The 121,896-nt window shown below is 41.5% G+C and overlaps 1 protein-coding gene across 12 annotated transcripts; it reads right to left on the bottom strand.

Moving 5' to 3' along the window:
• Positions 1 to 3,431: 3,431 nt before the first annotated feature.
• On the bottom strand, positions 3,432 to 97,250 carry SGK3 (serum/glucocorticoid regulated kinase family member 3). 12 transcript variants are annotated; one of them, XM_061600479.1, is made up of 21 exons: positions 97,112 to 97,250; positions 88,480 to 88,692; positions 33,865 to 34,034; positions 33,145 to 33,247; positions 32,404 to 32,474; positions 27,897 to 28,101; positions 23,110 to 23,193; positions 22,892 to 22,964; positions 18,951 to 19,026; positions 16,613 to 16,700; positions 14,937 to 14,986; positions 12,495 to 12,552; positions 11,999 to 12,082; positions 11,785 to 11,916; positions 10,666 to 10,778; positions 10,412 to 10,448; positions 10,221 to 10,307; positions 7,874 to 7,969; positions 6,261 to 6,416; positions 5,075 to 5,164; positions 3,432 to 4,525 (listed from the first exon to the last, which is right to left on the bottom strand). In XM_061600479.1, the coding sequence occupies exons 6-21, from the start codon at positions 27,972 to 27,974 to the stop codon at positions 4,355 to 4,357; spliced, it is 1,473 nt and encodes a 490-aa protein (XP_061456463.1). In that variant the 5' UTR covers positions 27,975 to 28,101; positions 32,404 to 32,474; positions 33,145 to 33,247; positions 33,865 to 34,034; positions 88,480 to 88,692; positions 97,112 to 97,250; the 3' UTR covers positions 3,432 to 4,354. The 12 variants fall into 12 exon arrangements, with proteins under 12 accessions (XP_061456463.1, XP_061456457.1, XP_061456458.1 ...); XM_061600473.1 differs by lacking the exon at positions 32,404 to 32,474; XM_061600474.1 differs by lacking the exons at positions 32,404 to 32,474; positions 97,112 to 97,250 and adding an exon at positions 90,122 to 90,183.
• Positions 97,251 to 121,896: the final 24,646 nt, after the last annotated feature.

The raw sequence follows: 121,896 nt of genomic DNA, 5'->3' as shown, positions 1-121,896 counted from the left end.
CCGCTTAAACAGTCAGTCAGAGGAGCTGTTAATTTGGAAAACCCTGGAATGAACTTTCTGTAATAATTGGCAAACCCCAAAAACCGTTGTACATCCTTTTTGGTGACAGGTTGGCCCCAGTCCAATATGCAGCTTACTTTCCCTGGGTCCATCTCCACGCCTTCCACTGAGATTCGATATCCAAGGAAGTCTAGAGACTTGAGGTCAAATCCACATTTCTCTAATTTAGCATACAGGTGATTTTCTCTCAGTCTCTTCAACACCGTCTTCACATGCTGGTCGTGGTCTTCCTGGTTCTTTGAGAACACCAGGATATCATCTAAGTAACAGATTACATACGTGTCCAACAAGTCTCTAAACACGTCGTTCATGAATTTTTGAAAAATTCCTGGAGTTCCACAAAGCCCGAACGGCATGACCAGGTATTCATACTGTCCGTAAGCGGTCAAGAATCCTGTTTTCCATTCATCTCCCTCCTTCATTCTGATCAGATTGTACGCTCCTCTCAAATCCAACTTCGTGAAGATTTTTGCAGAGCGCAGTCGGTCCAGCAACTCTGAGATCAGGGGCAGCGGGTAGCTGTTGGGGATGGTGATCTGGTTCAATGCGCGATAGTCGTTACAGGGTCTGAGTTCCCCCCCCCTTCTTTTTCACAAACAATAGTGGCGCTCCAGCAGCGGATTGTGAGGGGCGTATGAATCCTCGCCTCAGGTTTTTATCCAGGAATTCCTTCAGGGCCTCCCTCTCATTCTCTGTGAGAGAGTAGATTCTCCCTGATGGGATGCTGGCTCCTGGCACTAGGTCAATCGCACAGTCGTAAGGGCGGTGGGGGGGTAAAGTCTCTGCCTCTTTTTCATCAAACACATCTTTGAATTCTTCATACTTTGGCGGCAGGGTCACTTGCTCGATCTCTTGCACTGCCCCCGCTAAGGTGTTCTTGATTCCTTCAGGTTGACAGTTCTCCTGGCAATACTGTGAGGTGAACCACACCACCGCCTCCTTCCAACTTATTTTGGGTTCATGCTTTGCTAGCCAGGGCATTCCCAGAATCACCTCAAAGTTCGAGAGATCTGACACGTACAGCGAAATGAACTCTTCGTACCCAGGGATTTGAAGTTTCACTTCCTCCGTGGCTTGTGTCACCCCTCCTGACTTCAGGGGTCTCCCATCGATAGTCTCCACAGCTAGGGGAGCGTCCAGTTTCCACCGGGAAATTCCATGACGCTTGACTAACTTTGCATCAATAAAATTTGTGGAGGCTCCACTGTCAATTAAGGCAGTGGAATTAAACACCACTCCTCTGGAAGTTGTAATCCGAATAGGCAAGACCAACACCCCCTTTGAGGGAGGTTGGATCGTTGGGGGGCCTTTATACAACGCTGCCCCCAGTCCACCGGCCTGCACGTGGACTGGGTGTTCTAGTTTCCCGACGGCTCGGCTTTCCCCCCTTTCAGTCCACAGTCTCTGGCCACATGGCCCGGCTTTGAACAATAAAAGCATAAACGTTCCCGGCGTCGTCTTTCCTTTTCTTCTTCCGACAGTCTTGGCCTAGCCCCTCCCTGTCCCTCAGTTGCATTACCTGCCATCCCTGTAGTGGGAAGGGTCTTGTTGCGGGATGCCGAGGCTGAGTATCTCGGGACCTCCTGCTTCCTTTCCAGGCGCCTTCCTTCCATCCGGTGATCTATCTGTAGGCATAGCCGGATGAGCCCTGGTAGGTCAGCGGGGGGGGAGGTCCTGGCCAACTCATCCAGGATTTCAGCATTTAATCCACTCCGGTACATAAACATCAGGGCGGCGTCATTGTAACCAGTTTCCTGGGACAGAATTTTAAAAGCGTTAGTGTACTCGGAAACAGTCCGTTTAGCTTGCTTCAGACCGCCTAGTTGCCGCGCTACTGTTTCAGCCCTTTGCGGGTCTTGAAACATCTCGGTCATCTCCTGTATAAATCCTCTGTACCTTCCTAAGACAGTATCCTTTCTCACGAGATACGGAGTCACCCATTTTGCAGCTTCTCCCTCCAGGAGGCTAATCACGAAAGCTACTTTAGCCCCATCGTCTGGAAATTCCGTGTGCCTGACATCCAGATATAACTCACATTGAGCCATGAAGGTTGCCAACTGATCACTTTGTCCCGCGTATTTTGGGGGCAATCCAATGGGAACCTTTACTACGGCAGCTGGAGGGGCTGTTCGCATCTGGTCTATTGTGGCCTTCAAGGTTTGATTATCCGTCTTCAGCGCCTTGACTGCTGCTAGCAGGGCTTGAACATCCGTCTGCAAATCAGCTACCTTAGTCCTCAGGAGTTCCACTTCTTCCATCTCAGAAGTGGGGTTCGTCCCCCCCGCTGCTCCCTTTGACATCTTGTCCCAGTCAAGTGAAGAGAGCGTTGAGGGTGATTTAGGTGGCTCTGTCAAGCTGTCAGGCCCAGGATGTGACTCAGGAACCAGACCAACGATTGTAGTTAATTCATGTTTTATTAGGGTAATGTCCAAACAAAGACTGCGTTTTCTCATGAATCAATACAGGGATACAGGTCCTGCGGCATTGGGAGAAAATTGACAGAGCAAGGGACTTCTTCCCGCCTGTTCTTTAAGAAGGGGCCAAACGGGCGCACAATCTTTCGCTCCTCCTTAACTGCCCCTCGGGTACTGCCCGCCTTCCCCCCCTTCTCTCCTGTCTTTTCAGCTGTCTGCGTGTGCGCGGTGAGGGGGGAAGCATCACCCCCTCCTCTTCTGAAGTTTCCGATTCCAGGATGGGGGATAGGGGAGGGACTGATGGTAAACTGCCTCCCCGCTTTTCGGCTGTGAGCAGCCCTCCCTCTTCCCCCTCTTGCTCTGAGCCTGAAAGAGGGGGAGGCGTGAGAACGTCCAGGGAGGGCTCAGGCTCCCCGTTGCTAAGCGACCTTATCACTGGCAGTTCCTCTGTTTCGTCTTCGCTCCAAAGGGGGGAAGTTCCTCCCCCTTCCCTCTGCCATCCATCCGAATACTCTTCTCCCAACTCTCCGGGATCCAGCTCCCCGGGATTGGGACCCCAGCTCTGCCTTCCAACACAGTGGAAACAAGACATGTGCACTATTTGTGTCAAGTGGTAAAATCCATCTTTAGTTCATTCCTTTGAGGAGTCTGTATTTTGTTCCAACCATCCATAGCCACAAAGTCCCACACTGTGTTTAGGTTAACTGTGCATTTCAAAAAAAGTGTCTTTTGTTTCAGTCTTTTTGCAAACTATTTGTTGTAGATTTTCGTGGTCAAGAAAGAATTCATCAAAATATGGATCACAGAAAGTATGCATTTTAATACAATTAAATTGTAATTTATTAGTTTTCTAAATGCAAGAAGGAAGTTTCCCTTCTACAAATGCAGTATTTTTTCACTGTCCAGTTCTCTGGAAAAAAACACTTACCTTCTTCAAATGCAAGAAGAGGAAAAAAGTTATAGTCATTATGAGAAGCATTATTATCAGCAAATATTTAAGGCTAATTTGTTCCACCCTTAATTAACCTAGATAGCACATTTCTAGGTCTACTACTGGAATGAATCAAATTATTTGAGTAAATTATTTAGTAATGTCTGCAGTTCTGGGCCCAGTTTGACAACGGTCGCACAGTCTGGCCTTAAAATGGGCATTTTTACCAGGAAGATGAAAGCTTTTGGTAAACTGTTGTTGCTTTTTAGAAATGCTACAATTTTGTTAGTTTGATTTTTGTAAATTGTATTGTTTTTATTTGTTGTGTATTTGTGTTTTTTATTTGTGTGTAAGCCCCCTCGGGGGCCTTTTTGGCCAAAAGGCAGCCAAGAAATAAACTGTAACATAACATAACGTAACATTATTGTACAGATCCTTGTTTCTTATCTAAGTTAAGAAATTATGGGGAACTGTTGCCAAAAAATCATCTCGCCTCAAACAACAAGCGGACAAATTTTACTGGGTAAGCTTATCTTTCCCCCCCCAAACAACAATATACAAAAATATTTGCATAGTAACATTTCAAGCACAAAGTCACCAGATAGTTCACAAAGGCCTTTAAATGTAAAAGTGTGCAGCTTTTAAAGACAGCTAATCTGGAGATATTAATGTAAACTGGAGGAAAAACAGTCAGTGTCCTTGTTTAAAAAGAGTCTTAAGATTAAGGACAGCTAATTAAAGGTATTTGTTCTAAAAGTATTTTTGTACAGTAGGTGTAACAGTCTTAGGATGTAATCCAAAATGCCCAGGTTCCTCATATTACAGCAGAGAATGTTTGTTCAAAATATCAAATGAGGCACTAGTTGCACATATTTTAGAATCTGTTCATAATCTAAAATTTCAGTCAATCTAAAGATGACTTGCATATATTTCTCATCTTCCAGAAATCTTAGTGAAATAAGTCTTCCGAAGGTGGTGCATAAGAAAATCCAATGAATGCATCATCTGCTTCCAGCACGCTGGCATTTACAACATTATAGTCAGAAGAAATGCAAACTGAATAGGGTACCCTCTCCTCAGTAAATGCTGTGTCAAAGTTCCTGATGTCATCTGGACCAGACTAGGAGATAAAACATACGCAAATCATTGTAAGAAGGTATGTATTTTGAATTGTTGTGAGTCATATTATACTTTAAACTGAGAAGGTCTACTTATTTCTGAGCAAAACCAGTAAGGGTGCAATCTTACCTCAGAGGGTGTCCCAGGGGCTATACAATGTTGTGGACTTTCCTCTCTATGGATGGAGGCAATGAAACAATAAAAATGGTGCCCTTTCCTATCCTGCCCTAGTCAGTTTTGCTGGGCTTAGGAAATGGCAGAAGTTCCATCACATCTCCACCACCTAACAGGATTGCTCTGTTAGTATATTTAGTCATTACCATTTTATTTAAAGCTCCAGATGAAACTATTTCCCCAAAGTTCTTCTGTATCGTTTTCCTTCTTGAAGTTATTTGATATCATGATTAATTTTTTTCGGCCTTCCTTCTGACAAAGCCTTTTAATCTGAGTACAATTATTGTTGCTATTTTTAAGAGCTTAACTATGATTACTTCTGGGATGAGTTCTTGTATTTCAGATTACTAAAGGTAGTATAAACTATTGCACCTACCACATTTGGATTAAATGGTGGTGGGATCTTTTTTTGTAGGAGGTCAGTCCAGCTGAGAGATTCAAAGAAGGGATGCCTTTGAATTTCAAGCTGAAATACAAGATAAAAATACAGTTGTCATGTCAGCATATGCTACATATACATTTGTCTTATATTTATCAGAAAGCTGCCCGTTGCTGTCCACAAAATAACCAAATTATTCCAAGCTACACAGGAAGTGGATTGGACTGTGAAAGACCAACTCAAATTGTGTTTGCATTTTGACCAATTTGCAGGGCAGTACAATATCTCAGAGAGGAGGTCAGGTCTCCTGCTCCCCTGGTGCATTCACTATAGCTGCCCAATCTCCCTGCTTTTTAAAAGTTTGATAGAAATATCTGTGGGCTATAGGTACATTCTTAAACCGCAAGGTTTTTTGCCTATTAGTGAATTGACTTCTATTGAAATTATTTTCTTAGACCAACCTTTTTCCCAGGGTAACTTTTGCCTGAATTTAGACCTGCAGGAGTGCTCCAAACATGAGTTGGATGTTACCTAAGTCTCCTCATCTCAACCTCTCTCCTGACACACCCCTGGAACACCCCTCTTTTGGGAGTTACACCAGCTGAGCCTGGCTGAGCTGGATACCTGGCTGAGCTGGGACCCAGCTGGCTTAGCTGAACATCCACTGCATCCAACTCCCCACAGCCCAGCACAAATGTGAGTTGGACTACGCCCTTAGTCATTATGACAAATTGTGGTCCCACTGCTTTTAGAGCGGTTTAAGTATATACAACTCTGCCTAGATTGGGGCTTTAGATGGAACATTTTAACCGGTTAATTTTTGACCTCAAACAGCAGTATTTTTCTTTGCTCCAGTGAACCTACAACATCAGCTGCTTGGCTTTGCATGATTTAGTTATCCCTTTATTTGAAAAGTAGCAGCATGCACTATGTCAACCAAGCTTAAGAAATAGCCCTTGTTGGGAAACTTGTTTTATTTGCTTGAAGGAACTGCAGTAGCCAAACTCAAATTATTTAAAACTTCAGTAATACGCAATTTGCACACTTTTTAGCATTGCTATGGCAAGTGATAATTTTAAAAGAAAAGCTAATATTTAGAATTCTTAGCTAGTGGTATTATAGCCCTATGTGTGACAATGCCATTATATTCACTACTTAGTTTCACTTCAGATACATTACATACAAAGTCTTCTTTAGCTCCAAGTCTGTTTTGCCTCTCTTTCTCCAAAAGTTCTTCCAGAATAGACCAAGCTGTAAGACTGATGCCTGGCCTTAAATGTAGGGGCTTGTGAAGAATGTTTTCATACATCTCAGCAACATCACGGCAGTAAAAAGGAGGCTAGAGAGGGCAAGGGGAACACACTATTAGGAAGCTAAATTAAAATCAGTAGGCTTCTTCAAGAAATGTAGATGAAGGCATAGTTTGGAATGATCACCCATGCCAGATTAGACACAGTTCATTTCCGATGAGGGAGAACAGCCAAGAGAACCCACTTTATCTGTGTAGCAGGTTAATGTCATAACGGCAAGAGAGGAGCTTTTCTGATCACCACTTTGGAATTCTCTTCTCTTGGATACTAATGCTTATAAAGTACTTTATGGAGCACTCACAGAGCTTCTTAATAACTGGGGCAAATATGTGGAAATTTGAATTAAATGTTGTACTCCAAAAAACAGATCTGGACTGGATTATTGTTTTAGATTTGCTATGCATCCTAACCCCTAGGGATGGGCAAGGTTAGAAATTTTAACAAAATAAGAATGAGTTTTTGATGGATGTTGCCATATTATGGGATAACTACGGACTCACAGCAAAAAAAAGCTTGCAAGAGGTACACTCTAGGGCATTTTTTAGTTTTACGAAAGCAACCTCTGCCAGATTGATCTGAAAGGCAACGCAATCAATCCGTGGTAGGATATCTCCAGCCCTCAAGACAGTGGGATGGGATGAGAGCAGCTTTGTTCCATTTGGCAATATTTGTTTTCTATGTTTTTCTACTGTATGAAGGTTTTCAGTGAAATTCTTAAATCAGCTCTTAATGCACCTCAATCAGCATATTCTTTCATTGTCTGACAACTATGAACAAAAATTGCTTGTGGCACAATCAGTGAACATCTTGACCAACATCATTGTGTAGCCTTTTGTGTGGTCAGGAAAGCATCTTATAATTGAAAGAGAAGAGGAAGAATAAGCGACCTTCCAAAAATGCATTCTCCTAAATGCTGAAAAACATACATTTTAGCATAGGTATCACAAAAGCCTATAATATATGCCTTTTACTCTAGGATCAAGGAGGAATATAAGGGCAAACGAGAATATGTTGTTAATGTCCTGGACACTGACATTGGCAGCCTTTTCTAGCTAATTCCATTCTATTTAGCAATGAATAGCATCACTGCCACTTCAGTTGTCTGTTCTATTTGTGCTGGGTGACATAATCTGTTTCCAGTAGAAAGTCAGGAAATTAACAACAGAAAATCAAAAGCAACACAAGACAAAACCACAAGATCTGCTAAATATCAATCAAATTTTATTGTGCAGTCAGACCTGCTAAGATCTGCTGAATGTGAAGTAACTTGTTCACAAATATGAATCCTGAATGTTCTTAATATTGCAAATAAGAATAATCCTGCTAAATTGGACCAAGATGGTCCAGCATCCCATTTCCATCCGCAGAACCCCACACATAAGGCATGAAGTCAATAGCTCTCCTGTTTGCCTCCAAACATCTAGTATGCAGAGACATCTGGAGGTGCTGCTTTAAATATGAAGCATGAAAAACATTAAGTACTTACCAGACCATACAGCATTTCATACAAAACAGCACCAAGGCACCACCAGTCTACGGTGTTGTCATAGGGTTGCTTTCTGATCACCTCTGGGGCCAGGTACTACAAGATGAAAAAGTTTGTCTAGAGTCACTTGGAAACACAGCTGTTCTTGCCAAATGATGGATGGAAGGTATCATTTATTTGTCTGAGTCAATACTGTATAGGAGATTTCCACCGATTAAGACAACTCCAACATGTGTTCAAAATTATCTTATACTATTAGGTGAAATCCTCCTGGTAGTTACGCTGGGCTGAGGGGATTCAGGATGCAGCATGGCTGCAGCAGAGCAGGAAGGGAAATTCTACTGCCATCCAAGTGCAGCAGAGTCCGAGCCAGCTGCAAGTGGCTCCGGTGCAAGTGGAGCCAGCGGAAGGCCCAAAAAAGGGGTGTTCTGGGATGTGTTGTGGGCAGAACCAAGGGGAGGGGGACTTATGCTGCACCCTGAGCCCATTTGGCTTGGTCCTGTAGCCTTCAGTCCCGGCAGCTGGTACACCGGGAAAAGAGGTGGCAGAAAGAAACATGACTTTGTTTTCCTTCCACTGAGCCCTGTCAGTGCAGCCAGCATCCTCCACTCCCAGCGGCTCCTGAACAGAGGTAGGATGTGGTGGCACGGGTAGCGTAGTGGCAAATTCAGAAGTGCAGGGTCCCTTCATGATATTTACAGCCACGACCCCTCCCACCCGCCCTTTTTTTTGCTGCTGGGTTGAAAATTAGATCCTTGTTAATTCTTTTCTCACAACAACAGACATCCCTAGGAGCCAATCAGCATGAAAGGGAAGAGTGTTAGCTACTAAGAAGAGTCTTCTTAGTGGGTGACTCACTTCCTTTCACTCTGATTGGCTCCAATCAGTAGGAAAGGACAAGGACGCATATTAGAAGATACTTCTCAGTGGCTAACTCACTCTCCTGTCATGATGGATTGGCTCATAGGATGCTGAAGACATAGGGACCCTGCTAGGACTCTGCTCCCCCAAAAGGTAAGGGGTCTAAGACCCCCCTGAGTCCTTGGACGACTACACCCCTGGGTGGCACCTTCCACCAGCTCCACTTCTGCCAGCCTCTGTCGAGTTGGACTATGCCCTAAAACACATTTTTGTGCACCCATTGACTTGCTTTTCTGTTCTGTTTCTAAGGATAAGATTTCATACGTTTTGTAGAAGGGTTGGTCTTGTTAAACTACTCTTGTAGTTAACTGTAACTTTAAGACCTGGTGTCTGAATTTGCTGTTTGTTCTTCTCCCTTTTTCCTTTTGTGTTGTCTCTTTTAAATTGTAAGTCTTAGGGCAGGAATTGTCCTGTTTTTTAATGATCTGAAAGTCTTTTTGGTTGAAGAGTGGGGTAAAATGCTCTAAATAAATAATAAAATACTTTTTTCCTCTGATTTTTAACTTCCATCCATTTTCTTAAAATGCATACATTTTAAATATCATTTCTAAGTCTGTCAACACAAGCAGGGCTGGTTCCAAAAGGCGGCCAGGTTGGGCACTGGCCCGAGGGCCCCGCAGCTACAGGAGCCCAGGGGCCCTCCGCTCCCCTTCCGCAATCCGTGGCACGAGCCATGCTACGGATCGCAAGACAAGAGCTTCCGAGCCACCCACTGCCGCTGATGCTGCTGCCGCCGCCGCCACCCACCACCATCCCTGCCGCTTCACCTACCTTTCTCTGCTGTTCTTTGTGGCTACGCACACTGCGTGTGCAGGGTTGCCATCAATCAAGATGGCAGCCGAGGTTTCCGTAAGGGACTGAAGCCTCTGCTGCCATCTTAGTTGATGGCAGCAATGCACGTGCTGCGTGCCATCAACCAAGATGGTGGCAGAGGCTTCAGTCCCTTACGGAAACCTTGGCCGCCATCTTGATTGATGGCAACCCTGCGTGCGCTGAGTGCAGCCGCAAAGAACAGCAGAGAAAGGTAGGTGAAGAGGTGGGGATGGTGGGCGGCAGCGGGTGGCTCGGAAGCTCTTGTCTTGTGATGCGCGGCACGGTTCGTGCAACGGATCGCAGAAGGGGAGCGGAGGGGCTCGGGGCAGGCTGATGCCCAAGGGTCCCGGCATTCCTGGAGCCGGGCCTGAACACAAGGCCCATATTTGCACTTGCATTTTTTTCTAAATACAGCATAACATCTAAAATGATACTGTCCTGCCAAAGGCTATGAGTTTTCTTTTCAGTTATAGCATCAGTGGAAAGTAGCATGTAGTTTGTCTCTTGCAGTGGTATAGTCCCATTTATTTGAACTCTCCCTCCTTAGTGCTATAATGTTTTGCAAAAGTTACTGCAAAGGTTTTTTTTTAATTATGCAAGGAATTTCTTTTACCTCTGGTGTCCCACAAAATGTTGCCGTGGTGTCTGAAGTAGCAATTCCTTCTTTACAAAGCCCAAAATCTGTTAAGACAACATGTCCCTGCATTGAAAATAGACATTCTATTGTAATATAATGTAGAGTGCTAGTGATCATATTAAATCAAAACAATTCTGGGGCAATAGGAAGGGACATTTGATGCCTACCAGGGAATCAAGAAGAATATTCTCTGGTTTCAAATCCCTGGTCACAAAAAAAGAAAAGAAAAACATAGTTCAGAATAAGATTGGATGTAGGAAATCTAGTAAAATATCTACTCTCTTATGTAAGCTTTTAAAAAGAAAACAGACCTTTGTAAATCATGCTTTGTCAGAGTAAATAAATAATACAAAATGCTTGCACTCAGTTTTGTGGTTATTGATTTTAATATAAAAAACCCAAATGTAGTCTAAATTATTACCTGTATACAATGTTTATGGAGTGTAGGTAGCCCAATGCACTAGCTATTTCAGCAGCATAAAACCTGGCTCTGTGTTCAGGAAAGAAACGTTCTTTTTGCAGATGAAAGAAGAGCTGCAAATATGCAGAGTGCAAGTTAAAAGAATGTGGCATTAAAAACATAATTGATGGTGTCATTCATAGCAATAGATTAGCACAACCTGCAATTTCCCTATGAACAACTATAAAAACAGTGAAAATAGATTCTCTCTGTGCATAACCATTCACATCCTTCCTTTAATCATTTCCTTATTTTGTCACATCTGTAGCCCCAGCATACTTGGGCCACAGCTGGTAAATGAAGTAAGTTTATGTTTCAAAAGAGATGTGGGGCTAATGTAAACTTCTACTGTGATGGCTTAAGCTGGTTGCTCCATACACTGGGAATCAAACTTCTTTATATCAACACCACATCACCAGCAGACTTGCTAAAGAATTTTTATGATGTAACCATTTTGAATTCACTCAGTTATTGCAGCTTCTAGCACAAAAACCTGCACAGAGGAAGCCGGCATAACTTAAAGTAGCTCAAGTTATGCCTGATTAAAGTATGCCAGACCCTAACTGCATTCAGGAACTCTTGAGAGGGGAGAATGCCAGCTCAGCGTGCAGAGCCCAGTGGAAAGAAAATAAAAGCTGCAAAAAAAAAAGGAGCTGTTGTGTGTTAGACCACCCTTTTTCCTGCCTTAATTTAGCCTGAGACTGGAGGTCACATGACAGAGCTGAATGGATGTAGGATATTGTGCAAGTCCCTCTCCCCTCAGTCACGCCTCCACCACTTCCCCGGAAAGGCCCTTTTTTGGGACTTACACCAGCTTAACTTACACTGGTCTCTGCTGAGATGGGAGGGGTGGGGTTTTGCTAGCTGAGTCAGGATGAGCTAGCATGCGAGACCTACGCTGGTATAGTCTGGGTGAGCCAGGACCCAGTCGGCTCAGCCGGAGATCCACCGTATCCTATTTCCACTCAGGCTGGCATAAATACCTACTGGACTGCACCCTAAGTGGGTCCAAACAAGTGGTTCTGTCAGTTTCAGTGGGCACCATACTGCCAGAAGACAAAGACCCAAAAATATACCTACCTCCCCTCCATTAACAAAATCCAGAACAAAGTAAAGCTTCTCTGTAGTTTGGAATGAATAATGCAATCCAACTAAAAATGGATGTTTCACATTTTTCAACAGCACATTACGTTCAGCCATAATATGTTTTTGCTGCAAGGAAGTAAAAGGTCAATAAGTAAATAGGAACAATTTTGTAATTGGAGGGAAAAATAAAATATCTATTTCCTTTCACCTCTTTCCTGTTGAGAACAATTTTTTTCTGCAGCACTTTAACAGCATAGAACTTCCTGTCCAGTTTTCGTTTCGCAAGAAGAACCTGAAGAAGAATTTGCATCTAGAGTAAAAAGTCTGTTCTTGTATTAATGTCTCCTAAAGTGTGAAAAGTAGAGCAAGGCCATATTTTCATCATTATATTTCAACTCCTTAGTTTTTCACAAATACATGTAGGGACCTGCTTTGGTTAGACTATTTGTCCCTCTAGACCAGTACTGTTACTCTTCCTGGCAGCAGCTGCCCAGGATTTCAGACAGAGATTTCTCTCATCACCTGCTATTTATTCCCTTCTTCAGTGTAGATGCCAAGGATTGAATCTGGGACCTTCTGCATGCAAGGCAGGTTCAAGGATTCTTTACCTAGTGTCATCAGGAAAAGAAGATTTTCCCCAACTATGGAATCAAAAGAAGCGAGTATGAGGAAAGAATACATAAAACAATTAAAATTAGGCCTACCTTGCCAAAGCTTCCCTTCCCAATAACTTTCAGGAAGTCAAAGTCTGTTGGTTTAGCACTAGAAGGGATTGAGGGGGGGGAAAGGGTTATTTAAGGTAGTCAAGGTGGTAAGTCAGTAGTCATGGAATTATTCAGTGTTCCAATAACAGACATGGCACACATTCCCAATTTCTTTTTCTAGTGAGTATTCCTTTCTATATTATACAGCCATGAGAGTGACTGTATACTATAGCCAGCATGGATTTTTCACATTCTGCAATGTTAAATTGAAAGTACCCCCATGCCATTCTGATGCTTCCCATAAGCTCATTTCAAAATATAACCTTACAAAACTTATAGTCCTGAACTCAGAAACGCTTGCTTAACAACTCTCTCAATTTTCATGGCAATACAGAAAACAGTCAGAGAGAATCGAGAGTTCAAAGTTTAAAAAGAGAAGACAAAAAAAAACCAGACCCCTTTTGGACTTTTTTTGGTTAAGGTTCTCATAATACGTTGAAATTAATTAAAAATCAGCCATGTTCACAGAGTACCTGTAATCTGATTACTGACCTTGCCCCATACTCTGACCTTAATCTTCTGTAGTTTAAAAGTTTAAAAAATGCCTGGCTGATTTTTAATTAATTTAAGAAATGTTTCATTGAACACAACGATAATGTCAGGCATGCTCAGAAAGAACTAACTGTCAGTGTTCTAAAAGACAGACTCACAGCTGCTTAGCTTGGCTTGGCTAATCGGGGCCACACCTACGCCAGACCTTTATTTCATGTGAGACAGTCATGTCTTCCCTCAAAGAATCCTGGGAAGTGTACTTTGTGAAGGGTGCTCAAAGGAGACTCCTAGTCCCCTGACAGAGCTCCAGTGGCCAGACTGGTTTAACAGTCAGCAGCTCTAATTGAAGCTCTTTGAGGAGAACAAGGCATCTCTTAGCAACTCTCAGCATCCTTCACTAACTACACTTCCCAGGATTCTTTGGGAAACACCATGACTGTTTAAAGTGAAATAAAGGTCTGGGCGGGATGTGGCCAGGAGCAGCTTTGGTTTAAATTTTGGTGGGAGGCTATATGTGCCTGCTGTAGAATAAAAGGTGGGCGAAACCTTGAAAAGCAATGATACTATTCACAAAGTTTTCCTTTTGGAAAGGAAAGGTGCTTCCCCTCTGACCAGTGCCCATCCACCCAATCTCCTCCCCTCCTCCTCCTCCCCTCCCTGCCCGTCCTCCAGGTCAGTTTCACCTATCCTAAACAAGATTGCACAGAAATAAATCCCACTGAACTCAAAAAGTATGAAAATGATCAAACCCACCCTCCCTTCTCCTCCCTCCTATCCCCTCCCTTTTGCCCCTTCCCTCCTCCTTCCTTTGCCCCTCCCTCCCCCTCCCCTTCCAATCCCTTCCCTCCCCTCCCCCTCCTCCTCCCCATGGTCAGTTTTACCTATCTTAAGCATGATTGCATGGGAATAAATACCACTGAACTCAATAAACATGCAAATGATCAAACCAGCTCTCCCCTCCCCCTTCCTTTGCCTCTCCCCCTCCTTCTGCTCCCCTCTCCCCTCCCTTTCTGCTTCCCTCTTCTCTCCTCTCCTTTTTTAGTGTAAATTTTGCTCTATACACTGTAGTTCACATATTCACAGAAACAGAAGCAAAAGAAAATGATTGCCTATAGGAAACTTCACTAAAATTGCAAAGTAAATCAGACATATTTAAAGTGACCATCTGAACTATATCAACTGTCTTAATAATGTTGTTTCCTCCCTGCTAAAACAAGGTCAGCACAGCACATGTCTTCTTTCTATTATTTGGGCTGATTGCAGGTGTTGCCACCATTCACCATGTGCTCAGAGGCACATGTTAGCAAATTCTTCCAAGCTATGTGAAAGACCAACCCAAATTGTGTTTGCATTTTGACAAATTGTAGGGCAGTCCAATATCTCAGAGAGGAGGTCAGGTCTCCTGCTCCCCTGGTGCATTCACTATAGCTGTCCAATTTCCCTGCTTTTTAAAGTTTGATAGAAATATCTGTGGGCTATAGGTACGTTCTTAAACCGCAAGGTTTTTTGCCTATTAGTGAATCATTTGTATTCTCCTCCACAATTCACATTTAGCAGTCAGGCATATGCCTCTTTTCAGCCTCTCTTAGGATCAACATTTCACACAGCATTTCCTGCTTTATGCACACTTCTTCACTGTCCTCCATACTTGACCTTTTTTCCTCCCCCTCAGCATTTGTTTCACTTTCTTCCCAGTTGTTCATCTTTTCCCCTTTTGTTCACACTGAGCTCACATAGCATGCAGGAAAATATTTTCTTGGTACCTATTTAAGAAGAAGGAACTGTACTAAAGTTGCTCAAAAGGGCAAATATATGCAAGGAGCTGTTTAGGTTTTTTCATGGTTAACAAAGTCAGTCTAAAGTCTAGTTTATAATTAACTAAAAACCTACTGAGGATTTCCAGATGGCCCCAGGTTGATATTCTGTGAGGTAGAGTTTAACTGTTGAAAGTAGAAGACAAAAAACAAAAATAAGAGTGAGATCAAGATATTTATCTTCATTAGAAGGAACATGTATGCCTACATTTCAGAAATATCCAGAATATCCAGAACATGGATTTTAAAATAATAATAATGCTGCCTTCTTGAATCCTGGTCTTTGGAAGGTGCAAAGGTTAATTAGTATAAGTCCAGTCAATGAATGCTCCCACCAGTGTCACAAACATCCCTGCAGAGTATAAATTGCTCTTATTTAACACTTGTTTCTGAGATAGTTCTCTTATTTTTGGGAACAAAGTCTACCTCCTCTTCATAGCTTACAATGCTGATCAGAGGAAAATTCAGCTTGTTTTGACAACTGGCTATGAGACAGACAGAGGAAATGCAGCAATAAAAAGCAAACGTTGGCAGTAAGGAATTTAGAAGCGACTATTTCAAATACTGCCTATATGTTTAAATATATGTGTATCTATAGCTCCTCACGTGCCCCAAATTATACAGCCAGAAGAGTGGCTGTATACTATAGCCAGCATGGATTTTTCATATTCTGCAATGTTAAATTGAAAATAACCCCCATGTCATTCTGGTACTTCCCATAAGCTAATTTCAAAACAAAACCTTACAAAACTTATAGTCCTGAACTCAGAAACGCTTGCTTAACAACCCTCTAAATTTTCATGGTGATACACAAAACACTCAGAGAGAAGCGAGAGTTCAAAGTGTAAAAAGAGAGAGAGAAAACCCAGACCCCTTTTGGACTTTTTTCTCTGAGAGTTCTCATAATCTGTTGAAATTAATTAAAAATCAGCCATGTTCACAGAGTACCTGTAATCTTATTACTGACCTTGTCCCATAGTCTGACCTTCACCTCTGACCTTCACTGAGCTATGAAATTCTCTGAGGACGTTCTAAACTATCTGTGGCAGGCTGTTTATGCATTGTGCAAGAGAAAAAATGTAAATTTACTACCTTCAAGTCAATTCCGACTTATGGCAACCCTATGAACAGGGTTTTCATGGGACTGAGAGGCAGTGACTGGCCCAAGGTCACCCAGTGAGCTTCATGGCTATGTGGGGATTTGAAGCCTGGTCTCCCAGGTCATAGTTAAACACCTTAACCACTACACCACACTGGCTGCAAGAGACGGGGCTATGAAATGATTGTGAATGTCAGCTCAAGGGCTTCTGCCATTGCTGCATGCTGATTGATGCATTCTATGCATAGCCAAGGGTATGTGTGTGTGATGAGTGACATAATGAATGATAAATGATGATATTGTTGTCAGGAAAGCTGTAGGAATAGCTGCTGCCATTGCTATGTTTGCTGTTTTAACATCACAGATGTGGTTTTACTTAGGCTAATGGAAGAGCAAAGGATCTAAATCCAGTTTACCAAATGCAATAGTCACCATATTCATAAGAACACAAGATAAGTGACAATGTATACGAGAAAATAGTCCAAGAATACAGCCCAAGAATATGAAAAGTGGAATTATATGAAAAAAGGACTTAATTCCAAGATGAGTACAGATGGGGAGATAAGTGAGGAAGTACTTTATTTTCCATTGCACTGTAAAGCAAGAAGTCGCACTTAAGAATTTTTAGGATGAAGCCAACAAGTTTTAATTACCTTTTGACTGTTCCTTTCATCCTCATCTTCAGATGGATCATATTGGTGCTTTGGATTGTCCATCTGAAGAAATGCTCGGACATCTGGGCTAAAAAAATATAGCTAAACCCATCAGTTATAAAGAATGGTACATTTTATACCTTTTTGATGTGTGCAGCAGAAGCTTCTCTATTTCACTGTAAACACTTTCAGAAAAAAACATCACCAAACTTCTATTTCATTTGTAGTCACATACAGTAATAAAACATAAGCAGAAACTTTGGCTTTGTAACATGAAAACTGAATCCAACTAGGGGGTTAATTTAACTGTATAATTCCTTGTTTTTATTCAATTTCCATCTTATAATTACAGAGTTTGTTAACTGGAACCAAGTTTCCATTTCCACCTCTAGAGTGTATACTAATTAGATAACTTGTGAACATCACTTAAAAAAGCTGTTTCCTTTCTAACACTTTCAGCATTACTGTCACTTTTTGTTTCTAATTTTCTACTTTCTCAATTAATACAATTAAACTAAAATACACAAAGAAAACAAAAAGCATCAGAAACCCCAGCAGCAAAAACTAGTTCTTCTCACATCCCTTATGGATGGGATATGAAGCAAAGTCTCTCCCACCAAGCTGAAGACATGGAGATGTACATTTCAGAAGAGGCACTCCCTGAGAGGCCTGTGACTTTGAAGGGCTTTAAAGGCTGTTGTCAGCACTTTCAACTGGGCCTGGAAACTAAAAGGAAGCCCATAGAACTGAGCCAGAACTGGAACAACATGCTCCCTCTAACCCGTATTTGTCAAGAGAATCTTAGCATTCTGCAGGAATGGAAGCTTCCAAACAATCTTCAAAATGCAGTTCAGCGTAGGGCACAGTGCAATAGTAAATTCAAAAGAGTACCAAGTACAAATGACCTAGGGCAGATCAAGAATCAAGAGAAAAAGGATGTGCATGTATGTGTGTGCATGAGGCTGTCCATTAGCTACTGGGCTAAGTTCAAGGTTCTGGTTTTGGTGTACAAAGCCCTATACAGCTTGGGACCAAGATACCTGAAAGATCGTTTTACCCCTTATATACCCAACCAATCACTATGCTCTGCAGATGAGGGCCTCCTGCAGATACTACCTTATCAGAAGGCCCGACCTACACAACATAGAAAGCAGACCTTTAGTGTAGTGTCATCTACCTTTTAGAATTCCCTTCCCTTAAATATTAGATAGGTGTCATCTGTTATCTTTTCTGCGCCTACTGATGACCTTCCTCTTTCAACAAGACTTTTAAGTAGAGACCTCATCTCAGTCTGCGTCTGTATTGGAACTGCTTTTTAGTATGTTTTAAAAGCTTTTTTAAGAAAAATGTTTTAAAGATGTTTTAATTTAATGTCTGTTTTTATGATGTTTGAAAGTGTTTTTACTGTTTTTGTTTGCTACCCTGGGCTCCTACTGGGAAGAAGGGCGGGTTATAATTTTTTAAAAATGAGTGAATGAATGAATGTGTGTTTCAAACTTCTAATAGTGTTGTCCACAGCCTTGAGCAACAACATTTGAAACTACCAACACTGAACATGCAGATTTTTTAGTTACCACTTTCAGACTTCATTAACAGTGGAATCTGAGTAGATGCAAGAAATTTTATCTGAAAGATGTTTATTTACTTTATTTATTAGCTTTATATCCTGCCCTTCCTCCCATAATACTACACCAAGGCTTCTTTTCAGATCTTTCAACATATTAATATGTTTTGCCAACAAATGTAATTAATTTTTTTTAACTGCATCGTGTAGAAACCTGTTTTTCCAATTTATAAAGTACTGTTGACATAGCCTAACCTCAAAATATTGCTGAGATTTGGTTATGATAATTCAAATTGTATGATACTGTATATTTGACACTGAATTATATTTTTATATTTATGATGCTGACTGCTTTGTGTATTTGGTTTAGAATGGAAAGGCAGGGTAAAAATCTTGTAACAAATAAGTTGTATTTAGGGTTTTAACCAATAAATTCAGGAGCAAATCCTCTCAGAATTTACTTTGGAGTAATCCAATGAAAGTCAATGGCTAATGAACATAAGAACTGCCTTGCTGGATCAAACCAGTCCATGTGATTGAGTATTCCGTCTAAACATGGCAAGCCAGATGACCCTGAAATACTCACAAGGACAACATGATGGTGATTAGCCTTTTCTTTTTGTGTGACCAGCATCTGGTAGTCACAGGTGCAATTTTAAAAATCTGCTTATATTGGAGCACCTAAAAGCAAATTGTGAATTATGGCTTCCATTATACAGTTTGACACATACTCTTATTTAAATATCATTTACAAAAAAATGTATATTCACTTACTGATTGCAAAGTTCTGGCTGTCGTACTAAATTCTGAATGAATTCGTTCAGTCCTGCTCTTCTCTGCTTAATGAAATCTGTTTGAAAGAAAATTACGAAAAGCCAGACATTGGAGTTTGTTTTTTAAATTAATTAGCTTTCTTCTATTTTATTCTCATCAAGCAGGACGACCAGATATTAAGGAGAAGAACTAAAAGCGGCTATGAAATATTTAATATTAAACTGAAGTTTACACATTATTACTTCAGTGTGAATCTGTTCCATAACAAAAGCCCACTTGCTCCCGTTTTCCTGATTGTAGCCACTTCCCTAGATCTCATAGAGGACAATGGGGTGGCAAAATTGACTTGACCAGATTGCAAGCAGCTTCTGGTCTTCCTACAAGGTAAGAGCTTCTTTAAAAAAAAAAAAAAGGATATGCAAATACATGTGAATAAGCATCAATCTTTTCAACAACAAATTCAGTTCCAAAAAATATTGCAGGCATGTAAATTGGAGGGGAGAAAGGTGCAATGGGCATTATCCATTAGACACTTTTAACAGTTGTATCTAAATGTACGTTTGTTGCAGTAGGACTGTTCATGAAGGCTTTTTGGAGGGGGGGCTGTTCCAGGGTACATCCTACAGTACTATGAAAACTAGACTCTCTGAGGTTTCACACCTAAAAAGATATCATTTCTACATAGTCCTTATCAGAGTACACACATTTTGATTAACACATGTCATATTAACAGATAGAAATCAGCTAGGAGTAAGTGTGAGTGTCTGAAGAGCCCAAGGGCAAGGCAACTCTCTCCTGTTGCACCTCCAGCCAAAAGTTGTAAGACAGTTCTCCCATTAAGCTTAGTAGTGAATCAGAGTCAGGTAGGGGAAGGGGAAGGAGATCACTATTAGATGGAAGGAGTTACAAGGATTAGGTCAGGAATGGGAAACCTGAATCCTCCAGATGTTGTTGGATTCCATCTCCCAACAACCCCAGCCAGTGTTGCCTGGGTATGGTCTGAAGGCACATGAGGCCACCTGTGTGCTGAAAGTAAGCAGGTCTGGTCAATGCCTGATTGGGTGGCTGCACAGAAACTGTATGTACACTGCCTTGGTGGAAGAAAGGCAGGACATAAATGTAAGAAAATAAATACGTAATGTGGATTGCACTGAACCTGGAGAGTCACAGGTTCCCCACCCTGGTTTAGATAGTGTGTGACTAGGTTATGAGTATCATAATCATCTATGCCCTGCCCCTCACCCTACGGTCCCAGAACAGTTTCCAACAGTTTAGAATACATCACTGAAAACAATTAAAAAACAATTTAAATTACAACATCCAGGATTATCTTGAAGGTATGCTAAATACAATATAGCAGAATTTAAGACACACTTTGCATAAGCACTTAAGTGTAGATGCCTGTCTCATTTTCTATTTATCATCCTATCATCCAATCTTTAACAAAATTTAACAAAGAGGTCTGATGCAATATTCATGGATATAATGGACTGTATCTAGTGCTAGTCCGACTCCTGGGCTCCTTTGGAGGAAGGGTGTGGTATAAATTTGATAAATAATAATATTCAGAGCAGACCCATTGAAGGTAATGGGCATGACTAACTTGGGTTCATTAATTTCAACAAGTCTACTCTGAGTAGGACTAGCATTGCCTAAAACTAGTCTATGCAGTATGAAGGACATGTTGGATGAATCAAGGTTGACAGATTAGTTCGAGAAGAGAAATCAAAAGCTTTGTTTGTATTTTTCTGAAATACAGTTGTTCTGGTTGTTGACAGTACTGCTAAAAGGGAGAAGAATTTACTTCCCCTATATTTATCAGCATTATACAGCCTGCAGTGGACCAGGATGTTCCCCTTATAACAAATGAATGAGAGTGATGTGCATGGAACATGCTGCACTAAGCATGATCACTTTTTTAAAAAACACAAAAATCTCTGATCCTTAATGCGCTTGTGTTGGCAGAATTCCACTGATTAACAAAGCCTTGATTTCAACCTGTTTTGAAAGTCTTAAGCTATAAATAGAAGGAAATGAAGTCAGCATTGAAGCAAGAATTTCAAGGAATCTAATCACAGATTTGTGCAGTTGAAAGAGACCAGAAGGTCAGGCCAGCCCTTTGCTCTGTAAGGGCTTGTGCCACATGTCAACTCCCACGGATGAATCAACATAAAATGTGCCCTAAGGCCAAGAGGAGACTACAAACACACACAATGCATCACATGTATGTTGTGCCAGCATTTCTGATGGCTCAAAAGCTAAGAACTCTAGTATCAGTTCATATTACTATCAAACAGATACTGTGTTTCAGTTTATCGGGATTACAAATGCAAATAACATCTCTTTCTTTGCAGTATCCTAGAATCCAGATATGTCAGGGAAGACAAAAAACCTTCATCCATAATCCAGACTATGATGCAACTAATTCTCCATGCCAAAAAAACCTAGTTCCCTTTGTGATGATCCTGTATTAGTGTAAATAGGGTAAGTGCTGTTTGTTTAGAAGATACATGGTAAGTGGAGTGAAAGAGGAGGGGGAGTGAATGGGCAGTAGAATGCTGGATGATTGGCTGAATGTTTAAAATGGCTGACAGTATAAAAGGAAGAATGTCAGGTAAATCTGTGTGGACGTGTGTGGACGTGTGTGGACGTTGGTGGACTTGAGAGGGTTGTTTTGGTGGGTTTTAAGAGGAGAGGGTGGAGTTCGGATTAATACTAAGACCAGTACCTCAGGAATAGATGTAAACATATGCTTAAGTGCCTTTTAAAGAAATCTTGTTATCTCTGTTATATAATAAAATACTTATTTGGTTTACCAAAGGCCTGATCCTTGGCTGGGGTTTCACAGACCAGAAGGGAGGGTAAGGTAAATACCAAGGCTGAAGGATAACAAATGGTGGCAGCGGGGAAGGGTAGAATAACACCACAAGCAGTCTGAGTAAATCAAAGGGATTGGGACAGCTTTAGCACTCAGTCACAGAGGTAACCAGATAGAGAGACTCAGGCAGAGTCTCTGGGACTACTGGTTATAGGACGTGACTGGTGGTGCTGCCTAGCAGGGGGATCTGTTGAGATCTGTGCTAGAGCGGGGAGAGAAACCATATAAAAGGACAATCCGGACTGGTGGAGTCCCTGGTGGTGCCTAGAGACAGGCAGTAACCACGAGCAGGTAGGAACCTGACAGGGAGAGCCAGGGAAGGGCGTCACACCCTTCTCCCCCTTGCCCCAGAAATCCAGCCCCACCCAGTGCTGAATAGAAAATTGCTTTTAATTCTCAGGGGACTTTCAAAGAAAAAAAAGGAGTCAGGAGGACTGTGGGGTACACATCTTAAAGAGCTCTCAAGATTGTGCCTATTATCTTCCTAACTGTTCTTAGCTGTGCCTCTACATGTCATCTTTCAGGAGATGCAACACATGATGGCACACATAGACACACGATCATGCATTTCTACATACTATCAAAATGTCACATGCGCAATATTGTACTTGCAGCTTGGGTATTTTCATGCCCCTGTGGTACTCTATTATTTATCCCTTCCTTTTCTTGCAACTGTGTATTTTTAGGTCAATGAGCAGATGTATGATCTTGACTGGATGATAAATTGACTTAATGTTTTCCTCTACAAACAAATGTTTTCAAGGCAAAAAAATTAGGCACCGCACTCTGGTAATCAGCAGCCCTGAATTAATACTACTGTGGATTTTGAAGGGCAGAGAATATACACTGATCAACCAAGGCACATCAATTATACTTGTGAACATTACTGCAAGTTGCCAATATTTGGCAAGAGTCTTGCACAGAGGGAACAAAGCAAGAAAAAAGCACATTCACTTTTGGTCTGTGGAATCTAGCTCTGACCATTTAGTAGGTTTTAGAAATAATTTCTGTAGACACTATTTAAAAACAAAGTAAGAGTAAAAAGAGAAGACCTGTGATTTACCTGGATCAAAATTATCTCCAAATATTCTTTTAGCAGGAATCTTCAAGTTCATTGTGGGAAATTGTTTCCTTAACTGAAATATATGAAACACACAGATAGTTTAACTTTGGAGTATAGGTAACTTCTTGATCACGATGCATTACCAACACAGTTGTGTTGGAGGAGAGCAGCCCAGGGGCATTCCCTGATCCAATTTTATCTTGATTCTCTTTACTTACTGTATTATAAAGTTTATCAAACTCAGCATATCGTCTGAAGACGAACCATTCATTATTGCCAACAGAGACCAAAACTTTGTAAACCTGTAGCAATACAAAAGTAAAATTAATGAGAAATTCAGAGATTAAAATAAAGTAACACAGTTCTGGGATTATAAACCCATGAACGTTCTCACTTATTTAACTGCTATTTAGGAGCTAAAGTAAGAGACTGAAGGCACCTTGCATTCTCCAGCACAGGGCCGCCCACACAAAAGAAATTTTCAACGTGGAGATATAGAAAGCTTTGTCATAGGAAACAGGAGCTCCTAGTAAATGTCATGGCAACTTGTAGTCAATAAAATGTTATTGTTAAAAAGGCATAGAACTGCATGTTTCAGTTCTGATATGTCCCACTTAGAACCTTGGATCCTTAGACTTGTCAGCAGAACACAACTCTCATGGAATGGGCCTTTCATTTTCCCTGTTTCCCACTGTGCCCATGAAAACCCAATCTTGAATGGTGGGGTGGGGGAGTGTCATTAGAATGGTACAAGGTACTGTGTGGAGGCTACAGAAGGAGGGGGGAGTCAGCAAGGCTTGTGACTTTTTTATGCAAATGAATGTGCCTTTCCGCTTCTGCTAGATATCTTTTCATCTGAGCCAGTAAAAACAAACATTTAAAAGACTTCCTAGGCTTAACATACAGGGAAGTAAAATGTTTCTGGAGGTAGATTTTAAATTATTTTTTTTGAAAGATAAAAGGTACGAATATAAACTATGAGCTTGTATTAGTTTCATTCTGAAAAAGCTGAAAAGGGTACACTAGTCAAGGAATTGCTTAAAAAGAACGTACTGCAAGAACAGAAGGCTCCCATAATAAGTGGACTGTACATAATTTAAGAGCATATTCTCTAGACAGAACAGTCACCATTTATAGTGGACAAGACTACATACTGCTAGCTGTACATTTTCTATGGGCCTTTCTATTAAATGCATGATTTGTAAATTTACAAAGGAGACTCTAGAGTCTAAGGAAACCTTAATTTGCTTATTTTTTTGCTATGCACAATTTTAAATGAAAATTCTGTTTTGGATAGCTATCTACTCTTCGCTATTTGCAAACCAATAAAAGAATTACAGTATATACGTACTCAATATTATATAGAGCAAAGTGACACTAGCAGAAACATCTGATAATCCACGAACATTGATTTTCACATCAACCCTGGCTATTTCACCCAGTATAAGCATCACAAAAATATTATAATAATAAACCATATTATTATTATACTAGTGGTTTAAACATTGGACAACATACAACAGATTTACTGTTTAGGTAACTCAAACTGCTGAAGATGAAGGAAGGAAAAAGAGGATTTTTAACATATATGATGGAAATGTTTTAAAACTAAGGCTCTCTGGATAAATATTGTTGGATGTAAACTCACACAGCACCCTGAAGTAATCACGCTGAGATGTATAACTAAAAAGATAGACAGATTAAGAACTGGAGTAGCTGGTAATATGTTATGAATGGCATATTAATTGCTGCCAACCCCTAACCACCCCAACTATAACAGAGAGGCTTAACAAGGTCTGCCACACAAATTAAACTAGAAAGTATGGTGTATGTGCAATTAGAAAAATCCTTGTTTTTTAGTGGACGGTTGTCTCATATAATCTATTTGCTAGGTACTATCTAGACAATCACAATGTAAATTTTTATAAAGTTGTCACATTGTATTTAATAGTGATCACACTAGAAAGTTTTTTTAAAGTATGTGAATGAGATAAAAATAGCTCTAACATGTTCATTATTTGGGTTAGGGGTTGTTTTTTTAAGTAGAAATCAACACATAGCACTAATCAAGGTTTCTTAAATCAGGCGATAGCCCTATCTCTTACGGTATTTTTCCAGCAAAGTTCTTTGTTGGTAGTAATATTCAGGAAGTGCAATTCATTAATTCTGCAGCAGGACCATCATACTCTCACTGGTTTTCAAAGTGATATGAAAAAAAGAGAAACCTTTAAAGCCTGAACTCGCACTTTAGAATTCCAGAAACTAATTTAGAATATGTCATGTGGGCTCTGTGATTGAGTCTCCAAATGGATATTCTCCTTCTTCACTGTAATGTAGCCACAGGAAGTTCCAGTTTGTTTCTTTTTTAAATATTTTCCACGTGTTCTTTTGTTTTGTTAAAAACTTTTATTTTATGAAAAATGTTCAAATACAAAATAAAATAACTGAACAATTACCAAGATATGCTTTCTTGTTTGCATTTCATAGGTACATGACTCTAAAATATCCAAGTAGATAATGTTTTTGTCCTCATCTCTTTACCTTCTATCATGAAGATATTCACTGTTATTGTTCAATACATATAGCCGTATGTCCTTTAATTCATATCATGCAAGGTCTTAGTGCTTATTTTAGTCCAGCCTTTCCCAAGCTTTGGGTCCCCAGATGTTGCTGGACTACAACTTTCACCAGCCCCAGCCAGCATGGCCAATGACCAGGAATTATGGGAACTGCAGTCCAGCAACATCTGGGGACCCAAAGGTTCACATATGTTATCAACGGGAACCACTTTTCAAGAAACTCATAGTTATAGTTCAGGTGCAACGAAACTTTATTTATATTTATTTTATTTATAACAATTGTTTCCCACACTTTATCAAACAATCATTTTATGGAGACATATAGCTACATTTCCAAAAAATATGCTAACTGGAATTTTGCTGATATGTATATTTGAGATTTGTTCTGGATCCATAACCCCTAACATGATTCATAGGTACTTAATGTACCATAAGTTTCAAGCCTAATGTTTAATCACTTTCAGTCATGCCCACCATAGATGAAAGGAGGTTTCTCCAATGCCACATTTTTTCCAGCACAGTAGTGAATGTTGCTTATTAATATAATGCATCTTTTCTGGAATGTATTTGTTTATTTAAGGTACTGATATACGGCTTTTCAGGTCAACATTACAAAGCAGTTTATATAGAAATATTAAAACTATAAAATAAAACAAGATTACTCCTTCTCTAAGGGCAACATGGTCCTTAAGTAGCCCTTTGGTGGCAGGTGGGGGAAGGAGAGGCTACTTTAGCTGGAACACTGCAAGCTAGATGTTGCTGCTGTCTTCTTCTCCCTGCAGGGCAATATGATCCTCAGATGGCCCTGTGGTGAATGTTGGGGGGGGGGAAGGAAATGTCACCACAGCTGGAGTGTAGTACCACGGGAGTTCCAGTTTTGATTAGAGCAGTGGTCCTAAAGGAGGCGTATTAACCCTATGCCTTTTCATTGTTTCACCTATCTAAATTACCCCTCCAGACCGTAAGCAGACCTACTTGACTTGAGCAGCAGCTTTTGGAAGGCGTTATATTGTGGAAATGGTGTAGGAGGACAGCGTTAAACACCCCCTCCTTCAGTGCCAGTGCTCTAGTAAAAAACCTTCCATGCCACACCTGTTACAACTCAGACCCTTCTTGTTAGGCCCAGGTTCCATTTTGATCTAACTAGGCATCTGCTTTGGCTATATCAAGTTAACAGTCTTTGCCTTCTAGAGATAAGGAGAGATGGTTACAGTGCAATCTAAAAATAGATTAAAACCTTACACTCAGTCCAAAGGTATTTACACTATGTTGATGGGGAAGGGGAAAACTGACAAAGTTGTTTACAGAGGAGAGAAAGAATGATGCGATGGTCAACATCATCCAGCTTCAGAGGAAACTGTTCAGCAGAACAGAATTAGATCATGTTTTAAAAAGGAGTACCAGGTTATCATTGTTACAAACCAGCAGATTTACAAAACCTATCAAGAAGATTATTATTTAAAAAATTGTTTATTCCCATAACAAAATACAGAAGATTGTCCAATGCCAAAATTACACAAAGAATAAAAACACAAATTACATCCAGAGAAGCTACTGGGATGGGGTGTGGAGAAAGAACAGGAAACAATGAAAGGGAAACAGAAGCAAAAGGCACCAAGGCTAACAAAGAGGGGAAATAGTGTAATTTAATGTATTTGTATTTAATTTTTTAAAAAACCAGATCCAATGTCTACGCTGTTGCTTTCTGATTTCATAATGCTGATCAGCAACTTCCATAAATTTGATCTACTATCCAGATGAGACTTTAAAAATCTTTGCATTTATAATATAAATGTTATTCTTATGCTGCACATTTTATGTGCATTAAATTCTGCAGTATGCATAAAATCAGAGTTAACACACTAATCTTGGCATCCAGTCTTGTGTATATGCTAATAGGCCCAATTCGGACACAGCACTAAATATGTTTAGTTTTATGGGAATGATCAATAGTGAGCATCAGGCTTGCATGTACCCTTTTCATGTCTCCTGTTTTAGCGCAGCAACAACCAGTAACCTGGAAACATTAGGTTCCCAGTTTAAACTAGCTGGCATTTCTTGTTACATCTGAACTGAGAATTCTAATTAATTTGAACTATGGTTTGTTGAAACAAGCCAGAATGGTAACCCACGGTTTGATCCTGACTTGTTTAAAAAAACCAGGGCTTACACTAACCAGCTTTTGTCCTTTTTGGATGCAACAATGAACTATAGTTAGTGTAAATAGGAAGCAGACACTTTTAATGCCCTCCTTGTGGAGAAAGAGAGGGTAAACCGTGGCAGCCCAAGGCTTGCTCACATAGTGCTAGACAATGGTTTAGCATTACATCCAAACCAGGCCATTGTACAATATTAATGGAATATGAAATAGAGGAAAAAATAAGTTCCTAGTGACTGCAAAACGTGCTTCATGCTTACATACTTACTGTAAATCTTTTTTTCTTTACTCTGTGTTCATCAGAGCTTGGGATGCTAACACTTGGGCAGCTTTCCTTGAGATCCATTATATGTTGTCTTTGGGCAAAAAATCAAGACCACCACACCAGGTATAGCAAAACGTAGAAAATGTCAGCAGTATTGATCTAAAAAATGCAGCCTCTCTTGTGTAAATTTAAGTTCCATCATACAAACCTTAAATAAAATGAAACAAAAAGTTCAGCAGGTGGCTTGTATGATTCATGGCTACAAACTAAATTTTAAAGCTTTTCTAAATAAAGGTTATCATGTTTGCATATAGAGTGAAGAAGGAACAAGTGAGATGCGGTGGGAACTTTCAAGACATAAGAAAAATAGCAACATGGCTACAATGAGGCTTGATGAGTGCACATGCAGACACAAGAAATTTGTTCTACGCAGATGTACGCTGCGCACCAGCTGTGTCAGGCCAAAATACTATTATTACTAAAAATGGCTGGAAAATAAAGAATAAGATAATAATACTAAAACATATTTATATAGCACATAGAGCTCCTCATGCATTTTCTTATTAATCCTTGCAAGAGGCATATAACATAGGTGAGCATTATTATCCCCTACACTGCAGGTACTGGCAGAGAAATAAAGGATTGCCTAAAGCTATGTGGAGAGTCTGTGGCCAAGATGAGATTTAATGCAAGGACTTCCTTGCTCATAACTTGCACATGGGCAATACAAACATATGCTTGCTTACTCAAAACTGATTCCCTTTTATTTCACTGGCCCTTATTCACCAAGCCTAGAACTTTATCCTTAGTCACTAGGTTACAATACTTCTATGAAGAAAGTACCTTTCTGTTAGACTTCTGTATGTGTGATAAGCAAAGATACATCTCTTGCTCATTGACTATTCTACATCCCTTTTAGATGGCTGAAATGCAGGAACATTAATACATGGAAGAGGAACAGGATCACACCTTGTCACTGCCTCCAACCTTATGGTTCAATGATTGCTTTGTGAGCAAAGCCTACATGTTTACAAAAGGAACTGTCAACACATGGAAATAGGGAGTGCAGTTCCACTTCCCTGCATTTTGACAGTGTAAAAATGACTCTTCAATGGGGTGGAGGCAACTCTAGAATAACCAGCTTGAAGGCTGTGGCTTTTGTGATCTGACCATTTTGCTTAATTGATTCCTAATGAACCTCTCTCTTTTTGAAATAGTCTGACACATTTACAATGGAAAGATAATTGTAAAGTACAGAGTTATTTCAATCACTATCTAGAAGTGGTGGTTAAAATGTGTTTTGTTGTTAATGTGCTACTAGCAGAAAGCTTATTAAGACCTCCACATAGGAACATAGGAAGCTGCCTTATACTACGTCAGACCACCGGCCCATCTAGCTTAGTACTGTCTAAGTTGACTGGCAGTGGCTCTCCAGGATTTCAGGCAGGAGTCTCTCTCAGCCCTACCTTGAGGTATGACAGATTGAACCTGGGACCTTATGTGTGCAAGGCAGATGCTCTACAACTGAGCTACTACACTAACATATTTCCAAAATATGACCAAATAGATTCAATGATATACTAGGTCTAATTATGTGCAGGCCTCTAGAGCAGCAATTTGCTGGAAGCTGTGTTGATCCGTTAGGGGGGAAATCCAAAAACAGTCAAGTCAGTCACAGTCTGGCCAATTATATTCACAGATCTTTCAAAGTTTAACAGAAAAAAACTTTTGGCTTTATCTTAAAAAAAGTGAGGAGTGTAAACAGATGTTGGTAGATGCCTCATCTGCAACGTAGAAGATAATGATTCAAGAAGCTATTGGAGAATACTTGGGCAAGTTGTGTCCAGAGCAAAAGCATACTGGGATAAAGCATCAAAGCAAAAAAGCATACTGGGACAAAGCACCAATGGCTACTCTCTCTTTGAAAAAGAGCAGTTATTGGAATCTTCCTCTAGCACTAAACAAGAACTCATGGTCCCTTGTTAGACAGAGAGTATAATAGAACATGATAGTTAATGTATTAGCAAAGCTGATATAGTTTCAAGTTGTCAGTGTATAATACCCAGCTTTATAAAGGTATGCTGACGATTGTTCAGTCCGAAGTATGTATAACTACAATATTTCCCATCTTAAAATAGAAGTCTGTGTTTGAATTGTATGTGCTCCCTCACGTTTCCAAAAAGCCAGTGTGATGTAATTCTCCTGTTAGGGAGACACCCATGTTTGTCTTGGCTGAAGTGATAAAGCACTTCAAAATTCAGTTACGATATTTGTTTTAAACATCCTGTTATGAATTATAGATTATAGATAACCCAATTTAGTTATGTGCTTACAATTCTGTTACTTCAAGATACAGCTCCAGTCTGAGAAATTCAACATTATAAAATAGGTTTGTTTTTGGTTTAACAGGAGTTGATAGAAAACAATGTATTGTGAAGAGCAAAAAAATATATTTTCTATTGGTCTATGTTTGCTTATTCCAAAATTGAGGACATGATCAAGTCAAATTTGAGGGCACGATCAAACCAAATTTAAATATTTCCAAGTCCCATGGATTTTGGTAAGAAATAAAAACCACACAGAGAATGAAAAAGTACCTAAGCTCAGCTAGATTGTGCCCTATTTTTCTGTCACAATTACTTTGTTCAACAAAACTAATTCATATTTGCTCCAGTTCTCATGAACCATCATTTTGGTGTTTTTTTTAAATGGACTAAAAATCAACCAAACAACCCATAGACAATATTACTTAAATAAAACTAAACTAAAATGTTGCATTTAAATACAACATACTGCATTCTATTTGGATATTTTCAAAAGGTATTTCTAAGTCAAACAGGCTCTCAAAGCCTCACGTTTCTGTGCAGACTGGAAATCAACATCCCACATTTCTGTGCACAGATGCTTGTCTTCTTCTAAGCCATTTTTCTTGGTGGCTGGGGGGACAGCAAATATGAAAGCAGAAGCAAGAACCAGTATGATATTCTGGACAGAGTATGTTGGACTTGCAAGACCTGGCTTCAAAACTGTCATCTATAAGAAGCAACTCATTAGCTCTTAGCCTCAGTTTCTAATGTATGTAATGAAAACAATAACCTACATCCAAGCTGGTTGTTAGGACAAACAAGACTGCAAAAAGCACCTTTAACAGGAAAAATACTATAAAAACGATCAGCAATAATCATTTGACTTTTGTTCCTTTCATAAAAGTATTTAAGACCAAGATTGCCACTCAGAGGGTAACTCTCAGTTGTTTAGAGCAGTGGTTCCCAAACTGTGGTCTATGGACCACCAGTGGTCCACAAGCTTCATCCAGGTGGTCCGCAGCATGTCCACATTAACTATTCATACTGATTTTTAATTGTATTTTTATTGCTTCTTTTATTTATTACATTGTATTCAATCATATCACAATTTGAATTCTATGGAATACTAATGGTAATATATTAAAATACAACATAAGAAATAAAAGAAGCCATAAAAATACAATTAAAAACCATACAGCATTTAGCACCGCACATTACAATTGCTACAACAGGCAGAAAAATCATTAAATGGTCAGCCAAGACCATCAGCAATTTTCAACTGGTCCATGGGGCAAAAACATTTGAGAACCACTGATTTAGAGACAGAAGGAAAGAGGAAGACCACTGTAAAGTTTACCAAGTTTCTTATGGAATATGGAGAACAGCACAAAGTAATCAAGCTCAATACATGAGATAATTTGGGACAGGTGAAATCCATGAACAGTTCCTGAAAATGGAAATGGACTGCCTTCAAGATGATCCTGATTTATGGCTACCCTATGAATAGGGTTTTCATGGTAAGCGGTATTCAGAGGGGGTTTACCATTGTCTCCCTCTGAGGCTAGTCCTCCTCAGCCGGCTAGGGCCTGCTCAGCTTGCCACAGCTGCACAAGCCAGCCCCTTCCTTGTCCGCAACTGCCAGCTGGGGGGCAATTGGGCTCATTAGGACTATGCAGCTTGTCCACAGCTGCACAGGTGGCAGGGCGCATAACCCTTGAGCCACTCACTGTGGGGGTGATCTTTAGCTGGCCCTTTATGCCCAGGAGACAGGAGCAGGGATTTGAACTCACAGACTCTGGACTCACAGCCAGGCTCTCCTCCCTACTTGCTCTGAAAACAGAAAATAAGAATAGATGTATATGCAAACCCCATAGCAACCTGGTTTGAGTTGTTTCTAGCCGTTCTTTCTGATTACGTACATTCTTCTTTCAATGAACAATCAGATCTTATTAATTCAGTCAAGGTTTTATAAGAAGAACAGGCCAATCATATTTTAAAATGCAAATATAGTATGTATATTAATGTCTTCATCAAGAAATGAAGCAGAGTTCATATACAGTAGAACAGGAGGTTGAATTATCAGGAAAGTTTGCCAAGCATTTTTTAAAGTGGATGCTGTAACAACATATGATTAGAGAGACAGCAGCACCATTGGCCAAGCCAGGAGAACTTCCTGCTTGTTGGCCTTGATACACTTATTTTACCATAGTCAGTCTGTTGGATTTCAGCTTTGATTTGTTGTAGTGTGGGATTTTCTTCAGTTCTTGCCACGGTCCTATCCACATAGATTTAACAATGAAAATAAAGTCACTAAATGGGATCTGTAAACACCTAATGTCAAAGTGCTCAGACAGTTTATTGCCTTGTTTCCAACATGTTGCTAAAACCAGCAACCACAAAAGTCTAAAGAAAAAAGTGCCTCCAACTCAGAAAAGATTACAAAGGAACAAGTACATGTTGTACCTGAATGAATCTAAGGCAAGTAATGAATTCCAGGAATTAGTATTAAGTTACAGACTTTCCTAGTCCAGGAGTGTAATGCAATTCAAGGCTAGTAAGATGGCTGGAGCTGGGGGGAAATCTGCAGTAAACACTTGACAATTTAGATGAGAACTTCCTTGCAACAGAGTGGTCTGTACAAACTAATGGTACACTCTCATGTGATTATGATTTCAATTCATCTGTAAAAATCACAGATTAACTTGTGACATGAACAATATACATAATGCAGCTGCTGGAACACCTCAGGAGCATCACAGCCTTCCAACTGTTCCCCCACCACCATCCCTGCCACCATTAATAGTTTATATTAAGGTTTTTCATTATGTTGAACTATGGAGAACAGGGTCATATGGAAAGGTTGAATTGTACAGCTTTACAGCATAGTACAACTGTAAACAAAAAGGAATTATAAGCAAAGTGAGATATTTGCAGGGATCACTTACCTTCTAGTCTCTCAGGAGCAAGGTGCAAATCCAGGGATAGATGACATTAAAGATTAAGGGCTTGGAAATCCCAGCTGATATCAATTCTGGCTGTAGGGCAGACCTGCACACATCAAAACGTTTAAGTTACAAGAGGCTAACCCAACCAATGTTACTTGTTAGCTCTTACCTCTTTAATCAAATTGTCTATATATGGCCCTAATGAAAATTCAGTGGGTTGGTTATCATTAAGGCATATTCAATGAAACAAAGCATAGCCAAGTTCAGACTCTTATTAGTTCCCAAAGATGCCTATTCTTAATTATATTATCTCTTTCATAGGACTTTCAATGCAGATTGATCGTTCAGCTGTCTTACTCACAGACATTCTCTCTGTTTCAAAATGATTATGACATGATCCATTTACTACAAACTAGTTAAAACAAGGCAGCTAGACAATCATAGGACAGAAAATTATTACTTTGCATCACAACATGAGTTATCCCAGTTAATGGTTTAGAACTGCTGGGCAATTGTTAATATGGTCAACTATGCAGGTGACTTCCTTTAGTCTGCAACTCCAACTATGAGTGACAAAAAATGTCTTGCAAATGCTATATAACTACTAGCCTGATCCCCTTGTTAATTGCATAACATGTAGTCCCAATGACACTGACAGCCTTCTTCATCCCACTCAGTACCAGCCATCTTCACTGCTAGGTCAACTTCAACTAACCACACCTTTGCAAAGAATATTGCTGCTGCCACTGCTGCTATTCCAGAGCTGAGATGTGTGGGAAATCACTCTCTCAACTAGAGTTCACATAAGGAGGTGCTGCTGCTGCTGCTGCTGCTGCTGGGCAAACTTTGCCTGGCTGTCCATGAGCTCCTACAACATTGCTGTTCTTACTCTAGAGAGGGAAAAGTAAAAAAAGAGGTGAAATTGATAGGTCGTTTCAATTTATGAAATGTAGAGGGCCTTTTTGTATAGGTGAAGTGAGAAAAAATGGTTCAATTTCATTTTAATGTTTCCTTGTCAAACAAAAACAAAACAGTGTGTGCACATATAGCTGCATCAACGGTGAGCATGCTACAAATTTTAATTTTAAAAAAGTGCAAGTGGCAGGGTTTCTCTCTCACCTCTAACCTCTGGAGCATGTCTATAGTTTCAAGGCAAAAAATGAGATGAATTTGACAAAACCTGCTTCATTTTCTCCTGTTTGCTTTGAAACTGTAGTAAGTCTCTCCAGAGAAGAAATTTATGTTTCTGTGTTAAATTTAAAAGACTGAAATATTAGATCTGTGGGTTGTGGAACAAAAATAATGTTATTTGCAATTCTTAAACCATTGGAGTGAATTGGCGGGTACAGAAGCTCTTCAAAACTCATAGTCACATTAGGGGTATGCTCCCTGCTAGCTTTAAAGCATCTGACTGCATGAATAAAAGCGCTAGTGGTTGAGCTGTGACATTCCTAATGACAGAATGTAGCTCAAAGGTCTTTAACCAGCAAATAGACTGTGTTATAAAGCAGACAACACAAGTTGCAAAACTACAGAAATTGCTGTGGGAAAACCACAGCATGCTGTCAAATTATATTGGAAACATATGGGAGGCAGGGTTACCAGACCTCCGGCTTTTGGCTAGAGTCTCAAGTTTTTGGGGGTCCTCTCCTGGTCTCTGGGTGACTCACCTTAATCTCCGGACTTTCAGCTTTCATTAAAAAAAATTAAGTTTCTAGGTGGTCTGGTTCCCAAGATATACACCAAAACGTCAGCTGCCCCCCCTGCAACTTCTGTTAGTTGATCTAAGTTCTGCTCTAATTCCTGCCCTTTCAAGTTTTTAGCCAATAAGAAGTCAGGGTTGTGACTGACAATAGTAAGAGCTAAACCTCACAGTTTCCTTTTCCTGTTTCCATCAGGAATTCAGTAAATATACAGCTTTCAGCAGCATAAAGTGTACTTTCTCTGTACAGGATTGGGCTTGCTTCTGAGGCAACATGCATAGGATTGCACTACAATAGAAGATCACAGAAGGATGTTGGTGGGCATAATAGATTTTAATTCCTTGCAAAAATGGTATATTATACTTTTTATTTTTCAAATAATTTTTGAACAGAAGTTTTAAAAAGTGTACATGCTTCAGTGTTATACTTTTCTAATTAAGGAGTCAAAGTTCAAATTTTACAGGACTGTGGAAGAGGGCAGCTTATTTGTCTTATTCATAACCTGTTTTTAAAACCTCCCCAATATGAATTTTTTCTGGGAGTAAAGCTTCAATGCTAATTCCACATACCTGGGAGTTAACCCCATTGAATTCAGTAGGACTTACTTTTGAGTAGATATGGTTAGGATTGTGCTGAAAATCAATGGGACTTTTGAGTGAACATAGAAAAGGGTTGTGTTGTAAATCTCTCCCCCTCTGATCCTTTTTTTTAAAAGCAGTAAGGCAGGGCTTGCTTAGGTGTCACTGCTTTTATTTGGCAGGAAACTAATCAGTTTTTTAAAAAAAATGTTCTGCAATGGTTTTGACAATAAACTATTATATGGGGTGTATGCATTTTTACATCTCCAGTGTGTGCGTATATGGAATATTTCCAACAATCTGTGAGGTAGAGTTGGAAACCAAGGCAGTTCACAACAACATATAAAGCCATTTAAAATCCAATAACTGTAAAACAAATATAAAACAGTTGCAAAACAGCTTAAAGTGGCATGATTCTGAATTTTGGATTGGGTGAGTGAAGTTCCTTATCATTGAACTGCAATCCCGTGCATGCTTCCCTGTCTCAGTAAGCCCCATTGAATACATTGGGATTTGCTTCTGAGTAAACATGCATAGGATTGCACTATAAATATCTTTACAGGTTGTGTAAACAATAAACATCTTTGACAATCATGCTTATATAAATATTTCTTCATAATATGTCTTGATATGTAACTGATTTCATACTATGGTTGTAAATTATTTACAAATGATTATTTCCTCTACATTTTAAGTGTGCCCTTCTTCCTTGGGGTGGTCATGGTCCCCTTCTGTTCTTTTCACCCTGAGGGGCAGGTTAGGCTGAGAAATGCTGCGTAGCTCATGGTCACCAAGTAAACTTTATAGATTATTTCTATTTTAAAATTTAATTAAAATGATGTATACAACATAGGGAAAGTTTATGAAGTTATGGAGATCCACATAATACATTTAAAGCACATCCAACTCACATTTAAAGGACATTACTTCCCCTAAAGAATCCTGGGAAGTGAAGTTTCCCCCTCCCAGTTACAGTTCCCACCACCCTTAACAAACTACAGTTCCTAGGATTCTGCAGTGGGATTCATGTGCTTCAAATGTATGTTGAATGTGCTTTAAATGCATGGTGTGGATCTGCCCTAGTATGCTGTGCATTCATTACTGAATTTAAAAAGTATTTTAAAAGATACATTTTTAAAAAGGCTGTAGCTCAGTGGTAGGGCACATGCTTTGCAGTCAAAGGTCCAAAATACAATCTCTGTAAGAGACTATTGCCTGGAATCCTGGAGAGCCAATGCTAGTCCATGTCATCAGTACTGAGCTAGATGGTACCAAATGGCCTGACTTGGTACAAAAGAGGAAAGAGACCCACTGGCCACAGTGACTCTAAAATTTATTTGTTTATTTTATTTACATTTATATACTGCTTTATTTAAAAAAACCTCAAAGTGGTTTATAGCAGAAATTAAAACAATAAAATTATTAGCAAAAACAGTTAAAGACAGGTATTTAAAAACATTCAAAATAATAAAACCAACAATGAGTTAAAGATAGATAAAAAATAATAGCTTCTACGTGCCTGGGTAGACTTGCCTAAACAAAAATAGTTTTAGAAGGTGCCAAAAAGAGTACAATGAAGGCATCTGCAAATGTTAATAGGCAGGGAGTTCTAAAGCGTAGGTGCTGCCACACTAAAGGATCGGTTTCTTACAAGAGCAGAACAAGTACTATGTGGCACTCGTAACATGAAAAGCACACCTTGAACTCGGCCTGTTAGCAAATTGACAAGCAGTACAGATTTCAGAGCAGAGGTATTATGTGCTGATAGGGTCTCACTCATGTCAGCAATCGTGCCACAGCATTCTGCACTAACTGCAGGCCCTGGGTAGAGTTATGCTGCATAGGGATTTCTGTGACCTTGGCTGACTGGCTGCCAGGATTTCTTTAGTTTTGGTTAGGAATCCTGACTGGTTGTGAGATGCTTAGTTTTCTGCCTTACTCATAGGAATCTTGTTGTGGTTGGTATGGTATTGCATTTAAGAAATCATCACTGTCTTTTCTTTTTCTATTTCTATTTGCATTTCATTTACCTTTATCCTCACTCCCTTTCATCCATAGAAGCAACAACAGTGGTTCCATGCGCTCCACTCAACCCCCTTAAACCCAATGATGATGCACCTTGTTTGTTTCTTGCCCAATAGTGGTAAAAGAATTCACATACTGGGCAGCGTGGCTGCAATTGTTGTTCCCAAGCTGCTGCCTATGAAAGTAGACCAAATCATGTGTGCTTTCTCTCTATCAATTATATTCACTAGAATTGGGTTGCCTGACAAACTGAGTTTATAGCAGCCCACAGGGGAGACAGAAAAGGGTAGAGAATCTTTTTACTCATTTCTCAGACCTCTTTCTGAAGTGAAGGGTCACATCTGTAAAGAAATTTGGATGTTAAATGGTAGGGGCAGGGCATTGCAGGCAGGGGGTTGCCAACCCTACTTGGATATGGGTATCTTTGCAGAGGATCTCTAGTCAAGCTTTACCAACAACACAATCCAAACCATATCTACTGAGAAGTAAGTCCTATTGAGTTCTATTGGGCTTAGTCCCTTAGTAAGTGTGTTTAGAATTGCAGTCTTCGGGGGCATCCATCTTTACTCCTGAGTGCTCCCATCTAACATCTCCACAACACTAGGCTCCTTTCTTCCTACAATGGCTTTCTGGTGACTGGCCTGACCTGACGGCACTTAAACCCTTTTTGCCAGAAGTGAGTTGGCTAGATTAAATGTTCCCTACCCAGGCTACATCTTTTAGCTGAGAATTCTATCTTAATTTCCAATCAGATAAATGTTTTTGTATGAATTGTATGTGCCAAGCAACTTTGATGCTTAATGTATCATGCTTAATGACATCACTTGGACCTGCCCCATGACATCACTCAGGCATGCTCCATGACATCACTCGGGCCCTCCCCCAAAATCTCTGGGTTTGGGATGCTTCTGACCTGGCAACCCTAATGGGAGGGGATTTATCGGCTAAATACAAAATCTTCAAATACCAGCTTGTTTAATTGTTATGCACCACATAGATGCCAAACAAAGCAGTATTTTTCTAGTCAACCGAATGGAGAACTGAGAACATCACCATATTTCAACTATCAGGAACTGAAACCATAAAAAGATGATACACTACTGTGAAAGAAACTAGTTGGATTTTTAAAGTGTGTCAATTTAACCAGATCATCCCCATATTTCTACAGCTGGGAAATTCAATTTTCTTTGTGAATGCATGCCAATTTCCTTTGTCACCCAGCAGCAGATACTTTAAAATCTCCCCTCCTCTTTGCCATCTGCTTGTCATTGGTGTGTATGTGTGTGTTGCAACGCTCAGCTTCCGGATGGAAAACCTGTCTCCCATTGGTACTCAGACTGGGGACTGGCCAGTCATATAGCAGGCAAGGCTGTGGCCTCACCCTTTAAATGTAGAATAAGAAAATGGTATATTTGCATTCTCTTCTATGATTACTTGGTAACGCATAAACCTGTCCAGTCTTGCTACGGCTTCCTTCTCCCTACACCCTTCCCTTGCTGCTGTCTAATAAAAGGCAGGGGCTTTTAGACAGTGATTCCTCTTTGATTCAACTCTTAATCATTAGGGAGAGGCTAGGTGTGCGTGCATGCCTGTTAGTTTCTTGAGCCCTTTTTATTCTAAGATAATATACCTGACTCCATTTGCAATTGAACAAACAAAGCACTCTTTTCTGCAACCAGGAAAATTAAGGTCTCTTCTGGACAAATAACGCCACAGGCAACATAGTATAGGAAGCTTGTATTGTTATACTTATGCCTTTTTGACATTTTACAGGATTTATTTTCCTTTTAAAAAAATGTATACCATGTAAACTCAGATAAACTTAAATAAATTCATTTTTTTTCACTAATAGGCAAAAAACGCTTGTGATTTAAGAATGTACTTAACCAACAGATATTTCTGTCAAACTTTAAAAAGCAGGGAAATTGGACAGCTATAGTGAATGCACCAGGGGAGCAGGAGACCTGACCTCCTCTCTGAGATACTGTACTGCCCTACAAATCTGTAAAAATGCAAACGCAATTTGGGTTGGCCTTTCACAGTCCAATCCACTTCCTGTGTAGCTTGGAAGAATTTGGTAACGTGCCTCTGAGCATATGGTGAGTGGCAGCAACACCTGCAATCTGTCCAAATAACAGAAACAAGACATGTGCTGTGCTGATCTTGTTTTAGCAGGGAGGAAGCAACAAAACAGTTGATATAGTTCAGATAGTCACTTTAAATATGTTTGATTTTAGGGAAATTTCCTATAGTGAATTATTTTCTTTTGCTTCTGTTTCTGTGAATGTATCTTACAGCAACACGTTTGCATAATTTACTCTAAAATAACTCCAAAAATAATTGTGGAATAATGGCACCAACTATTTTGCAGAATAGTCTCCAGTGGAAATGAAGAGTGTCTCAGTTTGTGCAAGATAAAACAGTAGGGGGTAAAATATATTCTAGCAAATCTCTAGGTGTGCTCTATGTTTTCAACTGACTATGCTGACCCTTTCTTAGGTGAAGGCTGAACACAGGCATCTCGGGCAGGCCAAGTTTGTTTTTTCCAACAGCTAGAGTCATTGCTTAAGTAGAAACATATTGTAATCAGTCTGATTTTACATCAAACTGCAGTTTCAGATTCAACTGTGAATGCACCCAAAATAGTAATAGAATATAACCTCCAGTTTGAAACACAAAAGGCTGACTTCACCATCATATGATGTCTTCACTGACTTTGAAATTAATAAAAATAAATTTGACACAGATTTTTAGGATGAATAATGAGAGAAATACAGTTTTCTAGGTTAGATTCTCTGTAGAAAGGGTAGTAACACAGGAAAGAAGCAAAGTAAGAACACCAACAAACAAAAATGTAATTCCCTGTCTTTGGAGATGCAGTCCTGGTTGCAGGGGGAGGGGAGGAAGACGCGGAAGGGCAGAAGGGAGACGAGGGGATGGGAGCAGGTGGGAGGGGAGGAGGAAGGCAAGGTTGACTATCTGCATGCTTATTCAGTCGGATTCACTCCCGTGCAAGCATGCTCAGGATAGGTGAAACTGACCACAGGGCAGGGAGGGCTGAAGTGGGCAAGGGAGGAGGAAGGAGGAAAAGGGGGAAAGGAGGGGAGATGGGTAAGGGGGGGAGGGGAGGGGAGGGGAAAGGCAGGCCTGATCATTTGCATGCTTTTTTAATTCAGTGGGATTTACTCCCATGCAATCATGCTTAGGATACGTGAAACTGAATATAGGGGAAGAGGAGAAGTGGGAGGGGAGAGGAGGGGGAGGGAGAGGATTGGAAACGGCGGGGAGAGGGGAGGGACAGGGGAGAGGACAGGAGGGCAGGTTTGATCATTTGTATGCTTATTGAGTTCAGAGGGATTTACTCCTGTATAATCATGCTTAGGATAGATGAAACTGACCTGGGGTAGGGGTAGGGAGGGGGAGGAGGGGGAAGAGGCCGGAGGGTAGGGAGGAAGGGGGAGGGAAGGGGGAGGGAAGGAGATTGGGTGGGTGGGCACTGGGCAGAGGGAAAGTCCCTTTCCTTTCCAAAAGGAAAACATTGTGAACAGTATCATTGTTTTTCAGGCTTTCCTCCACCTTTTTATTCTACAGCAGACCATGTAGTCTCCCACCCAAATTCAAACCAAAGCAGTCCCTGGCCACCTCCACACCAGACATCTATTCCACTTTAAACAGTCATGGCTTCTTCCAAAGAATCCTAGGAAGTGTAGCTAGTGAGGGGTGCTGAGAGTTGCTAGGAGACACCCTTTTCCCCTCACAGAGCTACATTCACCAAAAGAGGGGGCTCAATCACTCTGGCCACTGGAGCTCTGTCAGGGGAATAGGAAACAACATTTCCCAGGATTTTTGGGGGGAAGCCATGATTGTTTAAAGTGGAAAAAATGTCTGGCGTGGGTGCGGCCCCCTGATTAGCCAAGCCAAACAGCTGCTAGTCTGGCTTTTAGAACACTGACAGTTGGTTCTTACTGAGCATGCCTGCACTATCATGGACTCCAATGTTAAATTTCTTAAATTAATTAAAAATCAGCCAGGCATTTTTTACTCTTAAACTGCAGAAGATAAAGGTCAGAATATGGGGCAAGGTCAGTAGTAGGATTACAGGTACTCTGTGAACATGGCTGATTTTTAATTAATTTCAACAGATTATGAGAACTCTGACAGGAAAATAGTCCAAAAGGGCTCTGGGGTTTTTTTCTCTCTTTTTAGACTTTGAACTCTCTATTCTCTCTGTTTTGTGTATCACCATGAAAATTGAGAGGGTTGTTAAGCAAGCGTTTCTGAGTTCAGGACTATAAGTTTTGTAAGGTTTTGTTTTGAAATGAGCTTATGCGAAGCAGCAGAATGGCATGGGGGTATTTTCAATTTAACACTGCGGAATGTGAAAAATCCACTCTTGTGGTGGTATAATTTATAACTGTGTCTTAGATTCATCGGCCCAGCAGCACTTGATCTATCTAATATGCTACTAGGTTTGGTTCCCTCTAAACTTTGGCTCTTTTTAATTAAAAAAACCCATTTCAATTAAGCAGTCTGCTGGTTTAATTAGATGGTGGCAGCTGCTTGAAGTTATTATACCTTGGGCTCCATGGCAGCTCAGAAAATACCTGGGGGTGGGGAGCAAAGATTAAAAGCTGCAGCAAAGTAGACACCATTACTCCTCAAGCCAGATGAAGTACACACTGTGTTAGTGGCAAGACCACAAACTGAATCCAAATGGCCACAAAGTGGAATGGGAAAAATAGCACACTAGCAGTAAGGGATCTGCACATCTTGCAGCAACAAATTCAAATATAAAGACAACTGGGAAAAGGGGATTAGGTTTTGTCTTTGTTAGTTTCTCTGAAAGGGCAATGATGGCTAGATGCTTCTAGAGTCGACTGTTACTATTTTCAGGTGGGATTCAATCACATACTGGCAAATTCAGGCTGTGCTACCATAGCTGATTGGGAGGTCTTCCACAACAAACCCACTTCCCCCCCCCCAAAAAAAGATCTGATCTTTTGCAATAAGGAAAGGGATGGGAAAATGCACCAGAAAGTGTGAGTTAATACTTGCTTTTATGCAACCATCATCTAACCTCCCCGCACACAAATCAGAGTGAATGCTCATTAAATAGCCAATGTTGTCTAATCTCCCTGAAAATCAGGAAGAATGCTCAAATTGTCTGGCAGTACCCTAAATTTCTTTCACAGAGCAAAATGGATTATCTTGGAAGTCTAAATTGTACTTATTACATTGTGACGAATCAGCTGTAGAGAAAAGGGCTGCTGAGCTCTAGAGCTGTAATAAAGAAAGTGTCCATGAGCATATAGAGAGTGCTGGGCTCAAATCCTCCCGCACCATTTCATGGCCCCATGTTTAGTCTGTGAGAGCAGAGAAACAATGGGGGGCGGGGAGTGAAATTTCTCAGGCCTCCGCTTGGCTGGAAGCTGCCACTTTTTTTGGCCCAAAATGCCCCAGAATAGCATGTTGTGACACAGAGTTGTTCTAAGGGGATTCCGGGGGCGGGGGGAGGGAATTCCAGGCAAACAGAGGCTGAAGGAGTGCCAGTGTGTGTTGCCCTATACCCTTGAAATTTGCCCCTCTACCACCAAAAATGCCAGTCAGGAAAGGCAGTTTCATCCCCATTTTCACCTGTAACTCAGCCCTATAGGGAGCTGTCATAAAATTGGGAATAGTATACTGTACATTTAAGCATTCATAATATTGACTGATTCAACAACTACATAGCACTGCTGCTTACATAAGATATTAATATCAACAGATAAACAAGTACCCCACCTTTTTTCTTCATACAGAACACATTATGCCCCATGGTGGGATCCTGCTTCAGTGCCTTGCAAGACCAAATAAACCCAAACTGTCCCATCACATGCAACTATATTCCTTCTTCTGCAGTGAACCTCCCCCTCTCTCACAACAGACCTCAGTCTGGAAATAAATGCTCAGCTCTACCCTGTCCCATTCAAGAAAATGTATAAGCATCTCCTTGCATTGCCACCTTTTTTGGGGGGGGAGGAGAGAGTTAAAAACAAAAAGAGAGTGCTCCCCCAAACCCAAACATAAAACATAAACTAACACACTTTTCTGTTCTACATGCCATAGTTCAAGCCAACGACAACACTGCTGCACTTTGTTCCAACTTCTGAATTTTCTGCCCGGTCGAAAGGGCAGGGCAGATATAGGTGTGGGATTGGGAAATGCAATCTATAGGCATGGCTCCAACAGCAGGCTGGAAGCAACACAGAAGGAAACTTCCACAAGAAATGCAAACTCATCTTCTGTTTCTGCCTCCCCCACAACCTTGCTTACATCGTGTTCATGCTATCAGTCTTAACTCTGCTTTCTTGGAAGCACGCCCTTTCCTTCACAGAATTTTTAAAACTGGGTACAAGGCTTCTAAGTTGCAATGTTAAATTGTGCAATGCCAAATCAAGTTAAGCTTCTCTTCCCCAGTTGTCTGAGGGGGGAAAAGAGAGAAAGAAGAATGTGCCCTCCTAATAGAGCTCTACCACCTCTTTTTGGGTCTGTGTGTTTGTATATGTAAAAAAAGTTTTTCTTAGTTGTAGCCTTGTAGGGTACTTTACTAGTCTTCATGACACATATAAACTCATTTCTCATCAAGGCTTCTTACATATTAACTGCAAACTTATTCTCCAAGCATAGAGTCCAGAGGATCAGGTCACTGGCCCATCTGGTCCAGCATCCTGTTCTCACACTGGCCAACCAGATGCCTGTGGGAAATCCACAAGCAGGACCTGAGTGCAAAGAGCACTCTCCCCTCTTGCAGTTTCCAGCAACTGGTATTTGGAAGCATACTGCCTCTGACAGGGGCAGAGCATAGCCATCATGGCTACTAGCCACTGATAGCCTTTTCCTCCATGAATCTGTCTGCTCCTCTTTCAAAGCCATCTAAGTTGGTGGCCATCACTGCCTCTTGTGGAAGCGAATTCCATAGTTTAACTATGAGCTGTGTGAAGTACTTTCTTTTGTCTGTCCTAAATCTTCCAACATTCAGCTTCATTGGATGTCCATGAGTTGTAATGTTCTGGGAAATGGAGAAAACCTCTCCTCTATCCACTTTCTCCATCCATGCATAATTTTAAACACTTCTATCATGTCACTTCTTACTCGCCTTTTCTCTAAACTAAAAAGCCCCAAATGCTGCAATCTTTCCTCATAGGAGAGTTTCTCCATCCCCCTGATCATTTCGGTTGCTCTTTTTGAGGCGACCAGAACTGTATACAGTATTCCAAATGTTGCCCACCATAGATTTATATAATGGCATTATGATATTGGCAGTGGAATTTGCCTTTTTCACAGCTGCTGCATGCTGGTCAATATCTTCTTTGAGCTATCCACTATGACCCCAAGTTCTCATTCCTAGTCAGCCACTGACAGTTCAGACCCCAAGAGCATATATGTGAAATTAAGATTTTTTGCTCCAATATTCATAACTTTAGACTTGTTTACATTGAATTGCATTTGCCATTTTACTACCCATTCACTCAGTTTGGAGAGGTCCTTTTGGAGCTCATTGCAATCCCTTTTTGTTTTAACAACCCTGAACAATTTAGTATTATCAGCAAACTTGGCCACCTCACTGTTCACCCCAACTCCAGATTATTTAAGAACAAAAAAAGCATATGTCCCAATACTGGCCCTTGAGGGACTCCACTTTCTACATCCCTTCATTGGGAGAACTGTTCATTTATTCCTATTCTCTACATCCTGTGACTTAACCAATTCCAGATCCACAACAGGACCTCCTCTTAGTCCATGCCTGATAAGCTTACCCAAGAACCTTTGGTGAGGTACTTTCTCAAAAGCTTTTTCAAAGTCCAAGTACACTTAGTCCACTAGATCTTCTCTATCTATATTCTTGGTTTTTTTTATCATTAATTTTTATTCAAATTTTCAAAGACAAAAAACAAAACAAAACAAAAACAATTAAACAATAAAATAAAATGTTGACTTCCGATTTGTCGCAGATCAGTTATAGGTCTACAATATATAACAATCCTATCTCTAAAATTATATTATAAAATCACTTTCCTCCAGTAGTTATCTTAATTAATCATCAAATCTCATAAACATTACTTTATTCTTTCCACAAAAAGTCAAAGAGAGGTTTCAATTCCCTGAGAGATATATCTTTCAACTTTTCTCCAAATAGGCATGTCGCTTAATCCATCTGATTCAAATCTGTTAGGCCCAATAATTTCAATAGCCATTCTTCCATTGTCTATATTAATTCCATCTTCAATAATCCTGTTAAATCCAGTAATTTCAGTAGCCATTCTTCTATTATCAGTATCCCATAATAATCTTGTTGTCATAGCCATAGTCCAAATAAACATATCGATTAATCCATCTCGTCAAATCGGTTAGGTCCAATAATTTCCATAACCATTCTTCCATTATCAATATTAATTCCATCTTCCATCTTCAATAGTCCTGTTAAATCCAGTGGTTTCAGTATCCATTCGTCCATTATCAGTATCCCATGATGATCTTGCTGTCATAGCCATAGTCATATAACAAGAGTCTGATGGGAATTTCCCCCATCACAAATATGTCCTTGCCATCAATTCTGAATATGTTGCTGAAATATTGTTGTAAAGTCACATCTCTGCTCTGGGTGCATCTCTGCTCTGTCACACATTTGTAGTTAATTCCATAAGTTTTTTCTATGTCAAGCCCCATCACATCATTCCAGTCAAGAATTCTGAGTATGTTGCTGAAATATTGCTGCAAAGTCATATCTCTGTTCTTCTTTTTTACAAAATGCACTGGCTCATCTCTTAAGAGTTTCTCCGCTGTCACATATCTGTAGCCAACACCATAGATTTTTTCTATGTCAAGCTCCATCACATCATTCCAGTCCAGAAAATTATCCAAGACATTGATAACTTTACCACCAAAATCTTCATTAATTTCTTCAGAGACAACGTTGAATTCCAAACAGTAAACTTTATTTCTAACATCCATAAACTCCAAATCTTTTTCCAATTTCACATTTGTTCCAATCTCCAGGGCTTGTAGCTTCCCTTTAATTTTTCTTTTCTCATCTCTAATCCCATCAAACTCCTCTCTCACAGAATCCCCTATTTCTTTAAGCTCCTGCGTCATTTTGTTAAATTCAATTTTCATCTCCTGTCTACCCTGTCTCAGGGTTTGTTTCGTTATCTCAATCTTACCCATTATTTTCTGAAACATAATTTCTTCCATGGTCTCAATCACTTTCCTGGTTGTCATTCTTAAAACCACAGAAACAAAAATTATTTCAGCCACAATTGGGTTAATATTCGAGGCTTGCTGATATCAGTGTAGACAGTACAGCCTGCCTTATCTCTATGTGTTCAGGAATACAAAACAAACTTAGTTCCCAACATCAAAACAATTAGTGGCGTCGTGAACAAGCAGATTCGTCAAAATGAAATAGACCAAAAAAAAAATTTTTTCCCCCTCCTCGAAATAGAAATCCCTCTTCCGTTGGTATCTTTAGAATGCACCTCCAGGACAGCTTTTTGCGATAAAAACAAAGATAAGCTTTTTCGATTTCTTTCCACCTTAATTTCGTGAGTGAAAGAGAAAAGCCATAACTCACCTAGAAGTTCTTCACAGCTGATTCATTGACAAATCTCTTTTTTGCTGCACCAATTTAAACCAAATGAAAAAAGAAAATAGAAAGAAGGATGCTTGTCTGCCTGTTAAAGTCCGTTTTTCTTTGAAGAAAAGATAAACGTGTCACTATAATCAGCTAGAGCTTGATGAAAGTCCGTCCGGCATTGCAGTTTGAACTTTCTCTCATAAATAAATGAAATCCAGTCCTCCCCACAAAAACAGGCTTTGTGGTTAATCTCTACGTTTCTCCCTGCCTGGGAGAAAATCTTTATCAGTCAAAAAGAGCGTTCTGACTGATTTTAAAGCTGAAAAAGCTTCTTCTGAGACGAGAGCTCGACTCAGAGGCAGCACAGGCAAAGCAACCCTTCCCGGAAGTCCCTCTATCTATATTCTTGTTGACACTCTCAAAGAACTCTAATAAAGTGAGACAGGATTTACCCTTCCCGAAGCCATGCTGATTCTGGTTCTGCAAGGCTTGTTCTTCTATAATGCTTGGCTATTTTATCTTAACAATACTTTCTACCAGTTTTCCTGGGACAGACATGAAGCTAACTGGCCTGTAATTTTAGGGATCTTCCCTGGATCTCTTTTTAAAGATTGGCGTTACACTGTCCATTTTCTAGCAACTCCTCAAATTCTTTTTCTTTACATCCCTTATTGCTTTCTTGCATTTCTTTTGCAAGAGTTTTTTTTATTCTCCTCATTTGAACAAGACTTCCATTTTTTGGAGAAAGACGTCTTGCTTCTAACAGTTTGGCTCTGCTCGTTAACCACGCTGGCATCCTCTTGGCCCTGGTGGTACCTTTCCTGATCTGCTGTATACATTCCAGCTGAACTTCTAATATTGTGTTTTTAAGCAACTCCCAAGCATTCCGGAGTGATTTGACCCTCCTGACTTTGTCTTTCAACCTTCTTTTTTTACTAATCCCCTCCTTTTGGGGAAGTTTCCTCTTTTGAAGTCAAATGTGACTGTGTTGGTTTTCTTGGCAATTGGCCATTTACATGTATGTTTAATTTAATGGCACTATGGTCACTGCTCCCAACTGGTTTGACAACACTTACATCTTGCACCACTTAAGATTAAGTCCAGGGACTCCATCCCTCTGGTTGGTTCCATGACCAACTATTCTAGGGCACAGTCATTTAGCGTATCTAAATTTTTTACCTCTTTGTCATGACTGGAACACATATATAGCCAGTCTATGTCAGGGTAGTTGAAGTCACCCATTGCTACAATATTTCCTAGTTTGGATACTTCCTCAATTTTATTTTTCATCTCAAGGTCTCCCTCAGCATTTTGACAGAATGACCCCAGAACTAAATTACTCTTGGGGCCTGGTATCACCACCCATAATAATTCTGTGGAGGAGTCTGCCTCTTTTGGGGTTTCCAGCTATGTGCAAGAATGGTCCCAGCACTGTGCAAGGAAAGTCTATCAGTAGGCCTGGGGGAACCTCACGGTTGCAGAAGCACTTAGAATATTTAGGGGTGGGGAAAAACATCCTAAGGGAGGGGAAATAAACACCAGAGTAGCCAAAGGAGGACTGATCATGCTCCATGGCCATGGAATGCTGACAAACTGTGTGTGAGGTACAAGAGTTTAAAATGTTTCCCCCAAGTTCTTACAAGTGATGGAAAACCATGGGAGGGGTAATGAAATGGAGTATCTTGGAAAAGGGCATAGCTGGTAACCTGATCAGGGTCACTCTACAACTACAACATTTTGTTGCAGATTCCATTTGTAAAAATCTAATGCATACTTTTACATCGTTCCTCTACTGACACCATACCCACTCTATACATACTGTTCTTACTATAAATACTGTCCTCCCTTTGCCACTTCTGGCAGGAATTTTTTTAAAAAAACTGGACACAACTATTCTACAAACGTATATTGGTTTCATATCAGTTTAATTGTCAGGAATTCCCTCCCAAAGTCCTGGAAACTGTCGTCCATGGCAAGAGTGCTAAGAACTCTCAAGCCTGTTTTGATGATATACTGCAGATCAAATTGCACTAAAGACTTGCTGACGGGAGCGTTCTTTCACAAGCTTTGTTAATTAAGAGCCTCAAAGCTCTTCTTCTGTGAAAAGAAAGCTCTTAAATTGCAGCTCTTTCCACCAAAAGGGGGACATGTTATAATTTAATTCATAGACTCACATTGCAATGCTTGTGTGACTTGCATGAACAGGTTCTCTTCATCCCAGGTTGGCCCCAGCGTACTCCTAGGACTGAATCTGTTAGCAATCCGCATTACCAAAGAACTACAGTTCCCAGTATTCCCTCAGCAGCAGGAATGACTATTAAAACTGATATTGTAGATATAAACCTTCCTTTTCATGCTGGGTAGCTTAATTTTTTTTTTAGAATGAGGGCCAAACTGAAAGTTACATAGGAGCTGCGTGAACCATCCCTCCAGCTTTGTGTTAAATGAAAAGCAGTACCAAAAGCTGTAGCTGGGAGCACAGGAATGGCTGTGAATGCTTAAATCAGGATTGGGAACTCTACCTCGTATCATCCCTGGGCCTGACCATTAGCCATGCTGGCCAAGGCTGATGGGATTAGGAGTCCAAAATCTTTGAGAAGGCCATGGGTTCCCTGTCCCCTTACCCTTCCTGCCATTGGCCTATTAAAATCCCCAAATGTACCTTTTCTTCCAGAAGGGGAGAAACAGCGGCTGGCCGCTCTTGGAACTGGGGTGCTGCTCTGGTCCTTCAAGACTTTTCTAATGTTCTCAAGGCATGGTGACTATGGCATGAAGAAGCTGGTGCCTGCAAACTCACATTATTTGCAAAAATTTAAAACACATGCCAATAGAGACTTGCACGCACGTTTGAAACTGTCACCATATGGCTGAGGCAAAGTTCTGGTTGTCTTCATCCTCATGGATGTAGTATGAGGTCAGAATTAAGAAATTCCAGCACAGATGGGGAAGCAGTCTAGCAGGGCTGGTGCACAGCCAAATACATTTTAAAAAAATGTTTAAGCAAAGGAACAGAGGTTGATAAAATGATATAGATGGGAATGCTTATCACTACTTCACATACAATATCCAATAGGTACCAGTTTATATAAATACATTCCAATATTGGTTGCAACAGCAATACATGTGTGTGTGGGGGGAGGAAGGGGGGAATACTGCATTATCCAGGCCCAAATATATAGTCTCTAATGTAGGGAAAATAAGATACTCCTGCAAGAGAAGTGCAAGCTAGAGGGAAAATGTCAGATGTGCACAACAAATGACTACCAGATGTGCATTTGTTGAACTAAAAACGGTTTCTGTGAGAAGGTCCTTGTTTTGAATGACCAGACAGGAGATGTGAATATGGCAATGAGTATGTGAGATAGTATGTGACATCCCTGTCAGAAAGAACACTCTAGCTGCCAGTTGTCCTTGCAGACACAAAGGGACAGGAAGCATATTCCAACTGTCTTCAGAGGCAGCTTCACAAATAATACATTACAGTAGTCTAAACACGAGGTTAAAAGAGCATAGACAACTGAAATCTGAAGCTGTCCCAATCCAGACAGAGATTGGGCCTCCAGCCAAAGCTGGCAGAAGGCATTCCATGCCACAGAGGCTACCTAGGGCTTCAATGACAGTGATATACCCAAGATCGTCCCTAGATGACATACCTCCTCTTCCAGAGAGAATACAACCCCATCCAGAACTGGTTGAGCATCACCCATCGAGACAGAGCAACCATTCACCAACTGTGTCTCTGTCTTGTCTGGGGTGAGTTTCAGTTATTAGCCCACATCCAGTCCATTATAGTGACCAGGCATTGGTTCAGCATATCCACCACCACAAACGCTTTTGATGAAAATGAGAAATAGAGAAGCATATCATCAGCATATCGATAACATTGTACTCAAAAACTCTCGATGACCCATTAGGCAGTTTCATGTACATGATGAATAGCATGGGAGATAAAATTGTACAGAACCCCACATTGAAGGCTCCATGAGGTCCAGCACCGCCTTCTAAAGATGACCACTCTGCTCCAGTTCAGCCAGTCACTCCAGAAGGGTACCATGGTTGATGGTATCAAAAGCTGGTAAGAGATCAAGAATTGCATTCCCCTTGCCTTTCTCCTGACAAAGGTCACCTCATACAGGGCTACCAAGGGAGTTTTTGTGGCAAAACCAGGCCTAAACCCCAAATGAAAGGGATCCAGAAAGTTAGTTTATGCAAGAGTCTACCTCAAAGAATGGCTGCGAGGATAAAAAAGGAAGGTGATCCATGTACATAGCACCTTAGAGTTAAAAGCAGGATATAAATATAATATTGCTTCACCAATTTTCTTTGGGTATTGCAAATTTCCAGGCTGGGAGATTCTTTATCAAGCATTGGATCAACTGTCTTCATACTGATGAAGTGAATTATATAGTTCAGAAATGATCACAGTAATGTCAGGGCCAAATAATACTGGACACCAGTGACACACTATCCTGAAGAGTTGCTTTCTAACAACCAAAGTTAGGGGAGACATGTATTGAAAGGTACAATAAAATCCACAGTCACTAAGTGGAAGTTGCAATTATGACAAATAATGCAAAGTCCCTAACCCAACTTTTATTTCTATGAAATATATGGTTTTCTAGAATTATCTGAGATATAATTTATTAGATTGTAAATACTAAGTAATCTGGTCACGATCATGCTTATTTTCATCTAATATTAAAAGCTTGCTTATTACATTACACACAAAAATACATTTCCTGACTTTTAATGTTCTCTAAAACAATGAGTTTGAAATGCGAATAGAAAAATTGCAAGCTTAAACTAATTACCATCAAAGCACATGCAAATACATTTGCATTGATGTTTTACTTTTTTAAAATGTAAAGGCTCTGCTTTCACAAAATCAACATTTTGGATTTCCCAGAACTACATAACATCCTTTGAAGTGGAGTCAACAGAAGCTTATCAGTGTCTGCATAGCAGAGACACCAATTTATAAAATCCTGTTTTTGAGGCAGATCTGTCAGCCTTCCTACCAACATTACCCAAAGTTTTAATTCAGTGAGTCATCAAAAGTGTTTTTAAAAAAACAAAACTTCAAATAGAAACAGTCAGGCATGATTAATTATAAAACAGTAATCAAAACACTGAACTGGCAGCACTCAAACAAAAGTTGTGAGTTAAGTAGGCTTTGTAAGGTTCTCTCATTACAATTTGTCAACTATGCATTTTTAAATTATGTTTTCTTATTTCTGAGTAGCTATTATGTGTCTCATCTTCACTACCTGGAAAGAGACACTGCTTTTGTCAAAGTAAAATTCTAAAACAGTTCCAGAAACCATATTCACCTCACAAATACAATTCTTGTTACCTAACTGTATGGCTGAAAAAATAAATTGGGTTAGATCATATTGAGTTGGAACCGTTAGATCAAGGAATGAAGCACCTCTTCTGACTGTAAAATTCACAAGCCTGGCATTAAAAAGATGGCAAGGTCAAGACTTTCCCTTCTCCCAGGCATTCTTTTTTACAGTCTTGGGGGTACTTGTTGGCTTTGTTATTTTTATGGTGATCATGCTGAGGTTGTAGAGTTTTAATCAGGTTTTTGTATTTAACAGATGGTTATTTTAGTCATTATTCCTTGCTGTTTATTCTTTGAAATTTTATATTGTGTTTGTTCTAAATACCTTCAGGCTTTCTTGGCATGAGGCGAAGAAGATATAATATTAACAACAACAGCAACACCCCTTTAAAGATACCACTATCACTGTGCTATGTGCTTTCCCCATGGGTTTACCCGTAGGTGCTCCTGTAGCATTTAATGGCCATAACTACATGGGTAGAGCAGGTTGTGAGGATCTTTCCCATAGTATCTGCACCCCCAGGGAAAAACCCTATAATCAGACACATGCATAGCCTTTAAATATCGAAGCACCATGGAATGAACCAATATGAAGGTACCACACACACACATTTGCAAAATAGTTAAGGAGACTACCCCATACAACTATAATCAGCAATAATACTTCCCTCCCCAATATAATTATAATTCCCAATACTTTTATCCAAAGACCACTGTTAACCCTCGCTACTGGATGATAAACAACTAAAAGTGGCTTTAGATGTTATTTCAAAACAGAATGACATCATGGGCACATCTTTTACCATGATATCAGGTGGCAAAATTGTTCAGTGATTTGCCATTGAAAATCCTATATTTTCCAGAATAAGCATGGTCTGTAGATCATAGTATATAGGCAGATGACTATCGACTCAGGACCACCGCGTTCCATCCTGCCTGGGCTGAGCTCTCGGGAAACAGGCTAAGAGTTGTAAGTGCCTTTTACCGCAATGGCATAGCAACATATGGAAGAATTGCATTCAAGTGAGGCAGAGACACATTCAGGTGAGATTTGCTGAGAATCCTGGACAGAACACCATCTAATGGTGACCTGTCACTTCAGCAAGCAGAAAAAGCATTATGAAGTATTATGAAGGCTAGCTAGATGAGTCCTACTCTTGGTCCTACCCATCCCCGATGTGCCACTTACCATCATCTCCATAACTTGAAAGATAATTTGGGTACTATCTGCAGAGCATCTGACAAAAGCAGCCAATGAATAAAGCAGAAAAATGTCAACACAAAGATAATGTTATGTAACAAAACAAAATAAATCCTAAAAAATTGACCTGACACAGTAATACCAATACTTTGACCTTTTCTTCAAGAGGAAAGATGTTTGACATTTATAGTAGCTTTGCCAGGAATGAAAACTAAATGAAAAGTTGAGGACAAACATACACCAGAGAGTAGAGTCAGGGATCCAACCCAGTCAAGCAGCCCCATTACTAGACCTCGTGGTTACCTGAAGGAAAGGCATTTTTCACATACAAAATTATAACTGAATCACAAATGGGAAAATAAAATCAGGTTGTAATCCTAAACATGCTTCAATGAAAACACCATTAAAATCAATAGAGCTTACTTCAGAGACAATTAGCTAGATCCAGAGATATACTGGTGGAAGGTGACTGCCGAGTTTCCCCCTAGCAGTTCCCCCCAAGCTTTTTCTGAGGTTCAAGAGACCTCAGTTGGGATTAAATTTCTTCGGGTTACATGAGGGATTGCTGGTTTAAATGCTCTCCTCTTGTAAGTTAAAAAAATGCCCTGTATTTAGAGAAGTGGCACATCAGGTATAAAAGGTTCTAGCCCAGCTTCTCTTAGTTCTACAAATTGTGGAAAGAGGGAGAGAGAAGAGGAAGATCGAATACATGTTAGAGTGGCGGCGGCAGCCTATCATGTGGCAATGAGGGCAGCAAAGAAAGATTTTTTTGCTGCCTCTATTGCATTGGCAGAATGCTGTCCCAGGAGGCTGTTCCAAGTGGTCCGGAGCCTGGTCGGTCCAGTTGCACCGGAACCGATGGAGCATAATAAGGTCTCCTGTGACGAGTTTGCAAAGCACTTTGCTGAAAAGATCGATCATATTAAGAGTGTCATTCCATACACTGCGGATACAGTGAGCAAGCCAGAGGTGACCATTGGTATTCTGGTGCTGTGGGACCGATTCCAGCTTCTTCCATCTGATGAAGTGGACGCGGTGCTTTCAACTTTAAAGCCAACCACCTGCTTACTTGATCCTTGCCCATCGTGGCTCATTATGAGCTGCAAAGAGAGACTGGGTGAGGGGATCAGGATGGTGGTAAACGCATCACTCGAAGAAGGAGTAATGCCGGTAGCACTCAAGGAGGCAATAATTAAACCAATCTTAAAGAAGCCCTCCTTGGACCCTCAAGATCTAAATAACTTTCGCCCAGTCTCGAATCTGCCATTCTTGGGCAAGGTGGTTGAGCGGGTGGTGGCAAAACAGTTGCAAGAGCACTTGGAGGAAACGGATTATCTAGATCCATTTCAATCGGGCTGCAGGCCTGGACATGGGACTGAAACAGCCTTGGTCGCCTTGGTAGATGATATGAGGAGGGCATGGGATAGGGGCGAAGGCACCTTCCTGGTCCTCCTGGATCTCTCAGCGGCTTTTCATACCGTGGACCACGGTATCCTTTTGGACCGCCTGGAGAGGTTAGGTATAGGGGGCACTGTAATGCAGTGGTTCCGTTCCTTCCTCTCCGGTAGATGCCAAAGAGTAGCACTGGGGGAGGAGGTTTCGGATCCTTGGCCTCTCACTTGTGGGGTGCCACAGGGTTCAATCCTCTCCCCGATGCTGTTCAACATCTATATAAAGCCGCTGGGGGCAATCATCAGGAGATTTGGGTTGCAGTGTCATCAATATGCGGACGACACGCAACTCTGTCTCTCATTTAAATCTTCACCGAGGTTGGCGGTAGAAACCCGGTCCAGATGCCTGGAGTCTGTGAGTGGCTGGATGGGGAGGAATAAGCTGAAACTGAATCCTGACAAAACCGAGGTACTGTTTGTGGGAGACAAGAGACGGTTGGGGGATATAGACCTGGTGCTCAATGGGATGCGATTGCCCCTCAAAGATCAGGTCCGCAGTCTGGGGGTCATTCTTGACTCCCAGCTGTCCATGGAGGCTCAGATTTCGACTGTGAGCCGGGCGGCGCTGTATCAACTCCATCTGATATGGAGACTGCGCCCCTACCTTCCCAATCATCTGCTCCCACAGGTAGTACATGCCCTGGTCACCTCTCGCCTAGACTACTGTAATGCGCTGTACGTGGGGTTACCCTTGAAAACGGTCCAGAAGCTGCAACTGGTACAGAATGCGGCGGCTCGCCTGATCAAAGGCAGCCGCCGGCGAGATCACATCACTCCAGTACTGAAGGAGTTGCACTGGTTACCAGTTGCTTGCTGAACCCAATTCAAGGTGTTGGTTTTGACCTTTAAAACCCTATACGGTTTGAGCCCAATTTATCTGAAGGAGCGCCTCCAACATCGTCAGGGATGTCGCTCAACAAGATCAGCCTCAGAAAACCTTCTCTTGATCCCGCCGGTCAAAACAGCTAGGCTGGTGAGGACCAGAGAGAGGGCCTTCTCAATAGTGGCCCCCACATTATGGAATTCTCTCCCAAATGATCTCCGCCATGCCCCTTCTATGTTGAGCTTCCGCCGGGCCTTAAAGACCTGGCTCTTCAGGCAGGCTTTTGGGATGGGTTACGCTTTTACTGTTATGTTTTTAAAATTTTTAAAATTTTAATGTTCACTACGTTTTATCTTGTACGTTGCCCAGAGTGGCTGGTTTACCAGCCAGATGGGCGACTCACAAATTTCATACATAAATAAATAAAGTTATTCTTTCAAGGGTTTTCCCACTCCAGTTTGAATCTTTTAGTTATCAACAGTTATAAGATACCCGAGAGAATGGAACTAGGCTTGTATGTTTTGCACAATAAGCATATGAAAATGAGCAGAGTGTTACAGAAGTCAGCAGCATGTAACACCAGTCAAAGAATTGGAAATAGCACCAATAATCTTTTTAGATTATTAGATTATTTAGATTATGCCGCCGTGGGCTACTGCTGGGAGGAAAGGCAGGATATAAATTAAGTAATAAAAATAAAAACAAAATAAATAGAGAAGAGTAGATATTACCGTCTGTGTGCTCTTCTGGCTGGACAGACAACTGGCACAATTGCCACCAATCTGCTTGGGACCTCACTTGGATATCCCTGGTTCCTGGATCAATTTTTTTTCAGCCCAGGGAAACATGCACCCAACACCTGTTCGCACTTGCAGTTCCTTATTGTTGTTATTGTTGTTGTTTTTGTTATTGTAATTTATTAGTTGCTTGTTACCCAAAGGTCTCCAAGCAACTTACAACAATGTTAAAAACAAAAACAAGTATATCATACTATAAAAACAAAACAGTAAAACAATAAGCCAACAACACCCCCATACAGCTACAGAAAGTTTTGGCAGCATACTAATAACAGACAACTTCTAGGATGAAGAAGTCTGCTTCCCAACACATACTGCTCTAACTAGACTGAGGCAGGAAAACAAAGCAGCTAGATTTTAATTTAGAAGCCATGTTTAAAACATTATCTCACCACATCACATTTATATATCCCACATTGTGAATATCATAAAATGATGAAACTGAGGTTATCATACTTTGGACACATAATGAGAAGACATGATTCACTAGAAAAGACAATAATGCTGGGAAAAACAGAAGGGAGTAGAAAAAGAGGAAGAGCAAACAAGAGATGGATTGATTCCATAAAGGAAGGCACAGACCTGAACTTACAAGATCTGAACAGGGTGGTTTACAACAGATGCTACTGGAGGTTGCTGATTCATAGGGTTGCCATAAGTCATAATACACTTGAAGACACATAACACACACAATAACATACTGCTAAATCAGTAGGCATCATCCTGAGCATAAACACTTAAGTACTTTCACTGATGCATTCTCTCTCTTTGGTATTCAGTTTCTAAACCATCTTCCTGAAATTAGGTTAATGAACTCAGCTTCCAGAAATCTTAGCAGAGAGCACAGTGAGGTCTGTGAAGACTATACTTAGCTGTGAGGAGTCCTGTTACATTTGTCAAAGATTTATATCGCAAATCTCCCTTCAGAACATTTTATTCAAATTGAAAGATCGTAGTTGTCTGAAAAGTTTTAATATGAATTTGTGAATGCAGATAAAGACTACATTCACATCATACGTTTATTCCACTATTATTCCACTTTAAACAATCATGGCTTCCCCCAAAGAATCCTGGGAAGTGTAGTTTGTGAACGGTGCTGAAAGTTGTTAAAGGTAAAGGTGTCCCCGCACTTGTAGTGCGAGTCGTTTCTGACTTTTAGGGTGACGTCTTGCGACGTTTACTAGGCAGACCATATATATGGGGTGGGATTGCCAGTTCTGTCCCTGGCCTTTCTTTACCCCCCCCCCAGCATATGCCGCGTACTCATTTTATCGACCACGGATGAATGGAAGGCTGAGTAGACCTTGACCCCTTTTACCAGAGATTCGACTTCCTCCTTTCATTGGAATCAAACTCCAGCCGTGAGCAGAGCTTCAGCTGCGTTACCGCCGCTTACCCCTTTCCCCCTCCCAGAGCTACAGTCCCCAGAGTTCTATGGCAAATGTGTGGTGTGAATGTGGCCTAAGTAAACATACACATATAAAACACAAACTTTCCCTTCCTGTTTCTCACTATAAAATATGTAAAGTGAAAACAGGAGAAAGAAATGTTAGTAGGGCAATCTACATGGTCCTCCTTGTTATCTAAGTGCTGCTCCATTTACAACATGCCCTATGCTAAGGACCTGTGTGGGTGCCTATGGTCATTACACATGACCTAACATTTATAAAAATCACCAAAATGCATGCAAATAAGGCACTAAGAATACATATGGCTGTGATGTTGCTTGATGAATTTCTAACAACTGAGACAAAAATTTTGGGTTACTGAAATTAAAGTAAATGTTACTACTGGCAAATAATATTTGCAAAAAAAAAAAGGCAGGTTCACTCTCCAATTTTGCCAGCAAAACATTCCGATATATGGGGTGTGGGGGAGAAGGAGGCAGATGAGGCTGGTTCCACTATAACCACTTGTCCCTCTGCAAACAGCCAGAAGATGTTGGGGGGGGGGGTTGGTGGTCTGATTTAGCTGTAAAATGAATGGTCTTACTGAAAGAACTTTAAATGTTAAGACAACAAATTAATCAAAGATATGAATACAAAAGCTCTAGAAGTGATCTATTGAAACCAGAACGCCCTTTTTCCTCCAAAAGATTTTGGTATTCTTTTATTCTGCAGTCTCAGGGTACAGTGGTGTTAACAGACTGACAAAACTGTTTTTTTGTAAAGGATTAGTAAGTAGACTCAAATCCAGCTTCTCAACTTAAGCAAACCTAGGAGTGTTTTTGATTTAGGTCACCTCAATTTATGGTACCAAGTTCCATCTGCATTCAGTGATGGCACAGACGGCACCTGCTGCAGCTTCAATTTTTCTTATGAGTCAGATGCATGCAGTATGGCATGCTTAGTGCTGAAAATAATAAATGAAAGCAATGAATGAACTCCCATGTATTTTGGTGGAGGGGAGTTTGTTGTCTTGAAAGAGGCCAGCAAAATAGAAAGTTATATTTGCAAGTGCTGGTTGTATTAACCATTTTGTCAAAACAAAAGCTCAATTACATTGCACCTAAACAGACAGGTTGCCAGTATTTTTATATACAAGAGCTATCCAAGGTCTGCTTGATTTATGTCAGAAACATGTCAACTTCATATTTACGGTTACTGAAATAACTGCATAATTGTGAAAATTGGAAGATTAATGACAGCCAAAAGAGAATAGTTCTTCACACAGCCTATGGTTAAACGACGGCATTCACTTCCACAAGAGGCAGCATGGACACCAACTTGGAAGTGTCCTGCCCAGAGCAGAAGCATTCAGACTGAGGCGAGGTGATGTGTTTTTCTCTTTTTATTAAGGTTATGATTATATCCAAAGTGGGATGCTTCATACACCTGACTACTCTGACTCACTACTTTTCCTAACTATCCTAACTAAGCAGTCTCTGCAGCATTTGGGGAAAGTTGACTCAGCACTTGTGCCTCGGACAACACAGGCCTAAGTAGGGAAGGGTTTTGCACGTAAAAGGCAGCTGTGCCTGAGTTCCACCTTTTGAAAGTCTCTCTTCTCGCGCCTCCTCACACGGGGTGAAGGGGGGTGAATCTCAAATGGCACATCAGTAAGGGGGGCTTCACTAGGTGACAGCGTGGGCTCTGGAAGCTGGACGCTGATTGGCTGGAAAGTGCTCAAAGTGTCTGGTGGGGATTCCTGTGCAGGCGTGGAGGGTACGACTGGGGAGTCTCGCCCCAACTGCTCAGACGTTGGACTTGCAGAAGGGGCAGGAACTGCATCCACAGACGTGCTGGGCATGGGAGACTGGTGTCTGTCGGAACCCTCCCTGATAATCTCCCTTTGCCCAACTTCCCAAGGTATCCCGTCCTCATCTGACTTCTCTCCCCAATCTAGCTTTCCCTCAGTCTGGGGCATAACAGGAAGGTTTTTAAAGCAGTTTAGACAAATTCATGGAGGATAAGGCTATCAGTGGTTTCTAACCCTGATGGATATGTTCTATCTTCGCTATCAGAAGGAGTATGCTTCTGAATCCCATTTGCTGGAAACTGCCAGAGGAGAGAATTCTGTTGCGCTCAGGTTCTGTTTGTGGGTTTCCTAAGGGTATCTTGTTGGTCGCTGTGAAAACAGGATGCTGGACTAGATGGTCCACTGGCTTGATCCTGCAAGCTCTTCTTATTTTCTTATGTTAAATTGCAGCCATTATGCAGGTACTCATTTTGTTTCAGACACCTGATGAAAACTTTTTTATTCCAACAACTCTATCCTGACATATAATTTAGTTTTAATTTTCAAATTTTGCTGATGTTATCTGTGTTGGTCATGTTTACACTGTTTTAATGTATACTACAGAATTTTATTAAGCTTTTTTATAATATTTAAAAAATAGTTATTAACCAAAAAGCTGTAGGTATAAGCAGATACATACAACAATTTTCTGCACTACAGCATACAGGCATACCCCGCTTAACGTCGCTTCACTTAATATCTCCTCGCTATAATGTACATGCTCCATAAGCCACCATACCCCACTTAACATACACGCGCTTCGCAATTACGGACACTTAATGGCATGACACCACTGCCATCTAGTGGCGATTTCAGTGCAGGACATGTATAGATAATTGCTTCACTTTAAGTACATTTTCACTTTACATACACGCTCCGGTCCCATTGCGTACGTTAAAGCGGGGTATGCCTGTATTTTTCAGTCATTTGGGGATGGAAAAATGATTGTGTGAATGAAAAGCACATGGCCTTGTGTGCTAGAAGTTACAATACTGTGTTACTGGACACTGTTTTTCTATTTCTCAAGAGAGCACCTTTGTGCCAAGGTCCTTTACATACATATTCCAACACTTCTGAAATAATCTTGTGCAGCTTTTGCCAACCTGATGCCCTCCATATGTTTTGGACTACAACTTCCATCAGCCCCAGCCAGCACAAGAGTGCTGGCTCAGACTGATGTGAGTTGTAGTCTAAAACATCTGGTGGGCATCAGGTTGGTGAGGCCTGATCTTAGGAAATTGCTTTGATTAGGAATCAAACTATCAACAAGTTCAGCTGCCAGCAATTACCCAGATTTCATGGCTACCCTGCTCTATAGACATAATCGAACATGCACACAGCGCTCCTCAAAGCTGTCCCGTTCATTTCAACCAAGGTGGCAGTTCAATTTACACAAGGGAAAGCACACACATCCACAGACTTGCTTTTTCTACTGAATGGGGAAACCTACTTACAACAACATGTGGATGTGCATTACAGTGCACATTACGCTTTAGATTTGAACCTTTATAAAAAGCCAGGATCTTTTCACATAATACTAGAAGTTGTGTGTTTTTGTTTGCTTACTTCTTGTAAATTTGTGTAACTGTATTGGGAATCTGAATGTACAGTTGTTTTTTTAAATAGCTGTTTTCTCTTCTATCCTACATAACAACATTCATGCATACATGTAAGAAATGAAGGAAGCACAAGTATATTTTTAAGGTGAAGACAGAAATAATTTATGAAGAGAACTTAATCTGCTTTTCCCCAAGACTCATCTCTGGAGAGGAAAGGTTTGGATGTAAACATGATGAGAGATATTCCAAATTGGGTCCACTGCTCTAAAAATGTTATGCCTGTCTTCACGTCATATGTGACAATGCCTTCATTCCTGCTAGTTAACACAATGCCTAAATTAGAACACTGAGTAAGTGCTAATCCTTTCTTCTTTGCAGTTGAAACAGAGGAATTAAATACAACATTTCAATTACTAGCCAGGCTCCAAATATAAAAGGATAGTTGGGTTGAGGTTGGGTCTCTAATTAGAGCAGTAATATTCAGGCACATTCATGATTTATAAAACTGCAAAGATGGGTTTCCACTTACATTCATATGTTACTTGTGTGAAGGGGGTCCACACAATTAGAAGGAAGTTACGCCTGTCCTCCAGGTTGTGCATTCCAACCTCTACACATTGAACAAAGTTTAGAAAGGGGAGATGGCTGTACACATGAAAGCTCTTCCATGTGACCAGGAGCTCAGAAGTCCCTTTTGACCTTCATTCAGTGCACAGAAGTTGACCACAGTGTTGGGGGTAGGCGCTTCTGGTGCAGCCCCACTGCTCTTTAACAGCATGAAACTCCTCCATGTAAGCAATGCATGAAGAGGGGTTGTCTCTTAGAAATCACCCTTCCCTCTTCTCTCTGTCACTCACACCTACTCCTCAAGGTTGAAACATATGTTTAAACAGATTAAAGGTGCAATTCTATTCAGAAGATTCGCTGGCTGAAATGTTATATCTTGCCACATTCCACCGCCAAAACTTGATATATACCACACCAGCAGAACTCCCTGATAAAACTGAGGGTAGTGGTGTTGAGGGATAAATTTTGAAGTGCAAGAGCTCATCTTGACAGCCGCACAGCTACACCCCAAGAGGAATCCACAGCCTTGCCTCCAAGGGAGTCCAAAAATATTGGCACCTGTGTTAATCAACTATACAATCATGGAACGAAGTGTTAGGAACGTAAGAGCAGCCCTGCTGGATCAGGCCAAAGGCCCACCTAGTCCAGCATCCGGTTCTCCCAGAGGCCAACCAGATGCCTATGGGAAACTCACAAACAGGACATGAGCCCCACAACATTCTCCCCACTTGTGATTCCCAAAAACTGGTATACAGGGGCATACTGCCTCTGACAGTGGAGGTAGAACATAACCAGCCATTCAAGTTGGTGGCCATCACTACATCGTGTGTGAGTGAGTTCCACAGCTTAGCTATGTGCAGTGTGAAGAAGTATTTTATTTTTTAACCAGTGAAACTACTAGTAGGATCCCCGTCAAAGGGCAACAAATTTTGTTATATGGTCACAGACCGGGTAAAAGGAAAGCAGCATCCAGCCTCTACTTGACTGTAGTTTCTTCATTTTCTGACTTATTCAGTGCTAATCTGCCACAAGCAACAGTAAGGATAATCCCTCATTCACTTGACAGAGCTACAAAAGTCCCTCAATTATGCTGGCACTCCTGCAGGAGATGTCATCGATCCTGCTCTGAAAAAACTCCTGGAGCTATGCTCCCTGTTCTCCCTCTACTACACTACAGGTCAACGGAGCAACCAGAGTGCAGCAGACATATGGTTAGGAGAAGGGAAGAGCACACTTACACCAAATCCTATACCCTTTCAGATCACTGACACACACATCACTGATAGAACTTCAGACCCAGTGCAAATAACTTCCCTCACATTGACTTCAATGGGTGGATAAAAGGGTGGGTCTGGGTCAAACCCTTATCCCAGAAGGGTTCTGTGCACTCTCTGCAGACATCCTACACTAGGGACCTTAGTGGGTGCTGTGATGTGTGTCTTCTCCTTCCTGCAGTTTGTGAGTGATCTGTGCTCACAGTCTTTGTGATTGGTGAACTGGCTATACTGGGGGCACTGCTGGAATAGGGATGCTGTAGCGTCAGTGTATGAGTGATGCAGGGTGTGTGCTAAGGATGTGTCTCTGTTATGCTGAATTCATTGGCTTCTTCCATGTGGGCATAATCATTGACAAAGATGGGCACTGGACTTTTTTTGTATTTTCTGCTTGCATATTTTCCCCCTCCCCTGCTGGGCTGAACATGTATTGGATTTGGCAGGTGTTCCACTAGCATTGCTTTGGTGTATATCCAGAGCAGGAATAATACAAGTACAGGATTGCTCAGACAAGCTTTGGGCTCCATACAGCAGGAGAGGCTAACCTGTGGCCCTCCAGTAGTTGCTGAACTACAACTCCCATCATTCCGGACTATCGATCATGCTGGCTTGGGCTGATGGGAACCGCAGTCCAACAACTCTTGGCAGCTACAAATTCCCCACCCCCCGCCATAAAGAAGCTAACATGATGATAATGGTCAAATAAACAAAAAAGGCAAGGAATGCAAGAAATAATAATTTTAGGGATGACAAGGACAAATAAAAGGAGTGATGCAAGGTAGTAAATGCATGATCATTTATGAAATTCAGAACCATGTAGCAGCAAATATGAATAGAGTTGTGCTTTTTATAAAACAGAAATAGACTTCATCTAAGTACTTATATAATACAACCCTCTTGAAATACTTGAAACATTAAAAAAGTCACACCTCCCTCCCCCCAAGCCTGTGCTTCTGCCGCACCCAAGCACTGCTTGCCTGAGGATAGTAATTTTACTGTAAAGTTTACTACATAATTACTACATTTCAGTGATAAGACAGTGCCAGATTTAAAACTAAGTTAGTGAATTCTGGAACAGGTGGCAACAACAACACAATCATTTTACTTAGGTATAGCAAAAAGCCAGTGTAAGTTATGTAGACCATGTTGGGACTACAACTCCAAAGAAGAGGACTAACTTTAGCTCTGCCAAAAACAGGGGTGGCTGCCCCCCCTGCCACCAGTTTCTTTTGTAAGACCCCACCAATTATGGCAATGGGAGCAAAAAGGGGAAAATGAAGTAGACCCAAGGCTGGGTATCACATGGAATTGAGAAATTTAGGGTTAAATTACAGAAAATACCTAAAATGTTTAAGCTTGACATTTTGTTGCATCCGAAGCCTCAATGTTCATTTCTCCCATCCTTCCTTCCTAAATAGGCAATCAAGGTTGACCTTTATGACCTTCCTTTCACCCCTGCCAACTTCCTGGTATAGTTTAGGCCAGTGTGTCAATTTCACAGGCAAAGATCTATAAATGCTTAGCCAAGGCCCCGTCTACACTATATATTTATTTCACTATTATTCCACTTTAAAGAATCATAGTTTCCCTCAAAGAATCCTGGGCACTATAGTTTGTTAGGGTGCAGAGAGCTATTAAGATACTCCTATTCCCCTCACCCCCCTCTAGGATGCATACCTTAACGTGGTGAGGGGGTTTGAGAGTGTTGAAGAAGCTAAGAGCAATGCCATCGGGAGTCTAGACCAAGAGGCTAGACTCCTAGCAGGGGCACACAAGGCGGAATGGTCAAAGCTGAAACACCAGACTAAGATGCATCCAACCTCAGAAGAAGGCAATGGTAAACCACCTCTGAATACCTCTTACCACGAAAACCCTATGAACAGAGTATCCAAAATGCAACACGAGATAGTGCTGGATGATGAGACCCCAAGGTCAGAAGGCACTCACTGAGCTACTGGGGAAGAACAAAGGACAAGTACGAGTAGCGCTGTGACTAATTGCGCACCTGGGTCAAAGACGAAAGGAAGCCCAGAGGCTGATGTGCACAGATGCGAAAGGAGAGTCTGGAGTTGTACAACGCACACAATAGGACCATGGAATGTGAGAAGCATGAACCAGGGAAAGTTAGAAATTGTCAAGCAAGAAATGGAACGAATCAACATTACAATACTTGGTGTGTGCGAACTAAAATGGACAGGAATGGGACATTTTCAGTCAGGCAACTACAAAATATTTTATGCAGGAAATGAGAAATTAAGAAGAAATGGGGTTGCTTTAATAGTGAGAACTGATGTAGCAAAAGCAATTAGGAGCTACAACGCAAGGTCTGAGCGAGTTATATCAATGAGATTAAATGGGAAACCTATCAACATAACCATCATCCAAGTCTATGCTCCGACGTCAAACACAGAAGAAGACGAATTGGAGAGATTTTACTCAGAAGTACAAGAAGAAATTGATCACACACCAAAACAAGATGTGCTGATAATCATGGGGGATTGGAATGCAAAAGTAGGGAACAGAGAAGAACTAGGAATTGTGGGGAAATGGGGCCTAGGAGACAGAAATGAAGCAGGAGAAAGACGTATTGAATTCTGTGAAGCCAATAATTTGTTTCTTGCAAACACATTTTTCGAGCAACTGAAAAGACGACTGTACACATGGACATCACCAAATGGTCAATATAGGAAGCAAATTGATTATATTAGCAGAAGATGGAGAAGTTCCAGACTTTCTGCAAAAACAAGGCCAGGAGCAGACTGTGGTACAGATCATGAACTGGTCGTATCGAAAATCAAAGAAGACCAACAAAGCAGTCATAATGCCAAAATACAATTTAAATAACATCCCAGGAGCCTATAAAGATCAAATAAGGAACAGGTTTTAGGCTTTAAACTTAGTTGACAGAGAACCAGAAGAACTATGGAATGAAGTCAGAGACGTTATCAGGGAAGAATGCAAAAAGACAATACCTCTAGTTAAAAAGAGAGAAAGACCTCAATGGATGACTGAAGAAGCTCTTAAAATGGTTAAAGAGAGAAGGCAAGCAAAAGCAAGAGGGGATAGAAACACCTTCAGAACCCTAAATGCAACAATACAGCGACTAGTACGTAGGGACAAAGAGAACTATTACAATAGTTACTGTATAGAAATAGAAGAGGACAACAAAAAGGGTAGAACAAGAGCTCTGTTCCAAAAGATTAGAGAAATGAAAGGGAAATTTAAACCAAGAGTAGGGATGTTGAATAATCAACAGGGGAACACACTGACTGACCGAGATGAAATAAAAGGAAGATGGAAGCAATACACTGAAGAACTCTATAAAAGAGATGCCAGGATGACAGATTCATTCATGGAGAAACCGTATGATGAAGAACCAGAAATTTTAGAATGTGAGGTGAAAGCTGCTCTCAAAATACTGGGAAGAAACAAATCACCAGGAATAGATGACATACCAATAGAGCTGCTACAAGCTACTGAGACTGAATCTGTCCAAGTTTTGTCAAAAATCTGTCAAGAAATGTGGAAAACTAAACAATGGCCCACAGACTGGAAGCGTTCCATATACATCCCAATTCCAAAGAAAGGGGATCCCAGGGAATGCAGTAATTATCAAACTATTGCCTTAATATCCCATGCAAGTAAAGTAATGCTCAAGATTCTACAACAAAGGCTCTTACCATATATGGAGCAAGAAATGCCAGATGTCCAAGCTGGATTTAGAAAGGGAAGAGGCACCAGAGATCACATCGCAAACATACGTTGGATAATGGAACGGAGCAAGGAATTTCAGAAGAAAATCACCCTGTGCTTTATAGATTACAGCAAAGCCTTTGACTGTGTAGATCATGAAAAGCTATGGAATGCTTTAAAAGAAATGGGGGTGCCACAGCATCTGATTGTCCTGATGCGCAACCTATACTCTGCACAAGAGGCTACTATAAGGACGGAATATGGAGAAACTGACTGGTTCCCCATCGGAAAGGGTGTGACAGGGGTGTATTTTATCACCCTATTTATTTAATCTATACGCAGAACATATCATACGGAAAGCAGGATTGGACCAAGATGAAGGAGGTGTGAAAATTGGAGGGAGAAATATCAATAATTTAAGATGTGCAGATGATACCATGCTACTAGCAGAAACCAGTAATGATTTGAAACAAATGCTGATGAAAGTTAGAGAGGAAAGCACAAAAGCAGGACTACAGCTGAACATCAAAAAGACTAAAGTAATGACAACAGAAGATTTATGTAAGTTTATAGTTGACAATGAGGACATTGAACTTGTTAAGGATGATCAATACCGTGGCACAGTCATTAACCAAAATGGAGACAATAGTCAAGAAATCAGAAGAAGGCTAGGACTAGAGAGAGCAGCTGTGAGAGAACTAGAAAAGGTCCTCAAATGAAAAGATGTGTCACTGAACACTAAAGTCAGGATCATTCAGACCATGGTATTTCCGATCTCTATGTATGGATGTGAAAGTTGGACAGTGAAAAAAGCGGACAAGAGAAAAATCAACTCATTTGAAATGTGGTGTTGGAGGAGAGCTTTGTGGATACCATGCACTGCAAAAAAGACCAATGATTGGGTGTTAGAACAAATTAAACCAGAACTATCACTAGAAGCTAAAATGATGAAACTGAGGTTATCCTACTTTGGACACATCATGAGAAGACATGATTCACTAGAAAAGACAATAATGCTGGGAAAAACAGAAGGGAGTAGAAAAAGAGGAAGGCCAAACAAGAGGTGGACTGATTTTATAAAGGAAGCCACAGACCTGAACTTACAAGATCTGAACAGGGTGGTTCGTGACAGATGCTCTTGGAGGTCGCTGATTCATAGGGTCGCCATAAGTCGCAGTCGACTTGGAGGCACATAACAACAACATTCCCCTCACAGAGCAACAATTTCCACAGTGGTTTAACAATCAGTCCCTCTTCCCAGGGAACTCTGGGAACTGTAACTCTGGAAATTGGGTCTCCTAACAACTCTCAGCACCCATCACAAACTACAGTTTAGATACCCAGTAAACTGCTCTTCCTAATAACCCCTTGGGAGTTCCATGGTACAAAAAGTGGTAAGAAGTACTACCCTTAACACACCCAATCTTGTCTGATCTCGGAAACTAAGCGAGGTCAAGCTTGGTTAGTACTTGGATAGGAGACCTCCTGGGAATAGCGGGTGCTGTAGGGTTGATTCCTGCTTTGAGCGGTGGGTTGGACATGATGGCTTTATAGGCCCTTTTCAACTCTACTATTCTATGGGAAGAAACACACTCACCATTCTGCCCGTTCCAGTGCGTCACCACCTCTCTCTTCTGAAAATGGGGGCACACAACGCTAGTCAAATCCCATCCCTTTTTATTGTAAAACTTGGTGGGGTCAGCTTGAATGTAGTTTTTTTAAAAAAAGAGCTTCAAAGAGTTCACAACTGATTGGCAGATCAACCCGTTCCCTTCGAGGTGTGGCTAATAGAAATGCTTTGATCTGGCAACTAGTGTGTTTACAGCCTATGATTCTGGCTGCTTTAAGGACCCTGGGGTATATCACACTTGGTGATAATCCTTCTCCTCAGCTGATCTGCATAGATCAGCTGAGGAGGGGAACTGTGTGTGTGCTCATGAGAGAATGTCTGCTGGCCAAGAGGGCCATTGGCATGTGGCCACGGATGAATGCAACTGATGGGCCACAAAATGTTAGCCAGCCCTGGCCTAAAGGCTACTGTCTGGCACCGTGAACATGCACTTTCTCTTTGGTGCACAGGAGTCACAAGGCAAAACATTTACTTTTTCTTCAAATGGCAGCCCCTCTTCTCCCCACTCTATCACAACCGATGTTTCTGATGAACAGGACTCTAGCAAATGGTTGTGCCATAATAAAATGTGCTAGTCTTTAAGGTGTCACAAGACTCTTTGTTGTATTTACTGCAACAAACTAATCCAGCTACCCCCTTGGAAACCAAATGCTGAGACTCACCAATTTCAAAAACCATTTGCCAGAGAGTTGTTGTTTGGAAAAGATAAGTTAAAAGAACCGGCTGGGTGGTTATGCAGAGTTAGTCATACAATTCAAGTTTAGACCATATCAGTAATGTATCAAACAGCAAATATTACATCAACACACATTTTACATACCTTTTCTTGTTATTTAACAAGGTACAATCATGTTATAATCCCTCTTACAAGCAATTTACCTATGCTTGCTATAGTGTGCTGAAATAAGATGAAAGTGAAACAAAGTGTCCCTGTTTATTCAAGAGCTCTTCAGTTGCCTCTGTTTAATCTCAGAAGTGATTGATAGGTTTACAGAGATCTTTGACACACACAGGTGGGGGTAGCATGAGCTAATCAGTCATTTCTGAAAAACTTCATCAGTTCCTGAAAATGTAAATCAACTCATGATAACTCTAAAATATGTGGCAGATTTCAGCCATGAAAAATAATTTGGTTAAGTTAAGGGATCAAATGACAGACAAATAAAAAAAGATGGGGTGCACTTGGTGAATCCAGGGAGATTATTTCTTGAAAAAATCTCTTTCTTTCCTGTGTGGGGGACATTTCATCCTAATTTACCAAGAACAACAAACAACCCTCCCCCCCAAAACTCCACACCCTTAGTTTTGATTTTTTAAAGCATTCTTAGTCGACAAAGAATAAATTGAGGTCCTACAATCTGACACATTATTATCTCCCATATAATCAGAAGCTTACCGCTACTGTAGCAGAGAAGATTGCAACTGTCAAGTCTCAATATGCTCAGACTTGAACTTGAAAAATTAAGTTGAACCAAACAGAACACAAAAGTTGGAAATCTTGCATTCCATTGAGTTTGTGATACGTAGCAACCAAACGGATCCTTGTTTATTGCTCAGCTGCATACTCCATAATCTAAATACAAATGAATCCTTGTGAATTTGTTTCTTAATTGGATATGTATCATTATAGTTAGGATTAGATTATTTTCTAAAAAGCAGATACATGGCATTGCACAACAAGGATAAGAAATTGTAAAGGTTCATTTATTTTGCTTCACACAGTCACAAAAGGATATTAAAGTTCATTCTCATGACCATTTTAACAAGGTGGCAATGTGGCAAAGGCACCACTAACTGACCTTTGGCATGGTAGCCAGCCTTATGCTTCCTTTGACATGCCAAAATCTCAGCTCCCTACACCTCCTGGCTGCATCCACTCTCTAATGTTTGTGTTCAGAAAACCAGTTACTCTGTCACAAAGTAATGATTTAAACCCCTGATGCCAAAAATGCCATTTCATTACGAGACTGGACTTTGTGTTTTTGTATTCCTGAATTATGCTAATGGCTACCCAACAGATTTATGTGCAATGATGCCACCTCTTAGTAGCATTTTCCATTACACTGGCAATTGGAGATAGCTCTTCCCTCCCCTGCCAAATCTATTCTGAATATTCCTTCACTACTCACAAGTGAAAGAAATATGAGAATGCTTGAAATCTATGCCAGCATTGCAGGGCAACCACTGAAATTCCACAGGCATCTCCAAATTGGGGCATCTGCCAAGAAATGTCATCAGATTCAAAACATGGTGTTAAGGAAACCTTACTACAGCATATATCAAATGAGGCCTCCAAAATAAACAAAGTCAAGCTGTACTTGAATAGTTCCCAATAGATATAATCAGACCCCTCTTGTACTAATGAGTGACCACTACGTAAACACTTTGAGGCAATGTCTACCCCCAATGATCTTAGAATCTAGCAATACAATCACCTGCATACTATACTGTTGCAAGCTCTTATCTATTTTTTATTTTCAACTCTCACTACAAGAGGGAAAATACTTCAACTGCATACTGTTCCCAATTTATACGGTTGGATATAACTTTTAAGAAGCCAAAAAGCACACACAGATTAAGAACAGAAGGCAGACAACTTCCAAGACCACTTCAGAAATCATTATTATTAATGTAGGGCCACACTAGATGTAACAGAAGCAGCTCTGTGTGTTTATCTGTTATAAAGCTGGCGCAAGGGAGAAAGATTCATTCATTGTATACTGATATTCAGAATGCAGATGATATAAAATTATAATTATCCTATTGGACCATGTTCTAATCATATTTGTAAGACAGAGCCAATTGTTATCCTTGACATAAACTTGACCATCTTGTGTCTTAGGTACTAGCAACAAAGACCAGCTCTATCAGCCATTTAAATGGTAAAACTAAGGGACGGTGATGGGGCAGCCACATATATTTAATTCACATGTCTACCTAATTCATGTGTAAACTGGGCACTCTATATCTATGCACTCCTTTTGTTGTAAATAAAAAAAATGTTTATTATTTTTAAAGCATTTTGTCAATTTAGATTTATCCCTCCATCACCTCAGACTTTGTATACCAACACCCTCACTAAACACACACATATGCAGAAACTGCACATTTCAAATACCTGCTCCAGACTTTGCAGCTGCCCTTGAGGTTGGTCCGGAAGCTGCAGCTGGTGCAAAATGTGGCGGCGAGACTGCTTACTGGGGCAGGGTATCACCAACATGTCACCCCGCTGCTGAAAGAATTGCACTGGCTGCCCATTTGCTACCGGGCCAAGTTCATGGTTCTAGTTTCGGTGTACAAAGCCCTATACAGCTCGGGACCAGGATACCTGAAAGACAGTCTTACCCCTTACATACCCAGTCGATCACTGCGCTCTGCAGGTGAGGGCCCCCTGCAGATACCATCTTATCAGGAGGTCCGTTCTGCACAATATAGGAAATGGACCTTTAGTGCGGCAGCACCTACCCTGTGGAATTCCCTCCCTTTAAATATTAGGCAGGAGCCATCTCTGCAATCTTTTCGGCGCCTTTTGAAGACTTTCCTCTTTCAACAAGCCTTTTAGGTTGAGACCTATCCCAGTCTGTGTCTGTTAGAATTGCTTAATATGTTTTTTAGTAATGTTTTTAACCCTTTTTTAAAGTTGTTTTTAATGTTTTTAACGCTGTTTTGTTTTAATGTATTTTAAGATCTGTTTTTATGTTTTAAAGTGTTTTTAGCACTTTGTTTGCCGCCCTGGGCTCCTGCTGGGAGGAAGGGTGGAATACAAATTAAATAATAAATAAATAAGTCTGTGCGAACATAATTGTCTGTGACTGACCAACTTACATTGTCCCCAAGAGACCGACAATTTATATTACAGTTTCAAACAGTTTTAGCATAATTGTAGTTTTCATTTTCATTTTCAAGTTTGGCTTTCAGTATCTTCTAGGAGAACAGCAGATTTGCAAGCAAGATTAGAAAGAATTGTATAGCAGAGTTTGACTCAGGGATGAGCAGCTTTCCAGCACTCTACGAATACAAGTGCACCACTGTTTTCATCCAAATGTAGAATAATTCTGGGATTCACAGCCATGCCAGCCGAAACTTTGAAAACAAAGACTTTTTTCAGAGCAAATACATCAGGACTTGGCAGTAAATAAGCGTATGAAGAATCGTATTCATCTGCTATGCAACATACCAACAACCCTTCTTTTAAACATTGAGGCAATTCCTCCCCTCCCCCACAGAGATACTGCAATTCAAGTGCAATGCAGGATATAATTACAGAATCACAACATTTTCATAACAACACAGTAAATTACAGAAAAATGCCAACATGCTATTGCCCTTTTCTCTTTACAGCTGTGTTAATGCTTTGCAAATTCCCACTGGGTGATATCCAGCTAACTTGTACGCACAGAAGACCCATTTCAATGGGTATATTTTAAGGATTACTGACATTGGAGATCACCCATTGTAAATTGCTTGAATGTTTACGTCCTTATACTCCTGTCTAGACCCAATTTACCTGAAAGCCATCTCCACTGACTAAAATAACTATTCTTCATAAAGAGGATTGCGGACAGAGGTAATAAGACATATCAGCATATCAATATGTCAATATCCTCTTCCACATACAACTCCTCTCAGGGTTCAAATGGGAAAGAAAAGAAATAGAGGAGTAATGACTTTTAAATAATCAAAAACAGCCCTGTAGGTTAATCAAATTCAGTTCTCAACTGGCATTGTATATGTCCTCTGGCAAATGATTTACCGAGTGTGCATGTATATCTTAATTCTCCAAATTCCTTCCCTTGGAAAAATAGATGGCGTTTAGATATAATCTACAATGGTTTATAGATCCCTTTTTAAAATCAAATATGTTGGCATAGTACCAACCTTTGAGAAGCAGGAAGCATTTACAATTTTAGCAACTCATATCACTGCATACAATTGAAAGCCTTCTGTTTATTTGTTTATTTCAATAAAACCTTGGAAAGTGAAAACATACCTCTTTAGCCAGGCTTTTGGAAGTGGAGAGGCACAATCTGTCTGAGGTTAGTTTTGTATTTGTACCCTCTGTTCTTTTATGTTATTTTAGTTCATGCTGTGTTTATTTTGTATTGATGTTTTAATCACTGGTCACTTGCAGGCTGCACCTTTCTATACCACTCACTTGTTTCATTTCAGGCCATATACCAAATATTCTTCACTGAATTTATTTGCAAATTATAAATATTATTATTTATAATAATTATAAATTATTCAACAAGTAAGAGAGGAATAACTCTACTAACTGGAGACTGATCTAATAAGTGAAATCAGCATCCTGGTACCTCACGTGACATTAAGCAGACTACAATTCCTCTCCATTGTGACTTGTTCTTCGGTTCAGAGAGTTGGCAGAGCAATCCGAACTACAGGAAACCAGAGTAATTTAAGCTGGCCTAAATTAAGCCAGAGTGGGCTGCCCCTTTTTCAATCTCCTTTCAGGAGCAGGGCTATTGCCAGCTGAGCCGGCTTCTGAGCCTGGCAAAGGAAAAGCAAGCCCTTAAAAAAAAAGAGTTTGACTTACACCACCCTTTTTGCCAGGGTAGCTTCTGCTGGGTTGTTAGGTCATATGACCAAGCTGAAAGGAGTTTGGAAGAAGGTTAAGTCTCCCCTGCTCCATTCTGCACCCCAAAACACTGTGTTCCATCCTGCCCCCCAGCCACACCCCCAAAAGACCCTTTTTTCAGGACCTCACCTGAGCTGGGATGGAGAACTTACCTCAATGTATCTCTGCCTGGGCAGGTATGGCGGACTTCAACTGGCAAAGAACCGGCTGAGCCCAGGCTCAGCCAGAGTTCCAGTTATTCCAAACACCCCTCATCCTGGCAGATCTTGGGTTTGGATTGCTCTCCTAATGACTTCTATTATTTTAAAAAAATCATTGACTGTTAAGTATTTTCTTTTTAAAATAGATTTTAAAAAACTGTGAAGATTAGCTCCATTTTTCTTTAAACGTTATACCCCCACAAAAAAGTTTTTTGGTAAAACTGAAAACAGAACTGTAATTTTTTAAAAAAAACAAACCTTTTGAAAGTCAAGCTCATATCATAATTTTGCCGCAGTCCACTCCTTCTTTAGTAACAAGTCTCACCCATGTTGTATGTACAGGCCTTGAAAGAAAAGCTGCAGGGGCATATTTAGCTGGGTACCAGGGCTAGCCTAATCATATAAACAATTCAAGCAATCACAAAGCAAAAACATTTTTAGAGGTGCCAAGATCCTTGCAACATTGCAAAAGATGCAATTTCCAGTGTGTATATTCACATGCAGCCTTGGTGTATTACCATCTTATGTGACATTGCAAGGAGCCTGGGATGTACTACTTAGATTGCATGGTACACCAAACATCCATATGGGAATATTCTTAGGCTGGGTATCCATCCAGGTGCCAGCCAAATCAGAAGAGCCACCGTGGCTGCAAGCAACAGAGTTAGTTACAAATTCCCCTTGCAGCACAATAACATAAATAAATAATTTTGGCTTCCATCTCCCAAGGGCCATTTTCAAGTTCTGACACCTCTGTGTTTTCAACTCTGTTTCACTTCCCAGAAATGTCATAACAACTTTAAACAAAAAAAAAAGGAAAATGTTGCAATTATGTCTGGCCAGGCATACAATAAGCTGGGCAACAGTGTGGGAAACCACAGGCCCCAGAAAGTTCTTCCCTGTAGTCAGAATTTCTCCTAACATCATTTCTCCTTCTACAAATAAAAGCTGACAGCTCAATTTTGAGCATGCTTACTCAGAAGGTAAGTTCCACTGTATTCAATGGGCCTCGCTTCCAGGTCAGCATGCAGAGGACTGTAGCCTTAGTTAATCAACACAGATAAATTTATCAAGACTGTCACATACATATTTATTTTCTTTCCTGTACTGAAGGACCTGAATAATAAAATTATTATTCCAAATTATGGAATGACACCCCTGACGAGGTGCACCTGGTGCCAACACTGTTATCTTTTTGGCGCCAGGTTAAGACTTTCCTCTTCTCCCAGGCATTTTAGCATGTGTTTTAAATTGTTTTTATATTGTTTTAAATTTTAAAATTGTGTTTTAAATTGTTTTTAAAATATGTGTTTTAAATTGTATATTTGTTTTAATGTTTTTGATTGCTGTAAACCGCCCAGAGAGCTTCGGCTATGGGGCGGTATACAAGTGCAATAAATAAATAAATAAATACATTTAAATCCTGCCCCTTCTCCCAGTAGGAGCCCAGGGCGGCAAACAAAAACACTAAAAACATCATAAAAACAGACAATAAAATATATTAAAACAAAACATCTTTAAAAACATCTTTTTTAAAAAAGCTATAAAACATCTTTAAAAGTGATTCCAACACAGACACAGACTGGGATAAGGTCTCTACTTAAAAGGCTTGTTGAAAGAGAAAGGTCTTCAGTAGGCACTGGAAAGATAACAGAAATGGCACCTGTCTAATTTTTAAGGGGAGGGAGTTCCAAAGGGTAGCTGCCACTACGTTATAAGTCCGCTCCCTATGTTGTGTTGAATGGACCTCCTGATAAGATGGTATCTGCAGTAGACCCTCACCTGCAGAGCGTAGCGATTGACTGGGTATATAACGGGTAAGACGATCTTTCAGGTGTTGGTCCCAAGCTATATAGGGTTTTGTACACCAAAACTAGAACCTTGCCAGGCAGCTAAAGGGCAGCCAGTGCAATTATTTCAGCAGTGGGGTGACATGTTGGCGATACCCTGGCCCAGTGAGCAGTCGCACTGCTGTATTTTGCACCAGCTACAGCAGCCCCACATAGAGTGCATTACAGTAATCCAACCTGGAAGTTACCAGTGCGTGGACAATAGTGGTCAGGCTATCTTGGTCCAGAAACGGCCGCAGCTGCCTTACCAGCTGAAACTAAAAAAAGGCGCTCCTAGCCACTGAAGTCACCTGGGCCTCTAAGTGACAAAGATGGATCCAGGAGCAGCCCAGGTTACGAACCTGCTCTTTTAGAGGAGCACGACCCCATCTAAAGCAGGCAACTGACCAATTATCCAAACTCAGGAACCACCAACCCACAGTGCCTCCGTCCTTCTAGGATTCAGCCTCGGTTTATTGACCCTCATTCAGCCCACCACTGAATCCAGGCACCAGTCCAGGGCTTGCACAGTCTCTCCTGAATAAGATGTTACCAAGATATAGAGCTGGGCATCATCAGCATACTGCTGACACCTCACCCCAAATCTCCTGATGACTGCTCCCAAGGGCTTCATATAGATGTTAAACAGCATCAGGGACAAGATAGTATCCTGCAGCACCCCACAGCACAACTGCCAGGGGGCCGAAAGACAATCCTGAACCCATACTGGAATGGGTCAAGATAATCTGTTTCATCCAAGAGTACTTGCAATTGCTGTGCCACAACCTTCCCTATAAAGGGGGTATTTGCAACTGGGCGGTAGTTGTCATAAACCAATGGGTCCAGGGTGGATTTTTCAGGAGCGGTCAGATCACCACCTCTTTCAGGGCAGCTGGAACCACTCCCTCCCGCAACAACGCATTGACCACACCCTAGATCCACTCGGTCAAACCCCCTCAGAAAGCCTTAATAAACCAAGAAGGGCAAGGGTCGAGAGGACAAGTTGCTGGCCACATTGTTGCAAGCACCTTGTCCATGTCATCAGACCACATCAACTGAAACCGATCCCAAGAAGTTGCAGCAGTCATTGCACTGGACGCCTCACCGGGGACCACACTAGATGTGGATGGGGCATCAAGATTGCTATGGAGGCAGGCAACTTTACCCTCACAGTGCCTTGCAAACAATTCACAGTGGGCCTCCAAAGGGTCTAAAACCCCATTTCCTGGAGTTGATGTCAACAGACCCCTGCCAATATAAAAAAGCTACAGAAAAGCTGGATGGCTACTTGAAGATGCAATGGTGGCAAAGAAGTGGGCCTTCTTCACCACCCTCACTGTCACACATAGGCATAGTTATGATGTATTACTCATGTCCAATCAGTTTCACAGCACATCGTTCATCACTTGCGCTCTAGCTGTTGTCCAGCCTGTTTCATTGCCCTTAGTGCACTGGTGTACCAAGGTGCAAACACAATGGAGAGGGTGCTCAGGAGCAACTGTGTCAAGAGCCTGACACGCCTCGTTGTTCCACAGTGTGACAGGGACTTCAACAGGGTCACCTGCTCTATCTACTGGGAACGCCCCCATGGCATTCAGGAATGCAGTGAATTCCATTAGTCTTTGGAGGCAGACCATCTTAATCTGTCCACTATCTCTTCAGGGGAAGATCAGAGCCGCAAGTCTAAACTTCACCAAGAAGTGGTCTGACCATGACAATGGGGTGACATCCACCACCCCTATCTCCAGATCCATCTGGAGCAAAAACCAAGTCGAGGGTGTGCCTTGCCCTATGCATCGGGCTGGTAGCAACTTGAGAAGGCCCCATGGTTGTTATGGAGGCCATGAAGTCTCGAGCCAGAACACTATAGGCAGCCTCAACAGGGATGTTGAAATCACCCAGGACTATCGTTCTGGGCTCCTCCAATACCACAGCCAAGACAGCCTCCACTAGCTTGGTTAGAGAAGTTGCCGGACAGCAGGGTGGATGGTACACCAGCAGCAACCCTAGTTTACTGTCTCCTTGGCCTGACACCAGGTGCAGCCCCCCACAGCCAGCTCTAAGACAGAGTGGTGGTGACAGAGTGGAAGTTCTGCAGGTGACAGCAACCTCTCTTCCCTGTCCCTGCAGCCCATGCTGGTATTGCACTGAGTAGCCAGGTGGGCAAAACTGGGTCAGATCAACTCCTCCCAGCTCACCCACCCAGGTCTCAGTAATGCACACCAAATCGTCACCCTCATGTATGATCAAATCATGGATGAGTTTGGTCTAATTGTGTACCAATCTGGCATTAAACAGCAGCACACAACATGCCATGACACAGCAGATGAGCAATGAGGAACCCATCCATGGGAGGAGTGGGAGTGAGGAACAAGGCACAGATAGCCTTGTCATCGATTTCTATGGTAAGTTACCACCTCCCCATGGCTATACCTCCCTCTGTCCATGATCACTGAAATTGGGGTGGCATCACCCATGTCCCTCCTTATTAAGATTCCTAAACACCTAATATAGACCCAACAAGAGCCCACCAACAAAACCGAACTGAACCAATTATCCCAGTAGGCCTCTGAGAGAAATGAGAAAAGTCAGACTCAGTCAAAATCTTTCACACAGGGCACATCTACTCCCCCCCCCATCTCACACTCAGGGAGGGCCAGACTTCTGCCAGTTACAGACTCTCACTCTGAAGGCATCTGGCAACTTTCTCCTATCATTCAGTTCATAGGCTCTCACCAAGCACAGGAACTACACAATTGCCTTACACCCTCCCCGCTCCCAAACTCCTCAAAGACGATGAATTAATTGAATCATCATAAGTTTATTACGGTCAAGGACCCACTATAAAACAAGAGATACAAAATACAGTATATATACAAAAGGAACAGAATGACAATAAAACAGAATACAAAATAAAATTGCTTCGAAGCAAGAGCATTCAGTTAAGAGGGCAAGGTTAGCCGTATTTGTTGGGAGGCCTGAATAAACTTAGCTACTTGGAGGGAAGTTTCCCTATCTGAACCAGCCAATAGGTAAGATACTATAGTTTCCGGGGGCTTGGAAGAATACCTTAGCAACAAGAGGGAAAGATATTTGTCCCTTAGCGAAGAGTATAGGGGACAGTTTAAAACCATGTGGTGAAGGGTTTCGATGGAGCCCATTCCACATGGGCAAAGACGTTGTACAACAGGGAGACCAGCATACCTTCCTTTCAACAGTGCTGAGTGCAGAGAATTGAATCTGGCCTTCGTAAAAGCTAGTCTAAATTTAGGTACTGTAAGGTAGTCCAAATAGGGAGCATAATTTTCAGGGACCATTTTTAGTTTCAAAAAAAGAGAACATACTTTAGTGGCTCCGCTGATCGTAGATTGTAAGTCAGAATCTCTAAGCCGAGATCGAATTTGGGCTTTTGACATGGAAAATGGTTGGGAATTGAGGCAACCTACCTTACACTACTACAGCGGTGGGGAACCTTTTTGCTGGCCAACTTTGACAGGTAGGCAAGACAATCCACCTTTCAATCATATGACATCATTATGATATCACATGATTGACAGGCGGGTTGCCTCACCTGTCAAAATTCCATCATAAGTGGTTGAAAGGGTGAGCGCAGGAAGACTTGCAAAGCCTGCCCCATGCACCCCCTTTCCACCAGCAACATTGGAGGTTTGCAGTCCTCGTCGCGATTCTTCTTTGCAACCCTGATGGCAAAAAGGAGAAGAACAGGGAGGATCACAAAGCCCTCTGCATTTCTCCCCTCATTCCCCTTTGCACCCCTGACATCAAAGTGCATCAGGGGACGGGGGGGGAGGATTGCAAAGGGCTTTCAAAGCCTCCCCACGTGATACTATTGTTATGAGGGCAAGAACTATCACGACTGAGAGGCACTTCACACTTTTATCTTACATGTAATGGGTAAGAAGCAGTAGTAATGCCCAACTAACAGAGCAATCCTAACCATTTCTACTCAAAATTCAGTTGGGTTAAAAAAAAAATTGACTGGACTTTACTCACAGGTACGGATTGCAGCCATAGTGCTTGCTTTTCAAAATGCCCATACACATTCTTTGGGATCTTGTCTTCTAATTTCCAGTGCCACTCCCAGCACGTTGTACAGAATATTACAGTTGGCTTTTATTATACAGTCAGATGAGCCTAACTACTCAAATATTAAAGGATAATTAAAATATTGTTTTACTGATGTTTAAAATATATATATAAACAAGAATACAAAAATATTGTGCAGTCCTAGCAAACTGGGAAACAAAGTCATATCCTCCTCCTCCCTCTCCCTCTCCTTGTCACGCTTACAAAAGGGGCACCTTTGGCAACCTGGGGGGGAGAAGGGGCACCTTTGGCAACTGTAGGCAGGGCTGGTGAGTGAAGCCATCAGGGCGGCAGCCCGTAATACAACATAAAATAAGACTAAATAAATAAAAACATTTATATTTTCTTTGGTCTTTCCAGAAGGTATTGCACATGAAAACTCTATAAACATTTCCTATATCACTACTGAAATAAGGATTTATTCCCATCAATCATTCCACAGACGCTCATACAATGTCTGAACCTTTTTGGACTTAACTGATGACACATCAAACAAGCATGGCCAGGTACCAGCCCAAATCCAAATGGCCACCCAGCTGTCTATAAAAGAATCTGTAGTTTAAATCCGAACTCATCTCCATTCTACTTGGACTGATAACTTTTCAGCCATCCTCATAAGAGAGACCAAAACTGTGTCTGTTTTGACTTGGTAGAGTCAACATTTGAAGATATGCATTACGTACTTGTCAAACTAGCTGGATTCTGAGACACTGCAGTTGAGCCACTAGTTCTATGGAGCTTTATATTTTTAATCCCTCCACATATTGTAAAGTTACTTTTCTTAGAAAAACCACCCCTAGATTTAACACTTCCCAGGAAATCACTAACTCTGCTACACTGTGTCCCTTGGAAGATGTTATCAAGAGGTAAACGCTATCTTTACTCCTAGGGAGCTGAAAGATTACCTAATTCTCCAAGCGCTGCCTAGAAATAATTTACTAGAGGTAAACAATAATCTAAAGGGGATAATTTTTTTCTCCTTGCTCAGCCCAGTCTTATACAGAGTTAAATGCATGCCTAAAGTAATTTGTGCCGCCCCTAACTCTGCATTATGTGCTGGAATTGGACTGCCAGAGTATTGGGGGCACACAGAGAGAGAGAGAGAGAGAGAGAGAATGACAAATGTCAGATAGATACTGAATGCAGAAATCCACAAGAAGACTTTAAAAGGCAGCTACTTGCATATTTTCAATGAGATAAACAGCAATGTGGAAATAGTACAGGGGTGAAGAAAAGCATAGTAATTGCATATGCAAGTTCAAGGCCATTATATTACTGCTGAAACAGCAAAAAATAGGCTGGATGGCCACTAGCAGGGATGCTGTAGCAATGGATTTACTGCAATGACAGGAAGCTGGACTAGACGATTTTTAAGATTCCTTCCAACTCTACAGGTTTTTTTTTTTTTTTAATGTTACACCGATTGAATGGTTGGGGCATATCATCCTCAACATTTACATGAGTGATGGGGAGCGTGTGGCCCTCCACATATTGGTGGACTCTCAGTTCCCATTAACTCCAGCCAGCATGGCCAATGGTCTGAGATTATGGGAGTTGCAGTCCGCCAACATCTGGAAGCCCAAAGTTTCCCCACCACTGACTCACATGTTGACTCAATGAACAAGTGTTACCAAGAAAGTTGGTTCAACTGGAATTTCAAATATTCCCCCAGACTATGTTTATAATTTGGCTTTGCTCTGAGCAAGTGTGGCCATATTGCAAAGGAATAGGAGAAAGCCTAAACTAAGAGAAGTCTTAGCAGTTCCTGCCAATGATCCTTTTCACAGTAGTTGATTGGTATTAACCCAAAATATGTAATGGATCTTGTATATGCATGTCTAACTAATCCTCCCCCCCCACTTCCCCACCCCTGAAAGTAGTATATTGTCTTAAAGTTTACATTACTCAAATACAGCTCAACAAATAATGCCACTAAATACAGCTAGATGCTTATGTTTATGAGCCTCATAATAAGAAGTACGAAATATTGAATTACAATCCCTCTTTAAAAAGCCCAAATACGCAGTCAAGGATATATAATTTAGAGCCCAAGTAGAAGCTGGGCTCAGGATGGAGACTCTTATATATTCCGCATTACAAGTTCCCTAAAGAATTTTGAAAGAACCTGAGAAGAGTCTGCTAGATCAGGCCAGTGGACCATCTAGTACAGCAACCTGTTCTCACAGTAGCCAACCAGATGCCCACGGGAAGCCCAGAAGCAGAAGAACACTCTCCCCTCCTGTAGATTCCAGCAACTGATTTTCAGAAGCATGCTGCATCTGACTATGGTAGCAGAATACAGCCATCACGGCTAGTGGCCACTGATAGCCTTATCCTCCATGAATTTGTCTAATCTTTTAAAGCCATTCAAGTTGCTGGCCATCACTGCCTCTTGTGGGAGCAAATTCCATGCTTTAACTATGTGCCCTGTGAAGTACTTTCTTTTGTCTGTCCTGAACCTTCCAGCATTCAGCTTTATTGAATGTCCATGGGTTCCAGTGTTATGAGAGAGGGAGAAAAACGTTTCTCTGCCCACTTTCTCCATGCCATGCATAATTTTATGCACTTTTATCATGTTGTCTCTGACTCGCCTTTTCTCTAAACAGCCCAAATGCTGCAACCTTTCCTTGTAGGGAAGTTGCTCCATCACCTTTATCATTCTGATTGCCCTTTTCTGAACCTTTTCCAGCTCTACAATATTCTTTTTTAGGTGAGGCAACCAGGACTGTACACAGTGTTCCAAATGTTGCCCCACCATAGATTTATATAATGGTATTATGGTATTGGCAGTTTTATTTTCAATACCTTTCCTAATGATCCCTAGCATGGAATTTGCCTTTTTCACAGCTGCTACACACTGGGTCAACATCTTTACTGAGCTATCTACTATGACCCCATGGTCTTGACCCTGGCCAGTCACTGCCCGTCCAGATCCCAGGACTTTATACAGTGCATTGCAAACATAATCAGACCCCTGACCAATGTTCTCATATTACTGAATTACAAATGGAACATTGTAGTTTCATTCTGTATGATATTTTATTTTGAAACACTGAAACTCAAAATCAATGATTGTACGGTGACTATTGATTTTATGTTGGGAAATGTTTGTAAGAAACATAAAAAACTGAAACATGTTGCTTGCATAAGTATTCAACCCCCACACATGAATTTGGTAGAGCCACCTTTCACTGCAATAACAGCTTTAAGTCTTTTGGGGTAGGTATGTACCTGCTTTCCATACAGTGTTGGAGGAATTTTGACCCATTCTTTATTTTATTTTTATTATTTGATTTATATCCCACCCTTCCTCCCAGCAGGAGCCCATTCTTCTAGACAGATTTGCTCCAGGTCATTCAGGTTGGCTGGATGTCGCTTGCGCACTGCAATTTTCAAAGAATGCCACAGATTCTCAATGGGATTGAGATCAGGACTTTGACTGGGCCACTGTAGGACATTCACCTTTTTGTTCTTGAGCCCTTCCAATGTTGCTTTGGCCTTGTGCTTGGCATCTTTGTCCTGCTGAAAAGTGAATTTCCTCCCAAGCTTCAGTTTTTTAGTGGAATGAAGCAGGTTCTCCTGCAGTATTTCCCTGTATTTTGCTCCATCTATTCTTCCTTTAGTTTTAACAAGGTGCCCAGTCTCTGCTGATGAGAAGCATCCCCACAGCATGATGCTACCACCACCATACTTCATTGTAGGGATGGTGTGTCTTGAGGCATGGGCAGTGTGACATTTGTGTCATACATAGCGCTTTGAGTTTTAGCCAAAAAGCTCTAACTTGGTCTCATCTGACCACAAAACCTGTTCCCACATCTCAGCTGGGGCACTCTCATGCTTTCTGGCAAACTGTAGACATGCTTTCAGATGCTACTTTTTGAGTAACGGCTTATTTCTTGCCACCCTCCAATACAGGCCAGTGTTATGCAAAGCTCTTGATGTGGTTGACTGGTGCACCGTTACTTCACTCCCAGCCACTGAACTCTGTAGCTCCTTCAAAGTGATTGCTGGCCTCTCTGGCTTTTCTCACAAGTCTCCTTCTTTTTTGGGCGCTGAGTTTTGAGGAACGGCCTTTTCTTGGCAGTGCCTGGGTGGTGCGATGCAGCTTCCACCTCCTGATTATTCATCCAACTGTGCTCACTGGGATATCCAAACACTTGGATTTTATTTTGTACCCTTTTCCTAATCTATCCATTTGTATTACAATATCTCTCACTTCTGTAGAATGCTCTTTGGTCTTCATTTTCCTTCAGATCCACAGCCTGACCAATGATCCTTCAACAGTGGGGTTTTTATCATTTATGTGACCGCTTTATGGGGTTTATGTGACAGCAACGTTAATGGTTCACAGGTGGAGGTCAGGGGTAAGGTAAATGGGCAATTTCTTTCATCTGTATAAAGGGCAATTTCTTTCATCTGTATAAACTGGGAGTTTCCACAGCACAAGGGTTGAATATTTATGCAAGCAACATGTTTCAGTTTGTCTCTTACAAACATTTCCCAACATAAAACCAATGTCACCTTACAAGAATTGATTTTGAGTTTCAGTGTTTCAAAATAAAATATCATACAGAACGAAATTACAATGTACCATTTGTATTTCATAATACGAGAGCATTGGTCAGGGATCTGATTATTTTTGCAATGCACTGTATGTGAAATTGAGATTTTTTTGCTCCAAAATACATAACCACACTTGTTTACATTGAACTACATTTGCCATTTTACTGCCCCCATTCACTCAGTTTGGAGAGGTCCTTTTGGAGCTCTTCACAATCCCTTTTTGTTTTAACAACCCTGAACAATTTAGTATCATCAGCAAACCAGACCTTACTGCTCACCCCAAACTCTAGATCATTTATGAACCAGTTAAAAGCCACATGTCCCAGTACTGATCCTTGGGGGTCTCCACTTTCTACATCCCTCCATTGGGAGAACTGTCCATTTATTCCTACTCTCTGTTTCCTGTTATTTAACCAGTTCCTGACCCACAAGAGGGCCTCTCCTCTTAGTCCATGACAGCTAAGCTTACTCAGCAGTCTTTGGTGAGGTACCTTGTCAAAACCTTTTTGAAAGTCCAAGTACACTATGTCAGCTGGGTCACCTTTATCTATATGCTTGTTGACGCTCTCAAAGAACTCTAATAGGTTAGTTAGTGAGACAGGACTTTCCCTTGCAGAAGCCATGCCGGCTCTGCTTCAGCTGGATTTGTGCTTCCATATGCTTGGTTAATTTGTCTTTAATAATACTATCTACCAGTTTTCCTGGGACAGATGTTAAACTAACTGGCTTGTAATTTCCAGGATCCCCCCGGATCCCTTTTAAAAATTGGCATTACATTGGCCACTTTCCAGTCCTCGGGTATGAAGGCTGATCTGAAGGACAAGTTACATATTTTCGTTAGAAGATCAACAGTTTTACATTTGAGATTTTTTGAGAACTCTCATGTCGATGTCATCCAGACCCAGCAATTTATCAGTTTTTATTTTGTCTATTACGCTTAGAACTTAATCTCTCATCACCACTATTTGCCCCATTTACACAGACTTCCTTTCTGCAAAAGTTAGTTCAGGCACAGGCACCTGTCCTATATCCTCCCTGTGAACACAGATACAAAGAATTCATTTAGCTTCTCTGTAGTCTCCTCATCCTGCTTCAGCACACCTTTGACTGCTTGTCATCCAAGGGTCCAGTCGCCTCCCTAGACAGTCTCCTGCTCTGAATGTATTTAAATAATTTTTTGTTGGTAGTGTTTATGTTAGCAATGTGCTCCTCAAATTCCTTTTGAGCATCCCTTATTGTCTTCTTGGATTTCTTTTGCCAATGTTTGTGTTCCTTTTTATTTTCCTCTTTAAGACAAGACTTCCATTTTTTTAAGGAAGCTTCTTGCCTCTAACAGTTTCTTTGACTCTGCTTATTAACCACACTTGCATCCTTTTGGCCCTGGTGGCACCTTTCCTGATCTGCAGTATATACTCCAGTTGAGCTTCTATTATTATGTTTTTAAACCACTCCCAAGCATTTTGGAGTGCTTTGACCCTGTAGACTTTTGTCTTTCAATTTTCTTTTTACCAATCCCCTCATTTTGGGGAAGTTTCCTCTTTTGAAGTCACATGTCACCATCTTGGATTTTCTTGGCAATTGCCATGTATGTTAAACATGTATGTCTAACTGAATAGCACTGTGGTCATTTGTTTTCTCTAAATCACTGTTGGCACACTTTGTTTTACATATCACCATCACCTCTTTTGCAGAAAACCCAGTTGCTACTGGGAACATTTAATAAGAGGCAAGTGGAAAAATAAGTCATTTCTGCATGATTGACTGCACAATGGGTTTATATAGAGACCAATATTTTATAAAACCTCTAGGTCCCTCCAAAGACATAAACTGAAATAAGCCCATTAACTGAACCAAACAGTCAGGAAATTTGAGATTAAAGTTCAACAGTATAATCTCAAATGGAAAGTGGGCTTCCTCTAGAATTATCTCCTCTTTCCTCATCCTGTACATCAATTTCATAAAACAGACAAGAAAAAAGAGCCTGCCCTAAAGACATTACTTGAGCAATAAATATTCACACCACACTCTATCACAAAGTTTCTCCATGCTAACACTAAATGGCTATGGCAATCCAGTAGTTACTAGTTCTTAAAACAGGCAAGGCACCACAGCTTAACCTGACCTGGAAATCATGGCTGCTACCTGCAGATATATGATGGTGGGCTTTTATTTTATTTCAAAATAAAATTGCATAGCAAAGTTGCAAAAAGAGACAATAAAAAGAAAGGACATGTAACAGTACAAGAAGATCACTAACAGAGGAAAAGAGGATGATAATAACAATAAAATAATTCAAGAATACTACCAATTAAGGGATAATAATACTAATACACAAAATACAAGAAAACCACCAATTTTGAGAAAAAAATAATAAGGTAATGATAATCCACAACTAATACAATATCATCAATAAAGAGCAAAAGAAGATTGTAATGCTCATTGCAATCTTTAGTATATAATGGGCAGGCTTTTAAGGAAAGAGTATATTTAAGAGTAAAACCAACTGAGGAAAGCAGGTGGCATTCAGTGCAAGTCCAACTCAGAGAAGACCCAATGAAGTTGATAAACATGATTAACTTGGGTTTATTAATTTCAATAGGTCTACTCTGAGTAGAACTTAGTTGACTACAACCCATAATCACCAACTATTAGACTATTAGAGAGTCACTTAGCAGTGAAAAAAAAGCTACTCAGCATTTATACAGAATTCACTCTCCTCTAGAAGAGAAGCCACAGGGCTGAGTCCTGGCAACCCTAAAAGCTCAGATTAAGCCCTGTGACAGTCTTAGCTTTGAGATGGATTTCTAGGCAAGAAAAAAAGATACCCACATAATTCTCCAATACAGCAGAAAATTAAACATAGCCATGTTTCACATTAAATCCCAGATTCCAGTGGCTTTGACACCAACAGCACGATCCTTATAGATGCATCCACTGATAAATCAATCCGAATGAGTTCAATGGGACTTACTTCCACATTAACTGCCTACAGGATGGCGACCTAAAACCTCCCCGGCCGTCCCTTCCTTCCACGAGCAACTGTGACATTCTTCGTTAATAGCTCAATTTGCAACGCGTAGATCTCTCGATTTAACGGGACCCTCCCGCACAATCACACCTCATCTTCCCCAGCCAACCTCGCACTTACCCCCAGACAGCTACACACACGCACGCTCTTTTCCTCGAGCCTTTGCTGAACGTTAACTGCCTGGGTCGTTTCCTCCTTACTGACGTGTCAGCAGGGATCTAATAGCAGGCGGGCAGAGCCTTCCCGCTCGGGTTAGGAGTTCCGAGCCCGCGCAGACCCCCCCACCGGGGCCACCTCGCCGTAGCAAAGTGCTCCGCTAGTTTGTTGTGACCGCGCACAACCGCCCCATTGCCCTGTGCAGGGTGGAGCTTGCTTTCTCCTCCCTTGGGGTGGGAGGGGGAGAGGAAATCTCGTGCAACCGCCACCCTCCCAGCGTATTTTCTCTCGTGGCGGTGGCTGGTTCTGGCGGTGAACAGTGGAATGAAGTGCCCAGCAAACCCTACCCCAAGACACTAACCTCCGCTTACACCGGGTCCAAAAGGTGGCGGCGACGGCAACTCCTGCTGCAACAACAACCAAAGGCGCCGTAAGACTTCTCCCACTACTAGGCAAGAGCCTGGGGGTCACCCGAGGACGAGTTTCAGCGTTAGGTTCATGTGACGCGGCACGGGCGGGACGTCTCGCCACCTGGCGGGAAATTGTGGCCACTGCAGACCTCGGCTCGCCTTTCCTGAAGCAAAAATATTTCGGCGCAGAGTTTAGACACCGGACAGTTGCCACTCCCGTCTCCCCGACAGAGGCTCAGCATCTTCTCTAATGGATGCTTGGCACAGGCAGAAATTCAACAGGTCGATATCACCTGTTACACCTTATCACTGCCTCTCCCTGCCAGGAAAATCTTGACTGTTAAAAGGCACAGAACTTTGATCAAAATTAAAAAGTGTCTCGAGGCTTCCCTTTTATTTGTTTATAACTGTAATTAACAAATTTAGAAGCGAATGTTTATAAATATGGGGCCTTTTTTATATATAAAAATTGTAAAATGTTGCCAGCCTTTCAAACAAACATTTTCAAGGCAACTTATGCCATGTAAAACCATTGGCAATCTAGAAAGAGAGAGAGATGCACAAGTTAACAATAAAATTAAAAGTTATAGATTCAATGCTGCTTTTATCTATCAGCTCATGGTTAATTTGTTTTTTAAAAAGGCTTAATAAAATGCTCTTTGACAGGCACTAAAAAGATTATAACATGGATACCAGGAAGTTCAGTACCTCAGTGGCTTGGCTTTGCTATCAATAGGCCCCAGGTTCAACTTCTGACATCTCCAGGGAGGACTGGGAAGCCTGGAGAGCCACTGACAGTCAGTGAACTGTAGACAATACTGAGTCACATGGACCAATGGTCTGTCTCAGTGTAAGGCAGGTTATGTCACTGGGGAGAGTGCTCTACAAACAGGATGCTGCCATCAAGAAGTCCCTCTCCCCAATCACCACCTACTGAATCTCAGTCAGTGAAGACACCCAGAGAAAAATCTCTGAAGATGATCTAAGTGAATGGGTAGATTGATAGGGAGGAAGGTGCTGTCTTACACAAGTCACTACAAACATATCTCAGAGAGATGCGGCACCATGAGAAGGGTATCCCCTGATGACCTCAAAGTCCAGGCGGAGCAGGCAGTCTTCCAGCTATTTTGTCTTTCAGGTATCTGAAAGTCCCAAGCCATCTAGTAAGTAGTCTACTAACCTAAAACAATTACCTGAAACAGGTTACATAACAGAGTCACAAATGCAGGAACCACACTCCGCAACAAATCCACATACTCGTTTGCTATATCTGCTCAAGCAGCAATAGTGGTATTATCCTTAAATCAAGGGTGATTCACTTGCTTACATTCTACTGTGATATATGCTGTTATCTACCTGCAATGCCCTTCTGCATTCTACATAGGAAAAACAGGCCAGTCCCTATAGAAAATGGATGCAACACAATACTCAGAAACCTGTGGGAGAAAATGTCAGTCTACAAGACCCTTATCTTAAGGTGGCCATACTTAAACAAAAAAACTTCAAAGAGAGGCTTCAAGGTGAAACTGCTGAAGTATACTTATAGCTCATCTACATGGGAGCATTTCTTCATAGGAAATACACTTCTTTTACCTTCACTTTTCATTTGCAACATCTGCAGTTCCTGCTCAAAAGTTAGCTGCCAATCCCTTTTTCCCATTCACACAAACAGGCATTCCTTTGGAGAAGATTAGTCTTGCTTTTTTCTTGTGGCCCCACCCTCTAATTATACATTTCTACTTTCCCTGGTTGCTAGGTGACCAAGCATTCTCAGTCTGTTCTAACAGTTGCAGTAGGTTCCTTTTAAAAAACCCCCCAGTAGTACAAATATATGTGTTTTCCCTGGTAGCATACAGCTGAAATACAAATCTTTATTTGAGCAGTGTTATGCTTTTGTGCACAAGCTAGGTGAAAAAGAAAATAAAGGCACAATTTGAAGCAACATAAAAAAGGCCAGCAGAATAGAGGAGAGCAACCCGAAGTTTCTTGTCAGCCTACAGGAAACAAAATGAAAGAAGAGAGGAGGAAATAGTGGGTGTGGAGAGGGAAATGATTGACACATCCACCTAAAAGCATCAGAGCAAAATATCTGCAAGCACTAGAGAAATTAATTTAAAAGTTTTTTTCCCCTTTTTGTATTATCAGTGGATTGGGTTAGTATGGATTTACAGGGGGAAAACTGTATGATAGATTCTGTTTGCTGGTAACATCATCTGAACAATGCAAATTTAAAGGAGACATGAGTAACACCAAACAAATACAAAAGGGTACAAGACAGGGATGTCCATTATCTCCTCTTTTATTTATCTTGGTCTTGGAAGTGCTGCTTAGAGATATAAGGCAAGATAAAAGGATCTCGGGAATAAAGATAAAAAAGAGGAATATAAATTGAGAGCATTTGCTGATGATTTGATAATCGTATTAGAAAACCCTTTGGAAGGAATTAATGTATTGATGGACAAATTAAAAGAATTTGGACCGTTAGCAGGATTTAAGATCAACAATCAAAAAACAAAGATGTTGGTGAAAAATTTATCTTCAAGGGAACAAAAAGAGTTGATGGACAAGACAGATTTTAAAATAGAGGAAAAGTTGAAATATTTAGGTATTATTATGACAAATAAAAATTCAACGTTGTTTTATAACAATTATGAAAAACTATGGACAGAGATTAAGAAAGACTTGTTAAAATGGGATAAATTACAATTGTCATTAATGGGCAGAATATCCGTGATAAAAATGAATGTATTGCCGAGAATGATGTTTTTGTTTCAAACAATACCTGTAATATCCTCTGATTTACCTTTTAAACAATGGCAAAAAGATATTTCTAAATTTGTTTGGCAGGGAAAAAAACCAAGAGTTAAATTTAAATTATTACAAGATGCCAAAGAAAGAGGAGGACTGGGATTACCAAATTTGAGACTTTATTATGCAGTCTTGATGGATAAAAAAGGGGGGTATGTTGGGCTGTGACCCATGGGCATTACTGTCTCTAGTTGTTTTCCATAAAGCCTGCAAGTTTGGAGAAGTAACTGTTATCTCTTGGCCTGAGAGTGAGCAGACATTCAAGGCCAGCAGTTGTCATGGTAACGTGAGATAGCAACTGGGAAAGTTCTAACAGAGTCTGTAAGTTGTGTCTTCTGAATATTGCCTCTGAACGGAGAGGCTTGTCTTCTGTGTATTGCCTCTGAACTGAGAGGTTCTCTTCTGTGTTTACCCCCGGGGGGGGGGTGACTGAAGAAACTCTACATGTATTTACTCTTAAGCCTTAAGCCATAATGTCTTAATAAAAGACTCTTAACATGCTCTAATGCTCTGAAGAAGTTTCTTGCTCAACTTAACTCCAACGTAATGTATGCTGTTTCACGCAACAACGCACACACGTCAACAGCCTGTTGTTTAGTCTGGATTAAGGAATGGTTATTATTGAGGAATAAAAGACTATTGGATTTGGAGGGCCATAATCTGAAGTGGGGATGGCATGGATATCTATGGTATGATAAAGTAAAAGTTAATGTGGATTTTAATAATCATTTTATAAGACGTCCTCTGTTGAAAATATGGAATAGATATAAACCAAGGTTTTACTCGAAAATACCATTATGTGTCTCAAGTCAAGAAGCATTTTATAGAAGAGAAATGGCTGGAAAAGAGAAATGGTTAACTTATCAAGAACTTTTAGAAAATGTACATGGAGAATATATAATGAAAGAGAGAGAACAACTGATAAAGGAAGGATATATTTCTCAATGGTTTGCCTATTTACAATTGTTAGAGAGATATAAAATGGATAAGAAAATGTATGGGTTTGAAATAAGTAAATCTGATTTTGAAATAGGTTTGTGTACAAATGATGAAAATATAATTGCGAAAATGTATAAATTTTTGCTGAAAATGGATATGGAAGAAGAACAAGTAAAAGAGTGTATGGTAAAGTGGGCAAAAAACTTTGGTTATAATATACAAATGGATCAATGGGAAATATGTGGAAAAAAGGCTTGAGATTTACATTATGCTATAATCTTAAAGAAAATTTCTATAAAATGATGTATCGTTGGTACATGACTCCAGAAAAGTTGTCAAAAATGTATAGTAATGTTTCTAATGTTTGTTGGAAATGTAAACAACAAGAAGGATCATTTTATCATATGTGGTGGTTGTGTAAACAGGCAAAATTATTTTGGGCACAGATAGGTAGGATGATGCAAAAAATTCTAAAGATAAATATACAGTCAAAACCAGAATTTTTCTTATTGGGTTTTATGGATAAACAAATAGAAAAGAAATATGGAAGAATAATATTATATATGATTACGGCAGCAAGATTATTATATGCACAAAAGTGGAAAATGGAATCAACACCAACAACGGAAGAATGGCTATTGAAATTAATGGACTTAGTAGAAATGGATAAATTGACATGTTTACTTAGAGAAAAATCGACAGATACATTTCTTAAGGAATGGAAGCCTCTCTTAGACTTTTTGTTGAAAGATAAAAATGAAATGATGATAATGGGATTTGACGATTAATTAAGATAGACTATGGAGAAAAGTGATTTTGTATGTATTAAGGGACAGGTTTGATATATATTATATATTTATAGCTGATCTGTGACAAATCGGAAGTCAAAAAATTTTATTTTTATTTTTATTGTGTTATGTTTTTGATTTTGTTTTGTTGTTTTATGAAAATTTGAATAAAAATTATTGTAAAAAAAAAATGAGTAACACCAAACACACAGTAAACCACCGTGTAGATGAGCCCACACTGAATAATAGTAGTACTATAGGCAAGTTCAAAGTTCAATATGCAATATTGTCCAAGTTCAAAGGCAATATGCAACACCAGCTGCTGGGAGCAACAACAGGAAAGGGCTATTGCCTTCATTGCCTTCTTGTGAGCTTCCCAGAGGCACCTGGATCACCACTGTGGGAAACAAGGTACTGGAGTAGAAAGAACTTTGGTCTGATCAACAAGACCCTTCTTGTGTTCCAAAAGACTCCACTCCTTTCACCCCATGTTGCTGCTTACCAGTGTAAATTAATGTTGCATGGAGAGCCTTTGGGATATCCTTGCACATATACATACAAAATACAAAAATGAGGCACACATTTTATTTTTTAAAAAAACAAACAGCTTCAGTCTTAGTTTCCTATCAACAGACTAGGAATGTTAGGCCACAGGTGTTTTGCTGGTTTCTTCTAGTCAATCCAAGCACAAGGTTTGTTGGATAGCCATCCTTCACCCAAAAGCCACCTCAATGCATATATCATGCACTGTCTCGTGTAGAATAACTTCCCCGTTAGGTTTATGTATTAGTATGTATCCAAATGTGCAACTGAACCACAGATGTGGATAATCATATGGACATCTCTAAAGTTGTAGGAATAGCCAAGGTTAGGACTGTAATGTACTTGTAAAATGCTGTAAAAATTAATCAATAGTACTTTGAAGCTAGTTTAAAATCAAATACTTGTATAAGAAGCTACCCAAGGGAATAATTTTAAAACTCTTGTTTACTTTTAAGTAATACCAATAAGTTTCAAACATACAAATACAAGGCAAGGTGCGCTGCATCTGCATGTTGACTACCTGTGAACAAAAGCCCCTACATAGGGCCTACAGTAATTGACATTTTATAATTTCTTTGACAATTCCCTTTAGCTATGCTGAGCGTGTGGTGTGGACGGATGAATGTCAAAAGGCTTTTGACCTTCTGAAGCAAGCCTTGTGCCAAGGACCCATATTAATAGCACCAGATTACGAGCAACCATTCATCGTGGCTACGGATGCGTCGGACCTAGCGCTGGGAGTCGTCTTGCTACAAGAGAGAGGAGGCACCAGACATCCAGTGGCATATCTTAGTCACAAGCTGACATCGAGGGAGAAGAATTATTCATCGGTCCAAAAGGAGTGCCTAGCGGTCGTGTGGGGACTGAGCAAGTTGCGCCCATACGTGTGGGGACGAAGATTTACTGTGACAATGGATCATCAAGCATTGTTATGGTTACAGACTATGAAAAATCATAACACTATGCTGCAGAGGTGGTCCTGGGCTCTACAAGATTACCTGGTGGACTTCAAGTTCATAAAAGGCAAGGACAATGTATTGGCCGATGGACTTTCAAGGCAGGTGGCCGGGACTGCAGTGACGTGACCCAGACGTGGGTGCAAAAAAGACATTTTCCCCAAAGAGACTTGTTTTTTTATTGTTAACGCGTCGTATGAATCCTAGAGCACAAATAATACTTTGCTGTTATTTTAAGGGGGGGGGAAATGTGATGTTCCTGCTTGTAGTGTAAATATGGTAAGTGCTGTTTATATAGAAGACATATGGTAAGTGGAGTGAAAGAGGAGGGGGGAGTACATGAGCAGTAGAATGCTGGATGATTGGCTGAGCGTTTGAATGGCTGGGAGTATAAATGGAAGAATGACAGTTGAATCAAGGTGGATGTTAGTAGGGTGGAGAAGAAGGTGTTTGGTGGTGGATGTTGGGAGTGTGGAGAAAGAGGTGTTTGAGGATGGAGGTCAGGAGTGTGGAGAAAGAGGGAGTTGGAGTTCTGATTAATAATAAGTCAAGTACAAAACAGGAATAGATGAAACCATACGCTTGTGAAACATTTTAAAACTAATCTTGTTATTTCTGATATTTAATAAATACTTATTTGGTTTACCAAAGGCCTGATCCTTGGCTGGGGGATATACATACCAGAAGGGAGGGCAAGGCAATTACCAAGGCTGAACAGAAACAGTATCTAATGGTGGCAGCGGTGAAGGGAGGAATAATAACAATTCAAGTATCCAGAGCAACCCAGAGTTGTATGCGTTATCTATAAAGATACAAGGGGGTTGGGAACAGCATAAGCACGCAGTCACAAAAGTAACCAGCTAGACAGAGACTCAGGCAAAGTCTCTGGGAGTATTGGTTATAGGATGTGACTGGTGGTGCTGCCTAGCAGGGGGATCTAGTGAGATCTGTGCTAGAGCGGAGTGAGAAACCATATAAAGGACGGTCTGGACTGGTGGTATCCCTGGTGGTGCCTAGTGAAAGGCAGTAGCCACAAGCAGGTGGGAACGTGACAGGGAGAACCAGGGAAGGACGTCACAGTACTCTCCTATGTTATGTGGAAATAGATGAACGGGCAGGTAAATGAAATGCATCTAAATGCATAATTTTAGCAGCATTATTTTTTTTAAAAATCAATATTTTATTTGTGCTAATACACTTTTAATGTAAGTGCTATTGGGATAATATTGTAATAATTGTTTTAATGTGGGCTAAAAAGTGATGTGGTGCAACTTAAAAATAATTTTAACTATAAACATGCTGAAAAATACATTAAAATTTGTGCTTGAACACTTTTTCATTTAAGTTCTATTGAGCGGATATTGGCACTAAAATGGCATGGACCAGAAGGTAGCGAAGTTGGAGAATTCCATCAGAAACAGAAATAGGAGTGGAAATTGCCACAATTTGCATGTTGTCCAAGGTCAGGCACAGAAATCATGCAAGTGAATACAAGTTGTATTTGCTATTGTTGGTTTTTTTAGTCAGAAAATGTAATATAAATAATTATGTTATTTTCTGCAGTTTTTATTTCCCTTTCATTTAAATGCATTGAAATTAATTATGTTAGTTTCAGCTATTGTGGATAGCCACACAAATAATGTAAGTTTCAGCAGAAGCTGAAGTGGAGTGGAAAAGAAACAGTGCTGACTTTGACTAACACAGGATGGGACAGAAATCACTGCCTTGTTAGATTCCTGCCAGAAAGTAATAGAAAGGTTAAACATAACTGCACACATTAAAACCATTACCTTAAAAAAGCTCAGGAAAGTAGTCCCAGGACAATGGACACCTGTGGCACCACTTTCCTGTTTGTTTTTTTAAAATGTGGATTTTATGAACTCTCAAGAGAGACAAAAGAGAACCACAAGGAAAACATGGGAGAAAATGATTTGATGATAACAGGCATGTCCTCACCACAGAGCAAAGAAGAAGAAGAAAATACAGGAGTCAACAGGCAAGAATAAAGTTAATATGAACTGGAATGGATAATACAGACAAGAAAGAACCAAAACATGAAAGGATAATAAAACATTGATATGCTACTATATAAACATAAATACACCAAATATTACAGTTCAGTTATCCAGTTATTAATTAGCTGCCAAATAAACATAAAGTACTCCAAATGTTCCAATTGTTAACGAGATCTCCTGGATTGCATTTCATTTTGTACTTCCTCAGATGGAAAATGGAGACTGTACAGGGATGACAATTTTCTTAAGCCCCCTGTTGCCTCAAGTTCTTGTCAGATACATTTCTTTCTTCAGTATGTCCTAAGGTTAAATCCCAAAAATGTATAATATGTAATTAATCATCTCAAAACTAAATTTGTTTGTGAAAAAACATCAATACAATAAATTTACTTACTGCAAACCTGCATCTGCCGTACAAATACATAAAGATAATTTCAATTATTATGATCTCAACCACTGTAAAGAAAAATGAAAAATCAGTTTCAGATTATAAACGATATCAAAAATTATACTAGTGAAATAATAAATACAAACCATAAACCACGGAGGGCACAGAGGAATTCAAAGGAAAAAAAATTCAAATGTTGCCTAAAGAAATAATTTAGCTGAGCCCTTATATAGGAGATAAGAAGGCACTCCCAATACTGTCAACAGCTGTATTTCTCAGCAGTTAAATTACCGGCTTTGGCATACAGCACTTTTTAAAGGGAAACATGTCTGATAGGATTACAAGGTCAGATACAATGATACAAAAATATAAATAAGAAACAATTTTTATAGAATCTTTACAGCACAATCTTTACCAAATAGAAGTGCATATACAAAAGTTTATAAAATTACAGAGAACATACAGGAATACAGATAGGTCCATTTTATCGTTCAAACCAGCTGGAGACATTGTATCCATTGTGTGCATCCTTGATGAGAATATCAGATCTAATGAAAGTATCTTAAAAGGAACAGGTTGAAATTTTTCCTTGGGGACTGTAAATGTGGAAGGGTCTCTTAACAGAAAAATTGAAGTTGTCTCAATAAATGCTGCACTGCCCAAATTTCTGTACTAGGGTGGAGAAACTTTTTTCAGTCTGAGGATCACATTCCCTTATGGGCAACCTTCTGGTGGCTAGTGGTGGGAGCAGACAGATGCAAAATGTGGGCACAGCAAAAGATGCGACTCTTGTCTCTGTATTGTAGGCTACAACATAGCCATGCAGAATTTTGTGGTTTCCACACACATATCTCTCTATCGAGGCATGTAAGACAAATGATCAAAATTCAAGGACACATTCCAGCCAGGCAAAAGCACTTTAGGATGGGGTGCAGCAAGGTCACTGAGGAGAGTCCCAGGGCTAGATACAGAGTCCTAGAGGGCTGTATTTGCCCTCCCCTCTGCCCCCGGGCCTGAGGTCCCTTACCCCTGGCATTTACCCCAAACACTAAGTGGTTTTCAAATTGTTTAAGTGTGTGGTATGGGATGCTCCCTGTTTGTTTGTTTGCTTGTTAGAGTTATAACCTGCCCTTTCTCCCAGCAGGAGTTTCATATAGATGCCTACAAAAAGTATGTGCAATTGTAGAGTAACTCTTAGTGTAGAAGCACCTGTAATCAAGAGAGCACGTGAAGGGAATTATATGAAGACATGAGAATAAGAAGGTAATGGTGATAGAGCTGCAGGCTTCAGCCAAGCATCAAAAGTAGAGGAGAGGTTCCAGGGATTGTTAGAATTGCATCTGGGGCAGTGAAGTAATGTTGTAGGAGCGACATAACTGAGCATATGTTTAAAGTGAGCAAAGTCAGCCAAGGCAGCAGGAAGCAGATAATACCTACTGCTCTGTTTCAGGAGGTTTCTATAGTGTGGGTGAATTCCCCACAACATGAATTTATAATTGTCAGTCTCAACATTATTTCCTTATGCTAAGTACAAGCACACATCAAACCCTCCTATAGCTGACTAATTTAGAGTAAAACATTAAAGCATTTGGCCTTCCGCGAGATCCTTTCTAATAGTGAAGATGAACACACAAAACTAATTTTCTAATATACTTCTTTGCTTTCAGTTTTCTTTTCATACCTACTCCTGGCTACAGTGCTGTCTAATGTGTTCCATTATTGCTTTCAAATTAAATGGGCCAGTCTCCAATTATTACATATATCTTTATGCAGACAAGCATTTTCTTTGGTTACTGCACTGTCAAATTCTTTTGTAGAGAGAATCCACTTCTATTTTAATTTTGTGTCACAGATGAGATAAAGTATACTATATACTATATACTATACCATAGTACTAAATAAATTGGCAATTCATGGTTAAAACAATTAATAGTTAAAAACATCCTTAATCCTATTAATTTCACACATGAAGCTAATCTAGCGTGTGGAATTGTTGTGGCCATTGTATCTAGGAACATATCTTGGGGCACAGCAAAACAAACAGAACAATACAGAGGATGGAAGTAGGTCAACCAAATTGTGGCTGTATTTATCATTTCATGTACTTTGTTACACTGCAGTTTCAAAAAAAGGAATGGGCAATCCTCTGCTTGGTGGGTGTGAGTGCAACATGCCTACTAAATGTGAAGTTTGGAATGGATTGATTTTTCCCGTGTGAGCATTATACACTTATAAATACTGAATCACTTCACTTGTAAAATCATGGTATCGGTGTGTAGGCAAATGATTGAGGCTGCAGTTCTATGGACACTTAACTGGATGTAAGCACTACAGAACACAGTGGAGCTGACTTCTGAGTAAACATGCATTGGCTTGCATTGTAAATTTGATAATAGTGTTGCACGCCTCCCCAATCTCCGAGCGGTGAGATTTCTGGGGTCCCTGCGCTCCTCCAGTGTTTGGTTTCCTTTGGGAAGAAGGTCAGCGGAGACTGTGGTGTCTTTATGAAATATGGTTTATTTATTTACACACATTCCAACCTGAGCTTAAGATGGAGGGGTTCAATGCATCAGCAGTCCAATATCCAGTTTTTCCATCAGGGTTACAGGAGGCATCCCAAATGCCATGGTGCAGAGAGATCACGTCTCTGCCTGCCTGCAGCCCCAGCCATTCTCTAGAACAGCCTTTCCCAACCAGTGTGCCTCCAGATGTTGTTGGACCACAATTCCCATCTTTCCTGACGATTGGCAATGCTGGCTGAGGCTGATGGGAGTTGTGGTCCAACAACATCTGGAGGCACACTGGTTGGGAAAGGCTGCTCTAGAACACACTCAAACTACAAGCCTCTGCTGGGCTCCAGGAGGCAGGGGAAGGCTCTCCTGAAGAGTTTCAATGACAAAAAGGTCTTCCTGGCCCATTCACCATTGCTGGGCAACCGATAGGCCCATTATCTTACCTGGCCACTCTATCTGATTAACAAAGGAGATTCATCTGGCTAGCAGAGCCAGCCCCCAGACACAGGATTCCAGATCAGAGGCTGGAAAGGGGACCCACAGGAATCATCCATTCCAACCCCCATGCTCATAACACTACACCCTTCTCTGAAAAAGGTCTGTCCCAGACCTGCAAACAAACAACAGAATAACAGCTTTTCCTACAAAGAAACAATAGGTACAGGTTAGTATGACATTGAAATATACATCATTAAAAGCATAGTCATATTACAGTCTCATTACCACACAAGTACAAAAACAGTACATTCCCTTACAGCACCTTTTTCAATTAATTACTCTCTCTTTAGGCTTCCTCTTCTTTCTTGGAGCTCCCAGTCACAGTTCTGCATCCAAACAGCTTACCCAGTCTTCATAACTTGGCAGTGGCCAAGAATTCCTGATATGTTTAAGCATGCCCTCAACCACATGCACATTTTTCCTTGCTCCCCCAAACAGTTGTACATACACCCACAATCCAACAGTCATAGACTAGTAAATCTTAACATTAAAACCTTATTGCAAAAACCTATCAACATAATTCCTAAAAAATCATTAAACAGCTCATATCTCCACACTCATGCAAAAAAGCACAAATCAACAGCATTTCAAAAAGGCAATACCATCAGAAGAATTCCTACAGCAAATCAGTACACAGTTCCATAAGCACAACCCCCACTCCCAAACCACGCGGTTGGCCACATGGTCCTTTGTCTTGGGGCTTCATAGAGTTCCCAATCCAAGCTGATCCCTGCTGCTGCCTGCAGGGGGTTGGGACTCCTCTCCACGAACAGATTTGTTTCCTCATCAGCACATGGAAGGCTGTAGCCATTTTCCTCCCACTCTCTGCTCTGGGAAAAGTCTTTAAGCCAGTCCACTTCATCTGCCCCAAACTCCAAATCAAAGTCTTGCCACAAGTCTTTATCTGGGGACATCTTCTTCAGGATTAGCTGGCCTAGCCCACCCAGGTTGGCAGAAAGAAATCTTCTCTGTTCTCCCTCACCATCTTCAGTGTGAAACATGGGCCCAAACAGAGGCAGGTAACCTTCCAGTGTCCCTTGCCCTCCAAACTCACAGGGCGCTGGGTGCCTCTCACTGCTGGAATTTGCCCAGGGACTGCACCCATCATAGGAGCTGCTTCACTTCCAGCTTCCTGCTGTCTTCCCCCCTGGCAGGCTCCTGGACAGTCAAAACTTCTTCCTCCTCTGGTACTGACTGTAACTCCTCACAGTCCACTCCCTCCAGCTGCTCATCCACTTTCTGGATCTCTTTAGCCACCCCAGTCTGGGTGCTCTGCAGCTGGACCATGTCACCCTCGACCCCTTGTAGTGGCTGATCAGGCAGGGCTCTCACCTCTTCCCATGAGGTCTCCTTTTCCTCTTCAAAGGTACTTCCCAATATCTCCCTCATTCGTTGCCAGTGTTCCCGGTGGTCTCTTTGTCTTTGCTCCCATTCCTCTTGGCGCTCTCGTTGCCTCTGCTGCTGGTCCTCCTGGCGGTCTCGTTGCCTTTGCTGCTTGTATATCAATTTTATCTGTTCCAGGAGGGTTGCTGTTATTTCCTCCATCTTGACTCAGGCACACCTTGCTCCCAATGCTTCTTCCAGGAAACTCAATCCCACTTTTTACACCAGTGTTGCGCGTCTCCCCAATCTCCAAGCGGTGAGATTTCCAGGGGTCCCTGCAGTCACCCTGGGTTTGGTTTCCTTGGGAAGAAGGTCAGCGGAGACTGTGGTGTCTTTATGAAATATGGTTTATTTATTTACACACATTCCAACCTGAGCTTAGGATGGAGGGGTTCAAGGCATCAGCAGTCCAATATCCAGCTTTTCCATCAGGGTTACAGGAGGCATCCTAAAGCCACGGTGCAGAGAGCCAGTCTCTCTGCCTGCCTCCAGTTCCCAGCCTTTCTCAGACACACACTAAAAACACAAGCCTCTCCTCAGCCCCAGGAGGGGGGGGAGGGCTCTCCTGAAGAGTTTCAATGACAAAAGGGTCTCCCTGGCCCATTCACAAGTTGCTGGGCACCTGATAGACCCATTAACCCACCTGGCCACTCTATTAGCTTAACAAAAGAAATTCATCTGATCAGAGACCCACTGAGAGACCCAGTGCCTGCAGGAAGAAGGAGAACATCGCCACCCAGGGAAGGAGAGCCTGCTGTTGCTGCTGCTGTTGGAACACCACCTCCACCACCCGTCCCAGTGGGACTGCTGCCTGGCAGACGTGCCTCCTGCAGGACCAGGTCCCAGGTACCCAGCCAGCTGTGACTAATTTCCATCACCTGTCCCTCTTTGGAGGGATACATAAGCTGGCTGGCTGAGGTGGCCTGGGAGACCCAGTGCCTGCAGGAAGAAGGACAACATCGCCACCCAGGGAAGGAGAGCCTGCTGTTGCTGCTGCTGTTGGAAAACCATTTCCACCACCCTTCCCAGTGGGACTGCTGCCTGGCAGACGTGCCTCCTGCAGGACCAGGTCCCAGGTACTTAGCCAGCTGTGACTAATTTCCATCACCTGTCCCTCTTTGGAGGGATACATAAGCCGGCTGGCTGAGGTGGCCTGGGAGACCCAGTGCCTGCAGGAAGAAGGAGAACATCGCCACCCAGGGAAGGAGAGCCTGCTGTTGCTGCTGCTGTTGGAACACCACCTCCACCATCCTTCCCAGTGGAACTGCTGCCTGGCAGATGTGCCTCCTGCAGGACCAGGTCCCAGGTACCCAGCCAGCTGTGACTAATTTCCATCACCTGTCCCTCTTTGGAGGGATACATAAGCCGGCTGGCTGAGGTGGCCTGGGAGACCCAGTGCCTGCAGGAAGAAGGAGAACATCGCCACCCAGGGAAGGAGAGCCTGCTGTTGCTGCTGCTGTTGGAACACCACCTCCACCATCCTTCCCAGTGGAACTGCTGCCTGGCAGACGTGCCTCCTGCAGGACCAGGTCCCAGGTACCCAGCCAGCTGTGACTAATTTCCATCACCTGTCCCTCTTTGGAGGGATACATAAGCCGGCTGGCTGAGGTGGCCTGGGAGACCCAGTGCCTGCAGGAAGAAGGAGAACATCGCCACCCAGGGAAGGAGAGCCTGCTGTTGCTGCTGCTGTTGGAACACCACCTCCACCATCCTTCCCAGTGGAACTGCTGCCTGGCAGACGTGCCTCCTGCAGGACCAGGTCCCAGGTACCCAGCCAGCTGTGACTAATTTCCATCACCTGTCCCTCTTTGGAGGGATACATAAGCCGGCTGGCTGAGGTGGCCTGGGAGACCCAGTGCCTGCAGGAAGAAGGAGAACATCGCCACCCAGGGAAGGAGAGCCTGCTGTTGCTGCTGCTGTTGGAACACCACCTCCACCATCCTTCCCAGTGGAACTGCTGCCTGGCAGACGTGCCTCCTGCAGGACCAGGTCCCAGGTACCCAGCCAGCTGTGACTAATTTCCATCACCTGTCCCTCTTTGGAGGGATACATAAGCCGGCTGGCTGAGGTGGCCTGGGAGACCCAGTGCCTGCAGGAAGAAGGAGAACATCGCCACCCAGGGAAGGAGAGCCTGCTGTTGCTGCTGCTGTTGGAACACCACCTCCACCATCCTTCCCAGTGGAACTGCTGCCTGGCAGACGTGCCTCCTGCAGGACCAGGTCCCAGGTACCCAGCCAGCTGTGACTAATTTCCATCACCTGTCCCTCTTTGGAGGGATACATAAGCCGGCTGGCTGAGGTGGCCTGGGAGACCCAGTGCCTGCAGGAAGAAGGAGAACATCGCCACCCAGGGAAGGAGAGCCTGCTGTTGCTGCTGCTGTTGGAACACCACCTCCACCATCCTTCCCAGTGGAACTGCTGCCTGGCAGATGTGCCTCCTGCAGGACCAGGTCCCAGGTACCCAGCCAGCTGTGACTAATTTCCATCACCTGTCCCTCTTTGGAGGGATACATAAGCCGGCTGGCTGAGGTGGCCTGGGAGACCCAGTGCCTGCAGGAAGAAGGAGAACATCGCCACCCAGGGAAGGAGAGCCTGCTGTTGCTGCTGCTGCTGTTGGAACACCACCTCCACGATCCTTCCCAGTGGAACTGCTGCCTGGCAGACGTGCCTCCTGCAGCACCAGGTCCCAGGTACCCAGCCAGCTGTGACTAATTTCCATCACCTGTCCCTCTTTGGAGGGATACATAAGCCGGCTGGCTGAGGTGGCCTGGGAGACCCAGTGCCTGCAGGAAGAAGGAGAACATCGCCACCCAGGGAAGGAGAGCCTGCTGTTGCTGCTGCTGTTGGAACACCACCTCCACCATCCTTCCCAGTGGAACTGCTGCCTGGCAGACGTGCCTCCTGCAGGACCAGGTCCCAGGTACCCAGCCAGCTGTGACTAATTTCCATCACCTGTCCCTCTTTGGAGGGATACATAAGCCGGCTGGCTGAGGTGGCCTGGGAGACCCAGTGCCTGCAGGAAGAAGGAGAACATCGCCACCCAGGGAAGGAGAGCCTGCTGTTGCTGCTGCTGTTGGAACACCACCTCCACCATCCTTCCCAGTGGAACTGCTGCCTGGCAGACGTGCCTCCTGCAGGACCAGGTCCCAGGTACCCAGCCAGCTGTGACTAATTTCCATCACCTGTCCCTCTTTGGAGGGATACATAAGCCGGCTGGCTGAGGTGGCCTGGGAGACCCAGTGCCTGCAGGAAGAAGGAGAACATCGCCACCCAGGGAAGGAGAGCCTGCTGTTGCTGCTGCTGTTGGAACACCACCTCCACCATCCTTCCCAGTGGAACTGCTGCCTGGCAGATGTGCCTCCTGCAGGACCAGGTCCCAGGTACCCAGCCAGCTGTGACTAATTTCCATCACCTGTCCCTCTTTGGAGGGATACATAAGCCGGCTGGCTGAGGTGGCCTGGGAGACCCAGTGCCTGCAGGAAGAAGGAGAACATCGCCACCCAGGGAAGGAGAGCCTGCTGTTGCTGCTGCTGTTGGAACACCACCTCCACCATCCTTCCCAGTGGAACTGCTGCCTGGCAGATGTGCCTCCTGCAGGACCAGGTCCCAGGTACCCAGCCAGCTGTGACTAATTTCCATCACCTGTCCCTCTTTGGAGGGATACATAAGCCGGCTGGCTGAGGTGGCCTGGGAGACCCAGTGCCTGCAGGAAGAAGGAGAACATCGCCACCCAGGGAAGGAGAGCCTGCTGTTGCTGCTGCTGTTGGAACACCACCTCCACCATCCTTCCCAGTGGAACTGCTGCCTGGCAGACGTGCCTCCTGCAGGACCAGGTCCCAGGTACCCAGCCAGCTGTGACTAATTTCCATCACCTGTCCCTCTTTGGAGGGATACATAAGCCGGCTGGCTGAGGTGGCCTGGGAGACCCAGTGCCTGCAGGAAGAAGGAGAACATCGCCACCCAGGGAAGGAGAGCCTGCTGTTGCTGCTGCTGTTGGAACACCACCTCCACCATCCTTCCCAGTGGAACTGCTGCCTGGCAGACGTGCCTCCTGCAGGACCAGGTCCCAGGTACCCAGCCAGCTGTGACTAATTTCCATCACCTGTCCCTCTTTGGAGGGATACATAAGCCGGCTGGCTGAGGTGGCCTGGGTTTTTGTCTTTTGTTTTGTTTTTGTTTTCTTTTGGGTGCCATTGGTTTTAGCTATGGGTGGGTTCGGTTTCGTTTTATATTGTAGTTCTTGGGTTTTTATGTGGTTTGTATGTTGTATTTTACTTTATCTTGTACGCCGCCTAGAGTGGCCACTTGTGCGGCCAGATAGGTGGCCTAGAAATAAAATTTATTATAATTATTATTCTTACCCCCAGGCGCAAGTCTCCAAATCAGAGCCTGGAATTTTTGTTTTACTAAAATTGATGGTAAGCAGGTTGTCTTTGCAATAGGTCATAAAAGCAAAAAGTAGGCAATTAAGGCCTATTTTTGACAAAGACATGAGAACAGCATCATCAGCAGTAATGGGCATTTGATCTCAGCCACTTTAGATGGATGGAAATCTGCAGCTAAACAACTTCTGCTCAAATCGTTTAAATAAAGATTGAATAATGTTGGTGGCAGGAATAGATTTTGTCAGACTTCCATCTACTCCACATCTTACATGGAGCGTTGTACGCTGATAGAGACATTTAATGAGATAAAGCAGTCTCTTATCCATAGAAGAGTGGGATAGCTTAACCCATAATTTGTCTCTTGGGATAGAGTCAAAGGCAGATTTCAGATCTATAAAGCCAAAAAACAGGCTATTTCCAAAAGAGCTCATATGTTTCTCAGTTAGATGGTTTAGCACTATACAATGGTCAATCATAGATCTGCCCTTTCTGAAACCTGCCTGTTCCTTGCCCAAAATGTTTTCATCCTCTAACCAGGAGACCAATCTTGTATTTAAATAGCTGGCATACAGCTTTCTCACTACTGACAATAAGCTAATAGGTCTATAGCATGAGGGGTCTTCTCTGTCCCCTTTCTTAAAGACTGTATCATGATAGCCTCAAGCTAAGCCAAAGGAAATTTGCCAGAATTATTAATCTGTGTAAATAGATTTGCCAATAGGGGGGCCCACCAATCTATATGAACCTTTAACATTTCGGGGGGTATAGCATCAATTCCTGGTGCCTTACCAGACTTAAGATGACTAATCAGAGACTTTATCTCAGATTGTGTGACAGGAGGCCAAGGTGGAAGACTTTAGATCTACAGTGGGTAGGCTGTTCTATAGATACTCTCTTATGTCCGCAAACAATTCAGAAAAGTGATGTTCCCAAATATCAGCAGAGATATTACAACAAACTGAGCTTGAGGAACCTAAACCATGACTAGAGACTAAAAAAGTTTTAAATTACTATTTATAGAGGAATCTATCAGAGCCTTCCACCCATTTTGAACTGCTTGTCTCTTTTTATTAGGTAGAAGTTGTTTATACTTTTTAAAAATTGTATAATATTCTTGGGGTAAAACACTGGAATTTTCCTTTCTATATTGATTATATACCATTCTCAGTTGCCTCTTGACTGCATAGCATTCCTTATCATGGAACTATGGAATGGTTTCCCCGAGGAGGTGCGCCTGGCGCCGACACTATCATCTTTTCGGCGCCAGGTTAAAACCTTTCTCTTCTCTGAGGCATTTTAATTCCTGTTAATTGTAAATTATTATATTTTGATTTTAGACTGTACAGTTTTGTGTACAGTTTTGTGTTATTTTTATTGTATTTTTAATGTTCACCGCCCAGAGAGCTGTTGCTAGTCGGGCGGTATATAAGCTTAATTAAATAAAAATAAATAAATAAAATATCAAACCATCTAGGAGTACTCTGTTTCATTGAAGGCCTTAAATTATGTGTTTTTGACTTTAGGGCCGTATTCAGGGCTGAAATCAATAATGAATAATCGTTTAGAGCAGAGGTAACTTCAGTAGCTCCTGAAATGCGAATTTTGAAATCTTTCCCCTGAGAAATCTAGAATCTACTATATATTTCTCCAAATCATCCCAGGCCTGTTTTATACCATTCCTTGAAGGGGGGGGATATACACATTAATCAACAAAAAGGACATAGTTCTGAACTCCAGTAAGCCAGCCACTACGATTTTTCCACATGGGCCAAACCACTTAATATTTGATTGGAGAGATGTAGATATCAATATTGCCAAGCCTGCCTTAGGTCTACCTTTTCCTTTGCTGGGCTCGGCCAATATGTCGTTTACCAAGAATCCATTCAGATAAATCTTTTTAGTAGACCAGGTTTCCTGGATAAAAATCACATCTCTTAAAAAGTCCAGAACCTCAGGACGATCTTGCTTGAAGGCCCATCCAGCTATGTTCCATGTGAGTATTTTAAGCTGGTCGTTTGCTGTATCTGTAGCTTTCTGATTATTCCATGGGCAGACATCTGATTGAGAATTAAGTGATCTAGTTAAGGGCCCGTCTTGGTAAGGTGTTTGTCAGTTTAACTCAATGATCTGGTCCAGCTCCCCAGCCTTGTTCACAAAGACAGAGCCAATTTCTTCTGGGGGCTTAGCAAGCACCTTTTCAACCATTGCACTTGATGGTATCATTGTAGATACGTATCCCAATTCCTCTGGGTAAAGATACCTGCTTTGTAACCATTCTGTACTAGTCATTGAAGCCCTTACAGGGGCATTGAGATTATATTCCTTGGGGGGAGGAAAGTTCTCTCCAGATATATTGTTCGATTTTTGTTGACAGTCCACCTTCTCTCTTTTCCTGTAGTCTGCTCTTATTTGACGGCAGGTTGTCTCAATGCCCCATATCTGGGACTTCACATCTTTATCTGGCATCATGGAATGGGTGAGAGTATCTCTTAAAAATGAAAGTCTGGCAATTATTTCCTCCTGTGACTGAGATGGCAAAGATAAAAATGAATTTAGAAGTTCCTTTTCTTCCGGAACAAGGCTGATTTTGAACTCATATGGTGTTTGATGAGGTATCCATTTTGCACTGTATCTGGGACTCTTACAATGATCATTATGCTGAGAATCTTCCAAGTTAATGTGTACACTGGTCCCATTATCCTTTTTGGTAAAACCTGGCTCTTTGTGGAATAAGTCAATGGGATTTTTGTTATTATCAGTCCTGCATTATAAAATTTATTTTTCCTCATATAATAATTTTGCATTTGCCCAGCTCCCAAATGTCACCACAGATGGAGCATGCTGGTAATCATAAAATAAATACCCAATATCAAGAATATCGTCAATACTGAGGACCTGTGGGGCAATTTTGCCCACCAGTTCCAAAAAGTGGACTTTACGTTGGAAAAGAGAAAGCACGCCTTTAGGTTTCGGAAAGTTAGGGAAAAGTAGCTTTTGGTGGTTTAGAATCAACTCCCATTTTTGCTCTGTTTTAGGCTTTAGTGTATTTCTCACTGTCTCCTGATCCTTGGTTGTAATTTCTGGCCCCACATCGAGTATGTATTGCCATGGCTCTGGTGTTATATCTGCTGTGGCCGTTAATTCAGTTTTACCCTTTGGCGCTACCTTTACGGTGTCTGTAAGTTTTGTTTTCCCAATAGGAGATTGAGGTGACTTAAAAAGTGGTTCTAGCTCTCTTTGAGTGGTGTACTCCTCATTGATCCGTTGTGATGCCTTACTTTTCTTATAAGTTTTAATTGACACCCTTAGTGGGTCCTCCAACAAGTTAAAAAGCTTTTTAAAATTCATTACCTTACATTGTTTAGTCGTTTTTTGGCCCTTCCCTTTAAACTTGTTTTTACTCTTTTTCTGTGCTACTTCCTTTCGCTTTTCTTTACCGAGTTTTTTCCTTACTACACCCTTTTTGTCTTTCCTTCACATTTTTCTCTTTGGTCTTGACTGTGATCTTGGCATCATTTCTTTCCAGATATACTGGCCCATCATCTATTTTATGTAATTTAGCTATAATAACTAGCAGACCATTACATTCTGACAGAAATTTCTTGATTGAATCCAGTTCTTTAGTTATTAGCTCCAAATGCATCTCCACTTTGGATGAAGCTAAAGTATCCTGGCCTGAAATCATATCTCATCTATCTGAGAAGGAACAAACAGTTGGGTTTATGTCCTTAATAATCTTGGGTTCCTCAGGAGGTTTTAGGTCCTTGCATTTATTCTGGGTTAGTTCAGTGGTTATAATCCCCCCATACTGAATATGGGAGCTATCAGGTACAGCTGCATGTGAAGAGATGTCAAGACTTCTCCAAGCCCCAGGGGTTGGACTCTCTAATGATTCTGCTTGGGCAATTTCAGTTGCCAGGTCTAACCCTTGTGAAGTCCTCTCTTTCAGATAGATGTCAAGGCCATTCTTTGCATAGTCCAAGGACCAATCAAGGTTAGTGGAATGAAGATTTGGTACATCTTTTTCTTTCTTACATTTCTCTTTCGAAGGGAAATAGGAAAGAGTTTTGGTTTGTCTCTTCCTTGTCTTCTTTGGAAGGTCTAGCTAGCACTGGGGGTAAGGAGACCCGTAAGGTCTTACTTGCTTGGCGTGTAAGAACAATAATTTAAAAACTCCTTGTAGCCTTAAATTGATCTATAGTAAACTTAGTTTGCTTCTTTCTACTGCCGAATACCACCAGCACAATTTAAAACTTAATTGTATAAAACATATACCAACTTCTTAGTCGTAGCTCCTTGACCTTTTCTCTTCAGAGGCAGAGGGAGGTTTCCTTGGTGTCTTTAATGTCCGTGGGCAGGAAGGGGTTATTTCTTTGCTATTATCTCCTTCGACCTTCAGCCTTCCTCCCACCTCCGCGGAACAAGAGAAATAAACAAGCTTCCAGAGCTGTTTTAGTTTTTCATGCACAGTCCAATGCTGCACACAAGGATCTTTGGATTGTGATGTGGGCACAATATTCTTTTAGTAGTTAGTAGGAGTGAAGGAAGAAACCCCTCAGCAATATGTTATATGGTCTTTAATAGACTACAGTACAACAGAACCTTGATGGTTCAGTATAAACATAAAAAAAAAAGCTCTGACACATCCTTGCTGCACTAGAAGTTGTTTTTGAAAGTCTCTTGCCCTTGTGATGTACTGGTAAGGCCAGACACTGCTTAGCTTGTAACGTCTAATGTGATTACAGCAGGAGGTGCTTAGGCTTCAGGACATAGGCCTATGTCATTTCAATTAGAAAGGTGAAAAATAAAACTTTAGCGTGACTTGGGTGACAGTAACAAACCACAAAAATAGTGTCTGCATTATATGCATGCTAAATTGAGAGAAGGCACACTCTATTCCCAAATTAATAGTAAACATGTTTCCCTGGAATAATTCAGAACAAGCAAAGTGGTTGTTAAATGATCACATATTGTTTTGGATTTAGTATTCTTGACAGAGACCCTATGATATAATTTAGGAAGTCTGGACAAATGTAGTTCAGCTGTCATGCTGAAACAGTATGGACTACACAGTTTAAGTTTACTGTTAAATTTATAGGAGTTGTGCATTGTTGCCAGTTTGCACCTGGCAAATTTGTGGTACAGTTTTAGACCAGTGGTTCCCAACCTGGGGGCCGGGACCCCCAGGGGGGCCGAGAAGTAATCCAGAGGGGGCCGTGAACAGTAAAGAAATGAATTATTAATTTTTTTAAAAAAGTCTTTGCTCCCTCTACACTGTCTGCTTTCCACTGCTGCTGCAGATGCAGCGGCGTCACTAGCCGGGTGCGGGGAGTGCGGACCGCACCAGGGTGACACCATGAGAGGGGGGTGTCACCCACAGTAGAGTTGCCATATTGCCTGGTTAGCCGGGTTTTACCCGGATTCTTTGCATGCCACCCAGCGCCCGTTTAGCCCCTTAGCTGGCCCGGATTCTCAGCTTTAATTAAAAAAAATTAAGTTTCTAGGTGGTCTAGTTCTCGAGATATACATAAAAACGTCAGCCCCCCCGTTAAATCTTTTTTTAAACTACTGTATAGCACTTCGTAGCTTTAACCCCACCCATTCAGGATTGCAGCCAATCAGTGAAGTGTTTGGTTGACCTGTGGCAGTGTCTAGTAAACCTCATTGCAAGGCCAGAAAATGGTGGTTTCCCCCCCTGTTTATCTGAAAATCTCATAAATTGGGTAAGTATATACATTTCAGGTTTTTCCCCTCTTGTGTGTAGGAGTCAGATCCTGGGCAGTGTTTTGAAAACCTTCCCAATACTTGCTTTTGTGGGGGTAAAAGCATTGCAAATCCCATATGTCCAGAGTAAATCCCATTGAATTCAATAGGATTTACTTTTGAGTAGACATGGTTATGAATGTGCTGAAAATCAATGGGACTTTGGAGTGAATGTAAAAAAGAGCTGTGTTTGTGTTCTCTTTCTGTCCCCCCCCCTCCAGTCCTATTTTAAAGCAACTAGGCAGGGCTTACTTAGGTATTACAGTTTTTATTCTGTAGGAAACTAATACTGATTTTTAAAAAACTAATACTGATTTTTCTGCAATGACCAACTGGTTTGACAATAAACTATTATATGGGCTGTATGTATTTATACATCTGCAGTGTGTGTGTGTGTGTGTGTGTGTGTGTGTGTGTGTGTAGTCTTTCCAACAACCCTGTGAGGTAGGGTTGGAAACCAAGGCAGCTCACAACAAGAAATAAAGCCATTTAAAATCCAATAACCATAAAAACAAGTATAAACAGTTGCAAAACAGCGTAAAGTGGCATGATTCAGAATTTTGGGTTGTGTGAATGAAGTTGCTTATCACTTGAGGTTGCAGTTCTGTCCCTGTTTGGGTAAGTTCCACTGAATACACTGGGACTTGCTTCTGAATAAATAAACCTAGGATTGCACTATAAATATCTTTACAGTTTGTGTAAATAATAAATATATTTGATAGTTATGCTTATATAAATATTTCTTCATTTATCATATTTTTGGTTTTTGGTTAGGAATCCTGACTGGTTGTGAGATGCTGAGTTTTCTGCCTTACTCATAGGAATCTTGTTGTGGTTGGTATGGTATTACATTTAGGAAAGTGTTACTGCCTTCTGTGTTTTTTTTTTCCTATTTGCATTTCACTTACCTTTAACCTCACTCCGTTACAGCCATAGAAGCAACAGCAGCATATGCAAGATAATTAACTCCCATTAGTGATAAGAGCAAGAACTTATAATTATTATTTTAATTAAAACAAGAGGCTTATCAGTACTTTGAAGAGGACCAGATATTTATTTTCTTTCTGAGCCCAGGACTGGGTCTTTCATGATGCCCGTTGGGGGGGGGGATCAGGAGACTAGTCGATAAGACAGACACCCTGGCATTGGTAATCTAATTAGCAAGGTATGTGTGGGGATGTTGCCCACTTCCAGGCCCAGTTTCATTTTGAGTATGGAGGTGGAACCTGTGTAGATGTGGTTGATCAAAGGGAGAAGAATTTTGAGTTAAGTAAAGCTCTGCTTTTATAAAACCTAAGAAACATACAGATACTTTGAATGTCTAAGTGCCTGCACCAGTGGAATACTGGAGGAACTTGTAAAACTTGCTGCAACAGTATTTAGAACTGAGCATGTGGCGTGAAGGACTCCTTTTCCTAAAATTTTGGCTTGTTTTTCTCCACCCACCACATCTCTGAAATATATCGTATATGTAATGGTTAACCGTACTGCTGCCCTGACTTACTTTGTTTGTTGCTATTTTGTGTTTTTATTATGTTTTTATATTGATTGTGCATTTTTATTGTTTTTATTATATTTGTAAGCTGTCCTGAGCTCTGTTTTTAACAGCAGAAGGGCAGGATATAAATCCTCTTAATCAATCAATCAACATTCCATAGTGTTGGAAACTAGAGTCTAGGCATTTAAGGCTGAAAATGTTAAGTTTTTTTAAAAAAATATTTCTCATATCTTTCCCAAGTTTTTGGTGGTAATTCCTAGGCACAAAAACAAAACAACTGGACAATCCAAATATTAATATGCAAATATGCACATAATATGCAAATAATTTGCATGATATGCAAATTAGCCTGCTGGATTTGTGGAACTGGAATATGGCAACCCTAACGCAGAGCCGCCCCGCCCCTGGGCACCCTAGGTCTGGTACGGGAGGAGGTCCATGGGGGTGACACCATGAGTTATCGCACCGGGTGACACCAACCCTAGTGACGCCACTGTGCAGATGACACCTTCCCCTTGCTCCAAACGAGAGGGGAGGCCTTTTGCTGAAGCACCAGGAGCACGTCTTTCAGGAGCACTAACGGCAGGCATCTGCCTATAAAATACATGGCAGATGCCAAAGGAGGCTGAGGGTGGAGCTACCAGGAAGAAGAGGGATTACTATCACTGATTCCCATCTCCTTGCACTGCCGCTACTGGCAATGCCTTTGCTTAGAATGAGAGGAGAGGGCTTTTTGTGAAGCAAAAAGAAGCAAGCCTGCAAAGAAAGGCTGCTTTTCCCCTTCCTTCCTGGCAGCCAGCCTGCCTCCCTGGGGGAGGGGGTCACAATTTTTTTCAGCTTATAAAGGGGGTCCCATGCTCATAAAGGTTGGGAACCACTGGTTTTAGACCATTGCTGAATACACACTTCTTTACCCTGGCTTTGGACACCTGAGAAATGTGTTTCTACAATCCACCCTAGTTTGGGATTTCAGGTTGTTTTTAAATTATTTTAATATCATATTTTAAAAAATGTTGTAACCCACCCTGGGACCTTTGGGTGAAGGGCAGGTAATAAACAAAAAACCCCAAACAAACTGGGAATCAAAAAGCTGCTTGTGGGAACCAACTTAAAAGCATTACCTCCCTTCTCAATTCAGAGCCGGCGTGGTGCAGTGGTTTGGGTGCTAGTCTGAGACCCAGGCTCAAGTCCCTACTCAGCCATGTGATTCACTGGGTGACTTTGAGCCAGTCATTACTCCTCTGTCTAAACTACCTCACAAGGTTGTTGTGATTACAAAATTGGGTGGTAGGAACCACGTACACTATTTTGAGCTCTTTGGGGAAAAGGTGAGAGAAAATGTAATAAATAAATAAAAGTATTTCTATGAATACAGATATGCCGTTGTATAAAAAAAACTGTGACATCTAGACAGGAACAGGTTTATTTATTTATTTATCACATATATCCACCTTTCCTCCAAGGAACTCAAGGAATTTCCCACTTTACTGTCATGATGGGAGTGTGTACTAGCACGTAGAGATGAGTGGTGTGTGGGAAGAGTTATGAACTGTTTCAAATGCCCCGCCTGTATCTAACTGTCTGCAGGGAATTACTGCGCATCCTTTGCAAAGCACGTCGCAGCTAAGAATTCTCCTGTTTGCTGTATGGGATCACATGTCATTAAAAGTCACTGGGGTATATAAGACTGTGCTGATGTCTGTTCTGGCAGACAGGCTTGTGTGATCGCTGTCTCCTTACGTAAGTAATAAAAGCTAGCTTTCTGTCTGGAAGTCTCGTGTGCACTAATTTCCTGGGAAAGAATCATCTTAAAGGTGGTGTCACAAATTTCCGCCAGAGTGTACATGATTCTTCCCTCCCCATTTTACCTTCATAACAACCTGTGAAGTATGTGAGGCTGAGAGACAGTGACTGGCCCAAGGTCACCCAACGAGTTTCATGGCTTAGTGGGGATTCAAATCCTGGTCTGCCGGGTCATAGCCCAACATCTTAACCAGTAAGGGATATAGGAGCCCTGTGCTGATTCTGGGGCCTAAACAGCACTGACCTATGATACATGCTCTGGCAACATTCATGCATTGTACCTTGCACATGCAAACACAGCCACAATCACACATGAAGCCTCCCATACTTGAGTCCACCCCATCCTGTTTTGCTTTATTTATGGTGGTCCAGCCACTACAATCTAGATCAACAGTGGGTAACCCCAGGCCCAGGGCCAAATGTGTTGAAAATATGCTGAAAAGGGTCTGAAATGTGGCCCTCTTGGCCCCTTTGTGTGGTCCTCAGGACTCTCACCAGGCTACATGTCTTCCTTAGCCACATCCTCTCTTCCCAAGCCATACCTCTCACCAGCCCTACTTTGCCTCTTTAAGTGATTTTGCCTGGCCGGAATGGGTCCTGATGACAATGCCTCTCACTTGCCAGGATGGAGGACAGAGAGGGGTATGTAAGTGTATATAAAACTAGCCTACTACACAAAGGTGAAATTTACATTCATGGCTCTGCCCACTTTTGTCTCTAGCACCATCCACCATTGGTTTGTGGCCCTCGGAAGGTTGCCAAGAAAGAAATGAGGCCCTCAGTTTGACAAAGGTTCCCTATCCCTGATCTAGATATTGCTACAAGTATGCCAGTTCTCCCCAGATTTGCAATAAAGAACAGAAAATGAAACAATAAAGATATTTTCTCAGGATGTTCTGAGTGGCAAGGATTTTTAAAGGTGCACAGTGCTGGGAAAGGAATATATATTCTTGTCATCAAATACTTTATTTTTTATAGTACCCAAGGCTGCATACATGTGGTTTCCAAGCAGTCTCCCATTCAGGCACTGAACAGACCCAGACAGGTGGTGGCCTCATGTGCCTTCAGACCATAGCCTGGGATTCCAGCTCAAATACTATTCTGGAGCAAGAGTTTACCTAAGATCCGAATATGTAATACCTCTGGTGTAATGGTTAATCTAATCCTGAGCCTGAATCCAGATGGCTCAGGGTTTAGCCTGATCCTGTATGTGTTGAAAAGGGTCTGCTTCTTATGTACACCTTAATGCGCATAATAACTATTATCATAGACCTTTTTGGGATCTTATTTTTAAAAGTGCTTTTATGATTTGCAATGCCTTATTCCATTGACCTTCAGCCAACAGGTCTGAGGACCAAAAATTAACCTCCTATGTATCACATCATGGCTACTACCATCTTTTTCTTTTTCATTTCTGGGAGGAGGGTTGAGAGAGAGAGAAAGAGAGAGAGAAATAAAAGGAGGGAGTAAAGCAGAACGAAGGGGGAGAAATAAGATGAAAGGGGTTGGAAAAATAATGTAAGAGACAAAGACATGAGAGGGAGATAGATAAGATGGTTATATACAGTCCCATTGCCAGAAAGACATACACGCAATATTGTTGTTATGTGCCTTCAAGTCGATTATGGAGACCCTATGAATCAGCGACCTCCAAGAGCATCTGTCATGATGTAAGTTCAGGTCTGTGGCTTCCTTTATGGAATCAAATAATCTCTTGTTTGGCCTTCCTCTTTTTCTTGCATTTCTAAGCAATTATTCAAAACCAGTTTTTAGGATTTCTATTATGTGTGCCTTGGGCTGTGCTATTACAAGTAGCAATTGAACTGTCAGCTATAAAGACAAGAGTACACACGTTAGTATTGACTAAGATTGCAGAAGCTACTGGAATGTCTGTATCTTTAAAATGTTCTATGGACAAACAACACCATATAGCTGGACCAAATAGTTGGAAGCATTTATTCTGGCCTGTTTGAAATATTTAATAGAATGGAATTAAAGAGTGCCAAGATGCTACTTAGAATTTTCTCTGAAAATTTCCTGTTGGATAAATGAAATGTCTCAGAACACTGCATTCTTACCTTTGCACAACCTTAATAGGATGGATCACTCTCAGCAAAGATATCTTCAATAATGGATGTTCTTTCCTTTGGAAAAAAAACCTTTATGAGACTGTTTTCAAACAATGCCCATGACCTATTTAGATATTCTAGTATTCTAATAAACCAACATTTGTGTGTCTTTGCCTATTCAAAATGTGAGTTATTGTTTATTACAGGTATTTATTCTTTTTAGGACTTTCTTTGCAACTTGTCAGGGTTGGGATACCTCAAAGTTGAATTATTTGATGTCTGATTTTCACAACTGTTACTTTTATGGCAGCTTTGCTTGCAGTGGTTGTTGAGAAAATGAGGCACAAGCTCATACAATCAACTGCAGATAAAAAATAGAGAGTATGATTTGGCATAAGTTATCAAATTTTATTGCTGTGTGTGTTATTTGCTGATTTCTTAGACGCTTTTATGAGAGTTTCAAAAGTTATTGTTTTTGTATTCCTCTCTGAGGTAGGATTGGAGCTCTATTGCTACAATGATCTTTGGATATGAAATTTGGATTTTTTCTTATGGGCCAACATGACTATCTTTACTTTTTTTCAAGTAAAATAAATGATGACCGATGATGACTGTGAAGGTATGGAGGGAATTGCCTTGAGCCAAAGGACTATTACCTGCATGGCCCGTTTTAGAAGACCCCAGTCCACTTTTGTAGGGGTCAGGGCAGCGTTTCAATCAGTCAAGACAGGATATGGGTGGGGCAGGAAGCAGCAGATAATGCCTGGGGCTGATGAACGTCTCCAGGAACTGCTGAGCATAAATAGCCCACAGCTAGCACTCAGTGGGAAGGGTTTTGTGGAGAAGGGGTAGAAGCCTGAGGAGCTGCTGTCCCTAGGATATCCTGGAGTGGCTTTCTCTGCCAACTGGGAGGTATATGGGGCTTGGAGAAGAGGTTTCCCTGACCACCCAAGCCCTCTGGAGTAAGGGTACTGTTGGACTGAGCCACTGAGGGTCGCTCTAGAGTAGCCTGCTCAAGTATTATCCCTTCCCAAGCCCCATACCCCTGAGAAAAAGGCTACTGGAAAGCCACAGGACTCAGAAGTGAAGCAAAGCCTAGCTCCACCCCACCAGGTGGAATTCTGGTTTCTACAGCTGATGGCCCAGGAAAGGACCCCAGTAAAGCACAAGGACAGCAGGCCTTGAAAAACCTTGTTGTAACTCCATGTGTGGGGATGTAGACTTGTTTTGCCTGGGGGAGGGAGGGAGAGTCTGTAGCAAGAGCTAAACTTTCTGCATTCCTGTTGATTGTGGTGGTAACTGAGGCTCACATTGGGCCTAATCTCCATGGAACCAGGTGCCTTCAACATGTCCTTCCCTCAGGAAGGGGTCACAATGACATATACAGTTATGAAAAATAGGTCCCATGTTGCAAGTTGGGACTAACAGTAGGTTTAAGGTCTGAAATGGTTGGTGATTGTTGCCTTAAAATTTATCTTCATCCCACCTCCTGCTCCACCATTCTTCCCCATACACCTTGATTCAAATTTCATTTGGCTAGGGGTGCTTCCAGATGACATGTTTGTTGAGCATCCATCTTGATCTGTTTGCAGGGAGATTAGACAACAATGGCAATTCAATGAGCATTCAATCAAATTTGTTTGTGGGAAGGTTAGATGATGGTTTCATCAAAGCAAGTGTTATCCCACATTTTCCACTGCATTTTCCTATCACTTTCCTTACCAAAAAAAGTCTGTTCTTTTCAGGAAGCGGGTTTGTTGTGCAATATTTCCCAATCAACTGTAATTGTGTAACCTGAATGTGTTGGTATATGATAGAATCCCATCTGAAAATAATGACAATCTGGAACTGCCCTTGGACTTTGGATGTGAAAATCCAGTGCTCCCTTTTCATCTCTTTTCCACCATTATTGGAAGCAGAATATGGAGTCCATAACTTTTCTTCCTGTCACCCAAAATTTAAACGCAGGCTCCAAGCTTCAAAGCTGATCTGGGCTTAACCTGAGTGCCCTTAACAATGGGAAGAAACAAGAAGAAGCAGTCACACTATCAGCTGCAGGGAATAAAAGAAGCTTGCTGAAATGTATATTACAATGCTTTTAGTGAATCCTCCACAGTTATCCAATAAGCCAGAACAGCATTTTTTCAGAGACATCTAGACACAGAGGAAGATGTGTATTTGGCACATGTTACCAAATTCTTCCAAGCTACACAGGAAGTGGATTGGACTGTGAAAGACCAACCCAAATGGTCTTTGAATTTTTACAAATTTGTAGGGCAGTACAATATCTCAGAGAGGAGGTCAGGTCTTCTGCTCCCCTGGTGCATTCACTGTAGCAGCCCAATTTCCCTGCTTTTTAAACTTTGATAGAAATATCTGTTGCCTCTAGGTACGTTCTTAAACCGCAAGGTTTTTTGCCTATTAGTGACTTTCTTTGCTTTTTAATCCAGGAGGTAAGAAATGGGATCCCGTGCAAGTTTGCTGAGAATGGATTGATCATTTGCATGCTTATTGAGTTTAATGGGATTTACCTCCCTGCAATCATGCGTAGGATAGGTGAAACTGATGGGGGGGGGAGAGGAGCAGGCAGGAATGCGAGGAGGAGGGCAGGTTTGATCATTGGCATGTTTATTGAGTTCAGTGGGATTTACTCCTGTGCAATCATGCTTAGGATAGGTAAAACTGAGAATGGGGAGGGAGGCCTGTAGTGGGGAGGGGAGGGGATGAGGAAGGGAGAAGAGAGGGGAAGGAGGGGAAAGGCAGGTCTGATCATTTGCATGCTTATTGAGTTAAGTGTGATTTACTCCCATGCAATCATGGCTAGTATAGGTAAAACTGACCATGGGGGAGGAGGAGGGGGAGGGAAGAGTAGAGGGGAGGAGGAAGGGGGAGAGGGGGGAGGAGGAAGGGGGAGAGGGGGGAGGAGGGGATTAGAAGGGCTGAAGGAAGGGGAGGGTAAGGGCAAAAGGGAGGTGATAGGAGGAAGGAAGAGGAGAGGGCAGGTTTGATCATTTGCATGCTTATTGAGTTCAATGGGATTTACTTCTGTGCGATCATGCTTAGGATAGGTAAAACTGACCATGGGGTAGGGGGTAGGGGGTAGGGGGGATTGGAAGGGGAGGGGAGGGAGGGGGGGGAGGGGGAGGGAGGGGGAGGACAGGTTTGATCATTTGCATGCTTTTTTGAGTTCAGTGGGATTTACTCCTGTGCAATCATGCTTAGGATAGGTGAAACTGACGTGGGGGAGGGGTGGGGAGGGGAGGAGATTGGGTGTGTGGGCACTGGGCAGAGGGGAAGCCCTTTCCTTCCCAAAAGGAAAACATTGTGAACAGTATCAATCTGTTCCAGGGTTTTCTCCACCTTTTTATTCTACAGCAGGCACATGTAGCCTCCCACCCAAATTTAAACCAAAGCTGTCTTTGGCCACATCCATGCCAGACCTTTATTTCACTTTAGACAGTCATGGCTTCTCCCAAAGATTCCTGGGAAGTGTAGTTAGTGAAGGGTGCTGAGAGTTGCTACAAGATGCCCTGTTCCCTTCATAGAGCTTCAGTCAGAGCAGCTGACTGTTAAACCACTCTGGCCACTGGAGCTCTGTCAGGGGAATAGGAGTCTTCTCTCAGCACCCTTCACAAACTACACTTCCCAGGATTCTTTGGGGAAAGCCATGACTGTCTAAAGTGAAATAAAGGTCTGATGTGGGTGTGGCCCCCAGGTCAGGTAAGCCTAGCAGCTGTGAGTCTGGCTTTTAGAAAATTGACAGTTGGTTCTTACTGAGCATGCCCGACATTATCACTGAGTTCAATGCAAAGTTTCTTAAATTGATTAAAAATCAGCCAGGCATTTTTTAAATTTTTACACTGCATAAGATGAAGATCAGAGCATGGGTCAAGGTCAGTAATAGGATTACAGGTACTCTGTGAACATGGCTGATTTGTAATTAATTTCAACAAATTACGGGAACTCTGACAGAAAAAAATCCAAAAGGGGTCTATTTTTTTTCTTTCCTTTTACACTCTCGATTCTCTGTGACTGATTTGTGTATCACCATGAACATTTAGAGGGTTGTTAAGCAAGTGTTTCTGAGTTCAGACTATAAGGGCTATTATATTCTCGTGGCTGTATAATACTAATAGTGATCTCAGATCCTTAAGTGCCTATCCTTATATAGCCAAAGGGTACCATCCATCTGTAAGTGAAAGGTATTGGAAAGGAGCAGACTACTGGGGAATGAACTCAAAAGGAAACTTTTAACCATGCAAAAAGGCACTTAAACTTGCATAAAAATATAAATTTCATAACAAAGTAATAATATAACAAAAGATGTGATTTAGAGTTCTTCCAGATGGGGACTTAGGCTGCAATCCAATACATGTCCACTCAGAAGTCAGCTCCATTGGGTAAGCTTTAATATTGTAAAGTGGTTGTTTATATCTCATAAATGGGTCACTGGCAACATGTTTTTTTAACAGGAAAGAATAAATCTGGATTAAATGGATGGGGGAACACAAGCCAGTGTCTTGATGTCAACAACACTGTGTTAAAGACAAAAAGACAAAGTCACAGGAACCTAAGTGACAATAAAAAATGAAAGTGATTATTGAACATAAACAATTGTACATGAAAACTTATACAAAATTACTGGAAGAAAAATTCTGGAAGAAAATGTTGAGGCAATAATGGGATTAATGGCTGCCATCTATGACTAGGTCTCCAATTTATTTCTGAAGAAGTATGAAACAAGATACAATCCTGGAGATCTTGTCAATTATTATCTATATTATTTGGAGAACTTCACTGGTTTTTATTCAGTGGTCACAGCTGGGGCAATTTGTATTTTGTAATCTGTATGTGTTTTCATTTATAATTGTTTATGTCCACTTTTGATTTATTGTCATTTGGGTTTCTGTGACTTTGGCTCCCACAAGATCTCCGGCACGCCTCTTCCCTAAATGTATTTCGGAAAGCCTTAAAGACCTGGCTCTTCCAACAGGCCTTCGGGGTATCCGGGGAGGGTTAA

This window comes from Rhineura floridana, chromosome 1 (assembly GCF_030035675.1).
Source record: "Rhineura floridana isolate rRhiFlo1 chromosome 1, rRhiFlo1.hap2, whole genome shotgun sequence".
Lineage (NCBI taxonomy): Eukaryota > Metazoa > Chordata > Lepidosauria > Squamata > Rhineuridae > Rhineura > Rhineura floridana.
This window is presented reverse-complemented; position numbering and strand designations above follow the sequence as displayed.

What these genes read in the sequence shown, in the direction of transcription:
- SGK3 (XM_061600479.1), bottom strand. Translation starts at nt 27,974, where the DNA reads ATGGATCTCAAGGAAAGCTGCCCAAGTGTTAGCATCCCAAGCTCTGAT. An exon ending in TAAAGAAAAAAAGATTTACA is followed by an intron (nt 23,194 to 27,896) that starts GTAAGTATGTAA and finishes GTATTGCTACAG; the next exon opens with GTTTACAAAGTTTTGGTCTC. An exon ending in ATATTCTTCTTGATTCCCTG is followed by an intron (nt 10,308 to 10,411) that starts GTAGGCATCAAA and finishes TTTTCAATGCAG; the next exon opens with GGACATGTTGTCTTAACAGA.